Source organism: Macaca fascicularis, chromosome 17 (genome assembly GCF_037993035.2).
Source record: "Macaca fascicularis isolate 582-1 chromosome 17, T2T-MFA8v1.1".
NCBI classification, from domain to species: domain Eukaryota; kingdom Metazoa; phylum Chordata; class Mammalia; order Primates; family Cercopithecidae; genus Macaca; species Macaca fascicularis.
The window spans coordinates 24,971,336-25,115,514 of record NC_088391.1 but is presented as its reverse complement, the minus strand read 5'-3'; the positions used below and the strand labels follow the sequence as shown (position 1 = coordinate 25,115,514).

Genomic DNA, 144,179 nt, shown 5'->3' with positions numbered 1-144,179 from the left:
CTGGAGTGCAGTGGCCGGATCTCAGCTCACTGCAAGCTCCGCCTCCCGGGTTTACGCCACTCTCCTGTCTCAGCCTCCCTAATAGCTGGGACTACAGGCGCCCGCCACCATGCCCGGCTAATTTTTTGTATTTTTTAGTAGAGACGGGGTTTCACGGTGTTAGCCAGGATGGTCTCAATCTCCTGACCTCGTGATCTGCCTGCCTCAGCCTCCCAAAGTGCTGGGATTGCAGGCGTGAGCCACTGCGCCCAGCCCATGTATACCCAATGTCTAAGCTCCAACTTATAAGTAAGAACAGGTGGTATTTGGTTTTCTGTTCCTGCGTTAGTTTGCTTAGGATAATAGCCTCCAGCTGCATCTACGTTGCTGCAAAGGACATAATTTTGTTCTTTTTTATGACTGCATCGTATTCCATGATGTACAGGTACCACATTTTCTCTATACAATCCACTGTTGTTGGGTATCTGGGTTGATTCCATGTCTTTGCTGCTATGAATAGTGCTGCAAAAACGTCCTAGTGCAGGTGGACACTAAATTGTCAACAGATAAAGTGAAATGTGGCCCTAACAAAATAATAAAGTATGTTTAATGGAAAAATATGTTCTACCGCCTCCGTTTTTAAATTTATGCTAAATTAAGTTGTATTAAAACATCAGATCCTCAGTTGAACCAGCTATATTTCACATGATCTATACACGTGGCTAGCACTGGAAGTACAGCTAGAAGATGGTACAAACTGGCCCTCTGGGGACAGCAGTTGATAGAGTGAATGAGAATGTCTATGTCTCTGGAATAATGGTAATGATAGCAGTAGTAACTCTCTGGAGAACTCACAGAAAAGATGGAGAGCTTTGGAATTTGGAGAAAAGCAAAAAAAGAAAATCCAAGTGGTTAGGATTCCTATTACAGAACCTCATATACCTGGAATAACTCCTTTTCAGCAGTTATTACCGTGCTCATCAATATATTGTTTGTGTGATGACTTGCTTAGAGTCTGACTCATTTGCTAAGCCATAAGCTCCATGAGGGTAGGAAATATGCGTCTCTTATTCACCATAATATCTACAGAGCCCAGCACTGTGCCTGCTACCAGAGCTCTTGGTACTGTTGAAAGAATAAATTCAAAAGCTGCACTAAATCCTTTGAAGACAAGGTGGGGCAGGGTTTATGTGATTCTGCCCAGCATAAGCAAATCAGCCCAAACAGAGGGTTGACATCTGAGCAAGACTGGCAAAGGCAGACTACAGTTTAGCTAAAAACACAGAACTACCAAACTGAGTAGAGTGTCTCCATTTTACAAGTGAAATAATTTGAGAAGGTCTGAGGTGGGGCTTGAGAATTGGCATTTTTAACATATTCCCAGAGGGCCACACCTACTTCACATCGATCTGCATATCTGCCTCACCTTGGAGGATCTGCTTCTGCAGCCAGGGATCCTGCCACCCTCACCATACTTTCTAGGCTCAGTGGCCTGGCTGACCTCCTCTCCCTGAGAGCCACACCGGTCCCCAGAAGTGACAGGAGGGGCAAGTGGTTCTTTTCCCAGCCTGTGTGGCTGGTGCCCTGGAGCAGCAGGGGACTCGGTGCAGATTTCGTCTTCCTCCCAGCCCTGCCCAACTCAGAGGTTCCAGCCATTTCCTCCTCTGACAATGTCTGCTAGGTCTGCCCTGGAGGTGACAGCCAGGCATGCGGAATTAGAGGGCTGGCAGGTGCCTCAGAAACCTGGCATGATCCTCAGCCTCCACATACCACCCAGTCTATTTTAAACACCTAACATCTTAGTTAACATCTAAGAGTGAGCTTGTCACTGCTTCTGCTTAATCTATCTCCCATTGGCTTTTTTTTTCCCCAATGATAAAATACATATAACACAAAACTCATCATTTCACCCATTCCAGTGATTTTTTAAGTGCACAACTCAGTGGTGTTCAGCACATGCACATTGCTGTGCAACCATCACCACCATCCAGCTCCAAAACTTTTCTATGCCCCAAGTAGAAACTCATTACCCATTAAACAATAATGCTCCATTCTTCCCACCCCTCAGCCCCTAGTTACCTCTATTCTAGGTTCCTCATATAAATAGAATAAAAAAATATTTATCTTTTTGTGTCAGACTTAATTTCACTTAGCACGTCTTCAAGGTTCTTGCATATTGTAGCACGTGTCATAGTTTCGCCCATTTGAAGGGTGATGAATATTCCACTGTAGACAGGCACATCACATTTCATTCATAGACTGACCAGCTGGCGGACACTTCCATTGTTTCCACGTGTGTGCTATTGTGAAAAATGCTGAGATGAACCTTGAGGTGCAAGGCGTGGTCCCTACTTTCAGTTCTCTTGGGTATATACCGAGAAGCGGAATTGCTGGAGCATAGGTGATTCTATGGTTACTATTTTTTCTTTTTTTGAGGAGTTGTCCTATTGTTTCCCACAGACATTGAATCTGATCACTCACCTAGGAATTGTTCACAAGAAACAAGGATCTCCTGAAAACTTCACCAGTATCTTCCAAAAAGGACTTGAGCCAAGGGACTTACAGCTCAAAGTCAAGGTCGGAAGAGGCTTAACTAACCTCCTCACCTCTATAGGTGGAAAGATGGCACTGCAGGGGACCCTCCGAGGACCTGGCACCCAATGCCCTCACTTTACAGAATGAGAAGATGGGAGTTCAGAGAGGTGAAGATGCCACACAACTTTGGCTGGCTTCTTATCTGCCCAGGCCTCAATCCAAATGTCACCTCCTCAGAGACCCTGGTTACCCTGTCTATGTAGTCCTCCCACCCTCAATCACTCGCTAGCCTTGTTTTGTTTTCTGTGCATTACAGTCTAAAATTATCTTACTCATTTATCTCCTTGTTTTTTCTCTGTATCCTCACAGAGATGTAAGTTGGGGGAACTGGTACCTTATCTGCCTTACTCGGGACCCACCCCCAGCCTCTGGAACTGTGCCTGGCAGGCTGTAAGCACAAGAGTAGTTTTACATAAATGAATGAAATATGAATGCCTTACTAAAACGTATACACAGCTCTAATGTTTGCAAGAGAGATACACTGAGACCTTCACAATTCTCGCAAGCATACAATCTTTCCATAAAAATGAACAGCCAGTTTTTAAAAGACAGACAAAGCCACTCTGAGATGCTCGCTAAGTGACTGGCGGCAGCTCCTCAGTCCTTGCAATGAGTCTAAAGCTCAATGTTAGCTCTGCGAATCCCAGACCTCTGCTGTCTCTGCAGGCTGGGCTGGATACGGAAGGGTTAACGTTCCCCCAGGGAGCTGAGGTCTTTGATTATGATCACACCGATAATTTTCTTTCCATTAAGATGTTGAAGCCTTTTGGCTGTTCTAAGGATGACAGAAACGGTTTTCTAAGTAATGGTCTCTTCTGGCGTAAAAATGCTGTAGGTAATGGGAAGGAAGGGAGGAGAGAGAGGGACGTGGCCTCTCACCCCATCTCTGTATTCAATCGATGGTGCTGTTTCTGCTCCTGATGTTTTAATAGGACTCATCATGGATTGTGGCAGAATTGCCAGGAATGGCAGATGTGGTTTTACTATTTTTATTTCTGATTGAACACTGAACAGAGCACGGTGAGACTTTGTCCTGAGCCTGAACTACAGCTAACTGGGGGGCAGGGAGGTGAGACCACCATAAGCCACACAACTTGCTCGGGACCTGGGGATTTCCGCTTGTGGCTTAGTGCTCCCCTCTGCCTCCCCTTGCCATCCTCAAAGGCCTCTGTCCTGGCCTCTCTCTTAGTTGCTGTGCTTCTGCTAAGGCTGAGCTGCTTGTCCCTGGCCAGGCTAAGATGTCCATATTCCCTGCAGTGGTGGTGGGATTGGGAGGGAAGAAGCAGAGCAAGTGACCCAGCCCAGAGGGAGTCATCCAGGGTGTGGCCTGTCAGTGGTCCTGCCCAGGTGACTGCTGGGATGGGGACAGCCCTGGGGGACTAGCGGGGAAAGTCATTTCTCCTTTCTCAGTCTGCTGTGTCTCTTCCCTCTTCCTCCTCCTCTTCTTCCTCCTCCTCCTCCTCACCAAGCCATACTCCTTCCTCCCCTCGGCCAGCTCCTGTGAAAGACTCTTTCCACCTGACTTAGGTCGCTGAACCCCCTGTGACCCCACTGACCTCATGTGTATTTATGATGGGCCTGACTTCTTTGAGGGCAGCATCTGCTTCTTCACGGGCCGTTCATGTATTTAATGCAAACAAATGTTGGGAGGCTGAGATGGGTAGGTCAACTAAGGTCAGGAGTTCAAGACCAGCCTGACCAACAAGGTGAAACCCCATCTCTACTAAAAATACAAAAATTAGCTGGGTGTGGTGGCAGGCACCTGTAGTCCCAGCTGAGGGGCTGAGACAGGAGAATGGCTTGAGCCCGGGAGGCAGAGGAGGTTGCAGTGAGCTGAGATCGCGCCACTGCACTTCAGCCTGGGCGACGAAGCGAGACTCCGTCTCAAAAAAAAAAAAAGGGGGTAGAGGCTGGGGACACCCATGAGGAGCTGTAGCCTAGGAGGCGAGGGCAGAGAGAAGCAACCAGAGACGTGGCTGGGGATGCAGAGCAGTGGAGAGTCATGGGTGCTGAGGGAGGAGAGGACTTCAAGGGGAAGATAAGGCTGTGGAGTCCTCCAGAGACAGAGCAAGAGAGATCGAGAGAGGGAGAAGGCACCAAAAGAGGTTTTGGGATTCAAGAATTAGAAAATCACCAGAGAACTTGGAGAGGTGGCAATTTTGTCACCATCACAAAGGGAAAAACTAGATGGAAGAGTTAACAAGTGAGCGCAGGATGGTTACCTGTGCCGGTAAGATGCCCCTTCAGATAGCTCACAGAGTATTCATTGATGTGCCAATGTAACTGAGACCTGCAAAAGTACGCATGTCCACAGCAGAACATGGTGGTTCATCTCTGTAATCCCAGCACTTCGGGACACCAAGTCCAGGAGTTTGAGACCAGTCTGGGTAACACAGTGAGACCTTGTCTATGCAAAAGAAAAAAAAAAAGAAAAAGAACAAAATTAGCCAGGCGTGGATGTGGTGGCACACTCCTGTAGTCCCAGCTACTTGGGAGGAGGAGGTGGGAGGATTGCTTGAGCCCAGGAGGTCAAGGCTACAGTGAGCTGAGATGGGACCACTGCACTCCAGCCTGGGTGACAGAGCAAGACCCTGTCAAACAAAACAAAACAAGACAAAACAAACAAACATAAAAAAACTCATATCCTTTGGCTCAAAATTTTATTTCTAGGCATACAATATAGACAAAGATGGAGACATCAGGTTAGTTACCTCAACACTATTTATAATTGTGAGAAAATGAAAACTGCCCAAGTATCCAATTTGAATATCAAAGATGAAATATCAGTGAACTGTTACCGTTATTATAAATATTGAATCACCTAGGATTACAATATTATGTTAAACCAAACTTCAGGGTATAAAACACTATATTCAGAAATCTGTAAAATAAAAAGTCGGCAAAAAGTCTAGCTGTCTGTCTGTCAATCTATCCACCTACCATCTATTTCTCTAGCTCTATAGAGAAAAAGACTGAAGAGGAAACCTGTACATTAGTAGTCAGTGGTTATGTCTGTACTGTGGCTCGTGAGTGACTTTTACTTGCTCTTTTATATTTTTCCGTATTTTCCAAATTTCTGTAGTAGTTATGAGTCATGCCTATAAACAGGGAAACAGAAAAAGTTGCTTTTAAAATGAAAAGCAACTTCTACCTGTGGTGAAGGTAGAAGCAAGGAATGAAGATTGTCTTGTAAAAAGTCCTGCAGTGAAGTGGCAAGAAGAAAGAAAGCAGTAACTCAAGGGGTAGCTGGTTTGCGAGGACTTGGATTGGGGTTATTTTACTTTATTTTTTTAGAGATGGGGTCTTGCTATGTTGCACAGCCTGGTCTCCAACTCTTGATGTCAAATCCTCCGCAGCCTTGGCCTCCAAAATGCTGGGATTACAGGCGTGCACCACCATGCCCAGTTCAACTTGGGCTTATTTTTTAAGACAGGATGCTCTAGACCATCCTTTTAGGCAAAGGAGAATGCAATAGAGAGGGTGAGACTGAAGACTCAAAAGGATGGCAGTCATTCACGAGAATGGCCCTGACTTCAAGGGGTTCTCACGAAGTCAGCTCAGCAACCAGGAGAGGCTGGTCTGGGAGGGAAGACGGTCTGAAGCTGGGGCCATCACCGCTGCCCAAGCCAGCTGCCCTCCCAGGTCCTCTTCTGTTAAAGGCTCTCATCTGCAGGTGCAGGGCTGCAAACCAGAGCCATCTTTGAAGCCTTCCTCAAGGATCCTGTCTACTCTTCTTTGGGTGTCTCCTGTGCCCATCTTTTTCTTCCTCTTCTCACTTCCACTGTTAGCCTCAGATCCTAATGTCTCCAAGGGATTACCAAAGTCCCTGCCCTTTGACCTCTGCCTCCAACTGCCCCCGCTGCCCCCACCCCCATGGTGCTTGCTTTCCCTGGCTTGGGGGTCTTTGGCTATGCTGTTCCCTGCTCTTAAAATCTTCCCACTACCTTCTCTGGGCCAATTCCTGGTCATCCTCCAGACTCAGCTCCAGTGTCCCCTCCCAGGGAGGCCTCTCTGACTCTCCCACTCAGCTCCAGCCTCTCCGGAGGATCCTTCCCTGATGTTTGTCCTGGCATTGAGCAGGCAGCGCCATGTGCCTTTACTTCTCTGGATACCCCATAGGATGGTGTGAAGACGGGGCCATGCTTCTATCTGTCGTCTTAACCTTAACATCTAACCTGATACCTGGGACTCAGGGAATTCTTGGTGAGTTTTGATGAAGGAAGGAGTGATGTGCACAGCTTATTCCATTCAAGGAAATGATGAGGGGAAGGAACCAACATTTGTCTTCTGTCTACTCAGGCATTATACAAAGTGTAGTATCCTAAGTGCTTTGAATATGCTATTGCAATAAGTCTCAGATAACACAGGGAGGCGAAGGTTATTATTACTCTTTTGCAGATGAGGAAACAGGCTTAGAGAGGGAAAATACTTCCCTGGAATGTATCCAATTTGCACATAGTTAGCACCCATAGCTAACTCCAAAGTCCCCACAGGGGCAGACTGTGTCATCCCTCTATCTCCTTCTCCAAGAAACTTCCTGGTGATTGATTCCCATGCCTAGGGAACTAGAAAGTTACCCCTTTGCATAAGTTCTAACAAATAGCTTTGTATCACGCACACATCTTTAAATAGCTATTTCTTTTCTTCACAACAGGCTGAGAAATCCTTGCAGGCAGGAACTGTCTTATTCATCTTTCTACAACCCACGGTTCTTGGCAAGTTGTAAGTGTTGTGTAAATATTTACTGACCTGATTATCAATCAAATTATTTGTGATTTATTAAGCGAAACTAGAATGTTGGATTTTCTGGAGTCAGAGGAGGAAGTATTTTTGAGCAGATGGCCTATTCCGCCACTCATCAAATTATACTAGATGGGTCATTTTCTAAGCACAGGGCCAACCCTCAGGCTGTAGAGAGAACACATTTAAATTCGTGATGAATTCATTTAAAATTCCAGGACAAGAAATCTTTCAGGAGCACTAACGACATCCCCATTTAAAACTAAATTAATTCTGTGTGGTTTAAATGTTATTATAGTGAAGCGCAAACGAACGTCATTGTGATGAGGCCCTGCTTCTGAAAAGGAATCCATTAATAAAGTCAATCATCATAGTTTCGCTATTCATTAATACTACTTGACGTCGATGCTACGTCACTCTTCTCAGTTCGTTTAGTCAATACATATTTATGGACCACCCGTTCCAACCACGCAGGGGACGGGGTGCTTAGAAAAACACAACAGAGATGGAAGGCGCGGCCCTGCCCTGTAGCTCCTCGCGGCCCCACATGTGGTCTCACAGCCGGCCGCCTCAGCATCCCTTGGGAGCTTGTTAGAAATGCAGGCTTTCTGACCTACTAAATCAGAGTCTCCAGTTTAGCCACATCCCCAGAAGATTTGTATGGCCATTGCAATTTGAGAAGCACCGTGGAAACCATGATCATCCTGTTGGCAATATAGGACCGTCAAATGAGCTAATTGTTGAATGATATAAAATCTCAAAAGGGCTTACCTACCCTGACTACTTGATTTGCTCCTGCAACCTGAATCTCCCTACCTCACCACCCTTATAATCTCCTTTCTCTGCTCTACTTTTTCTTTTTTCATGATATTTATCACCTTCTCACATATGGAAGAGGGGTCTTTGTCCATTTTGCTCACTGATACATCCCAAGAATTACAGATTGGAGCTCTTCAAGGGCCAGATACTTCTGATGTTTCTCCAGCCCCCAGCACAGTCAGAGGCTTTCTAAGTGAGGAAAAAAATCTTTCTTAATAATCAGATGGAACTGGGCGTGATGGCTCACACCTGTAATCCCAGCACTTTGGGAGGCCGAGGCGGGCAGATCACTTGAGGTCAGGAGTTTGAGATCAGCCTGGCCAAAATGGTGAAACCCCGTCTCTACTAAAACTACGAAAATTAGCTGGGCATGGTGGCATGCACCTGTAATCCCAGTTACTCAGGAGGCTGAGTCAGGAGAATCTCTTGAATCCAGGAAGCGGAGGTTGCAGTGAGCCAAGATCGTGTCACTGCACTCCAGACTGGGCAACAGAGTGAGTCTCCATCTAAAAAACAACAACGGTAACAACTCAGATGAAGATATGCCTGGCTGCTTCCAGAGTCAAAGACTCTTCCTTCCCTGGGTTTTCAGCGTGTCTCCTTGGTCTGAGTCTTGCAGGCCTCATGGCTAGTGTGATTATATCATCTGGATTGGGACACCTTTGAGATTGCTGGGGTGGGTGGTGGTGAGGAATTATTAATAGCTCCACAGCAGGTACAAATGGGGACCATTTCAAGCAACTATGCCGTTACTTACGGGACCCATTGAGTTCTGTTAGTCTACAGTCCAGTTCCTGGAGGATGGATCTGAAAGTTGCTTCCGTGTTAGTTCTTCTGATACAAACTCAGATTTAAATATGTGTGTAGCAAAATAGTGCAAGTTTTCCCCCGACATACTTTTATGACATAAAGTGAGATCATCTAGGTTGTACATTTGTATTTTTGTTTTTGTGGTGCACGGTATTGCTATTTTTATCGGAAAGGGGGAAATGCAAACATACTTATTTTTCCAGAATTGGCTTGTATGCAGACAGTGCTGCCTATCCCAGTGCCAAGCAGAGGAAACAGCAAGTGCAAGAACTTGGGGGTTGGAGGTTAGGGGTGGTGGGAAGCAGGACCCTGCAGAGTTTCAGAGTTTGGGTTTGGCTGGGTCTTCTCCCCTCTGCTGTTTGCCCTAACAGGGCTTGGACCTCTTTCTCAAAACGAAAACCAAACCGAAACAACAAAACAAATGACTCCCTCCCCAAAATCTACTTTTCCTCCTTTCTGTCACACAACCCAAGTATATATACTATTTATCTTTTTTCTTTTTTTTTGCAGGAATGGGGAAATATTTGATATTTTTTCATGAGTATTGAACCATATATTCGGAGAGACACCCTTATTATGCTACCTTCAGTAAAGCAAAGACTGACAACGAATTCTGTCACTAGGACACACCAGCCTCATTACTGGAGGTGCTGTGTAAGGGTATGTGATGTTCACCTACTCTGTCCTGTCTCTCCACTGAGTTCTAAGCTTGTTGGGGAAGGGATTGTGGCATATCTTTTTTCTAAGTCTAGACTCATTTAGTTGCAAAAAACTAATTCAATTCAAACTAGGTCAATTTTTTTAATGCCTTATTGGAAGGTAATAGTAACATCTCACACCACCACAGAATGGAGAGCATGAGGAGTAGCCGACCTGCAGACAACAGGAGCAGTGCCTGGAACAGAGCCGTCTCACCACCCTTCAGAGCCTTGAGGTCTCCCTCATCTTTGTTTCACTGTCTCCCTTCTCAGAGCCCGCTTTCTCTCCATGCCTGTGCTCCCACAAAAAAAAAAAAAAAAAAAAAAATCACCTTTCCTTGACTTTGTGTTTTTCCAATGGAAGTGCCATTGGCAGCTCCGGTGGGACAATTCTTTGTTGAGTTGATTGTCTGATGTGTTGGTGTATATTTTGCATCCCCCAATGCATGTCAGTGACATCTCCTCACTTGTTCATTGTAACAAACTTAACTACCTCAACGCCTTTCCAAATGACCCCAACTCTGTGATAAGATGGGTACAGCATCCACTTCCAACAGAGTTTCAGTGTCTTCAGTTCACATTTTCCAGAGAGAAACTGACTGATCATCCTGCAACCATTAAATTGGACTCTGGTCCACTCAGCCATGACTGGAAGGCTGCCAATTCCTGCCCTTTCCACAGGACCTCAGAGAGGGATTATTCCCAGAGCGGGGTCTGTGACCAGGCAGTTAATCCCAGGTAATTAACCAATTTTTTCCCTCCTTGCTCCTGGACATCTAGCTTTTGGTAAGTGCCTATAAATATGTATTAATTGTTGACTGACTGAAGGACGGGGCCAATGGAAGCTAAGGGATAATGAGACTGTCAAGAATAAAGGGGTTACTGGAGAACCTCCAACCAGCCTGCACACTGGGAGGAGTGCTCACTGGTGCCTGTTGAAATGTATGAGGTGTGTAGAGGGGAATGCGGGGGAGGCTGACCTCTCCTGTTCCAGTGCAGCACCTGGGATTCAGTCTGTGAGGTGGGAAGCCAGCTAGCTAGCAGGACTTTCGCTTTGTTGAGAGTTCCTGTTTCCCTTTTTGCCTAAAACATTCCATTTTTCTCACCCTTCAAAGTGTCTGCAAGCATAATCTCTCATGGTTGTGTGACAAGGACCCCGTGTTTAGCTGAACTAAGGAGATGGTCCTACAACAATAATAGTCATGTTTGCTCAGGAGGCCCCGTTTCTCTGCTGTCTCTTGCCACACTTTTGGAACCAATAACTCCAAGTCGTCTATTTTCCCTTCTCTTTCCCTTTGAATCTCAACCTTAACCCTATCTTTCATTTTCTCTATTTCCACTTTCCCTCATTTTGCATTTTTCTATGCCCCCTTCAACTTTTATGTCCATAAACATGTGACCTCAGTGATTCTCACTCCTCTTGCATTCCAGATAACATAATACTAATTTACTGAAACTTGAACATACTACTTTATAATCACAAGAATATATGAAAATGCCCTAATTTACTCCCTGAATTAACATACTTTTTGCTTATGTGTTTGCTTTGCACAGCTGTTCACCATTTGAAGAGGTCATCACAATGCTGAAAAGATAATCAAAGAAGCTACTTAAGAATAACATGCCCTTTTTAAAAATAAAAAACAAACAATCCCCATGCTGAACTTGGAATGGTAATGAGCTCAGGCAGGAACCCAACTGTGACCTCCATGGCCAACCCACCCAGCTGGGATATTTGCATTTTATACAAACCATTTTATGATGCTATAAATTTCACATTTTTTACAGTTACAGGTCTTAATCATCACGAAAACCATTTCTGCACGTATCTTTGGTAAACGGAATTAAAATTTCCACATGATCTGAAAATGCTAAATTGTTAATAGCTTCTCTAGGGCTTTGCAGCTTGCTTTGACCTCTGATGATCTCGTCATTGTTTAGGCACATAAAAATCACAATTTAGGCTGATGAGCCTAATTTAAGTCTCCAGGCAATTTTCAATCCATTTTTGCTGCTTTTTCATGTTCTTCACCATAGAAAAGCCATTTAATAAGCAACCTGGGTACAAAATAACAAACCCCAATTAACAAACCTGGCATATATTATAAACATCACTGTATCTGTCGCCATCTCTAAAGCACTCTTTTGTAACATTCAGTCACAACGTGTAATCCTTAGATTTTTAGTTGTTTTATTCAGTAGTTGGCCCATAAACAAATCTGCTCTTCCATTTAAAATTTTCCTCTTGGAGTTGGTTTTAACCTCATTCATTTGAAGTTTTTAACTTGTTCTTTTTATATTTGCTTTAATTTTAGGTCATACAGCTTTTTGAAGCACATTCAAGCAAACTTCTTGGATCTAGATAAGCATTCGATTTAAAAGTGATCTTTGAGCTATTTAATAACTTCTTATGAATATTGTGTGCTCTATGGGAATTCCTCTGAGTTTTTCATTCACTGGCATTTTCTTTATCAATTCTGTATGTTTTGGGTAAAAAAAAAAAACAAACAAAAAAACCCACATAAAATAGGGGATGTGTTCACAAGACAATAAATGTAACAAGCTGTTCTTGATTTAACCATGAAATGAAAGCTTGTACTTTCTTGAAAACATCTTTTGCACGAAATGAAGGCATTGATGATTTCTATGGCTATTAGCTGCCATAGTTGATGGACAAACACTCGGTGAATACTGAGCAGGAAGCAGAGTGGCTGGTTCAGGAACAGTGGCATCAGCTTTGCTGCAATCTTGAGGACCTAGGACTGGAAGAGCAGTGAGTGTGTTGGTTGAGGCTTGTAAACCCTTTTCTCTCACCAAGTGTGTGTAGTTGATGGAGTAATGGAGAGATACAAAATTGACTGTTAGTTAAATTTTCATGAGAATAAGTGAAAACGGAAGAACCTGGACACATTGGTAAAGGTTCTGATGAATTCATCTTGTCCTTATGGGTATGGGTCATATCAGATGCTGAATTTGTCTTTTGGATTCATGTTAAGAATTTCCAGGAGGCCGAGGCAGGCGGATCACAAGGTCAGGAGATCGAGACCATCCTGGCTAACATGGTGAAACCCCGTCTCTACTAAAAATATTAAAAAATTTAGCCAGATGTGGTGGCGGGTACCTGTAGTCCCAGCTACTCGGGAGGCTGAGGCAGGAGAATGGCGAGAACCTGGGAGGCGGAGCTTGCAGTGAGCCAAGGTAGCGCCACTGCACTCCAGCCTGGGCGACAGAGAGAGACTCTACCTCAAAAAAAAAAGAATTTCCTAGTTGATCTTGCCTACTTCAGCCTCATCACACTGCCCCTAGTTTATCCTTTCCAAATGTAAATGTGATTCAATTATGCCCTCTTTAAAACTCTTCACAGTGGTTCTATGGTTTATAAGGGGAAAATACACATGAGTTGGCAAGACCTCTAAAACTAGCATGAGTTGGCCCCAAGTCACCCATCTGGCTATGCCCCAAAGCCTTCCCCATTTGCTCATTCCATTGCAGCCACACAGCACTGCATGGAGCCCCTGCAATGAATCAGTTTTCCCTTCATGTGTGTGCATCTAAAGAACTCTCCCTTCTCTGCCCCTATAACCCCTTAGCAAACTCCTATTCATCCTGCAAGACCCAGTTGAAGCATTACCTCTGAAGTTTTCCCTGACCACATCCCTCTCCTAACTGAATTAATAGTCCTCTCCTTGCTGACACATCTCTGTATTCATACCTCTATTCCAGCACTTACCATATCATGTTGTAACTACTTTTCTATGACAGGCTGGTAGTTCTTTCCTTGGTTACATAACAAAGACACACAGGAAGACTTTTTCGAAATACCTGTTTTTTGGCGGCAATCTTAAAGATTCCAATGTAGTAGGACTGGGGTAGAGCTCAGGAATCTTTTCTTATCTTTTTTTTTTTTTTTCTTAAGTGTAGCAGGTGACTCTGACCAGGTGCACATGTGGTTGAGAATCATTACACAGAACTGGGAACTCTGTGCAGGCCGGGACTGTACCTTGTGCATTTTTGTCCCCCCTGACCTTAAAAGAGTGGCACATAGTAGACTCCCAGGTGATGTGGAAAGCAGAAAGAAAGAGAAAAATGAAGGAAGGAAGAAAGGAAAGGGAAGGAGGGGAAAGGAAGGAAGGAAGGAGGGAGAAAGGAGGAAGGAAGGAAAGAGGAAGGAAGCAAGAGAGAGTGAGAGCAAATGAGAAAGAGAGAAAGAGAAAGAGAGAGAAAGCAGAGCAGTTCTAGACTTATTGGAAGAATCTTACCCTTTGGGGGAAAAATACTGCAAATTAATACAGGGAGTTTTGTGAAAAGATGTCCCCTGGTTTAGCTATAAGGACCAGATCTATCTCCCAAGAAGACAGAAACCAGAAGATAGATACACTTAGAAAAGTGTACTGGTATCTGCTGAGTGTGTGGGCACAGTCCAGCCATGGGAGTTGTTCCTCTTCTTCTAGTTATTGTGTAAGCACCAATCTGAACCATCCATGGAAGACACCTCAATCGGCCTCTTCAGTTTGACCTGCAGTACATCACCTTCTCTGGTAGTCGGACACCCAGTTTTCGCTTCTGTAAGTGGAAGCCTCGCCAAGTATCCCCACTCCCAGAGCAATCGTGTGGCCATCAGGTGGTCCTTATGTCACTGCAGAACACAGGGATCCTCCTCATGGCTCCATTTGTCAGTCCCGCCCCAAGCCCAGAGCCACGGCCAGGCTGATTTACTCTGATGTCAAGGGTCTGCACAGGACTGGCATCTTGTAGAATAGGATCGGGCACACAAGAGAAGATTCCAGAGTGGGGGTCTTTTCAATCTCTGGAGGAGCTTTCCAGTGGCAGGCATAGTGCCATCGTTTTGCTCTGTACTGAATACCAGGCTTAAGGCTAAGCACCATGCAAAATCAGCCCCACCAGGGCTGCCAGACTGGTGCAAAAACAGATCTTTCCCAACTACTGGGATAACGCTTTTACACTCCTGGTTTTCCCAATCATTGGAAAACAGACCTCAAGATTTCAGCAGCCTAGATGCCTGATATGTGCCTAGTCAGAGCTGTCTGGAATTGCTAACCACTGTGGGGTTTTGTTTTTAAATATATGCCCTGGTTATGGAAGGAAAACTCATTGTGCAGAGCTCTGCATTTCAAGCACAAAACCTGATATGAGGAAGAATTATGATTGCAGCAACCACAGTGCAGCTCCACTTTGGGGCTCTGCCAGAGTTCCCATAAAACCCTCCTTTTTCTGTAGTCTACACCATGCTCTCTTTGTAATCAATTTAAGAGGCTTTTATGAGATGCCAGAGCATGTTACTTAAAACATTCCCATTTATTTTGCCTTACTTTAAGTTTTTATTACACAGAATTTGAATTAAATCCATTTGGCAATGTTTTACAGTGGAGGGAGGCCAGGCAGGGGTCCATCAGGAAGAGAAAAGGCATTTGTCATGGAGGAAAAGCGCACATGGTCAGGTGGCTTAGACTCCAGCATGGGGAAGAGAGATGGAGGCACCCGAGGGTGGGGAAGTGCGCCAACCCTCCCCTCAACTCAGTGAGACGTGGAAAATTCCCCATGCTCATCTGGAGCCTCTCTCCTTCCTACAACTTTTGGTAATTTTTCCAAGGGCTGGCTCTGCCCTCCATTGTTCTGTTCAAAAACCTTCCATGACAAAATTTGTCTTCAGAATAAAGCCCAAATTCCACACTGTGGTATTTTTCATCACCTAGGATTTTCCCTCAATCTGTCCCTACCACTTGATGAAGTTCTTTCCTTCTCTTGCTTTTTATTCTCCAGCTAAACATGAAGTGCTTTCTGTTTATGTCTCCTGCAGCAGCCTTCAAATCCTACTCCATGGTCGAAGCCAGACAAAGTGTCAGCTCAGCCCCCATATTTCCCTTAATCCTTTCAGAAGGAAGTAGTTGGGCCCCACTGTGAGTGCCTGTTGGATTTTATTTGTTCTTCTTATGACAGTTAACACGTTTTGTCTTGATGTCTGCAATACACGCCCTTTGTTTTCCAAATTATAAGTCTAGAGCAGTAGTTGCCTGAATATTTTATCTTTGAATCACACTTACCACCTAGCCCAGTGACTCGAACATCAGAGGACTCAGAAAGTACCTGTTGAATGGCTATGTGTATGCTGGCACCAATAAGCAAGTTCAGAAATAAGAAACATTTGCCACTTATCTGTAAGTGGGGCTAAAGCTCTTGTTTTAGAGGCTGTTTCCACTGTTGCAGCTACTCGCACACCCACCCCACAGCAGACGGGCGATCATATGAGTCTGCCCCATGGCCTCATGCTCCCACTGATCACCCTGCTCCACACCCAGGGCCACGCCAGGCTGATTTGCTCCTAGGCCAGGAATCTGCATTCAATGATGTCTTGTAGAAGTGATTCGGGAAGACAAGAGAAGAGTGGCATCAGAACGAAATCCTCCCCATCTCTGGAGGAGTATCCTAGCCACAGGAATAGTGCCATCCAATCAGGCCAAGCCACTGGAGGACTCACCCGGATCTGGGGACTGACAGAGGAAGAGGGCGGAAGAGGGCGGAAGAGGGCAAAAGTTTAGTCAAGGACCTAAAATGAAGCCAGGAGGCCATTTTAGCTTGAGCCTCAGGCACATCTCAAGTAGAGAACACTAGACCCTGGAGATCACAGCCCCTGGTTGAGCAACTGCCAAAACACCTGCTGTTACCTTCATTATTTCCTGCTGAGCTGGGCGGTCCCTGACCACAGGTGCCCTTTTATACTATTATAACCAACCCCTTGACTCCAAGCCTGCTTTAGATACAATCACACCAATTGTAATATTTGAAAAACAACTCTTGTAATTGCCCCATCTTCTCGTTTGGCTTTTTTTCTGTAAAAGTTTGAATTTCGTTTTTCTCTCAGGAGCACTTCCCAAAGTAACTTTGAAATGTTTCCTGGGCTGTGGTCGCTCAAATTTGGGTCACATAAATTCATTGTTGCCCAAGCCACGCCTTAGTATCTTTCTAGGTCCACAGGACTCTGCCACAGGGCTGAAACTTTATTCTGGTGTTCCACCTTGACTGGACGCAGCCACACACTTCACATCTGTTTTTCCTCTGTGGAGCCACCAGCAGGGCTCTTCACCTAAATAAGGTCTGACTCTGCTGCATGACCTTTTGGCTGTAATTCCTACAACCAGTGGGCAAATGCACTGCATCTTTCTTGGTTTGAATTTCTGAGCAAAAAAAAAAAAAAATGGGATGGGTCCTGCCCATCTCTGTAAGCCAGATGATCACAGCCCTTAGGACAGGTGCCTGCCTTTGAATCAGTTAGCAGAGACCAGGAAGCAGGGGCAGGTGTGCACCATGGGTGTGAGCAGTGGGAGCTTGGTCAGGCAGGCACCACAGCAGAAGTGTCCAATAGTATCAATGCCCCCCTCCGCCATGACCTTACAACTAGGGAAGGATGAGGAAGAAAGTCACTCTGCTCCCTAGTCGGAGCAGCAAGAGAAACCTGGTGATCAGAAGATATGGCAGCTCATTTCCTTAGATGCCAAAGCTCTGACATACTGCAGATGAGACCTGGGGAGAAATGAAATTACTACAGGTGAGCTCAGAGTTACTGGTGCTATGATCTGCTATTGGTGTGGTCCCCAAATTCATGTGTTGAAATCTAATCCCCAGTGAGTTCGTAGTAAGAGATGGGGCCTTTGGGAGGTGGACTAGGTCATGAGAGTGCAGCCCTTGTGGATGGGATTAGTGACCTTATAAAAGAGGCTTGAGGAAGTCTTTTTGACCCTTCCACCATGTGAGGACACATCGAAGGTGCCATCTACGAGGAACAGGCCCTCACTAGACATTGAATCCACTGGTGCCTTGATCTTGAACTTCCCAGCCTCTGGAACTATAAGAAGTAAATTTCATTGTTTATAAATTACCCAGTCTAAGGTACTTTATTATAGCAGCCTGAACCGACTAGGACAGTTGTGAAATAAAAACTAAAAACATACACAAGGGAGAGAAAGAGAGAGGAAAAAAGTATTTTAAACACTTTAATTAGTAGCTGAAGCCAAAGGCTAGTCTTTTGAACTGAATAATAACCAGCTATATTTTAGATTCATTTTCTATCCTGGGTCCTCATTTTTAAGACATTTGAGGTTTGGCCTTAGATACTTAAAAAGAATAAAACTTCATAAGACATTGCTTGATTCATGCCTAAGACACAACAGCTTCTGATGTTCATTGCAAGTTTTGCCGCTAGAAGTGACTAATTCTCATTCAATTCTTACCTAACAAGCCTTCCATTCTGAGCAGCTTTCGCTCCTTTATAATCACAGATGGAGAGCCATGATTAGCTGTTTAATCTGGTGACTGCAAGCACTAGTTATTTCTTTTAGCAGATTCAAGCAATCACCCCCATGTATCTCTGAGAGAAGAGTCTGCTAAGATCTGATTACAGGGTGCTAACAATCAAGGGTAGCCTAGTGCCCTCCTCTGCCTCCTCCCTCCTCCCTCCCCTACTCCCTTTTCCTCCTATTCCCCTCCTCCTTCCTCCTGTTGCTTCTTTCTCTCTTTCTCCCTCTAGGCATGCTCTGGTTGAGAGGACAAAGCCAACAATGATCATAAGAGCCAACATCTATTGAATGCTGAATACATGCCACGCACCCTGGCAAGCACATTCTGTAATTACCTCATTTAATTCTCATGACAGTCCTAGGAGGCCCATATCTCTGTTTTGCAGAGGGGACCACGAAGCAGAGAGTAGTTAGGTAATGTGCCAAAGATCACAGTTGTGGTGGGAGGATGAGACCCAGGGAGGCCACCCCAGAGTTCCTGGGTCTTTCCACTGGCTTCTCTTTGTATCTTTTATACTCTCCTCCCAGTCCCAGCTAGGAATGCAGTTGAGGGAGCGGGGAGGAGGGCACAGGGAGATGAAGGCAAGGCATACGCCCAGCAGGGCTGGACTTGACAGAACTTGCTAGCTGTGGGACCTGAAGCAAGCTACAGAACCTCTCTGGACCTCAGTTTCCTCATTTGCAAAAGGAGAATAATAAGTGTCTCTCTCATTGTTGAGAGGGTTAACTCATGCCTGAAACAGATGAACAGCTCAATTAATGAAAGCATTACTATCACGTTATCGTACTTCACTTTAGGGCTACGCTGTGGCCCATCCTGAAAGGTCTTACTTCCTGAATGGACTAAGATAGCCGGGAAATAAAAACTGAAAATATCCACAAGGTAGACAGAGAGAGAGAGAGGAAGCAATCTGTACTATTGATAATTAGGACTTTCTGAATTGACCCTTCCTAAGAGACCTACAAGTCTTTGACAAGAGGGAATCTTTTTTTGACAAGATGGAACTTCTGGATCCACAAGGTGATAAAATGTTCTTAGGTTGTGGCACGTAGTATTAGTTTAGGTTACATAATTTGCATAACAATTTCTGAGATAATAGATGCAATTATCCTCATTTTACAAGTGGGGAAACTGAGGGACTTGCCTAACATCACAACTGGATGAGTGGCAAAGCCAACATTTAGAACTGGGCATGAATCAGCAGCAACCCCACCTCTTACCACACAGAGTTGCCACAACCAAAAGAGCAGAGAGCCGTGGGAACGTATCTAGAAGAGACTTGAGTTTCATCAGTGGGTCCCTGTCTACGTGACCTTTTTTCCATCCAGCAGCCCTGCCACCTCCTGCTCCCTAACCTTGGCAGCCCCTGCCCCACAGAAGATTTAGATCTAGGAGTCAATGCCGCTCTAACATCAAGACGACAGAAATATATGATGATTATGGGCTACTTATTTTGTCAATTCATTTTTAATTTCACATTTTTTTCTGTTTACTTTCTTGGCGAAAATTCCACATTCTGCCCCTCTGTGCTGTGGGTGGAGGTCTTCAGATCTCTATTATGTTCCCTTGTGATTTTCATGCTTTAAACAAACAAACAAGCAAACAAACATTTTTTTACTTTTGTCATTCCCTGGGGGTTATATAAACTCTCCTAGTTTCAGTGATCTCCTCTCCCTGGGCCGTATTAAAATTGACACCTGACTTCTGGCCACTGGCATCCCCATGAAGTTTCTCATCTCCTTACAGCCAGGGCTTCTCTTGTTCTGACTCTGTTGATGGAGGAAGACAAAGGTGAGGAGAGTTATCTTTTGAAGTCTGGCCACATCCTGTGTTCAACATTTGCTGCTTTTGAGTTAGACAGATGAGTGTTTTTTAAAGAAAAACTTGAACCTTTATTTCCATTTCCCTCAAAAGAATTAAACTTCGGCAGGGCGCGGTGGCTCAGGCCTGTAATCCCAGCACTTTGAGAGGCCCAGGCAGGCAAATCTCAAGGTCAGGAGATTGAGACCATCTTGGCTAACACAGTGAAACCCTGTCTCTACTAAAAATACAAAAAATTAGCTGGGAGTGGTGGCGGACACCTGTAGTCCCAGCTACTCAGGAGGGAGGCTGAGGCCGGAGAATGGCATGAACCCGGGACGGGGAGCTTGCAGTGAGCCGAGATCACACCACTGCACCCCAGCCTGGGCAACAGAGCGAGACCCCGTCTCGAAAAAAAAAAAAAAAGAATTAAACTTAATCAAATTCACGTAAATTTTGTTGTTCCAACAGAAAGTTCCTTACTGGTCTTTGCCCTGGGCTGGAACAATTCCATTTCATAGATAATCTTAACAAAGCTAGAAGACCCTCATACTTCAGCCTCAGCCAATCAAACTTGGAGGTGTCTCCTCCCCCACCCTTGCCCTACCCCTGCCTGGAAATCCCGCGTACCCAGTGTTGCATGACAATGAGTGTGCTTTGCACTTTTCCTACAGTGGGGAAGGAAAGTAGGGGCCTCCCATCCCCGAATCTTTGAGCAACTTATTATGCAACAGATTGCGAGCACATATATTATGTACCAGGCCCTGCGCTGGTCATGAGGATGGAAGCGATAAGGAGAACCTAGTAGGGTTCTAAGGGAGAAAGAAATCACATTCCTGTCTTCGTCCTCTGAGTTTGAAACCAATAGAGAGTTATTCAGGAGTCTGAAGGAGGGAGATTGAAATACCAGCTTTATTACTGGTAAAAACTGGATTGAAGGATGTGGCTTAGATGTTCCACCTCCTATTACTTCACAAGCTTGTCCAATCCATTACCGCAGAGCCAGACCACTTGAGTGTCCTCCCCAGAAGGGCTGAGTGCGTCCAGGGAGCTTGCTGTGAGGCTGAGGGCTGATGGGCATGCGCTGGCTCCTCCACGGGCAGCCAGATTGGAGACAGAGAGAAGGGGTAGAGCCCAGTGTACCAGGCATTTCAGCTCATCAGCTAGATATGCCAGTTACTCTTCTGCAAAGAAGGAATTAATATTGGGGGGAGGGGGTGGGCAGGAATGTTCTGGCGGGAGCCCTTCCGCCTGGAAACATGGCCAGGAAAATAGAGATGCTTCCCTATCAAATATGCTCCCTCCTCCCATGGAGGGAACAGCCCAGTGGGAGGAGAGAAAAAGACTTATATAAAACAATACAGTCATTGCTTTACAGAGCAGGTGGTCTCTGGACTAAGGCCAGGGGATGATCAGGGCCCCAGTTGTTGGACAAGTTGCAGGAGGATGAGGGTACACCAAGGATCACAGATGCAAGAGCCTGAGATAATGAGGGTGAACATGAGAGGAGTGTGGACCTGTGGGAAGGGACGGAGACGGCCTTCCTCCCCCATCTCTTTTGTGGTCAAGGAATAGAGAACTGAGCGCCAAAGCTGGGAGGCAGAGGCACAGCAGGGCAGAGGCGGTCTTGTCCGTTGCCTGCTGCAGTGCCTGTTACTTGTCTGTGCTCAGCAAAGATTTGTTCTTTGAATTCATGTCATGATGCTTTGGCCTCTCTGTATCCTGCCTGGAGCAGGCCACTTTTCCTTTATGCCTGTTTCTTTTAACTGTGGAGATCCTAGTCCAAGTCACCTTCTCACTTCCCCGAGCCTCCGTTGTCATTCCAGAGTGATGTTTGTACAAAGCCTGGTACTCTCACAAGCACAGCTCTCAGTAAATACAGAGTTTTCTTATTAGACGATACTGAATTTTAAAAATGTCAATTCTGGCCTTTTCATTACAGAAGAGTGAACTCAGGTCTGCATACAATTTGCTCCTTCTTCATCACACGCCTCCCCTGAGGCCTCAGCTCTGGGCTGAGGGCGTGAGTTCAGGTGGCAACCAAGGTCACAGATGCACAGGGAGCTAGGCAGGTCCCGCGGGGAAGGGAGCCCCCCCACCTGCAGCACTGCTGCCCAACTCCTGGGGAATGCTTAGGAGCATAGGCCCAATGTGGCTTGTCAAAAGGAGGTAGAAATCGGCATTTTATGTAAAATCTCCTGAATTGTAAACACTGAGTTCAAGTTCAAAAATGCTAAAAAAAAAAAAAAAAAAAAAAAACTTCTGAAGAAAAAAATAAGGCCAGATGCCATGACTCATGCCTGTAATCCCAGCACGGACGCCAAGGCAGGCTAATTTCTTGAGCCCAGGAGTTCGAGATCGACCTGGGCAACATGGTGAAACCCCGTCTCTACTAAAAATACAAAAAGTTAGCCAGGTGTGGTGGCATGCTCCTGTAGTCCCACCTACTCAGGAGGCTGAGGTGGAGAATCACCTGAGCCCAGGAAGTCTAGGCTGCAGTTAGCCATGATCTGGGCCGCTGCACTCCAGCCTGGGCAATGGGAGTGAAACATTGTCTCAAAAAACCCAAAACAAAACAGAACAAAAAAACAAAATAAAAACACTAAAAGGTCAGACATGATCTAGCTGAGGGCTGAATTGGCTCTCCCTCCCCTCCCCCAGGCTCCTGGCTTCTGATCCACTGCAACCTGACCCGAATGTCAAGTTGGACCCTATCATGGGAAAGAGAGCCAAGGTCTCAAGGGAGTCAGCCTCAGTCACCCGGGGTGGGGGGTGGCGGGGGACGGTGTCTGTGCTGTGCGTGATGTTTTAAACTACTGGTCTTTAACATTTCCAGCTTCACACTAATTTTTCCTTTCATGTTTTCAACTGGAAAGCTTGTCCTAATTAAGATTTATGCCCAGTAGTGTTGATTCTTAGCCAAACTGGGAGGCTGTAGGGTGAGGTACACAGAGCAGAGCCTGGACCATCAGACAGGCCTTCGTTCCAACCCTGATATCATTACTTTTTGACTGTAGAATCTGAGCAAATCACTGAACTTTTCTGAGCCTCATCTGCAAAACAGGGATAGTCATAATCCCTAGTTCAAAGGATGACTATGAGAGATACTGTAAGTGAAGCACTGAGCACCTGTCCTGGCAGAGAGCAAAACCCAGAAATAGGGTTTCCTTGTCCTTGATGTGTCCCACCTTCAACATACAACCCCAAAGAATATGGGAAGCCAGATGGGCAACTCTTGGGGAGAGAAAACTAAGAAGGAGACCAAAATAAGCCGGCACTTTGAGCATGTCCTAAATTCTCAGCAGGCTGCTGATCTAACTAGAAAATCATTTGCCACACGTGTAACTGGCCTCTTTTACTGACAGGATGAATTTCTTTTCAGAACAGACTTGGGGGCACGGAGCCCTGGCATGTACCATCAGCCCTGCATGAGTAGACAGTGATTCCTTCTCTTGGATGGAGATGACTTCCCTTCCTCCTCCTGGGCTTGCACCGAGCTTGATATCTCCTTCCTCCCAGAGCATTGACTATTCTACCTGATTTTCCAGTTGCCTGTGGGCAGGTCTCTTTCCCTCATTAGAATGTCAGTGGACAGCAGGTGGGATTGAGGGCAGGCAGAATCTGTGCCTCAATCATCATTTTATTTCTCTCTTCCTCCATCAACTTGGTTGGTGGATGCTAAAAAACCCAAAGTGCCAAAAAAAAAAACACAAAAAACAAAAAACAAAAACAAAGAAAACCCTCTGTTAATTAAGGGCTAAGGCATGAGGCATGAACACCACAGTACCTAAATTCTCTATTATTCCTCTTCCAGCTTTTATCCATGAATAGTTTTCATGTACCTTTCTGCTTTAAAGCTCTCAATGATATCGAAATTATTGCCTCCATTTCTAGATTGTTGTCTGTCTCCTCCATTACATTACAGATTCTTTGGATGCCCATACAACTCCAGACATAAAACTGAAAATAATGCACTGTGAGGAATAAAAATTAGATCTTAAAAAAATTATGTTTATTTTGGTGAAATTCACACAACATAAAATTAACCATTTTAAATTGCACAATTCAGTGGCACTTAGTACATTCATATTGCTGTGCAACCACCACTGCTAGCCAGCTCCAATTTCATCACCCCAAAAAGAAATTCCGTACCTATTAAGCAGTCATTATCTATACTGCCCTGCTCCCAGCCCCTGTGTTCTGTCTCTACAGATTTACCTGTTTTGGATATAAGGGGAGTCTTTAATATGTGACTGCTTTGGTTTGGATATGGTTTGTTTCCACCAAAACACATATTGAAATTGGATCCCCAATGTGACAGTGTTGGGAAGTAGGGCCTAGTGGGAGGTGTTTGGGTCATGCGGATGGATCCCTCAGGAATGGCTTGGTGCCATTCTCGCGTACTTAGTTCTCATTCTCACGAGACTGGATTTGTTCTCTGGGAACGAATTCGTCCTGTAAGAGTGGGTTGTTACAAAGTGAGATTCCTCCTCCCATCTTGTCCCTCTTTGCATGTGTCTGCTTCCCTTTAACCTTCTCCACCATGTTATGACAGCACAGAAGCCCTCGGCAGATGCCAGCGCCATGCCTGGGAACTTCCCAGTTTGCAGAACCGTGAGCTAAATAAAACTTCCTTTCTTTTTTTTTTTTTTTTTTTGAGAGAGTCTCACTCCGTCACCCAGGCTGGAGTGCAGTGGTGTAATCTCAGCTCATGGCAACCTCCTCCTCCTGGGTTCAAGCGATTCTCCTGCCTCAGCCTCCTGAGTAGCTGAGACTACAGTCGCATGCCACCATGCCTGGCTAATTTTTGTATTTGTTAGTAGCAGTGGGGTTTTGCCATGTGGGATAGGTTGGTCTCAAACTCCCGGCCTCAAGTGATCCACACTATGTGCTGGGATTACAGGTGCCCAGCCTAAACCTCTTTTCTTTATAAATTACCCAGTCTCAGGTATTCTGTTATAGCAACATAAAATAGACTAATATAGTGACCTTTTGTGATTGACTTCTTTCATTTAGCATATGTTTTCAAGCTTCATTCATGTTGTAATGTATATCAGGACATCATCCTTTTATATAGCTGAGTAATATTCTGTTGTGTGTGTGTGTGTGTGCACACACACCACATTTCGTTTATTGATTCATTTGCTTATGGCCACTTGGATTGTTTCCAGCTTTTGGCTATGATGAATACTGTCATTATAGACATTGTTGGGGAGCTGGGTCTTGTTCACCATTGTATTCTCAGGGCAGTAGGCCTGCAATCACTATGTATTAAATAGTTGGGTGGATGCTCAAAATATGTCTGTAGAAAATGCCAATGCAATAGATTTTAAGCTCCAAGTTTAAAAGGTGATGTTGCCTCTTCTCCTCTAGGTCCAAGGAAAACAGCTCACACTGTTTTGGTGCTTGACAAATTGTTATTGGTGCTGAAACCAGGAATGATGTTTATTCTAGAACCGGTTCTAGTAGTAACATTGCATTTCATAGAATCATAGGTGAATTTATGATCATAAAATTGGATAATTTAAAGACAAATAGCCTGTGTTTTAGATGTTCTCAGCTCCTACAGAAATCCAGAAAAGGCTAATCTTGTGTGGATTAGAATCCAAACAAGAATTATGATATTGGAAAAGAGCTTCACATCATCCCCACTCCTGCATAAGACAGCATTAGAATTGCAGCACACAGAGCAGGGCTGCTGCACACTGGGGCTCTGGAACCACCAAGATTCCAGCCTGCTGAGAGATGATGGGTGACAGGGTGGCTCTTTGGAGGAAAGGCAGCAAGCAGACCTAGAGTCGAAGAGAAGAAGTTATGAACAGAATACTGACAGACCCCGAGGAAAGAGCCACGCAGTGGCATATCAAAGCAAATCACATTGTAGGAAGAAAAATCAGTCATGCAATGGCCTTTCAGTGACACCCGAACAAACTGTTAGTAAGTATTTTCAAGGTATTCATGTGAATATAAAGTATGTCCTAGTTTATGACACATTTTGAAGTATAATGAATTGCACAGTTACGTCGTTAGAGTGCCGCTCTAAAGTTGTGTGGGATGGAGAGCTTGAAACAATCAGTGATCCCACATTGATTCACTTATTCATTCATTCATCAAACACTTATAGAGTAATTACCATGTGCAAGGCTCTGTAGTATGGATGACTGAGTGGAGCTCATGGTCAGTGGTGACATACAATTTGGTCTTGAAGACAGAATAGAAATTTACCTGGATGGGCATGGACTGGGGAGAGGAAGGCATAGGACCGAAAATCAAACTCAGGGAAGATGGAAAGATATGACATAGGGACGAGGTTATTTTAAACCACAGATAATGCAATTATTAATTTTAAATTATTTGTGATGCTGTATAGCTGGGCAATATTCAAAGAAAATGATTTTGGAGTAAAATATCTTACTTGTAATTTATTAAACAATGGTTACCTGCCAACATTTAAAAAGGAATTGAGGTGATTTACAACAAAATCTTATTCTCAACAAAAAAGATTTCTCTTCTGAGCACCTGAAGTTGGAGTGGACGTTCTTGGTAGTCCACAGCCCTCACTACCCCCAGGCGTGATGACTGTCTACTGCCGACAGGACTCCTGTGACTCTGCCCCTGTGCTCAGGTGCTGGGTGTCTTGCTGTGTGCTCAGATGCTTGTTATTGCACTCTGTACTGGTTGAATTCTTCCTCTTCCCTTTCTCATTTCCCCACTTACTTCCCAGTGCTTTCTGAGACCTCCTCACCAATAAGCTATTTGCATTCAAATATTTGTCTCAGTGTCCATTTTAGGAGGAATCCAACTGCTGTGGTTTGAATTGTGCCTCACATAAAGATAGGTAGGAATCCTAACCTCACCCCCTACTTGTGCACGTTACCTTATTTGGAAATAAGATCTTTGCAAATGTAACCAATCAAGTTAAGATGAGGTCATCCTGGATTAGGGGAGACCCTAATCCAATATGACCGGAGTCCACATAAGAAGAAGAGAAGAGACACAGACACACACAGGGAGAACACTATATGAAGATGGAGGCAGAGATCGGGATGACCCATTCGCAAGACAAAGAACACCAATGAGTGCCAGACGCCACCGGAAGCTAGGAGAGACCTACAGGAAGGAATGTCCTTCAAACCTCCGGAAGGAGCCAATCCTGCTGACATCTGGATTTTGGACTTCTGGCTTCGAGAACTATGAAAGAATATATTCTTGGTTTTTTTTAAGCCACCCTGGGAAACGAATACACTATCCTATGACAAAAGTATTACATTCTTCTGAATTTTCCAGGAGTCTGGGGCTCCCGAGTCCCTTATAGCAGGGGTCTACATTGTTCTTGCTGTGGCGTCAGACTACGATGGCCAGAGAGATCAGGCAGAGGGGATGGAAGAAAGAGATGAATGGATTTTTCTGGAATCTTCCTGGGTGGTTAGAGCCAAGGAAAATAACAATGAAACAAGATATTACAAAGAGAGGATTGGAAAGCCTAATGCTTTTGTAACACTTACAGATCTTTCTACACACATCTACAAACCCTACACTCACAGGTAACTGACCTTGTACATCTTTTAAATGCTAAGGTATGTTGTTTGTCCACTTTAGGTGGATCACAGCACTTATCAAAACCTGGCACAAGACTGACTTGCTGGAGGGTGTATAATTTTGAAACTTGCCTGTGTCAAACTATGCATTCCAAACCTCTTTGCTTTTTACATTTCTATTCCATTTTTTAAAACAAAAACAAAACAAAACAAAGTACCCACAGGCACAATTATTGAGAGCTCTTGAAAATTATCTTAATCCTTTATCAAAAACAAATTCCAATTTTCAAATCTTCAAATGTTTTTATCTTCTTTTATCTACCTTCATTGAGCAAGCTACCTCTTCACTAGTTTGCATGTCAGTCCATTTCTACAACAGATAAATCTTTTAAGTGTTTGACTTTGAATTTGGAAGATGAGGCAAAGACAGAGGAAAATAAGCACAGCCTGATAAAGACCCTGAGGCTGGGGGAGATGCTTCATATGTCTTCAGTAACTTTGAGTTTGACTCCTGGATTTTCAGGCCTTAGGCTAGGATCATCAGATAGATACCCACAGCAAAACCCAGTGTGGGCCTCTGGCTGCAAGTGGCCACACCAATTTGGAAGTCTCTTTTAAGGATTTGATCCTGCCATTCTGCAGACAGGGGTTGCCATGGTAACTCCCTGGGGGGGCATTTTCAACTAGACAGAGACATTCCAATACTTGGAGATTGTTGGTTAAGAAAAGTCTATCTTGACAAATAGTTGGCGTTTTAATTTGGGGCAGAATCAGAAGCTCTCCCTGCATCTCTGAGTGATCCTTTGAGCAGAAGAATGTCAGTGATCAAAGTAACCTGTGATGTCTGTAATCAGATTCCCAGTGGGGGAGAGGAGGGCCCAAAGCCCTTTGTGGGAGGACTCTTCTTAAGAAAGCAGCCCAGTCAGCTAAAGACCCTGTTAGTGCTGTCAAGAGCAGAGTTAATGATGCTGATTTTAGAAAGGGAGACCAGCATTCTCTTTCTTTTACTCACTTCCTCACTCATTCACTGTTCCCATCTCTCTCCCAGAATCTTCCTGTCTTTCCAAGTTCTTTTTCTCTTAGCCCGTGTACCATGTTGGATTTTGGATTCATTTGAACATGGAGTTCAATCCCAGTTGTGTGACCTTGTTACCTAACCTTTCTGGGTCTCAATTTTCTCATCTGTTAAAAGGAGATACCACTTATGGTAAAGGATACTTGAAAACAGTAAATAGATGAGATCTGTAAATGGCTTAGCACAAAAGGAGCACAGTGCTATCCAATAAACACTGGCTCCTTCCCCTCTTATAACGTTTCTTATGTAGTCTTTGTGTAAAGAAGAATGACTACAAATTAGAGATAAACATGTTATTCACCATGGTTCTGTGGGAGGTCGGCTGAAATTAAAGCGTTTGGTGGTATTACTGTTCAAATGGAGGAGAGACCCTCACAGGACAAAGGTGTGAGGAGTTAGAATGGGACAAGTAGAAATAGCAATTAGTCAACAGAGTCTTCTGTGACCATTATGTGAGTCCAGACTGGTAAGGGTGGGGGTAGGAGGAAGGGCAAAATTGTAACAAATAGCACGATATGAATGTACTTAATGCCAGTGAACTGTATACTTAAAAATGGTTAAGATGGTACATTTCATGTTCTATGTATTTACTGCAATTTTTTTTTAAAAAGGATCACAAGTGGTTTCTTGAGGATTTTGTACCAGATGGAATAATAATAATGTAGAATGAAATTAATGCATTAAACTAAGAAATAAATCCATTTAGGTTTTTCATTAATAACAACAGCGACATGCTTCACTGGAGCTCTGCAAGGAAAAAAGTTGCTGTACATTTTGAAAAGCCAGTGAGAGAATGAAAAATCAAATCCCACAAATCACAAATGTCTTTTCAAATCTCCTTGAACCAGGATCTTATGCACACACACCACCGATAAAGCTTCAGGCTACCTTTAAAACATCGGCATTTGGTTTTCTCTCTAAATGTCTCCATATTTTACCCCTGAAGGTAAATTAATCTTCATGGAATTGCAAAGTCATTAGACAACTGCGTTTTGCCAGAAAATATGTGAGAGCTTCTGGCTTCTCATACTACCCAGATTCCCGATTCCAGAAAACATGGCCGCCTCCTAGAGGAAGGCTACTTCTCATTTATGGAATGGGCCCTAGGGAGGCACTAGGTCCTGGCCTTCTCTTTGGTAGGAAACTTTTTAAATATTACTGATTCAACCTCATTACTTGTTATTGGTCTGTTCAGGCTTTCTGTTTCTTCATGATTCAATCTTGGTAGGTTGTATGTGTACAGGAATTTATTAATTTCTTCCAGGCTTTCCAGTTTGTTAGCATATAGTTGTTCATACTAGTCTTTTATGATCCTTTGTATTTCTGTGGTATCAGTTGTAATGTCTTCTTTTTCATCTCTGATTTTATTTGAGTCGTCTTTTTTCTTTGTTAGTCTAGCTTACGGTTTGTCTATTCTGTTTATCTTTTCAAAACACCAATTCTTCATTTTATCTATCTTTTATAATGTTTATTTAGTCTCTACTTTGCTCATTTCTGCTCTGATCTTAATTATTTCTTTCCTTATACTAATCTTGGGTTTAATTTGTTCTTGTTTTTCTAGTTCCTTGAGGAGCAACATTAGGTTGTTTGAGATCTTTCTCCTTCTTTGATGTAAGTGTCTATCGCTGTGAACTTCCCTCCTAGAACTGCTTTTGTTGTATAGGTTTTGGTATGCTGTGTTTCCGTTTTCATTTGTCTCAATAAATTTTTTAATTTCCTTTAAAATTTTTTTGTTGACCCATTGGTTGTTTAGGAGCATGTTGTTTAATTTCCATGTAATTATACACTCTCCAAAGTTTCTCCTGTTATTGATTTCTAGTTTTATTCCAGTGTGGTCAGAAAAGATACTTGATGTAATTCTGATTATGATTTTAAAAAATTTGATAAGATTTGTTTTGTGGCCTAACTTACAATCTATCCTGGAGAATGTTCTGTGTGCTGTTGAGAAGAATGTGTATTCTGAAACTGTTGGATGGAATTTTCTGTAAATATCTGTTAGGTCCATTTGGTCTAGAGTCCAGTTTAATTCTGATGTTTCTTTGTTGATTTTCTGTCTGGATGATCTGCCCATTGCTGAAAACGGGGTGTTAAAGTACCCGCCTACAAGTGTATTGCAGTCTATCTCCCCCTTTCGATCTGTTCACTGCTTTACATGCTTAGGTGCTTCAATGTTGAATATAGATATTATTTTTTTCAATTGTTATATCCTCTTGCTGTATTGACCTCTTTGTTACTAGAGGATGCCCTTGTTTCTTTTTACAGATTTTGGCTTAAAGTCTATTTTATCTGATATAAGTATAGCTACTCTGCCATTTTTTGTTTCTGTCTCAAAATTTCTGTCATAAAGGAGGCTTCAAGGATGTTTATAATAAATTACCACTTAAAATGGCAAATGCAGTAAATTATTTAATGACTTTTCCACTGCAAGGTTTGGGCTTTTGTTTTCTTCAAATTAAAAAAGAAGAAAAAAAGCAATTTCAGCAAGACACCATTCAATGTTTCTCAAGCCTCTGGAGTTTCATTCCCAACTTTACTGCCAGAAAAAAAGCATGTCAATCATGTAACTGAAAGGAGCCGAAAGAAGGAAGACCTTTCCAGAGGAGCTCTGATTCAAGGCGTGAGGACCAGCGCCAGCAACCACCGGGTGGATTCTTCTATTCCGGGAGTGAATGAGGCCATGTGCCAGAGGTGTGAGGCCACTCATCGGCCAAAGACAGAGGCACTAAACACTGACCCTGCGTGACACGGATGAGCCTGTTCCTGCCTGGCTCACAGGCTCCCTGTCAGGGAGAAAGAACAGTATTTCTCAATCTTCTTATATTAACACAGGACAATTGGTGCTTTATGTTCCGTATGCTTCTGAGTCCTCACATCAACCCTGTGCAGTAGATACAACTTTGCCCATCTCCTCCAAGTGGAAAACGGCTCAGAATGAGAAAATAAGTCCTGAAGTTAATGCCGATGGTGAAACAGGGGGCCAGTAGGACTCTGGAACCCTCCCTGCTTCTGCTATACCACAAGCTTCATTCAGCAACCTCAGAGGAGAAGCCGCAGCAGCTCTTGGGAGAGGAGGTTCTTCCAGTTCAGTGGAACACATGCAAGTTGGAAAGCAGCAATAAAATATGGTGCTGCTAAACCAAACAAACAGTTAAGGCCAAGTCCTAGGGGCTTTGAGTGCTACGATGAGGCTCACTGCCTGTGTGGAATAATTAACGGGGAGCCACTGAGGAGCTGTGAGGAAGGCAGCGTCCACACCAGATCTTTAGGGAGTCTCTTCCCACAGCTATCTGAGGACAAACCAAAATGCAAGGGCTTTAAGAGAGTGTCAGACAAGAGTAGGGCACTAGGAAGAGACACCAGAGAACACGTGGTGATGATGTAGGCTCCAGAGCCTGGACTATCGCTGTTTTCTGAACAGCGAGACTTTCTTTCTGTACACATCCTCTCATGGGAGGAGGCAGCACAGTGAGCTGGTCATATGCACTACCCCGCTCTGCCTTTTTATAGCTGTGTGATTTAGGGCAAACTACTTTCACTCTCTGTGCTTAGGTTCCTCTTCTATAAAATGGGCATCATAACATGCACCTCACAGGATTATTCTGAAAGATATCTGAGAAAAAGATTATTTAATATGTAGCAGAGTATTACATATTTTTGAATGGCAGCCATTATATCACTATTAGAAATGGATAAAAGTACTTTGCTCTTTCAGTATACTTGGGCAGGCAGGTCTGACTAGAGTCAAAACTATGAAGTAAGTAAAATTAATCTTTTACTTAATTAATCAAATTCTCATCTTCCAAGCTCCAAAGACCAATGATTATTTTGTAACTCATTTGGTGCAAACCTGACCCAAAGTCAGGAAGGCTAATGATAGACTTTATCTTACTTAGTGCGAAGACACACTTTGCTGCTAAAGTGTTCATGCGTTTGCTAATGGGGAGTTAGGCTGTGGTGCCTAGGATTTCATCAAATACTAGTTTAGAAGTTGTGAAGGTATTTTGAAGGTGTGATTGACATCTACAATCAGTTGACTTTAAGTAAAGGAGATAATCATTAACTTGCGGGTGGACTCCTATATTGGTTTCCTAGGGCTGCCACAACCAAGTAATGCAGACTGGGTGGCTTAAACAACGGAAATGCCTTTCTCACGGTTCTGGAGGCTGGAAGTCCAAATCAAGATGGTGGCAGGGTTGGTTTCTCCTGAGGCCTCTTCTCGGCTTGCAGATGGCTGCCTTCTCCCTGCGTCTTCACGTGGCCTGTTCTCTGGTGTCTCTTCCCATTACCCCACCCTCTCACCTCATTTAACCTTCTTCACCTCTTTAAAAGCCCTGTCTAGGAGGGGCACAGTGGCTCACGCCTGTAATCCCAGCACTTTGGGAGGCCAAGGCAGGCAGATCACGAGATCAGGAGTTCGAGACTAGCCTGGCCAATATGGTGAAACCCTGTCTCTACTAAAAATACAAAAATTAGCCAGGCGTGGTGATGCACACCTGTAGTCCCAGCTACTTGGAAGGTTGAGGTAGGAGAATCTCTTGAATCCAGGAAGTAGAGGTTGCAGTGAGCCGAGATTGCAACACTGCGCTCCAGCCTCGGCGACAGAGCAAGACTCTGTGTCAAAAAAAAAAAAAAGCCCTGTCTCCAAATGTAGTCATTTCGGGGATGAGGGCTTTAACACACGAATTTTGGGAAGACACATTTCAGTCCATAGCAGCCTCATCCAATAAACTGAAGGCCCTAAGAGCAAAAGCAGGTTTCCTAAGGAAGGAATTCTGCCTCAAGACTGAAACATGGAAATCCTGCCTGAGTTCCCAGCCTGTCTTACAAAGTTCAGACTTGCCAGCCTCCACTATCATGTGAACCTCACTCTTTTTGTTTGTTTGTTTTTTGAGATGGAGTCTTGCTCTGTCACCCAGGCTAGAGTGCAGTGGCACGATCTTGGCTCACCATAACCTCGGCCTCTCAGGTTTAAGCAATTCTCCTGCTTCGGCCTCCTGAAGAGCTGGGATCACAGGCAACCACCACCACACCCAGCTAATTTTTGTATTTCTAGTTAAGACAGGGTTACCCCATGTTGGCCAGGCTGGTCTCAAACTTCTGACCTCGTGATCCACCTGCCTCGGCCTCCCAAAGTGCGGGGATTACAAGCGTGAGCCACCATGCCCAGCCAGAACCTCACTGTTTAAATCAAATCTCTTTATGTCTATCATATGTATACTTTATATGTGATATATATTTTATAGGTATATTTTAAATACATATGGTATATAGCTAATAGAATAGCTATATCTATATCATATTAGTTGTATACTTGAACATATATAGCTGGATTTTCTCTGGAGAACCCGGACTGATACACTTGGCAATTATCTTAGTTTCTCTTTGAAGAACCCTGTGAGGGAAGAAGGGGAAATGTATTACCCCTTATTTTCAGTTGAGGAAACAGGTTCAGCATGTCAACATGACTTGGTGACTCTCAGAGGTTACAGAGCCAGAGAAGGCAGCACCATGCACACCTCTCTTCTGGCCTCGTGCCTGGGGCTCTGCAGGTCGTGCTGCCCAGGGGCTGCGGGCACCACAGCTGGGGAGTCAGGGCATGCTCTGTGAGTGGAGCCAGGTTGGAGAGAAAGTGGTGGGAATGTCAGTGACAGTAGCTCACTGAATATACATTTTATTCAATAGGGACCAGCCTTTTGAAAGTGAGCCCCTTTTGGTAAAATGGAAACTCATTTTATTTCACTAGATAACACATTTTCTCAGGCTTTGGTGGTCCGTGCTCCTTGCCACTTGATCTTGCCCATTGGCCTTATAAATGATCTCAACTGTGACTCCAGGCTACTAATTAAGTCTGCTGAACACTGAGGATTTTTTGCCTCTAGCAGTGCTAAAGAAATCAAGTGTTACGCTGGCAAGTGACTAATCTGTCTGAATATATTAATTATGGCATGAACTGCTAAAGCTTTTAGAACACTCTAAGACCATTTTAAGAATACCTTGGTAAAGAAACATTTTCCCCAAGACTGTTCTTTTCATGGCCAGGAGAATGTCTCACACCAAAGGAAACCTCTTTCTGTGTTAGACACATTGAAATAAGAACTCCAAAAATTAGAATTAGGTTAGGTGACCATTGAATGTTTGACGAATGAATAAATGAATGTTATTTCACTGTGTTAGATATGAGTTCTAAATTTCTTTTCAAAGAATCAGTGTCAGTATGTTCAATTCTTTGCCTTCTTTTAAACTTAACTTCCTCATAAAGCAACCTTTTTCGATTACCTGCTCCACCCTGACTCATTTCAATCACCTGCTCCACCTTGACTCATTTCAATCACCTGCTCCATCCTGACTCATTCTGATCACCTGCCCCATCCTGACTGATTCCTATTACCTGCTACCTGCTCCACCTTGACTCATTTCAATCACCTGCTCCATCCTGACTCATTCTGATCACCTGCCCCATCCTGACTGATTCCTATTACCTGCTACCTGCTCCACCCTGACTCATTCTGATCACCTGCCCCATCCTGACTGATTCCTATTACCTGCTACCTGCTCCACCCTGACTCATTCTGATCACCTGCCCCATCCTGACTGATTCCTATTACCTGCTACCTGCTCCACCCTGACTCATTCTGATCACCTGCCCCATCCTGACTGATTCCTATTACCTGCTACCTGCTCCGCCCTGACTCATTCTGATCACCTGCCCCATCCTGACTGATTCCTATTACCTGCTACCTGCTCCACCCTGACTCATTCCGGTCACCTGCTCCATCCTGACTCATTCTGATCCCCTGCCCCATCCTGACTCAGTCCTATTGCCTGCTACCTGCTCCCCCCTGACTCATTCTCCACCCTGTAGAACCATTTCTTTCCCGCCAAACCACTCACGCCGTCACTCTCTTTAAATTAGCCAATCGGAATTAGTTTAGCCTGTGCGGTCTAACCCTAGCCAGTAGGGGAAGGACACAGCAGCAGGGCCCACGTGCGTCAGGGATAAGAACCCCTTTCCCTCCCTTGTCCAGGTGTGCACTCACCATTGCTCCATCTCACCCTTCTATAGAAGTAACTTGCCTTGCTGAGAATTAAAAAGAAAATCTTATATTCGAATGCTATTTCTTTTGTGGCACTGAAACTTTATAACAACAGGCTTCCACTCCATCTTGGATTTTGTTTTCAATGAAGGGAAATAGTACCTTGGCTACATATAGCCACCTTAGATCTTTCAGAGAAGTTAGATACATAAAAATAAGGACTCAAAACATTTCTCTCTTCTAAGTACTTGTCGTTGTCTGTTGTCCTTGTTGACAAAACATTCCATCCAACAGCTTCAGAATACACATTCTTCTCAACAGCGCATAAAACAGTCTCCAGAATAGGTAATAGGTGAGGCCACAAACCAAGTCTTAATAAATTTAAAAAATGAAAAACCATATCAAGTATCTTTTCTGACCACACTAGAATAAAACTAGAAATCAATAACAGGAGGAACTTTGTATGTGTATAAATACATGGAAATTAAGCAACCCAGTGACAAATCAGAGTTACAAGTGTAGATGGTATCTGTCCACAAACCCAACATCTGTCTCATGTGTAACCGGAGAAACTCCTTCAAAGGCATGCCAAGGAAATGAGGGAGAAGGTTCAGAGCAGCACTGTTTGTAAACCCCCAATCTGGAGCACGCTCCATGTCCCTCATCCATGGAGTGACACATACATCGTGGTGCAATTATGGGAAGGAATGCTGTACCACAGTGAAAATGAATGAACTCCAGCTGCACACATCAACAGAGATAGATCTCACAAACCACCATGAGCAGAGGAAGCAAATCTCAGAAGAACAAGTTACACAGACCTCAAAGACAGGCCAGACAAAACTCTCTTTTTCCTGATGTATACATGGGTGGTAAAGTCATAAAGAAAAGCAGGGAATTATCATAAAAGTTAGGATGATGGCTGCCTCTGAGGGGATGGAGGCAAGGGAGGGAAGGAGAGTCCGGAGATGGCTTCTAAGGCACCAGCTCTGTTCCGGTTCTCAATCATAGCAGTAGGAATTCAGGTTCCTGCTTCCTTAGACTCTAAAATAGATAAATCGTATATATGCTGCTGGATGTTTATTTCACAATAAACATGAAGGTTAGGCTGGGTGCAGTGGCTCGTGCCTGTAATCCCAGCACTTTGGGAGGCTGAGGCGGGAGGATCACTTAAGGTCAACACTTTGAGACCAGCCTGGCCAATAAGGTGAAACCCTGTCTCTACTAAAAATACAAAAATTAGCTGGGTGTGGTGGTGCACTACTGTACTCCCAGCTACTCAGGAGGCTGAGGCATGAGAATCACTTGAACCCAGGAGTGGGAGGTTGCAGGGAGCTGAGATTGTACCACTGCACTCCAGCCTGGGTGACAGAACAGGTTCTGTCTCAAAAAAAAAAAAAAAAAGTTTAAAAAATAAACAGAAATACACGGTATGTCTTACTCTAATACACACATTCATATATCTGTGTGTATGTGGATACACTAAAATGAAAATTTCACAAAGAAAAGTACTTTTATTATAAGAAGTACACTCATATTTTAATCCTATTCTATTTGTTCCCCTTTTAAAATGCTAGTTATAAACTACTAAGCTGATTTCAGAACCCACTAATGGATTACAAAGTATAATTTAAGAACACTGCTTTAGACTAATGATAAATACCACTATTCCTCCTTGCTTAGCTCAGAAAGGCAATTCGAAATACTTGGTGAAGCCCAGTTACCACGGGCAGCCCTTATTCTCAGAAGGGATTCACCTGTTTTGATCCGGCATTTGCATTTCAACAGCAGAGCTTTTCCCCAGGAAGCTCGTCCAATAAGTGGCTGCTGGTTATTGTATTGCAGATTCAGATGCCCTTATCATCTTTTTCAAACAGTTGAAGAAGAAGAAAAAAAAAACCCTATGCAACGGTTTAGGTGCTGTGTTTCTGGGGTGGAATAACAGTATTGCCAAGAGACAAAGTATATCATCAGGAAATAAGCAACAGAAACTATTTGCAGAGGCAGCAGGAGTGAGAACTGTAGCAGGCGCACCAAAAGACAAGGAATGTTGAGATGAAAATGGAGCTGGGAGAGTGCATCCCATGAAGAGCACTTTGTTCTTCAGTGCTGTCCTGTTGTGGCTGGCAAAGTATGTCCAAGGTACGGCTTGTGGATGGAAGGGCGGCTCGCTGGCCAGATAACAGGGTGGCAATAGAAACAATCAGTAGACAACGGGCGAACAATAGACAATCCTTCAGTGCCTAGATTACTCAGAACATTCCTCTCCAGTGATTCAGCTTTTAGCATTTTTTTAAAAGCGATGTCTCGCTCTGTTGCCCAGGCTGGAGGGCAGTGGCATTATCTTGGTTCACAACAGCCTCGACCTCCTGGGATCAAGAATCTTCCTGCCCCAACCTTCCAAGCAGTTGGGACTATAGGCATGTACCACCATGCTTGGCTTATTGGCTTGTTGTTGTTTTTTTTGGCAGTGATGGGATCTCAATTTGTTGCCCAGGCTGGTCTTTACCTCTTAGCCTCAAGAGATTCTCCTGCCTCGGCCTCCCAAAGTGTTAGGATTACAGGCATAAGCCACTGAGCCTGGCCTAGCATTGCTTTTAAGGTTGAGAATGATCCAAGGTAGAACAAGCCAGCCACATCAGAAAGACCAGGTACCTGCTTGGATGGTCTCATGCCTTTCAGGCTCCCTGGAGTAAAAGCCTTGCTGCCCTCTGGCTTTCCTGGACACTCCCAAGTTCAGAACTGAATATACGTCCTATTCAATAGGACAATACAAGCAAAGAGGCATGAACAGTGTTCTGGGGTGAAGGGGCAAGTTCGGCAAATGGTGACTTCCACACAGCCTCCAGAACCCAGCTAGGCCAGGGCGAGAGCCTGTGGGGTGCTATTTCCAGGCCCCCTGGCTCATCTAGCAAAGCCCCACATGGGCTATATCAGATGGCCTCTGCCCTTGGTTGGTCTCAAACCCTTCTTCAGGGTGTGACTGGAGGAGGGGAGGCTCTGGCTGCTTCTGAGTACTTTGGGACGCACTCTACTGAAGCTTTGAGAAGGTAAGTGGATGGAGCATCCAGGTGTTACCCTCCAGGAAGGGTCAGAGTTAACTGCCACCCAGTTCCCACACTCAACCAGAAGGAGGTAGAGTACCACGTGTCATTCTGACAAATCCCGGCTGGTGGAGAGGGTCAGAACCTTTGGTGTGAGCTGCCAGGAGGCAAGGAGATCATCTGGGCTCCAGATGGTCTCTGCAGTGAGGGCAGGGCTGCCAGAGTCCGGCCTCATTGTATGAGTGGGTTTTGGTAGGACAAGGGCAGCAATGGGAGAAAATGAGGAAGAAGAAACGACAGCACTCTCACACTCCCGTATTTTCTCCATAGTCGCTGAAAATTTCTAGCCAGAGTCATAAAATCTGGGTTCTCAAATTCCTTTCACTGCAGTATTTCTCTTCCTAAGTAGGAAGGAGGCGTTCTGCAACATTATTGGCTCTCTACAAATCTTTTTAAAGCAAAAAAAAAATAAATAAAATAAAAAATAAAAAATTCTTACAGGGGTAACGAAGTCAAAACTACAAATCTTTTGTCACCTTTTATGTAGAGGAGAAGACAGTCACCAAGGGCAGTTGGCCTGAATATACTCAGAGCCTTAGTTTTGCATCAGGGTACAAGTAATGCAGAAAATTAGGAGCATTCTGTCCTCCAAAAGTGTTCACGAAGGAGGATCTGCTGAGATGACACAAGACGCATTCCCTTCACCCCGGAAAACTCTTTAATGCTTTCTTTGTGTTGTGGATAGGTCTGCAATATTGCAGGGGTGTTTGTGTGTGTGTGTGTGTGTGTGTGTTATGTTTTTTCATAAATTAGAGAAAGAACAAGTTTCAGAGAGAAAGACCAGAAACTAAAGGAAACACAAATGTTGGCATAATCAGGAACCAGCTATTCCTTTTCAGGGTGGCGCTTTTAGCTCTCGGGGCCTTCTCCCCAACAGCCGTGGCTATTGGCTCTTAGCCCAGTCTCCTGAATAGTAATGCCTGTTTCTAACCTACTGGATAGAGAGGGCTGAAATATAGATTTTACGTAGCCCCCTAAAAGGAAAACCCAAGTCTGAGAAGTACACCATCAAAGCTTTATTAAACAAAAACCATGTTTCACCATAGGAGCGCACATCTTGATAAATGTGGAGATGAAGCTGCTGTGGCTTTCTCCTGTCCTACCTGTAAATGTACCTGGAGGGTAATAAGCCCTGAGCACATCCAGTAACTCTAATAATCGAATAATAAATAAGCACGCAATCAGGACACACTGTGAGAGAGTAATGCCAACAGGCTGAGGCAGCACCTCCCCGGGGCAGGGCAAAGGCAGGTTGCGACAGATCGAAGAGGAAATATTAGGATAACCCATTATAGATTTCCTGACTTTGGCATTTGTCCAGGATGTGCAGCCACAAGAAAACTCCTAAATACGGAACCAGCACATAACCACCAGCCTCCTTGGAGCCCCGATAGAGTCTGCTGAAACCATGGTGGTGGTTTTCATGTGGGCTTCAGATAGTCCCTGGCAGCTTCAGGCCAATCGCCTTGGGTACTTAGATCATGGCAAAATTAGATGGATTCTGACTTCAGCGTTAATCAGCTTCTTCACCAGGAAAAAAAGAAAATGTGTGTGGTGGGTGGGGAAGGAAATTTGGTTATTGAGTTGGAAGAATTAACATAACGGAAGGGAACTAGGAGCTACATAAAGCGTACGAATCCATTGCCACGTATAACTCATTTTTTGAAGCATCTTTTTTCTTCCTTATGACTCCTGGAGGGTTTGGCCCGGTGATTGGTACAATGTGTGAGGCTGCGTTTAAATCTGAAGCAGGGAGGATGGAGTTCCTTTACTGCAGAAAGAACTATGGGGCAACGGCGAGTAGAGGAACTGTGGATGCGTGTGAGGACTTGCAAGTCCCTCTCCCAGGAGCCTCTACCAGGAATGCCATGGCCACTTTTAATAGAAACACTCAGAGCTGGCCTTTGGCCATGTTCCTTTGGGTCCTGGGAGAGGAAAACGGGCTTGGGACCGGTAAATTGTGGTGCGTCCTGTTACTATTGTTAGCATGACCTTCAGAGTAGCAACAAAGTACTAGAGTGTCATTTAGACATGGAAGACACGGTCTCTGTTTCAGTCCACAGTGTAAAACAGTTCCAAGGTCACACACAAATTAATCGAACAGATCTCTGTATTCATTTTACACACTTAGCATAGTACCCTGTACACAGAGCCTGTGGCAAAGGTTGTGGCTGATGATTGAAGGAGAAAGGGAGGGGGAGAAAAGGAGGGGGAGGAGGGGAGGAGGAGAAGGAGAAGAAGAAAGGAAAGGAGAAAAGGATCAAGAAGAACTGAGGGAGAGAAGGAGGTAGAGGAGGAGAAGGAAGAGAAGCACAGGGAGGAGGAGAGGTTGGTGATGAGGCCTTGGAATGGTGGTTGTAGTCTTTTCTGCAGAAAGGGGTAAATGAAATGATCTGTACTATTCCTTGTAGCCTATGACAAACTACTTTACTTTCATGCTGATCCTAAATTCTATAAATACTAGTATTTTACCTCTCGGTGTTAAGCCTATAATCATTGAATAATAAATACCTATTAACTGATTTTATGAATCTATTTAATGGAATGTGAGTGGAAAAACTAAGGCTGCTCCACCTCCAGGCAGCTTGTTAGCAGTGGTGTGCAAAGAGAAATTGATTAGGCAGGATCCCAGATGGAGAACCGGTCCTTGAATACTGACCTTTTTTGATTCCATTGCTAAGTCCACCTTTTCTGCTGTGAGGGGAAGAGTAAGAAAGCATCAAAGCTATGATGTCAGAGGCAACGCCTTCCTTAACAAGGGAGAATCGCACACTACCACCAAACCATTAGGAGCGTGAAAAGTTAGCTTTTGTTTCTCTTAAAGAGGTCCAACTTCTTGTTCTCTCTGTTGATGGAAGTGAGTGGATTTTGAGCGCCTGCTCATTCCGCTCATGAATGAGCACTCATGAATGAATGAATGCTCATTCATTCGTGCAATGATTCTCTGTTTAACTAGATATCTGCTAGGTGCTGTATATCATTCATGCCAAGCCAATTTAGAAATTGTTGGTGCCCTCAGGGAACTCTCAATCTAGTAAGAGTCTTAAAAGAATTTATATATCACTTCAGCACAAGGCAGGATAAGGTCAATGTCCTGAGAGCGTTGCATGGGAAAGCTAGCAGGTGTTCCAAGGTGATAGAGATGTGGCGAGAGAAGAAACCTGCCATCTCCATTGTTGTGTGAGGATGGGAGAAGGAAGGAGCCCATGAGAATGCTGACCACCAGGTCCTGAAACTGATCTGACACTGCAGGTGTATGGCCAATGTGTTGTCCCCCACCTCAACCCCCTCCTGCCCCCACCTGAACTCACTCTTTAAGAAACAGTGACTTTTGGCCCTCTGCTTTGTGTCTCAGGTTCTAAAAGTCTGAGACTACTTCAAGTACTCTTAACATTTGTGCAGTCAGGAGACCAAATCTCTGATTACAAGTCAGCAGTCCAAGAAAGGAACAGGGTAACGCGATTATATGCTGACATTTCTGCAGTGTCCAATCTGAAAAAGTGCTGGCTGTTTTCTAGCTTATCTATTCTATGAGCACTCAAGGTGAAATGTCCCAGCATTATCAAGAAATAGCATCATTTCAAGCCCTGCCATTACATACACTAAAAATATCAGGTCTCAGGGTCTGCAAAGAGGAGGAAAAGAAATCAACTGTCCTCACTGAAACATGCACACATGCCCGCGTGTGCATGCGCACGCACACACACACGGTTTCTCAGTACTACCTTTGTTTATATTACTGACTTTTTTTTTTTTTTTTGTCATTAGCCCCAGAACCTTCTTGATGAATTTAGGTTAACAAATCTCAAAGAGATGCTGTTTTTATGACAACATGGTGGCAGGGCCTCTCCTAGAATTAACCGGCTGCCTTCACTCACTATAGTACGTGATCCAGACTCTTTACAAGGAGCTGTCTGGTACTGGTATCCGTGAGCATTTTCTTTTTTACAAAAGACAAGGAAAACCAATCTGAGAGGTTACCATCAACGTTGATGCTAAAATGCCAGCGGGAGGTGAAAAATAACAGATAATGCTGAGAACAATTTTCCTCCCTGGATGCCCTCACGGACCTCAAGGAAACCTAGCATCTGCCCTTCTAACCAGAGAAAGGAGGTCATAGGACAGCAAGCAATTAATACCTAAGAAAAACACTTTCACTTTGGGAGGCTGAGGTGGCTGGATCGCGAGGTCAGGAGTTTGAGACCAGCCTGACCAACATGGTGAAACCCCGTCTCTCCTAAAAATACAAAAATTAGCTTGGTGTGGTGGCATGCACCTGTAATTCCAGCTACTCAGGAGGCTGAGGCAGGAGAATCGCTTGAACCAGGGAAGCGGAGGTTGCGGTGAGCCGAGATCACGCCACTGCACTCTAGCCTGGGTGACAGAGTGAGACTCTGTCTCAGAAAAAAAAAAAAAAAAAAAAAGAAAGAAAGAAAAGAGAAGCACTTTCCCCTATTTTTTAAAACATACACATACGAGTAAATTCAATGGAGAAAAATTAAAAATACAGATAAGTAAAAAGATAAAAACAACCAGCCAAATTTCTACTAGCCAGAGAAAGTCATTCTAAATATTTTGGTATATATCAATCAAAACCTGTGTGTGGGTTTTAATGAAATTATTTTTATATATAGCATTTTATGACCTAATTTCCTTTGCATATAAATGTTAACAGAAAAACCTTAGCCAAATGAAATTCAACAGAGTTTAACTGAGCACAGAACAATTCATGAATTGGGCAGCCTCCTGAGCCAGAGTGAGCTCAGGGAGACTCCAGTGCAGCCCCACGGTGGAAGATTTATGGATGGAAAAAGAAAAGTGACAGACAGAAAACTGAAGTGATGTACAGAAACAGCCAGACTGCTTATGGCTTGGTGTTTACCTTATTTGAACATGGTTTGAATAGTTGGCCCCCTTTTTTGATTGGCTAAAAGTTGGTGATTGACACAAAAGTAAGTTGCAGTCTGTTTACAACCCCATATAGGTTATAGTTCACTATGTAGAGAAAAACCTTTAGGCTGAATTTAAAATATGTAAGGAGGCAGCTTTAGGCTAAACTTGATTTAATGTATATATACATACATTCATTATATTCCTATCTGCAGGAATTCTGCCTGCAAGCAGACACACACTTGTATATCATCATTTTATCATTTTTAACGGTTACATAATATTCTATTCTCAAGATGAATTGTCATTCATTTATTCAATCCTGCATATTATTGGGCATTTAGGTTGCTTGCAGCTTTTCACAATTAAAAGAATAATGAGTATCTTTGTATATATATTTTGCTTTCTTGTCCATCATTTTTTCTAGGATAAATTTCTTAGAGTAGAATTGCTAGGTACATACACATTTTTGAAGCACTTGCTATATATTTTCAAATTGTATTCCAGGAATATTGTTCTCATTTACACTTTTAGCAACAGAGTCTAAGAGAACCTCTTTCCCTAGACCCACGAGAGGCACCTTTTAAAATGCTGGGTATCATCTTTGCCCTTGGACTTCCAACCAGGACATGCGGCTTTTCTGACAGCAGGTTACAGAAAGTGCTCTGCACCTCTCATGTGCACCAAACAAAGAAAGATGGGCAAGCAGCCATAAACTGGGGGAATAACTGAGATGGGCTGTCAGGACCTGGTGAAATTTTGCTCCAGAGAAACAAAGCGAGAAAAGAACAAGGTGTCATCCTCAGAGATACAGGGCTCAGTTCTCTTTCCTTTTTTTCTGTCTTAAAAGGAAGGAATACCTTGAGTTTACAGAGTATCACCCTTCTAAGAAAATCAAATCACCCCAGCAAGGTCTCGGCTTTCAATCCTTTTCCAGATTCAAGTACAATAAAAACTCATGCACTTTTATGTAGATGACTGAAGCAAATCTTCCTGCTACTGTATTCAGCGTAGGTCTGATGGTCTACTTCACTACGGCTGGCCTAATGGCAGAGTGGAGGGGGAGACTCTGGTCCCGAGTCCAGTGGTCCCTTTAGATATCTTCCTTTTTCATTTAATATATTGGCATGAATATCTATGAACCCCCAAATCTGTGGAAGAAGTTGCCTTTTTGACATTATTCTCGGTATCAAACTTTTGTTGTCCTTTGTTTTATTTCCTCCTAAGGAAGCACAAATAAAGAAAATCTAAGGTCTGGCCCCAACTACTCTATGCCATTAACGACATCAATAGGACCCTATTCATTGTGTGAGTGAGTTATTAGGGTCACGGTTACTGACTTCACAGAGGGTTTATGTGAGATGAGAATTTTTGATGTTTAGACAGTGCTCTATGGGGCCCTGTGATGGTTATTTTTAAGTGTCAACCTGGCCAGTACCCAGATATTTGGTCAAATACCAGTCTAGATGTTTCTGTGAAAGTATTTTTCTTTATGAGATTAACATCAGTAGACTTTGAGTAAAGCAGATTATCCTCTTTAATGTGGATGGGCCTCATCCAGTCAGTTGAAGGCCCTAGTAGAAAAAGACTTATCTCCCTTGAAGAAGAGGGAATTCGGCCTACAGACAGCCTTCGGACTTGAACCACATAATTGGCTGTTCCCTAGGTTTCCAGCCTGCCAGCCCCATCTGCAGATTTTGCACTTGCCAGCCTCCACAATTGCATGAGCCAATTCCTTAACTCTCTCTCTCTTTCTCCCCACAAACCCCTCTCTATCCATCTATCTGTTGGTTCTATTTCTCTGAAGATACCTAACACAGGTCCAGTGCCAATTTGTAACAGAGCATCCTGGTCAGGGTTTTACCTCACCTAAACTTACTTTTAAGTCCAGGAAGCAAGCACAGGTGAATTCCATTCCTTCCCCTGCTCCAGTGAGAATGATAATCCTAGCAATGTCCCAGACACCGCACCTAAGTCACTGCCCAACACCACGAGGATGGCCTCAGCTCCCCCTGTCTATAGAAGAGGAAAGACCCCAGCGGGTGGGCTCCCTGCCTCTAGCCTCATATGTGTGACTATGAACAGCTCTGAGCTCAAGGTTCAGATTCAGGTTCCCTTGACTTGCCTGATTCCCAAGTTCAGGTTTTGTTCCCTATGCCATCCTGCCTTGCTGTAAAGTGGTTTGGCATTTGAAAACATATTCAGTCCCAACTGGGCACCAGCAGGACTCTAAATGCTCTTACTTGTGAGTGAGTGAAAACCACCCAAAGACTCTTTCAGGTTCTGAACACACTAAATGAGGTTCCGAGGGAGACTCAGAACAATATTCCTGGAATACACTTTGAAAATATATAGCAAATGCTTCAAAAATGTGTATGTACCTAGCGATTCTACTCTAAGAAATTTATCTTAAAAAATTACAGACAAGAAAGCAAAATACATATACAAGGATTCTTTTTTTTTTTTTTTTTTTGAGGCGGAGTCTCGCTCTGTCGCCCAAGCTGGAGTGCAGTGGCCGGATCTCGGCTCACTGCAAGCTCCGCCTCCCGGATTTACGCCATTCTCCTGCCTCAGCCTCCCGAGTAGCTGGGACTACAGGCGCCCGCCACCTCGCCCGGCTAGTTTTTTTTTTTTTTTTGTATTTTTTAGTAGAGACGGGGTTTCACTGTGTTAGCCAGGATGGTCTCGATCTCCTGACCTTGTGATCCGCCCGTCTCGGCCTCCCAAAGTGCTGGGATTACAGGCTTGAGCCACCGTGCCCGGCCAAGGATTCTTATTAGGGTATTCTTTTCATTGTGAAAAGCTGCATGTAACCTCAATATCTGTGTTAGGACTCTGTTTCTCCAGTGTAGGAATATTTAGATGCTCAGCCTCTCCACACTGATTGTTTCCATGTCTCTCTCTTCTTGCCCAGCTCTGATCCTTCTCTAGGGCCTGTTACAGGTAGAACTGGCCTCTGTCCTGCCTAGAGAGCCCTTGACCCAGCTTCACAGGTTCCCAGTGGCAGTCTCAGGGCTGCCTTCTGGAGGGGATCCTGTTGGCCACTCTCTCCTTTGGGTGAAATTTCTTTAGCACCCTCTCATAATCTCTCGCTCCCTCCTTGCTGCCGCATTCTTCTGACTTCATCCTCTTCCTTTGCAGGTAGAAAGATTTGTAGGCAAGAGCCAAGGGGAGGAGAGAAGGAGGAGAGGGGGAGGAGAGAAGGAGGAGGAGGAGGAGGAGGAGGAGGAGGAGGAGGAGGAGGAAGACCAAAGCTATTTCTTTCCTCTCTTCTTCCCTCTCAAGTCCAGGCAAAGTAAAAGCATAATAAGCATCTTTCAACCATGTGAATAGATGCCGCGGCAACTGTCACAGAGAAACATCAATGTGTTGTTGCACTCAAGGGGATAAAGCTGTAAGGAAGCCTGTCCACCACTGTTTGGAGACGTGGAAGGGAAAATGACAACATGACAAGAGCCCCTAGGCTCCCATTCGATTCTAGGAGGATTATAATATGAAAAACACCATTTGCCTTTCATTGTTGACACATCAAGTGCTGGGGAGTAGGCTCACCCAGAAAGTGTTTGCTGTTTTATCATATTCTTTCCCATTTCCCTAGGAAAAATTTACAGAATCATCTGCCTCTTTATTCCCAGTTTCCCCCTCCCACCGCCTTCCTTGTTGCCAGAAGCAGCTGCTGTTGCCTTGGCAACGTTACAGAATAAACTTGTTGCTCGTGGACCATCTGTACCCAACCGGGCTGTGTGGAGGCTGTTTGCCTCCTTTGCTTGTTATCTACCAAAAATCAGACTTCCTAGCTCAGCTGCTGACCGTCCTGAACAGTTCTATGAGGGCTAACTGAACTTCTTATTCCCATCTCAGAGCCAGAAGGTGAGCCCTGATTCATTCCCTCGGATTCAGATCTTTCCCACAAGACCCCTGGTAAAATACATGCCTGTTACCAGGGAGACGGGACCCATCGACACATGACAATCCAATGGGATTAGTCAATTTTCTTGTAGAAAATAGAATCTCAATGGATGAAAGCATAGATGGGGCCATCATGTGAAAAAAAGATTGTTTTAAAATTGTATGATTCTTACTGATTTTTAAAACCGAGTTATCTATTTCTCCTTATTAGAAAAGGGATATAATACCGTGATAACAAAAATAATATTTGCTTCTTAAAACAGATTTTAAAAATAATTTTTTTAAATTGCCAATAATCCTGCTACCTGAAGACAATGACTGTTACTACATTTGTATTTTTTTCTTTCATACTGTACAGCATACTTCTTTTTTATAAATACAATTTTATATCCTAATTTTCCTAACTTAATATATGTTGGACTTTTTTGCACATTATGAAGATCATGTAAACATGATTTCTTTCTCTTCCCTCCCCATCTCTCTCTCTTTGCAATGTGTTCCTTATTTGTTAAAAAAGTGGGTCAGTCTTCCCGTAGGGTTCCTTACAATCTGGATTTTGCTAGTTGGATTTTCATGCTGTCATTGCTAATGTTCCTCTGTCCCCTATACTTGCTAAAAAATGGTAACTAAATCTAAAGGTTGGATCAGATTCACATTTGGTACTTTGGCAAGCATACTTTATAAGTGGGATGATAAGTTTCCCGGGAGACACACGGTACCTGGTTGTCTGTCTCTGTGTGGTCAGCAGCCATTGAGGGTCACTGCCCAGAACCATTATTTCATTAGGAAGCTCAATGAAATGACCATTATTTCTTCATTTATTAACTGGAATGCTGCTGCAAGAGAAAACTTTCTCACTGATGGTTTGATTATACTAAGGAGCCGTTCATACAAGAAAGGCAGGATAAATGCTCCATTTATTCCCTTTGTTTGCCAGTTATCAAAACAATGAATGAATTAAATGCCACACATAATCCAAAGCAAGCTAGGTTTTAAGTATCATTATGAATACAAGGACTTAAACATGTTTGATGTGTTTTAATCTATTGCAGCTGTCATTTTAATGATGCTCCAAAATTGTCCCATCTTCAGCAAGTAAGAACCTCTTCATGATCACTTCTGAGTCTTTCACAAGACCCTAGTATTTTTTCCCTTGTCTTTTTAAATTGCTTCCTTACTTTCTGTGGTGATGGGATGCTCCAGGCTCATCTAATACATGTTCTGCTCCAGACACCTAGAACTAGCCACTTCTTCAAAGATAACTAGTTTGTTTGTTGTTGGGAAAATTTACATGGAAACCACAATCTGTGTTCTTTTTTTTTTTTTTTTGAGACAGGGTCTCACTCTGTCACCCAGGTATGAGTGCAGTGTACAATGATACGGTCTCCACTCACTGCAACCTCCGCCTTCCAGGCTCAAGCGATCCTCCTAACTCAGCGTCCTGAGTACCTAGGACTACAGTCATACACCACCACGTCCATCTAATTTTCTTTATTTTTGGTAGAGATGGGGTTTCGCCGTGCTGCCCAGGCTGGTCTCAAACTCCTGAGCTCAAGGATCCACCCCACCTCAGCCTCCCAGATTACAGGTGTGAGCTGGGATTACAGGTGTGAGACACCATGCCTGGCCCTACAGTACTCATTTTTAAAAGTCTTTTCAGTAGACAGAACTAAGTAACATATCTTCTTCTCCTTCTCCTCCTTCCCTTTTTCCTTCCCCTTTCCCTCCCTTTTTCTCTTCTCCTTCTCCTCCATCTCCTTTACCTCTGCTCCACCTCCTCCACCTCCTTAACATAAAATACATCACTGCAATCATTGCAATTCAAATTCAAGACTATAGTATATGTATTTCTCACTTCATGCATCTTATACCTGTAACTTCTTTCTTTCAATGACACCAACATAATTACTCATTTGCTTCATCAACAGTACACACACATCAAATTACTCCAAAACTTGATGACTTGCCACAAAGACAAACACTAATTATATTACAGTTTCCATACATCCCTAAGTCATAAGGCTGCATGACTCTGGAACAAGGTCTCTCATAAGACTGCAGATAAAATATTGGCCAGAGCCGCAGTCATCTGAAAGCTTGACTGGTGCTGGGAGATCTGCTCCCACCGGGGCATATTCACATGGCTGGTGAGTTGATGCTGAGTTGATGCTGGCATTGACAGAAGACGTCGGCTGCCCTTCACATGGCCTCTTACACAGCTGCAAAAGGGTCCTTATAGCATGATGTCTGGCTTCCCCCAGAGTGAGTGATCCTAGGGAGCAAGATGTAAGTGGCAATGCCTTTGATTGTCTAGCTTCAGAAATCACACATTTTTGTGTCTATCACTTTCTGTTGTTATAAGTGAGTCATTATGTCTGGCTTACTTTCAAAGGGAAGGAATTCATCTCTTCCTGTTGAAAGGGGAATGTTAAAGAATTTGCAGACCTATTTCTTCCTACCCTCTGGCTGCAACTTACTTACATTTCTCCCACATGCAATATACACACACCACTTCCAAAGATCCCCAAAATCTTACTCCTTTACAGCACCACCTCACAGTCTAGGATCTTGTTATCTAAGTCAGATCCAAGCATGGCAGAGACTCCTCAACTTCCTTGAATTCAGCTCCTTGAGTACAGTTTCTCACAATCTGAGGACCTGTGATCTAAAGAGAAAAGTTATCTGCCACCTGCTCTCCAACATACACTTAATACAATCGTAGCACAAACACAGGATAACTGCTATAGACTCACCCCGTTCAAAACAGGAGAGACCAGGAGACACAGGAGGCAGGAGAACCACTTGAACCCAGGAGGCAGAGGCTGCAGGAGTCCCTGACCCACAGCAATTCTGAAATCCATCAGGGCAAATGTTGGAAGTTCCTTGATTAGAACACAAGACCTGAGAATGAGTTTCCATAGCTCCCAGCTCCCATATCTGAGCCCTTGGTTCTACCCATTAGGTCATTCATTCTTTTCCATGAAAGGTAGCCTATGTTCTCTGCTGAATAGTTTTCTGATCTTGCTTCTTGCCGGTAGAAACTTGAGGGTTCAAAGGCCTCTTTCAATTTTATATGGATTATGCAAGCTTTCAGTCCAAGCTCCTGACATTTCTGCCAATTTACTTCTCTTAAAAACTTCATGGATCTCCTGTTATTCTTTTTTTTTTTTTTTTGGAAGTCTTTATTTTCCTTTTAAAAATTTTTTTTTTAATTTTACTTTAAGTTCTGGGATACACATGCAGAATGTGCGGGTTTGTTACATAGATATAATGGGCCATGGTGGTTTGCTTCACCTATCAACCTGTCATCTAGGTTTTAAACCACACATGCATTAGGTATTTGTCCTAATGCTCTCCCTCCCCTTGCCCCCCACCCCTTGACAGGCCCCAGTGTGTGATGTTCCCCTCCCTGTGTCCATGTGTTCTCATTGCTCGACTCTCACTTATGAGTGAGAACATGTGGTGTTGGTTTTTTTGTTCCTGTGTTAGTTTGCTGAGAATGATAGTTTCCAGCTTCATCCATGTCCCTGCAAGGACATGAACTCATTCTTTTTTATGGCTGCAGATCTCCTATGATTCTTATTGTAGCCTACTCAGATTAAACACAACCACAAGCCTCTCCAGAATAAACTCCTCTCAACCTTGGGCTTCCACTAAAAGCCTTTTCAAGGTCCTTTATGTTTTCATTAATATTCCCAACTCCTACCCACTACCCAATTCCAAAGCCACTACTAAATCTTAGGTTTAGTTATGGAAACACTCTATTTCTGGTGCAAACTCTTTATTAGTTATCTATTGATGCATGACAAATTACCCTTGGAGAAAAGTTACCCTGAAACTTAGTGGTTTAAAGCAACACTAAACATTTATTCTGTCACAGTTTCTGTAGGTTAGAAATTTGAGAGCAGCTCAGCTGGGCAGCTCTCATAAAGTTGCACTAAAAGATTTGGCCAGGACTACAGTTATGTAAGGCTTGACCAAGACTTTGGGGTCTGTTTCCAAGGTGTCTCATTACGTGGCTGGCAAGTTGGTACTGGCTGTTGGTAGGGAGATATTAGTTCCTTTCCAAATAGGCCTCTCCAGAGGGTTAATGGAATGTCCTCATGGCACGAGGGCCGGTCTCAGAGTAAGCCATCCTGGAGATCAAGAGGGAAACTGCAATTCCTTTGACAATCTAGCCTCAGAAGTCCAACATCATTTTCATACTTTTTATTAGAAGGAAGTCCCTATGTCTGGCTCAGTTTCAAGGAAAGGGGAATTTGGTTTTACCTTTTGAAGGTGAAGATCTATTTTTAAACTACCCAAACACTACTACCAACAATATAATTACTGAAAGTAGTTAAAATTTTTGCATTTGTTTTTGTCCCTAGACTGTATCTTACTAAGGACTTCTAGTCAAATTGCTATGTCTAAATTCAGTTAAAATTGTTCTATGTGCCTATGCCACCAACCTGAAAAACAGTTGATTTATTTTGCTTTTGACGAGGTTTTGTCAAGAGCAATTTTGAGGAATTTCTTGTTTTGAAATTTTGTAAAATAATTTCAAGGTTTCAAAGCCAAAGTATAGAACAAGCTATATTCAGAGAAGTCTGGCTTCATTTCTGCACCCTCTGCCCTCTTTCTTTCCCTCCTGTATATTAACTTTGTTTCCAGTTTTTCATTTATTCTTCTTTTCTAAATACATAAATAGCTATTCAAATAAACATGTATCCCTCATTCAAAGATAAACATTTGCACATTATCCACACTATTCTTCATATTTCTTTCTTTATCTACCAGTATAACCTGAATTCATTCCATAGTAGTATTTGGAGATCATTGTTTCTTCTATGGCTAATGGTCACCATTGTGGAGATGTATATAGTTATTCAACCAGTCCCCTATGGAGGGATATTCTAGAGGTTCCTAGTCTTTTATCATTACAAATAGTGTTTCAGTGAATAGTGTTATGTATATGTCTTTCTACATTTTTTACAGAAACATATTTTTGTAGCTGTAATTTTTTCTGTATTGTGGATACATACACCTTAAATACTTTAAGTCTGCTTCTATTGTGGACATATAGTCTCTTTCTTTTTTTTTTCCCCCAGTGGTATAAATGATACAACAGCAAACACCCTTGTACTTAAATCTTTGTTGAAATTTCTGATTATATCATAAGAACAGATTTCTAGAAATTTAGTTAGTAGGTCAAAGTTTATGAACCAGCCAGGCACAGTGACTCAAGTCTGTAATCCCAGCACTTTGGGAGGCTGAGGTGGGCAGATAACTTGAGGTCAGGAATTTTAAACAAACCTGACCAACATGGTAAAATCCCACCTCCCAAAAAAATACAAAATTTAGCCGGCCATGGTGGCACACACCTATAGTCCCAGCTACTCAGGAGGCTGAGGCAGGAGAATCACTTGAACCCGGGAGGCAGAAGCTGCAGTGAGCCAAGATCATGCTGCTGCACCCCAGCCTGGGCACCAGAGTGAGACTCTGTCTCAAAAAAAAAAAAAAAATTAGGAACCATTTTAGGCTGTTTATGCATATTGTCAAATTGTTTTCAAGGAAAAGGTGCAATAAGTTTATATTCTCAGAGGTAGTACAACTCGGTATCTGTCATCAGCAAGGTCTGGGCTCAAATCCTACCTTTACAAATTACTAGTTGAGTGACCCTGGGCAAGTTACTTAATTTTCCTGAGCCATGGCTTCCTCGTCTGGAAATGAGACAAATGTTACTTATGGTTTTGTGTAAACAAAAAAATAAGATATTTGACTACATATGTACTTGAATACATAGGCCAAGTATTTAGTATAGTTCTTGACATATGACAAGTATTTAAATGTTTGTTTTTATTATTCTTGCCACTAGCAGAAGAGAATGTCAGCCTCATAGCAGATTCATCAGCACTGGATATATACATGCTCCTCCAACATACACTTAATACGATGGTAGCATGATCATAGGATAACCACTATAGACCCGCCCTTGGATATCTAACATAATATATACCACATATATATTATATATAATATAATATTTTAAATAATTATATCATTTTAATAATTTTAATATTAAAATATGTTTTCATATAATATTTAATAGTAAAAATATAAAGTGCTGACTTAAAAGGTAGAATGTTGTCTTGTTTTAATTTTCATTTCTTTGATTTCTTGTTCTAGTGAACTTTTTAATTTTCGTATTAATTTTTATTTCTAAGACCACTTTATTGAGATATGATTGAGATACAAAAATCTGTACATATTTAATGCGTACAGCTGGATTCTGGATTAATTTTTATTTTTAAGGCCACTTTATTGAGGTATGATTGAGATACAAAAGTCTGTACATATTTAACATGTACAGCTGGATTCTGGAGCTCTCCTATAGCTATTTTTATCTGTGGATGGTGGTTCAGTTGGAGGTGGATGGACGGCGGGGACCTCCTATTTTACCATCTTGTTGACCTCATCACTCCCTACTTACTCATCTTTTTATTACTTCTTCTCTGTACTCTGTTTGTTTATTTATTTGTTTGTTTATTTATTTATTCGTTTATTTATTTTGAGACGGAGTCTCGCTCTGTCACCCAGGCTGGAGTGCAGTGGCCGGATCTCGGCTCACTGCAAGCTCCGCCTGCCGGGTTTACGCCATTCTCCTGCCTCAGCCTCCCGAGTAGCTGGGACCACAGGTGCCCGCCACCTCGCCTGGCTAGTTTTTTTGTATTTTTCAGTAGAGACGGGGTTTCACCAGGTTAGCCAGGATGGTCTCGATCTCCTGACCTTGTGATCCGCCCATCTCGGCCTCCCAATCTCTACTCTGTTTATATTCTTTGTCTATGCATGTACAAGAGTTCTTCATTAGAAATGTAAATCTTTTCTCATACTTGTTGCACCTATATCCTCAATATTTTACTTTTCCATTTTATTTGTTAGACATTATTTTGACATACAGAGTTTAACATTTTATGTAATCAAGTATTTCCCGTTGTGATTACTTCAATAGATTTTTAAAAACCTTTATGAAATAATTCACTATTTCAATATTCAATTATTTGCTCATTCACTGGTTATTTTAGTGTTATCGAGGCCATTGATGTTATGTACAGAAAAGTGCACTGATCATTCGTTCACAGCCTGATGAATTTCCATGAAATGGACATACTTATTGTATTCGTTTGCTAAGGCTTCCATAACAAAGTGCCACAAACTGTATGGCTTGGGTAACAGAAATTTATTGTTTCACAGTTCTGGAGGCCAGAAGTCCAAGATCAAGGCATCAGGAGGGTTAGTTTCTTCTGAGGGTTACAGGGTCCTTTTCATGCCTCTCTCCCACCTGCTAGTAGTTTGCTGGTCATCACTGGCCCTCTTTGGCTTGTGGATGTGTTGCCTCACTCTGTGCCTTCATGTTCACAGGCTGTGCTCTCTTATATGCATGCCTCTGCCCACATTTTTCCTTTATATAAAGACACCAGTTATATTGGATTATGTCTCACCCTAATGACCTCATCTCAATTTGATTATCTCTGTAAAGACCCTATTTCCCAATAAAGTCACATTCTGAGGTACTGGGGGTTAGGGCTTCAGCATGAATTTTTGGGGAGAAACAATACAATCCATAACATTCATGAAACTAGGACATAGATCAAGACAGAATAGTACCAGCTTTCTACAAGCCCCCCTCACATGCCCTTCAGCTGTCCCTCCTTGCCTAGGTTACCACTCTCCTGATTTCTCACACTATAGGTCACCTTGTCCTTGAACTTCCCATAGATGGAATCACATATACATATTCTTTTGTGTCTGACTTTTCTACCTGAAACTTATTTCTATGAGATCCATTTGTGTTATTACATTGTTGCGTGCAGCAATAGTTCATTCTTTTTCATTTCTACGTAGTATTTAACAGAGGAAAAATAATACAATGTATTCATGTTATTGCTGATAGACATTCAGGTTATTTCTAGTTTTTAACTCTTATGAATATGTTGCTATGAAAATCCTACTGCATATCTTTTGGTGAGGACATGATCACATCTCTGTTGTTTGTGTATGGAGAGTAGAATTTCTGGGTCATAGAATATATATATATGCTTAATGTTAGTAGATGATACCTAATGGTTTTCCAAAGTGGCTTCTAACCATATATGAGAGTTTTGGTGTTCCACAACCTCACTGGTACTTTGTGTTATTTACACAAATATGTTTTTGATAAGAAGGTGATGATGACGATGATGATGATGATGATGATGATAGCTTCTCATTGCTACTTTTATCATAAAAACTAGGCATTTGGCTGGTCATTTTTTCTCTAGCTACTCATTTAATCTTTTAAATTACACTTTAATGAAACTAATAGCTTTGTTTTACAGACAACAAAACTAAGCATAAATGAGGTTAACTAATTTGCCCAAAGTAACAGTAAGTAACAATTCAGGGTTTGAATCCAAATTTGTCTGATTGTTAATCCCAGACGCTTTCTAGTACAGATAAAATGTAAATTTGGTTGCCATAAAAAAGAAGGGGACGTTCTAGCCTTCATGGGTAGCATGAGGGGATTGGTGTGTCTCTTGCAAAGGAGCCAGCTTGGTAGTAAGAAGTGAACATAGCTCCAAATCTCCACCTCAAGGCTAGTTTGTGCCACCCTATTTTGGGACATTAATCATGAACATTTATTATTAGGGTAAGTTCTAAACATTGCCCAATGAATGATTATTGTTAAGACTGTCTCTAGGAAGAGATTGATGTAGTTCATATTCTAAAATAGAGTGACAGAAGCCAGTTTTGGGGTATAGAGTTAGAGCTAGGGCTCAAGTCTGAAGCCAGGGAAAGAATCAGTAGTAGCAGGTGTGTGCTGCTAGTCTCATGACTGATATGGATCGGCACTCTGTAGCCCTTCAGGCTTCACCTTCCCAGTTCTGGTCTCTGGGTAATATCAGGAACATTTGCCCTTAGTATATTGTACTTAGAAAAGGTTTATTTCTATTATAATAGAAATAAATGTCTATTATTCCCATGTCATAGTTGTGGGAATTGAGCCTTGGTGAGGTTAAGATAACTGGGTGAGGATACAGTAAAGGAAAAAGGCAGTATAATAATGGGTTTCCTCCAGGTACACAAGGCTGGTTCAACATTTAAAAGTCAATTAATGTAATTAATATAATTAATTACATCAACAGGCTAAAGAAATAAAATCACATGATCATATTAATAGATGTAGAAAAAGTATTTGACAAAATGCTTTTATCATGCCCTCTTTTATCATGCCCTCTGCTTGCTTGACTCTGGGTAGTAGGGTAGATATCAGTGGGGAAAAATATTTCAGGGTACAAGGAAAAAAAAAAACCCCATATTGCCAAATAATCACCCATCTGCCAAAGATACTCAGTAGAAGCAAGTATTGGGAGGCTGCTTCAAATCAGGCAGTATGCTGGTACTTCCAAATATATCATCTTAGTCTTCACAATGACCCTGAAAAAGAAATAAATGTCTGTTATTCCCATGTTATAGTTGTGGAAATTGAGCCTTGGTGAGGTTAAGATAACTGGCTGAGGTTATAATAAAGGAAGAAAGCAATATAATAATGGGTTTGCTCCAGGTACACAAGGCTGGTTCAACATTTAAAAGTCAATTAATGTAATTAATTACATCAACAGGTTAAAGAATTAAAATCACATGATCATATTAATAGATGTAGAAAAAGCATTTGACAAAATCCAACACCCATTCATAATAAAAACTCTCAGTAAACTAGGAACAGAAGGAGACTTCATCAACTTGATAAATAATAACTACAATAAACCTACAGCCAACATCATATTTAATGATGAGAAAATAGAAGCTTTCCCACTAAGATCAAGAACAAGGCAAGGATGTCCTCTCTCACCATCTCTTTTCAATATTGTACTGGAAGTTCTAGCTAATGCAATAAGACAAGAAAAGGAAATAAAAGGTATACAGATTGAGAAAAAAGAAATAAAACTACCTTTCTTTACAGATGACATGATTATGTAGAAAACTCAAAAGAATCAACAAAAAACTTCAAACTAATAAATGATCATAACAAAGGTGTAAAATACAAGATTAATACATAAAAGTCAATTTGTTTCCTATAAGTAAACAATGACCAAGTAGAATTTGAAATTACACAATACTATTTACGTTAGCACCCAAGAAGACATAGTTGTAAATCTAACAATTTTTCAACAAATGGTGCTGAAACTGGACATCTGTATGCAGATTTAAAAAAGGAATCTAGACACAGATCTTACACAATTCACAAAAATTAACTTAAAACTTGAACGTAACCAAGATATCCTTCAGTAGATGAACAGATAAACAAACTGTGGTCACCCAATGGGACATTACTCAGTGTTAAAAACATATGAGCTATCAAGTCATGAATAGACATGGATATTAAATGCATGTTACTAAGTGAAAGAAGCCAGTTCAAAAAGACTACATACTATATGGTTCCAATTACATGACATTTTGAAAAAGGAAACACTATGGCGTAGACAACATAAAGATCAGTGGTTGCCAAGAGCTGGAGGAGGTGGGTGGGAAGGGATAAATAAACAGAGCACAGAGGCTATTTAGAGCAGTGAAAATACTCTGTGTGATACTCTAACAATGGATTTGGGTCATTTTGCATTTGTTCAAACCCGTAGAATGTACAACACCAAAAGTGAACCCTAGTATAAGCTATGAACTCTGGATGGTGGTGATGCGTCAGTGTAGGTTCATTAATTGTAACAAATACACTCCTGTAGTGGGGGGTGTTGATAATAGGGGAGGCAGTGCAGGTGTGGGGGTGGGGAGAAATGAGGTATTTCTGTACTTTTCTCTCAATTTTGCTGTGAACCTAAAACTACTCTAAAAACATTAGGTCTTTAATTTCTTGAAAATCAAGATAAAATTAAAGGAGCATTGATTTTTATATCTTAAGCACAAGCATGAGATTATCAACACAAAGTTTTAGATCTTTGACCTATTGGATGGCATCCTCATTTTGTGTACATTCATTTTATTTTAAAAATACCTTTTCAAAGCCTTTGACAAAATTCGACAGCCTTTCATGCTAAAAACTCTCAATAAATTAGGTATTGATAGGACGTATCTCAGAATAATAAGAGCTACTTATGACAAACCCACAGCCAGTATCATACTGAATGGGCAAAAACTGGAAGCATTCCCTTTGAAAACTGGCACAAGACAGGGATGCCCTCTCTCACCACTCCTATTCAACATAGTGTTGGAAGTTCTGGCCAGGACAATCAGGCAGGAGAAAGAAATAATGGGTATTCGATTAGGAAAAAAGGAAGTCAAATTGTCCCTGTTTGCAGATGACATGACTGTATATTTAGAAAACCCCATTGTCTCAGCCCAAAATCTCCTTAAGCTGATAAGCAACTTCAGCAAAGTCTCAGGATACAAAATCAATGTGCAAAAATCACAAGCATTCTTATACATCAATAACAGACAGAGAGCCAAATCATGAGTGAACTCCCATTCACAATTGCTTCAAAGAGAATAAAATACCTAGGAATCCAACTTACAAGGGATGTGAAGGACCTCTTCAGGAAGAACTACAAACCACTGCTCAACGAAATAAAAGAGGACACAAATAAATGGAAGAACATTCCATGCTCATGGATAGAAAGAATTGATATCGTGAAAATGGCCATACTGCCCAAGGTAATTTACAGATTTAATGCCATCCCCATCAAGCTACCAATGACTTTCTTCACAGAATTGGAAAAAACTACTTTGAAGTTTGTATGGAACCAAAAAAGAACCCTCATTGCAAAGACAATCCTAAGCCAAAAGAACAAAGCTGGAGGCATCATGCTACCTGACTTCAAACTATACTGCAAGGCTACAGTAACCAAAACAGCATGGTACTGGTACCAAAACAGAGATGTAGACCAATGGAACAGAATAGATCCCTCAGAAATAATACCACACATCTACAACCATCTGATCTTTGACCAACCTGACAAAAAAAAGAAATGGGAAAAGGATTCCCTATTCAATAAATGGTGCTGGGAAAACTGGCTAGCCATATGCAGAAAGCTGAAACTGGATCCCTTCCTTACATCTTATACAAAAATTAATTCAAGATGGATTAAAGACTTAAATGTTATACCTAAAACCATAAAAACCCTAGAAGAAAACCTAGGCAATACCATTCAGGATATAGGCATGGGCAAGGACTTCATATCTAAAACACCAAAGCAATGGCAACAAAAGCCAAAATTGACAAATGGGATCTAATTAAACTAAAGAGCTTCTGCACAGCAAAAAAAAAAACAAAAACAAACAAACAAAAAAAAAAACAAAAAAAAAACTACCATCAGAGTGAACGGGCAACCTACAGAATGGGAGAAAAGTTTTGCAATCTACTCATCTACAAAGGGCTAATATCCAGAATCTACAAAGAACTCAAATTTACAAGAAAAAAACAACCCCATCAAAAAATTGGGCAATGGATATGAACAGACACTTCTCAAAAGAAGACATCATCACTGGCCATCAGAGAAATGCAAATCAAAACTACAATGAGATACCATCTCATGCCAGTTAGAATGGCAATCATTAAAAAGTCAGGAAACAACAGGTGCTGGAGAGGATGTGGAGAAATAGGAACACTTTTTATACCTTTGGTGGGACTATAAACTGGTTCAGCCATTGTGGAAGACAGTGTGGCGACTCCTCAAGGATCTAGAACTAGAAATACCATTTGACCCAGCCATCCCATTACTGGGTATATACCCAAAAGATTATAAATCATGCTGCTATAAAGACACATGCACATGTATGTTTATTGCAGCACTATTCACAATAGCAAAGATTTGGAACCAACCCAAATGTCCATCAGTGATAGACTGGATTAAGAAAATGTGACACATATACACCATGGAATACTATGCAGCCATAAAAAAGGATGAGTTCATGTCCTTTGTAGGGACAGGGATGAAGCTGAAAATCCTTCTGAGCAAACTATTGCAGGGACAGAAAACCAAACACCACATGTTCTCACTCATAGGTGGAAATTGAACAATGAGAACACTTGGACACAGGAAGGGGAACATCACACACCAGGGCCTGTCATGGGGTGGGGGGAGGGGAGAGAAATAGCATTAGGAGATATACCTAATGTAAATGACGAGTTAATGGGTGCAGCACACCAACATGGCACATGTATACATATGTAACAAACCTGCATGTTGTGCACATGTACCCTAGAACTTAAAGTATAATAATAATAAAAAGAAATACGAAGAAGATTATATTTTTAAAAATACCTTTAAAAAAAAATCAGAAATTCCCATTCTCATGGAACTTACTTCTAGCAGGATGGATGACAGAAACAATACATTTTTAAAAAGTGAAGAAAAACAAAAAATCAACACAATTGTTCCACTACAGCCAAAGATGTAAAAATAATTTGAACCTCTCTGAATTATGAATATATATATTTAACAAATCTATAAGAGTACCTGCACACTTTTAGTTTTTAAAACAAGTAAGCCAATGAAAGGATATTAAATGTTTTCCCAGTGAACTGCTGAAAGCTTATTTTCTGGACAATTCAAACTTTAGAAAGCAGGTTCTGGTTTTGTGGATCAGCAGCCCTTATTAGGTGCCATGTAACAGGTGGCTCCAGGGACTCATGTCCTATAAAAATATCACATTGATGAGGTTCTAATCAGTTCAAATGTTGTCATCTTCTAGTTTGGTGCCAGTGTAGTTATTTTAAAAGTGCAAAGTTTCCATTTTTAATTGGTGTTCAGTTTGTCTCTTAAAACATTGGTTTGATTTTAAGTTAAATGCAAGTTAAAATGAACAACCTGGGCTCTGTCCTGGCATCAACAAACTTGTGCATTATTTTTATCCTGTATATTATTCTGTTGTTAGTTTAATTGCCTGACCAAGTCACAGACCTAGGTATTCCACGTGTGCATATGTTTTGCATACAATACAACCCAAGCATTGTAGCCAGAGCAGAACAAGAACCATGCGGGAGGGGGCAATGGGCTCACACTCACAGGGTACAATTCACAGTGGGGGCTGATCCTGCTCCAGGCAGCGCTGGATCTGGCCTGACTTCTCAACTGAGAAACAGCCAGTGAAGAGGGAAAACACAATACATGCAACTCCCCTGCTTCAGCTGCAAAGACTAAACCATCAGAGCTAGTCCCGAAAAACCCAAAGCCCTTCAAGTACTGCTTAGGAATCTTTCTTGAAGAACCAGCGGCCTCCCGTCCCCCCACCAGCCCTGTTCTGGGGAGCAAGGACAGGTTTGCAGTCTGAGGACTGGAATCCCCTCTCCCTGTGCCAGCACAGAAATGTGCTGCTAGCATTTGCAGAAACAAGTAAATGATGTGGTGTGTGCATCCTTAATCTCTCTTTTAATGTCTCCAACAATCTAGTGGTTAATTAGCAATTTGCTGCCCACCAATATGCAAATGATAACAAGCAAAGGTTCTCTGCATCTGTAATTATTTTGCTGATTTACAAGCCTCTTTCCTCTCAGTGTAGGTTTTTCTGTGTGTGTGCATTCATGCATCAGGGATTTCATTATTTTTTGAAGCATAGTCTGTGCATTTTTATCCTTTAATACTTTCAGACTTCAGTGATCACAGTATTTTGAAAAAAAGAATATATATGTGTGTGTGTGTGTATGTATGTGTGTGTGTGTGTGTATATATATATATATATATACACATACACACACACACACTTCCTTCCACCCCTCAACTCCAAAGGCATTTGTCAGGGATTCTTTTCTTTGATAAAGAGTGGAGAGTAAGATTTATCAAGGGGCTGTAATCCAAATTGCAGAAAGTCAGAACGCAAGATTGAAAGATACACATTTTTGCTGCTGCCAAGTCCTTATCTGGAATCAGAGTCTAGTAATATTTTATTTTCTCCCAAGCAGCTCTGGTGAGTCGAGCCACGATCTGCGTTATCCATCTGCCTACTTTGGAGCGGGGTGTTGTACTATTTGGCGGCTTAAACGCTTTACGTTCTTGCCAGGGCATTAAGAAAGGCTCTCATGTTAAATTAAGTCAATTAATAAATGGAGACACATTAAGCAATCAATTTTGTCAGCCTATCTCCCCAGCATTAGGTATGGTTGGCTGTAATCACAAGATAAATGCAATGTGCTGATCTATGGTAATGTTCAATAATACATTCTCCGCCAGGCTCAATTCATCAGGGAGTTTCGGTAGGGAAGGCATTTGTTATTGGCTGTCTCTGCACCTCAAGGATAACATTTCTGTCCTTTTGATTGGCCGCCTCACTGCTGCAAGATTCTAACCGTCTTATTTTGATGATGAATATGAAGGCGCGCTAAGCCGGGCTGGCGCGGAGTGTCTCAGAGGCTGCGCTCCTTCCAGAGCCCAAGGACTCACAGCTTCCTCCGCTGCCTTCCCGGGCCAACAACCCCCCAAAAGTTGTGATGCTTTTCTTTACCCAGTGCTTTGGGGCTGTATTAGATCTCATTCATCTCCGATTTCAGCACTACAAAGCTAAACGGGTTTTCTCCGCTGCCGGGCAACTTGTCTGTGTCGTCAACCCCACTCACAACCTAAAGGTGAGTCTCTGTGTCATTTTATCTTCACCGGGCTCAGGTTCAAGTCGTTTCTCGGAGGCGGCAGCGACCCTCCGGCGAGCGCGTGCAGCCCTTTGCAAAGCCGGGTCGCGGGGGCTGGGACTGTGTCTGGAAGCCAGCGTGTTTGCCTCGGCTCACTCTCGCTCTCTAGGTGGCTGGGTGCTGTTAGTGACCGAGTGTTGTTTCCCCAACTGGCAGGAAAAATTGGATTGATGGTCTGGTGTCTTTCCCCGACGCTGTCAACCCGAGAGTGGCGTGGGGGGCAGAAGTGAGGGTGGTGGCGGGAACAGGGGGGCGTCCCTATCGCTCCCCCTAATATTTGTGGGCAAGTGCTCGGGAGACAGGATTTGAAGTTAGCCAAATTGCTCTCTGTCCCATGTGTTGGGAGAGGTGGTCAAACACGAGGATTTTAGACGCTACTGCGGGGTGAGGAATCCTGAAACAGGGACCTGGAGGTTGGTGGGGTTGGGGGAGGGTTATTTCTGCAAAGTGTTTGTACTTGTCCTCAAACGTGTGTGTGTGTGTGTGGTGTCGGAAGGATTTTGGCTTATTTCCTTCCTGCTGGTTAGATGCGCTCCTTGTACTGGAGCAGGATTTGCCTGGATTGTGTAATAATGTAATCAGCTCCGAGCTGCTGCCGCGGCTGCCTGGAGCTCCCTAGGCAGCTGGGTGCTGGGTTCCTCGTGGCTGCCTAGCTGCCCCGCGGCCTCTGCATTTGCACCCTCAGGTCAGTGCCGTTTTAGAGACCAGACAAAATATGGGGTCCGGCAGAGCCGCTAAACATCACAGCCAAGACTGACCGGGAAAGGAACGCTGGGCCACGGGCTAGTGGTAGGGAGGAGGGGAAGTCAGCGGAGTGGGGGCTGGGGAGACGGTGAAGCTGAACTCCCCGGATGGGAAACTCAGCACCTTGCCTCTCTCCTAACATAAAAGGTGGACTCGTTGGAAGTTCCTTTCCTGTCCTCCTGTGGAAGGCAGACAGGACTGAGTGCCGGGGGGAGGGGCCATGTCTGCAGCGCCCGTGCCCGACAGTCTCTGTGAGGATAGATCTGTCCCTCTGACCACTGCTGTTGGGGAGGAAGGGCACTGCCTGTTGTCCATTACTTTATAAACTCCTACGGTCAGACTATCCTCAGCTGGAGCGCCGCAGGTCAGCGCTGATGGGTACCCCCACTCCTAGAAGTTCCGCGGAAAGACAGCTGCCTGGAGCTGCTGGGGCTACATGCCAAGGCCAGTCCTGGTGGAGGAGCGATGGACTGTCCTGGGACCCCTATGGTGCACCTGACCTAGGATCTGACGCTCTCTGGTACCCCAGCTGTGACCAATACCATCGCATGCAACTGTTCACACCTGCTCTTGCTTGCGAGCTGTTTCCTCTCATTCCACTATTTCTCTTCTTCTTGTATAATTTAGTTTTATAAATAAGAATTCACACCAGCATCCTTGGCAAAGCAAGTAGATAGCATACACATTAAAACATAATTCTGAATTCCATTTTATGGGCACTTTTGAGACCGCATTCAAACTTCCATTATTTTGTCACTTTGCATTAGTTAGTTCCCTGGGGCAAGAAATTTTGTTTACTTCTGTTTTGTATTTTAATACCTTTAAAAATTGCTTATGAGACTTTAGCATTTCTGAAGTTTGAATTTATATGGTTCATTGACTGCAGCTGATGATGGAGAATAGCCAGGTGTTAAGGTCTGTGTGGAGCCAGAGGAAACCACTTGTGTGTATTTCTCAATGAGGTCTGCCTGGATATTGACAAATCATCTTGCCGCCCTGACCCAGGAGTTCAGAGTTAGGGTTGGAGGCCTTGAGTCAGCTCTGGCCAGCTGTGTGAAATTGAACCCCTCCTGCACCTCTTTGAGCCTTCCCTTCCTCACCTTTTAAATGGGCTTATGAACATCTGCCCTTTCTCCGCCTCAGCTGTTGAGACTGAAGAGAGGTATCAGAGGTGTTTCATAACTCTCCCCTAAAAATAATGTATGTTATTGTATATATAATTTGTAGAGTTCCAATAGCAAATTCAAAAGTTGTCGCTTAACACATTCAGGCAATTTAGAAATCATATAATCAGTAACATAAAAATGGATGACATGCTTTGAGAGGCCAGGGCTCACTTTTTCACTTACACGCTTATCTGGCTTTTCATTTCCCATAAAAAAAACACTTAGGGACTTTTGCTCAGAGAAACATCACCCCAGATAAAGCAAGTTGAGTGCTGCTAATGTCCCCAGGATGTGGAATGCGGCACACAGGATTTGGAGAGGGCTCCAGGTAGGGAGAGACCTGGAGGGTGCAGGTGGCCCCCATCAGGTAAGTTGTACCCCCTTCTCAAACCTAAGGGCTAATAGTCATTTGCAGAGCTTTAAAAGGACTAACTCTATAGGAGCGTCATTGCCCCACTGCTTGTATTAAAAAGCACATGTAACCTAAAAAAAAAATCTCTTTCTAAACACTAATTTCCATAAACAGACCACAGAAATATGCCTTGGATGTAATAAGCTGTGATCTATGTAATGAGGAGGAATGTCTTTTTAGAGGAAAAAAAAATTCTGTGGCAATATTAACCCAGAATAGCTATTGATCTGCCGTGCTTCCCCACACTTTCTATGACAGGCCAGTACATGAAATGGTGACCAAGGACAGAGAGACTACAACCTTGCTTTCAATTTTCTGGGTTGCGTGTAGCTACAAAGAGGGCTGGGAAGCTTGTATTTTTCTTTGTGGAAGCATTTATGTGTTTTATGCTTTCCTGGGCTTTCCTGAGAATTCGAACCAACAGCATTTTAGAACCTGAGGCAAGTGCTGAGTTATAATCAAAATTCACTTACAAAGCAAAGAAAATGGTGTATTTGCCATGCTTCTATAGGTCACCTTCATTCTCAATCTTATTATGGTGATTACTCAGTAACCTGGGATTCCTTCAAGCAAGCTGATGCCTTTCCTTCTAAATGGAAGGCAGAGCCTTCCCGGGGACATCAGATCCTCTGGTTAAAGCCATTACACCCCTGAAGCTCACCCTAATTAAAAGGGACATTTAGAGTAGCCAGCCTTGAACATAGGAGACCTCAGCTTTCAGTGAGTGCCAGGCGGTGGAGTGCAAACAAGACCTTTTCCCTCAGTCTCAGTCTCTGTCTCTGAGGACCACTTGCACAGATTAGGGTTCCAAACGGTGCCCACACTTCTTTCCACCCTGTGAAAAGTGACCGTCAAGGAGCCAGCTCTCTTGGCCGGCTGCCCTCTGCTTCCTCATTCACAGTGGTTATTGAAATGTGGCGAGCAGGCTTCAGGCTGGCGCTCATGAGGACGCCTGCTCCGGGTCCTGATTCAGCACTCCTCTCTCCCTCCTGTCCTTTGCTTGTTTCTAAACGAAGAAAGCCTTTCTCTCCTGGCTCCACTCCCACTGGCACTAGCTGCTTCTACAGTGTCCTGCCCTGGGCGGCCCTGCCTTGTTTTGCACCATCTGCAGAGGTGCCCTTTGAGGGGAGGATCGGTCAGTCCCTGTGCCCAGGTTTTTCCAGAGAAGGCTCTGTAGTGCTAGCCAGAGCCCTTCTGGCGTCGGTCATGAGCACTTCCCAAGCAGGCAGTAGCTAGGCTGAGGCTGGCTGAGTGGCTTCCTCCTCTTAACCACAGCCTTTGATAAACAAGTTTTTGAAAGAAGAATAGCAAAATGCTTTCTGGCAAAGTTCCATGAGGCCCTCTCTGATACCTCCACACCGTGCCTGCACCACCCCAGACAACCCCATTAACCTTGGGTTACAACAGAAACACACACACGAACACATGGAATGGGAGGGGCATATGGGACAATCGTGGCTTTAAGTGCCTGACAGATATGAAATGTAAAGCTAGGGCACTTCAGTACCATTTGTTGATGCATCCACGTGCCTTTCATTCTAAGACCGACCTGTGTGGATAAATGTGTATTGAGTGGCAGTGGGGAGGGTGGGAGCTGTAAGGAAGAGGAGGAGGCAGGACCAGGAAAGATGTGAGATGTGTGCCCGCCTTTGCCATTTATGGGATAATCTTTGGAAACCCCGTGCTGCACCGGGCTTTGCTAACTCTGTTTCACACAGCACAGCAGGCAGCTGAATGAGAGGTAAAGACCTGAGCATTGTCTTTAGAGATTTAGAGGTGGCCTTTGGAGTGTTCTGCATGAATACCGACTTTAAAGCAGTGAAAGGCTTCCTACGAGATTGTTTAATAGCTGCTATGTGGGTTACTCAGTTCCTCTCCACACAGTCACCTCTGATGGTCCCATTCCCAGAGCTCTGGGCATTTCACAGTCTTCTTTCTCTGTCCAGCCTGGAGTCACTTTGCCAGAGGGGCTGGAGAAAGGGTAAGGAAGGGGACCCCAAGCTGGTGGGGGTCACTGTGCAAGCGTTATTCTAAAGGCTTTGCAGCCGGAATAACGGAAGAGGCTTTGCAGCCCCTTCCGGCCCATGGGTTTCTGTGAATATTGTATGACACTCCACTCTGTGGGCTCAGAGCAGTCGTGCGGCTTTTCTGGTTAATAGTGATTGCAAATGAGGCTCCTGAGTCACATAACGGGGAGGCCCAGAGCCCGGAGCAGTAATTTGGTTAGCCGTGTGCCAGTGATTGAGTTGTAGGGGAGGCTGAAGCTGGCGGCTGTGATGAGGTGAGCCGATTACCTCTGTACTACATTTATCCAGCAGCCTCGAAGCAAATTTGGTGGAATTCTCTTCACCGTGATCCCTCAACCTGCAGGGACTGTTTGGGAAAATTAGAAAATAGATACTGAAAGCTTTCTTTGAAATCCACAGAGAGGTCTGAGTCATTTGGATGACTTCCCTGGGGTAAGATGGATTATTTTTCTAGCAATTAACAACAAGAAAAAAAATTAACTGTCTGTGGAGATATCTTACCCTTAGCAAAGTCATCTTCATCCACTAGCTCTGTTCCTCCAAAGGGAAACAGTGACCTGGTTAGACACGAAATGTCCAGTGGAAGGAATCAACCCAAAGAATGGAGACCTTACTGACAAAATTGAGACTAGAAGTTAAGTCTTCTAGGTCGGGTGCGGTGGCTCACAGCGATAATCCCAGCACTTGGGAGGCCGAGGCAGGTGGATCACCTTAGGTCAGGAGTTTGAGATCAACCTGGCCAACATGGTAAAACCCGGTCTCTACTAAAAATACAAAAATTAACTGGGCGTAGTGGCGGGCACCTGTAGTCCCAGCTACTTGGGAGGCTGAGGCAGGAGAATCACTTGAACTCGGGAGGTGGAGGTTGCGGTGAGCCGAGATCGTGCCACTGTACTCCAGCCTGGGCAACAAGAGCGAAACTCCATCTCAAAAAAAAAAAAAAAAAAAAAAAAAGTTAGGTCATCTAACATCAGATCTATATTCCCACACTGCCCCAGGTTGCCTTCAAATTATGCTAAGCTAAAAGTCCCTTCCTCCAGGTGCATGGTGTGAGAGCGAAAACTTGCAAGAGTCCCCTTCCTGGACGCTATCTCCCCTCCCAGGGCCAGCAGCATGACACCCTGGGCTGCACCACACACCTTCCCATCTCCCCTTTACCACAGCCACATTTTCTTCACGAATTAGAGCTTCTAAGTCATCATCCTTCCTTAATCCCTCACCCCTTCTATGAGTTTGGGCCATAATTTTGAAAGACACAATCTGAATGTTGAAATTGGGAAAGATGAAAGTCCCAAAAATATAACTATGGAAAAAAAATCCTTTAAATTTTAAGACCTTTATTTACATTTTTAAGAGAAACATACAAAATACAACAGAGTGTTTTATAGGCCACTTAACACCATAAAAGAGGCAGTAGTAACATACATATTTTTGCAAGCATAAACACTCAGATATACTAACAACTGTAGCATGGGGATAAGTTATAAACAGACAAACTATATTCATAAAGAACTAGATCAAGAGGGAAATGTATAAATGCATATTACTATGGTTGGTAATTGTGTGCACCCAGCTTTGTAACTGTGGCCATCTGAAACACTGTGATGGACAACGTAAATCTTTTGATGGATGGCTCAAAAACCAGCGAGTCACCATTGCATGTGCAGTCACCCAAACCGCCGAGATCTCAAGAAATTGTATCTTTCACAAATGCAGATGTACAGAAAGGACAGCTGTTTATTCACTGAGGAAGTTTCAGCGTTTTTACACACACGCACAATGCCTACACACAAGGTCAACATTGTGATAATGCACTTTCCTGGAGTCAAATTTGCAGGAAAAAAAAAAATCCACAAAACAAAAGAGAACTCTCTAAAAGTCTTTACACAATGTATACATCTATTATTGGAGACAATACGAAGATTAAATACATAGCATAGTATATTGGCACTATGTGCAAAAGGGCAGAAGTAGTACATGATTAAATAATTTGGCAGGGGAGTTTTTTTTGTGTCTTTCACCTCCATTTTCACTTCTTCTAGAATCTTTAAAATAGTCGCCACACTTGTATTTGGAGAGTGGTTGTGGTCTACAAATTGTACAAGTGTATGCTGTCCACTTGAAAGTTTGGTTATTGCTGGGCCATTGCAATTAAGTGATTTTCTGCTATCATAGCACCAATGTAATTAGCTTTTAAACTTTTACCTTTCACCATTAAATAGCTTCATACACTTAACTAATCACAGCATTTTTGTGAGGGGTCAATTTCACAGATCTCTTCCATTGTGTTGTAAGGAATGTATAAGAATGAATGATATTCGGCTTCCCCAGTACCAAATCTGTATTAGTCAGGGTTCTCCAGAGAGCTAGAACCAATAAGATAAGTGTATATATGGATATATGAGAGGGGATTTATTAGGGAAATTGGCTCACACGATTATGACTGCTTAGTAGTCCCACGACATGCCCATCTGCACGCTGGAGACCCTGGGATGCCGGTAGCATGGCTCACTCCAAGTCCGAAGGCCTTAGAACCAGGGAAGCCAATGGTTAACTCTCATTTAAATGTGGTTGCTGGTGTAAGTCCTGGAGTCCAAAGGCTGGTGAGCTTGGGGTTCTGATGTCCAAGGCAGCAGAAGAAAAATCTGTCCCGGCTCTCAGAGAGAGATCGATTTGTTTTCTGTATTTGTTTCTCCCAGCCATCAGCCAATGAGATGGTGCCCACCAACACTGAGAGCAGCTCTTCCCCCAGATAACCCACTCATACTCACACACTAACCTCCCCTCACAGAAACCTAACCCTCACAGAAACACCCAACATAATGCTTTACCAGATTTCTAGGTATTTTTAAATTCAGTCAACTTGACACCTAAAATTTAGTTCACAAGTCCACAACTTAGCACCCGTAAGCATCTCCTTAAATCATACTTAATTTCCACATAAGACAATAACAAGGTAATAGTTCTGCCTAACACGATACAACTAACATGGTGCAGTTATCCTGCACACAACCTAAATGTACGAATCCTTTCTCCAGATTTTGACTTTCAGAATTTTAACATTTGGGATTTTAATCTTTTGGGAATGAGATTTTTCAGGATTTTAGACTTTAGGGATTTTGATCTTTGGGGATTTCAACTTTCAGGATTATGATGTTTGTGATTGCATCTTTTGGGATTATGACCAGCACCAATTGTTAGCATTGTCATTATGATGAAAGCAGCTACTCAAAGCTGGCTTTGACTCCCTACACGCCCCACCTGGCTGTCTTTCTCCGCCTTCCCTTCCTCTCTGCAAACTTTGCTGCTTGCTGTTTCTTGGTATTTTGTGAGTTATCTTTGGCCTTGAAGAGAATTGTGAATAGAACAATTTTTTGCCTCATGTGAAAGTCAGATTTGTCCTTAATGTTTAGCTTCAAAGAAAGCATGGAACCCCGTTGGGCTCTGAGCCTGGAAGACAGGCTGGGTCTCAGGAAGACACTCATGCCTGCAGTGGAACAGGAGCTGAACGAACTGGGGCCTGTCATTCACAGAGCCGGGAGCCATGCAGATAAATCCCCTTCTCTGCTCATCCTGAAAACGTGCCCCTCATGACTTATGCATTCCTTCTTTTCATTAGCAGAGGCTCGAGTAAGCACGTGGGTAGGTGGCTCTGTGAGGGGTGTCTGATTTGAAGGGTATATATCTGCAGGCTCAGTGACACCACTCTGAGATTCAGCAGGGTAGAGAGACAGATGGAGGCAGAAATTGCATGTCCCTGTGAGGTTGTACATTTTCTCTCTGCCCTGCAGTTCGCTGCACCTTGAGGGCATAGCTTCCCTCTGAGCGGGGCATGGATGACAAGGGGGATGATGCTCAGTCCAGGCTGCAGCCTCTGGAATCAAGGAAGGGCAAGACAGAACTCCTAGATCCCACTGTCATCAGAAAATTAAACATTAATGAGCTAAGCCCTAGGCCTGAGTTCCCTACACTCCAACTTGAGTTTCTACACACACACACACACACACACACACACACACACACACAGAAATAATGGCAATTCTGAGATGCTCCCCTGTGTGGGCCCTGAGTGGTCTCTGAATAGAAGTGTAAGATCACAGAATTCAAAGCCCAGTGGGTGGGGAAAACTGGCCCCTACCACAGTGGAAGAACAAATAGAGATAAACAAGACCCTTCTTCCCCACCCAGTCTGTAACCAACCAGCCTCAGGAAAGAGGTAAGTGGAGAAAGTGGTGTTGGAAAAGAAGAGAAATGTTTTAGCTGAGGACCTAAAGTATGAGTTTTGGAGTTAGATCTGGGTTTGAATCCAATGTTGCATTCCTTGGATAATATCTTTGGCCTCCCAGAGTCTGCATGTCCTCCCCTATAAAATGGTTGTTGTTGTAAAGATTAAATAATATGATGTACAGTCCGGGCACGGTGGTTCATGCCTATAATTCCAGCACTTTGGGAGACTGAAGCAGAAGGATTCTTAAGCCCAGGGGTTTGAGACCAGCCTGGGCAACATAGTGAGACCTCATGTCTCCAAAAATATAAATATTAGCAGAGCATGACGGCCCACACCTGTAGTGTCAGCTATTCAGCGTGGAGGAACTGAGGTGGGATGATCGCTTGAGCCCAGGAGGTCCAGGCTGTGGTGAGCCATGATTGCACCACTGCCCTCCAGCCTGGGTAGCAGTGCAAGACACTGTCTCAAAAAATATACATACGATTTACATAAAGTGTTCAGCACAGCACCTGGCATGTTATAATTACTCCATTAACAGTAGTTATCATCATTACTAGTAGATGAGTCCCGCAGAGATGTTACCTGGTGCACGAAATGTGACCCAAGTTCCTTTGCCTAAGTTTGGGTGACCAAACTTTTACTCCAACTGTATGTTGGAGGGAAGGGGGAAGGTACAGCAGTAAAATGACATACCTGTTGAGGACCATGCTTTTGAAGCGCACAGTGTTTAAGCTGAGAGCCAGAATAATGTTCTAGTTCAAGGACCCGGTCTAACAAATGTGGTTCAAGGGGATGAAGTGACTTGCCCCAGGTTCCCACGGATGAGGCTCCAACAGAGCTGGGGATGGCACTTTGGTTAAGGACATTGACTCTGTAATATGTCCCCATGACAGTGTTGGACCTCTTCCCAGAGGGGTCTTGTTCTCAGGACCTTGCCAAGGTATAAACCAGCTGGACAACAGCGGGGCATTACAAAGGCAAATGTTCCTCGTGTCTCTAGTGCTGGCACAAATATATAGTGAGAGACAGGGATGAGGCTCCAAGTGAAGTCACCAAACCCTTGCAGCCATCATCCCAGACCTTCAAACAGCAGGACGGACCCAAAGACTACATATTCAACTTGACTATGGCACCATCAGAAAACATCAGAAACAAACATCATGTTTTTACCAGAAGAACCTGGTCTTTGTGGATAATTTAGAATTGTGGTCTAACTGGAAATGTCAGTTTTACTTGCAAGATGCTATATCCTGTAATCATTTCTTGGCCCTTTAATGTATTTTTAATCAAGCATAAATCCATGATAAGAAGGGGAATGCACACTGCCGAGCTGTTTTCAGCTGTGGCACCAGCACTCCAGCAAGGAGAGCGTAGCCTGAGAAAGGAAACGGTAGGCCCTGGCTCCCCAGGATGAAAAGGACATGATCTTCTGCAGAAGAGATGGGCCACTGCAGCCCATGCTTGGAGAGGGAGGGCAGGGTTAGCGTGGCATTAGGAAGGCCCCATAGAGATGGAATCAAATGCAGATCAGCAACACAGATTTTACAAGAGACTGGTCAGCAAGCCTTGCCACCTGCCAGCTTCGTAACCAGACTTCATGGCCCCTCGGATCTAACTGCTACGACTCTGCCAAGATGTGCCAGGGAGTCCAGGGCAAGTGGCCACTTGGAACTTTGGGTTCCCGCTGTGTACTTTAGGGATGTATGATGACTTATACTAGGCCAAGGCGGCTACACATCCTGAAACCCTGACAATAGTTTTCTACTGTATTAGTTACGCACACAATAAAAACAATAATGATAATAACCACAAAATGCTACATCGAGGAACTATGTTAAGTGCTATTACATTTAATCATCACTGGGAAGTAGTATATTACTATCATTCTCCGTTATACGGAATATCAAAACAGAAAAAGGTTGAAAAGCTTACTCAATGTCACTCAGCTCTTTGTGGCAGAACCTTTTTTAAAAATTAAAATTCTGTGCTTTAAAGCATGTCTTGATATGTCATCCCTCAGAGTTACTTTTCACGACAAACAACTGAGCCGACCTGCTTGGCCTTAGGATTAATATTCAGTATATTTCACTTTAAAACGCTGAGCCGGGACCCTGTCTTATTCATTCTGTGTGTATAAACGCACACAGAGATGCTCCGGCTCTGGGTGGGCCATCCTGGTAGCATCCTCTGTGCTTCTCTATGCTGCCTGGTGGGATGGAGTGCCTGTGGCCTGCAGCAGTCACTTGTTCCCTTCCTCCTGCTTGCTGGAATAACCTCCCAAATTTACCACTGCATCCAAATCCTTATCTTGGGCTCTGTTTTTGGGGAACCCAAATTAAGACTATGTGTATATTTTTTAACTGCCTAACATTTATTGAGCACTTACTAAGTGCCAAGCACTGTACTAAGTGATTTACCTGAATTGCCTTTTAAAACATCCTCAGGATAATTCATTAGTCTCTTTCCAGTTTACACATGAGAAAGCTGAGGCACAGAGAGATGAAGTAACCTCCCCAGAACCCATTCCATGAGCAGCAGAGTTTAGCTCGTGGTTTTGTTTGTTTGTTGGTTTGTTTGTTTTTGAGCCAGAGTTTCCCTCCGCCACCCAGGCTGGAGGGGAGTGGTGCGATCTCCACTCACTGCAACCTCCGCCTCCTAGGTTCAAGTGATTCTCACGCCTCAGCCTCCCGAGTAGCTGGGATTACAGGTGCACACCATCACTCCCGGCTAATTTTTGTATTTTTGGCAGAGATGGGGTTTCACCATGTTGGCAAGGCTGGTCTTGAACTCCTTACCTCAGGGGATCCACCCACCTCGGCCTCCCAAAGTGCTGGGATTACAGGCGTCGGCCACAGCACCCGGCCTAGCTCTTGCTTTTAACCTTGATGTTGAGCTAGCTCTCTTCCTGGTCATAGAATTGGTTGTCTGGAAGCTTCTACAAAGAGCTAAGCCCTCCAAATTCAGGCTTGGTAAAAATTATGATTTTTGTTTGTTTGTTTTTTGAGATGGAGTCTCGCTCTGCTGCCCAGACTGGAGTGCGGTGGCGCAATCTCGGCTCACTGCAACCTCCACCTCCCGGGTTCAACTGATTCTCCTGCCTCAGCCTCCCGTGTAGCTGGGATCACAGGCGGGTGCCACCATGCCTGGCTAATTTTTTTTTTTTTAGTAGAGACGGAGTTTCACCATGTTAGCCAGGATGGTCTCGATCTCCTGACCTCATGATCTCCCTGCTTTGGCCTCCCAAAGTGCTGGGATTACAGGCGTGAGCCACCGCACCCAGCCTAAAAATTATGATTTGTATACAATATTTCTGGAAAATCTTTGCCACAACTTTATGTAAATGCCCAATTCAAAATTATCCTGTAGGAAAGGAAGTTTGTGCTCTATGACCATGTTTTTTTAAGAAATGAGTTATCTGGTGTAACAGGTGGACAAAAATGTCTGAAACTGGGACTGATCTCCAAATCTGGGCCATATGATTGTCTTGTCATTATCTAACAGTGGAAGCTGGTTGACCACATTGGAAATGCAAATGCTCTCTAAGCATCCACATACTATGAAACAGGCTGCTTTTTCTCTAAAAAAAAAAAAAAAAAAGAAGTCTATTTATACAAAGCAAAAATGGCCTTTAAGAGAACGTGGCTTTTAGCATGTAACACCTGTTCTCTAAGAGATCCACAGGCCTTTTGAAATTTCCTTTCTCGTTAGCAGTCACACTCTATAACTAAATTTTTTTTTTCTAAAATCAAAGAGGAACGAAATTTTAATGACCATTTCCTACCTAATTTAACTCAGCTTCTACCTTGGTTTCTGGTAAATGCTTCCCCTTATGCCCTTCCAACATTTTCTTTTTCAAATACTGCTGTGAGAAGAACCGAGTGAAGGAGGCATCAGGGTGAGAGGTGGGTGTCTGGAAGGAAAGCGGGATGATGCCTCCAAGCCGTGTGTCCAGGTCGAAAGCCAGAGAAAGGAGGCACTGTGTCCACACTGACCCTAGAAAGCGGGAGGAAAACACTCAGGCAGGGGCCAAGGAGGGAAAATCACCAAAGGAGGTCTCAGAGCCACCTCATTAAACAGCACTGATATCTGGGAAAAGTCACCAAGGGGTGCAGAAGGCTCACAGGACAGACTAGAATGGAAGGAATGAAAAGGAAACCTGAGGAAAGGCCTCAGACATGTGCCATCGTCACAATTCCCTGTCCTCCATGATGTCTGCTTGTCACAGTGTCCCCCAGGGTGGTGGCCTGGGGGCACTGGGGCAGGCGCTGGCACTGCAGGAACCTGACTGTTCTCTGCCACCCCCGTGCCCTGTGCGAGCCTCCCTGTAAGCAGGAGGGCTGATGAGCACATCAAGAAGCTGCCTCATTGAAGCCAAAGTGCTACATCTGTTTATGGTAATTAAATAAATGCCAGTTGGACCCTTCTCAGTGTGCTTACTGAAGCAAGTGCCAGAAACGCGCTGCTCTCCAAGAATTGGAGACAAATTAGAAACAGAGAGGCGAGCTCCCAGGCACTTACCACCCACTCCTTGAAAAGACTTGGCCAAGGAGGTTTACTCAGAATCAAGAGGCTAAGCTTTCATTTGCAGTTCTGGCTTGCTTCCTTGTGTGGTCTTGAGCAAGTCGCTTAACCTTGGCTACTGAATCTGTCAGATGAGAAGATGACACTTGCCCTTTACCTCCCTCCAAGGTGACCTTGGTGTGCAAAGATGAGTCTTTACAATTGAACTGATTTACAGGCTGCCTCTTTTCGAAAAAGTTTGAGGCAATTTACACCAAAATGTGGGGTGATGTGGTGAATACAATAGACATAAAATGGAGAATGCAAACAGGTTAATTTTATGAGTTTAACCCATTTATCGTGGGTGGCAGAAATTTAATAGAAAAGTCCACAGAGGTATTTTAAACACTTATCAATGTGTGGGAAACATCACGGACTTTGGACTAGGATGTGGCTTCAAATTTAGTTCTAATATTCATATCTATGAGATCCTTGGCAAGTTACTTCATCACCTTGAGCTTCGTTTACCTTACCTATAATAATACATACAATGTGAGGCTAAAGAAGAATTAATATGGTAAATATAAGCAAAAGCACCTAGACCAGAGCCTGGCACACAGTAGTGCTTTCATAAACATTGATTTCTTTTGGCCTGTATGCATTCCTTCTTCCCTCCCTCCCTCCCTCCCTCCCTCCCTTCCTTCCTTCCTTCCTTCCTTCCTTCCTTCCTTCCTTCTTTCCTTCCTTCCTTCTTTCCTTCCTTCCTTCTTGTCTTTCTCTTTCTTCCTTTCTCTTTATTTTTCTTTCTTTATTTTTCTTTCCCTCTCTTTCTCTCTCCTTCCTCCTTTCCTTCCTTTTTTTCATTCTTCTTCAAATTTAAATAAGGAAGTCCCCAAAAAGCTCTTCACATTGTTTGATGAGTGAGTTAGAGAAGAACCTCTGGGAATGAGAAACAGTTTGAAATTAGGAAAGGAAGTGAGCCTTGACATGCAGAGAAGGGACACATTTTCAAAATGAGTGATGACTCTATGAACGAATCCAAAGTCACCAGATGAGTCTCTTAAATTCTCTGAGTCTTATTTTATTGCTGGAGTGTAGAATTAATAAGTTTGGTTTCCTCCTTTGCCCACTGGATCTCTCCAAAAGATTTGGGAGTAGAAAAGGGAGAGCTGGGAAGATGTTTTCTCCACGTGAAGCTGAGGAGACGAGGGCCACTGTTATGGTGTCCCTAGGGGACACAAATCCAGATAGACATGAAGCTTCAGTGGGAAACATGGGACTGGCACTAGGGCGGCAGATGTCTGCACATTTACCACTAACCAATTATAAAATAAAGATGACAAATGCAATTCTCTTTTACTCTCTGAGGTCACGTGGGTATGCCCAAGCAGGCAGGATGTGGTGTGTAAAAAGTGACCACTGGCAAATATTACAGGCAACTGGGGACATCCAGGAACGTCCAGGAACAGGAAGCAGGGTCACAGCCACAAGGTTATTGACTGAGGCAGGATTTCTTTTTTTCAACTTTTAAGTTTGGGGTACACGTGCAGGGTGCGAAGGTTTGTTTCATAGGGAAATGTGTCCCATGTTGGTTTACTGCGCAGATCATCCCATCACCCAGGTAGTAAACTCAGCATCCATTAGCTATTCTTCCTGAAGCTCTCCCTCCCCCCATCCCCTCACAGGTGACCTGTGTGTGTTGTTCTCCCCTGCCATGTGTCCATGTGTTCTCATCAATAATCAGCTCCCACTTATAAGTGAAAACACGCTGTATTTGGTTTTCTGTTCCTGCATTAGTTTGCTGAGGATAATGGCTTCCAACTCCATCTATGTCCCTGCAAAGGACATGATCTTGTTCCTTTTTATAGCTGCATTGTATTCCATGGGGTATATGCTCTACATGTTCTTTACCCAGTCTATCACTAATGGGCAATAGCCATGTCTTTGCTATTGTAAATAGTGCTGCAGTGACCATATGCGTGCATGTGTCTTTATAATAAAATAACCTGGCAGGACTTTTCAAGACCTAGTCTCGCCTTCTCCTCCTTTCCTGAAAACCCTTGACCCCCTCTGTCTGCCTCGCTGGTTCTCACTGATTTTAAGCACAAAGCTCAGATTCTCCGCACAAAGCTCAGACTCTCCACTCTAGGCATTCACTTGCATATCCGTGTCCCTATCAGATGGTGAGTTCCCCAAGGGCTCTGTATCCCCAGGCCTGGTATAAATGACTGGCTTGTATAGTGGGTGCATAGTAGATGTAGGTCTAATTAATAAATAAAGGCTAAGAACTGCAAGAACAAGGCAAGGAAGTGGGAAAACTAAGCATGTTATCAATACAGAGGCTGAAGAACAGGGAAAGAATCAGGCATCTCCCAAAGCGTGCTCTAAGGCAGAAACATGATATTCAGAGAGCTGCCGTGTACAAGACCAGAGCCTGAGGAGCAGTGAGACTTGGTCCCAAGCCCCGCAGATCCCTCCAGCCTATGGAGAGTGTTAAGTTTCTGAGCCAGACTGGGTCTGAGCTCACAGCTGGGGTCGAAGATATAGAAGGTTTAGCTTAATGCTAAGTGCTGGTCTCTGGAGTCACACTACCTGGGTTCAGCTACTGCCTCTACAGCTGCCAGCCATGTGACTTTGGACGTGAGTTTTAGCTTTTTGGGGACCTCAGTTTTCTCATCTGTAAAATGGGGTAATAATAACTGCCTGCCTCCTCCGGTTGTTCTGAGGACTAAATGAGTTAATATAATAAAGTGCTTGGCACAGAATAAATGCTATACAGATGTTAGCTGCTATTATTACTATTGTTGTTGTTATTATTATCATTACTAGATGTGAGGAGGGAACCCTTAGTTCATAGGTCCTGATGCTGATGCAGTGAAAGGAGAGAAAAGAATCTAGTGTGTCCGGCTTCCATTTACTGGATTGTAGCCGCTCTAACTTTGACTGATTAGTAGTTGGTAATCTGAAGACTAGTTCTCTACATGCTATTGAGAAATACTTTAAGTTTCATTTTTGGAGAGCCTGGGAAATAGTCACTATCACAATAATACCAAAGGTTGACTTTTTTGAACAATGGGTTTGAAATTTGTTTGTGGGTATATTCAAATAAATCAGGGAGCTTTGTGGTTTGGGAGGCGGTGGGAGAGAATCAATCTTCCTCTTTCTGCCTTTCTAGTCTATCTTGTGGCCTCTCACACCTGCTGAAGGGAACAAAAGAACAGGAAAAGGCCCTTTAATAAAGAAAAGTTTCTATTTACTTGTCTTTAAACACACACTTATAAAGCACTTACTATGTGTTAGGCACACACTGTTCTTTTTTTTTTTTTTTTTGAGACGGAGTCTTGCTCTGTTGCCCAGGCTGGAGTGCAGTGGCTGGATCTCAGCTCACTGCCAGCTCCGCCTGCCAGGTTCACGCCATTCTCCTGCCTCAGCCTCCCAAGTAGCTGGGACTACAGGCGCCCACCACCTTGCCCGGCTAATTTTTGTATTTTTTAGTAGAGACGGGGTTTCACCGTGTTAGCCAGGATGGTCTTGATCTCCTGACCTCGTGATCCACCCGTCTCGGCCTCCCAAAGTGCTGGGATTACAGGCTTGAGCCACCGCGCCTGGCCGGCACACACTGTTCTAATTACTAGTATTAACTTATTTGATCCTCAAATAACCCTGTGAAATAGAGCTATGATTATATAGATGAGGGATCTGAGGTCCAGAGAGGCTTAGCAATGAGTCCAAAGCCACACAGCAGCAAGTGGTGGAGTCAGGATTGTGAACTCAGGAGTTTCTCCTGCATCACCTCCAGAAGGCGTAAGATTAGGTACCGGCACAAGACGGTCAGCACACCTCTTCTGGCCCAGAGTAGGTCGGTTCGCGGGCCTGACTCTGGATGGCCCAGCTTTGGAGGGGAGGTGTCATGTCCCACAGACACTGAGCTGGAAGCCCAACGGGACAGCCTCCAAGAGGACCGGGATGCTGCTCACCAGCCATGGACCCTGAGCTCCCAGGGAGCACTGCCCTGGAACCTGAGGCCTCTCTGCTGCATCTTCCCGTTGGTTTCCTATTCCTTAGTCTCAGAAGGTGCTCACTTCTGAATTTCAGTGAAATTTGAGGCCCAGGGGATACTCTCCCTTTTTTCCAAGCAAAAAGAGAAAGCCCCAGGGAGCCCATCCATGTCAGTAAGCAGCTCTGTGTGATTGCTGGGGCTTCACAATTGGACAGCCTTTTCTTTCCCCCGATAGAGATAAATGTTGATAACTCAATGATGATAAAAATATTGTAAAGTGTCAAGCACAGCATGTTTAGTTACAAAAGCTAGGAATAATTGCTTCAGCTTTGCTGCTAAGAAAACCAGTTGTTGAGTCCAGGCTAATTCTAGTAAGAAATTGGCATTCAGGGATTAATTATTTGGAAGGTAATGACTGCTACAACCCAAACTAATGAGAACAGAAGGCAGTTTCCAATTAGAATTCCGGGAATGAGATAGGCTTTGCCAGGCTGAATGGTACAGAATGGAAGAGCTTTTTTTTCCCTTTTGTTGTTGTTGCTGTTGTTGTTTTTCCTTTTTGACCTCAGTATTGGTTGGGCAAAAAATAAGAAAGCATTTTGCAAGAACAGCTTCTGAGAAGACTAGCCAAAAGTCTGTGCAGATGCCTCGGGAAAACTCTTGATTGATTGTTAAAAGCCTGGCTGAGCTCCTCCTGGAGGCCCTGAGCAGGCTGGGGGCAAGCAGGCCAGGGTGAGTCATCACCATGGTAGGGAGAGGGAGCCAGCTCTGGGCATGGAATCAGACCTGTCCCTGCCGCTTACCAGCTCTGACCTTCTGCAGGTCACGTCCCCTTTCTGAGTCTGTCCCCCTGTTGCAAAACCCGAATGGATAGCAGCACTTACCCTGCCAATTGCAATGGTTTATCGCAAGGATCAAATGAGAAAATATCTGACAAGGTGCTCTGCAATCTAAATCACAATGTGCATAGACAGTATCATTTGGACGAACCACCCTCTTTCTGTTCCTTTTATTTGTGTGCTTAGCCCTGCCTTGTTCTGAAAAGGACTGCCGTGTGTGTGTGTGTGTGTGTGTGTGTGTGTGTGTGTATGTGCGCACACGCGCGTGTGTGTGTATAATTTCTTACACACACTATGAGCGCCATGTAGAATAACTGTCATGGCAAGCAGTTGGTCAGTACCAAAAAAGACCCAGGGTGGTTGACTGGGTCCAGCTATACAATAGCCTGACGGCCCTGGGAGGGAGTTGATTCACTCTAAGAGAGTCTAAGATGTCTGACCTTTAGCGATGCCCTTGTCAGACCTGGATCATGGATAAGGGAGGAGAAATGAGGAAAAGAAGCGGGAGTAGCTTTTTCATTCAAGTGTTTATTTATTGAGCACCTACTATGAGCATACATTTATTGACACCTGCTGTGAAGAGTGGTGCTGTAATGGAGAGAAGAAAAGAATCCTTAGAAGATGCCCACTATAATGGATACCTCATGGGAGAGGTCCCAAATTTGTCACCTGTTTCCCAGTTCCTATCCAGTTCCCCCCACCTCCGTCTCTGCTTTCTGGCTGTCGTTGGCAATGGGGACGCTGAACAGAATTTCCCTGAATTCTTTCAACTACCCAGAAGGCACATGCATCAAAGTCCCACCACAAAATAAAGAGTCTTCAGATTGCCAACAGGACTTGGATGATCAGAGTACGTTCTGAGAGAGGATTTAGACTTGATGCTTTTAAGATAAATCAAAGTCAACAGAAAAATAGCAAGATGTGGGGGAATTGAAACCCTTGTGCCTTGCTGGTAAGAATGTAAAATGGTGCAGCTGCTATAAAAAAACAGTATGAAGCTTCCTCGAAAAAATTTAACATAGAATTACCATATGACCTAGAATTATACTTTGGGGCATATACCCAAAAGAATTGAAAATAAAAAGTCAAATGGATGTTTATTGCAGCATTATTCACAATAGCCAAGAGGTGCAAACCGCCCAAGTGTCCATCAACAGAGGAATCAATAAACAAATGTGGCAGATACATAGATTGGGATATTATTCAGCCACAAAAAGGAATGACATTCTGACATCCCACATGAGTAAACCCTGAAAACATTATGTTCAATGAAATAAGCCAGACCCAAAAGGACAAATATTAGATGATTCCATTTACATGAAATTTCTCAAGTAGGCAAGTCCATAGAGACAGAAAGTAGATTAGCGGCTACCAGGGATGGGGGAATTGGAAACAAGGAGTTCCTGCGTCACGGCCACAGTGTCTCTCTGGGGTGAGGAAAGGTTCTGAAAATAGATAGTGGCGACGGTCACACACATTGTGAATATAATTAATGCCACTGAATTGTACACTTCCACATGGCTAAAATGGAAGATTTTATTTTAGATATGTTTTACCACAATAAAAAATATATATACTTGGCTTAAATCAAAACAAACAAAAGAAAAAGGCCAAGTCCCCAGGCAGAGATGGGCATGGCACGACCCTTGCCCACCTGGGTGGCCGCACCCCACACCTCTCTTCCCTCCTCCCTAGGCACTTCCAGCTGGCTCTCCCTAGCGCTCATCTGGCCCTCCCACTGCTGGTTTGGAAATGCTCTCCCACCTTCCCAAAGTCCGTCTTCTCAGGCCACCCAACCAAGGTGGGGTTCCTTGGCTGTATGCTCTCAAGGACCCATGCTCCTTCACTCCAGCATATGCAGCTTAGCAGTGGGATATCTGAATGGTGTCTGACTCCTCCATGAGACATGAATGCTGTGAAAACAGGGTTTTGGTTTCATCTCTCCACTATGGAGACACTGCCCATAGTAGGCCCTCAATAAATACATACCTGTTGGGTGAAGAGACACATGAAGGAATGAGCTGTTCCGTCTTCTCTCTCATGTCCCCTCCTTCCTCTTTACCCCATTATCCATTACCCACAGCACTCACGGCTGTCTGAAACAGTGTGATGTCTTCATTGCTTTATGTTTCTGTAGTGTCCCTGCCTTCTGATTAGAGTATAAACTGCTTGAGAGGAGGGACTATTTCTGCCTTGCCCACCGTAGCTTCCCCAGTCTAGAACAGTGCCTGGCATATTGGAGGGGCTCAACAAGTATCTACTGAGTGAATGCATAGCAGACCTTCATTAACTCCTTCCCCGATTATTTTCTACTCCATATCAGTGCCAGAGTTGTGGTCTACAAATATCGATTTGCACATGACCCCCTTCTACTGAAAGCCTCAGTGCCTCCCCCACTTCCTGGAGGTAATAAAATCTGTGTTCCTGTTGGTGCATACACTGGCCTCTGCTGGCACCCCCTCGTCACTGATCAGACCTTCTCACCGCTGGAAGGCTCAAGGCTCATTACAAAGACCATTCTTTTTTTTTTTTTTTTTTTTTGAGGCAGAGTCTCGCTCTGTCTCCCAGGCTGTAATGCAGTGGCCCGATCTCAGCTCACTGCAACCTCCACCTCCTGGGTTCAAACGATTCTCTTGCCTCAGCCTTCCAAGTAGCTGGAACTACAGGCATGCACCACCATGCCCGGCCAATTTTTGTATTTTTAGTAGAGACGGGGTTTCGCCATGTTGGCCAGGCTGGTCTCAAGCTCCTAGCCTCAGGTGATCCGCCTGCCTCGGCCTCCCAAAGTTCTGGGATTACAGGTGTGAGCTACCATGCCCCACCAACATAGACCATTCTTAACTCATTCTGTGCTCTCTCCCCAAAACGCCCTCCTCTGCCTTTTTGTTAGTACTTTCTTACCTTCCAGGGCCACTCAGAGGTCCTCTCCTGCTGGGAGCCCTTCCTCAAACCTCCTATGCCTGTCTCTAACATGGTGTAAAACTGCTACCCAGCTGGGTTCTCCCATTAGACTGAGGCCCTGAAGAGCTGGGAGCAAGTTTAGTTCATCTCCATGCCTCAAGGCCCGGCAGATGGTAAGCACCAGTGAAGAGGGCTTTAACCAACCCCAGCTCTTCAGAGTGAATTTGGAAATGAAGCAAGTTGCCTCTTGACTGAGATGAATGACCTCAGTGTTGTAAAACCACCCTTAGGCCAGGCAGGTGTGCACCCTAAGCTCTGCAGGACCCACTTGGCCTGCCTCGGGCTGTGCCCCCACCCCATGCCTTGAGGAATGTGCAGTCTCCCCTGAAGGTCCCCACTTGTAGCTCACACTTCCCTTGCTAGGCCTCTCTCTGGGTGCCCGGGGCTTGCTTGTCTTCTGTAGGTCTGTCCTCCTCCCAAGAGTGCACAGTGCCACCAGCATGCATGCCCCTGACAGGTATCCAGGCTCACTTTTTATAGAGACTTCAGACAGAACTTAGATGTACAGGCTCAGGTGGCCACATACATCAGGTGTGGGATGGAGCCAGGGATGGGAAGAGAAGCAGGTGGCTGCCCCTGGAGCTACAGCTGACTCTGTCCAAGGGACATATTCCAGAACTCTAAGGAGTCCGAGCCCTCTAATTCAAACCTGGCTTTCTCGTGTTATGAAGATGTTCATTTATCAAGATAGGAAGACAAATGGACTGTATTTAACAGCCTATTGGCTTAGTGTGTAACTCTGAAACATTTAGACAAATGGTTCATGCTTCTTTCTGTGACCCTTGCTCAGGGTCTCGCAAATGTTAGAGGCAGGTCTGCGCCGCAGCCAGACAGGAAAACTGCATCCTGGGACAGAAGGCTCCTGGGGTGTCGTTCATCATGGCCTCGAACCCAAGTGCCTCTGAAAACAAGATAATTGCTGTGCTAAATAGGAGTGAGATTTATTAGAAATTAAAAGCAATGCTTGGTCTTCTCAGAGGGAAAAAAATACAGAAAGGGAAACAAGCAAGACTGTTTTGCCTCAAACTAATTGACGGAGATAGATGTCAGAACAGGGGTTATCTCTGGAGGTGGGAGCGTGGGTCTGCCTGGGAAGCGGCATGAGAAAACCTTCTAGGATGTAGCAAGTGTTCTGTATCTTTTGAGACAGGGTCTTGCTCTGTTGCCCAGGCTGGAGTGCAGTGGTGTGATCATGGTTCACTGCAGCCTTGACTTTTTGAGCTCGAGCAATCCTCCAACTGTAGCCTCCCAAGTAGCTGGGACTAAAGGTTGACACCACCATGCCCGGATAATTTTTTTATTATTATTATTTGCAGAGACGAGGTCTTGCTATGTTGCCCAGGCTGGTCTCGAACTCCTGGGCTCAAGCAATCCTCCCACCTCAGCCTCCCAAAGTGCTGGGATTATAGGCGTGAGCCACTGCACCCAGCCACATTCTATACCTTGATCTGGGTGGTGGTTACTGGGTCATGTATATGTTAAAATTCACCAAGCTGCACAGGTAAGATTAATGCATTTTACACACAAGCAGTTTTTGGAGTCAGTCAGCTTGCTGACTTTTGCTAGCTCTGCCCTTGAGCCAAGTTACTAATTCTTTGAAACCTCAATTTACTCCATGGCAAAGTGAGTAAAATCAACACATCTACCTCACAGCGCTGTGGTGCTGATGAAAGGTCTTGGTGCTCAATCAGAGGTAATTCTAGATTAACTATTATTAAATTAGTTATGTAAGGTATTGCTTATTAAAATGCTTTGAAACTTTGAAAAGGGTGGATTTTTTAAAATGCACTTTTTCTGCAAAAAAAAAAGAAAAACAGAGTTAATTCTGTCCAAAACTCTCCTCCCTTCTAACTATTCTGTCAGTACCACTTGTTTTCACTGACTGATTCCTTTTAAACCACATATGGGTCTAGATGCTGACTTTTCTGCACGGTAAGCAGGTTTCCCCTTCACCATCAGGCATGACAATGAGACCGGAATTCAATCCTAGAGGAAACCAGAGCACACTGTTGAAAATGACTTATTGAAAGAGACCTTTATTGTCATGGACTTCACCTCGGGCCCCCCAAAAGATGCTTCATCTGGCTGCATTTGATTTCTTATGGAAATGTCCTGGCTCTAATCTAATTCCACATGGAAGCTCAGCCTGGATTGAGAGGAAATTTAGACTATCTTTCATTAGATGAGCTGGGATAGCAGTTTTTGAGTCTCACAAAATAGTGAATTATGCCTTCCTTATTATACTGTGGTTAAATTTTGCTGTTCCCAAAATGCAACTTCAAAAGAAGAAGTGGGCTACGACACAGCATCCTAGCAGCTTTCAGAGTAGCATTCGTTCATTTGTCAAACCTTTACTTGGTGCCTGCTAAGGACAGGCACCATCGGGGCGAAGATCATTGGAATAAAGATCACCACACCCCTCAAAGAGTTTAGCTAGTTCATCTCTAAATGAGGCATCAGGACCATGAACTTCAGCCACGGAAGGGTATGAACCAGTCAGGGTTAAATACTCAAGAGGAGAAGGGCAGGAGAAGAAACCTGCACAGCACTCCCATAGGCCAGTCATGGAGGGGATGCTTTGCTTATGATATCTCATTTAGTCCTCCCAGCAACCCAGCAAAGCAGTTATTATTATTCTCATTTCACAGATGAGAAAACTGAGGTTCAGAGGAGCTGAGACATGGCCGTAAGTTGCTAAGTCCATTAGCGGATGTGGCACGGGCTACCTAATTTGTGGGGCCCAGTGAAAAGTGAAAAGTGGGCCTCCTTGCTAAAATGTAAGAATTTCACAGCAGTGACAGTAGTGCATTAAGTTGGGGCACTGTTGGAACTGCACAGATTGGATGTCCATGAAGCCAGTCTTCAGTGGAGATGCTACAAAGAATTATGGAAGCAGACAGGAAGGAAGAACCGAAGTTGACTGGAAAGATAAAATTAAAAGCTTTATTGGTAGAGGTGGCAGGGGCCTGGAAGGGGAATGTGGCTTTGGTATCATGTAGTCTGGACACAAGGCTACCCTGCTGACTGCTTTGACTGAATTAATCAGAGCCTGATGTAGCGGGGAGTTGAATGAAGTATCTCCTGAAGCCTATGGGACTCAGAAGTCTGTCCTGGGAGCAAACCACCTACACTGAGGGAGGAAAGGAATCCAGCTCTAGGGTTCATTTGTGGCTGTTTGGAACTTTCCCAACCCCCTCTGAGAACTCTGTGACCTCCTAGACTGGCTCCAGGCCTGGACTGGACATGTCTGTAGAGTTCCATATTAGTTAGAAATCAAATCAGTTATAAACAGCAGAATGGTCAAATAACTGTGGCTTGAACAAGTAGTGGTTCGTTTTTCTTACAAATCACAGCCCGGGGATAGATGGTGTCTAGCATGAGTCCAGGTGCTCAGAATGTCAGGATTGGCCTGTCTGCTCTTCTCTTGCCCTTTCCTTCGCATTCGCCACCTCGTATTTGTGAGACACTGGCTGCAGCTCCAGAGTCTCGACTGCATTCAAGACAAATGGAAGGGGAAAGAGTGACACTGTTTCATTTTATTAGAGAAGCAAAAGCTTTCTCAGGATCCTGTCCTCCAAAAGACAGCTCTTAAGTTTCACACACCAGAGCTGGGTCAGTCACACAGGCACCAGAACTGTCAAGAAGGGCCAGGGAAACAAAGAATAGTGATTGGCTCAGACCTAAGAGTGGCCACTTAGCTGCCATGAATGAAACTAAAGAGCTGTTCACCATGAAGAAAAAAGGAACTGGTGGTGGGCAGGCCATTAAAACCATGGTTTACTCGAGAGACTAATCTAGCCCGCTGAGTTCATCACAGTTAATGTGCACATCTCCCAGAGACAGTCCTAGGGGATCCCCAGGTCAGGGTTGGTCTGGGCGTCAATCTGGAGATGTTTGTCACCCCAGAATGTTGGAGGGGTGCCAGCCTCTGCAACCCACAGCCCTCAGCCCTCACATTATCTCTTTATTTTAGGGCACCCACAACTCACACGTAGAGTTTAGATCTTTCTGAACATGCCCTACCTTCCCTCCTGGACTCTAAACTCCTAGAGATTTTCATGTTCAATTTGAAGAAATGTGTTTAACATGTCTACTATGCTAGGAGCTATGATTGAGCTATTAACGTGATAAAGGCTGCAACATGACAGGAGGCAAGTGATAAGATAAAGCATGGAGTGTAATAAATAATAAAGCCCCGAGAGTGCAAGGAGCGCTTGCAGAGAAGGCTATTGATTGATCCATCCATCCATCCATCTACCCACCCACCCACCCACCCACCCACTCATCCATCCATCCATCCACCCACTCACCCATCCACTCATCCATCCATCCATCCACCCACTCACCCATCCATCCATCCAAGCATCCATCCATCCACCTACCCATCCACTCATCCATCCATCCATCCGTCCATTTAAATGTTTATTTAGCACCTACTATATGCCAAGCATCATCCTAGACTCTCAAGATGTATTAGTGAATGACAAACAGGTCTGATCTCACAGGGTTTACAATCCAGTCCAGAGAAGAAGAAAATAATAGTAAGTAAATAAATACATCAAGTAATGTTAAATGCTTTACAGAGAATTAAAACAAGCTTCTATGGACTGAGTCTTCCAGGAAAGCTTTCTTTAAAAAAATGTCACATGAACTCACATTTGAATGAAAAGAACATGCACGGAACCAGCCATACGAGGCTCAACGGAAAATGCCTTCCAGAAAGAGACTAAGGAGAAACCAGGAAACAAAGACAGAGGGCTGGGGTGTTGAGGGCCGGGGGAGGAAGGCAGAGATCTTTGAATGCTGAGAGACTTGGGTTTTGGTCTTCATGGTCAGGGGAGGGAGTCTTTGGAGGAAAGCTGTAACTCAGAGAACAAGGCCTAGGAAGCAAGGGAGCTGGGGAAGGGCCATCCTCCAAGACGGAGAAATGTCGCAGGCACAGAGGATGTAGCCAGAGCGTGTGTGATATGAGGGCCCAGACACAGGGAGTCTTTGAGAAGGGACCCCGCCCTAGATCCTCAGAAACTCTCTGGGAGGAGAGTGAACAGGAAAGGCATCATCAGGGTGTTAAGCTCAAGGACCACCTAAGGGAGAGGTGGCTGGAGACCTGTTAAAGGCTGTGGCAAAATCCAGAAAAGAAATCAAGAGGACTCACCACAGAAAAGGCTAGCAGGTGGGAAGCACAGAGCTGATCTGGGAGATAAGTGGGAAGCAGAAGTGTGACCCGGCCTGCATCGACAGGTACCTTACCTACTGTAGCTGTGCAATGATGCTGTTGAATGAACGAACAGCTGAGGAAGCTGCTCAGAGCTCAGGAAAGCAGTGACAGAAAGTATTGTCCCAAGGAACTTCTTGCTCACCAAGTTGTTTCCTAAGAGACACAGCGTTTTACATTTTTCCCTATGGTTACCTTCTGCAGAAAAGTGAGCTGGGAAAAGTGGATCCTCAGGAGGACTACTTCACAAAGCTGTGAAAAGGTCAGTTCAGATGTCACTCCCTCCAAGGTGACACTGAGCACACGCCCCAGGCAGGGCTGGGGGCTGCGCTCCTGGCTTGGGGGAAATCCGTTTTCTGGGGAAGAGTATGGTGTGAGGTCTTTTCTCCATCACCCACATTCCCATCTGTTAACGGAATGCTCCCAGAGTCGAGATAATGATTTAAAAGCTCTAATTCTGTTACATTCTGAATCCTGTCTGCCATCAAGGCTGATTGTAATGAGATTTGGCCAGGAGCTTGGCTCTTAGCTGGGGTCAATTTATCTTTGGGAGAAAGTGCTGCCATCAAAACGCCCAGGAAATATTAGCACTTAGAGGAAAGCTGAAGAGACCTATTAATGCAAGATGCCTAGGGAGTCCTGAAGTGTGAGGTGCAATTATATTTCTTATTTATTTCCCCCAGCTTCATGTTTAAGGGTGAAGAAAAGATGGGTAAGTAAGATCTCATGGAAATCGATAAATATGTATTAAGCACCTAGGATCCCGTCATGCTGCCGTACGTTTGCATACCGCTTTTGCACTCACAGCGGTGAACACATCAGCACACGCGCTGGTTCTCTGTCACTTCTCAGCACAGCCCTGCAGAGTAGAGGATGCCTTCTTTTTTGGTTTTTGTTTTTTAATAAATGAGGAATAAGGCTCAGAGCAAATAAGTCCCCTTCTCTGATAAGCGATAGAGATTTAAACCTGGATTTTCCAATTCCGATGCGCTGCTTTAACAAATTATACCATAACACATTCTTTCTGTGCCAGGCTGTGTGTGTCTGGAGGTCCAAAGACATTTAGCACTGGTCTCTTTTCCAGCAGTGGTTTTCAACTCCACCTGCATGTTAGAATCATCTAGGGAGCTTTAAACCAAGGTGAAGGGCTAAAACTTGGGTCTCAACCCCAGATACTCTGCCTTCATTAGATGAGCTCAGGCCCAGAGCCTTCCAGCTTACAAAGGGAAGAAAATGGCCAGTGACAGGTGAGGGGTATGGAGGCTACCCCAGACCACTTTGGGTATTCTGTTATTGCTTTTGTTAATAGCAGCGCTTTATTGACAGCAGCAAGGGGCAGGTCCTGTGCCTGCTGTTGGCCTGACTACATTCTATCTGATTTATAACCCTTTGAGGCGGCTAACGTTACTGACACTCTTAGGGAATTCAATATGGCATTGTGGGACAAATAAAGGGTTTGGCACTAAAAGAAACTGACTTCAGAACCAAGTTCTGCCAGTTTTTACTTGTATAATTTTTTAACTTAAACTGAAGTTCACTTAAACCTAAGTCAGATTTGCCTAGTATGTAAAATGGGATATAAAAATTGCCCTAATTATAGAGTGGTGAAGATGAAACAGATAAGAATGGGTATTTGACCTTTGTAAGGCCTACAGTGTAGACTATTGGGTGCTATGTTCACCGTTTGGGTGATGGGTTTACTAGAAACCCAAACCTCAACGTCACTCAATACCCCCATGTAATAAGTCTGCACATGTACCCTTGAATCTAAAAATAATATTTGTAAAAAATATAGTCCCAATGTTACTACAGAGGAGAGAGCTGAGGCTCAGAGCCAGTAAGTAATTTGCCCAAAGTCACAGCAGGTCACAGCCCGGCTCTTTGACAGACACCGTCAGCCCTATAGGACTAAACCACCAGATTAACACTTGCACAGTGCCTGCTGGCCCTGAAGGCCTTTGCATCTTTTGACCCTGTCTTAAAGAGAGGGTAGGATAGTGCTGGGTGATGAGAAGCAGGACGGGCTTCCTGGTGTCTTTGGATAGCAGTTTTGAGACCAAAATCTTTCAAGTGCTTGGAGAATCACAGAATACACAGAGTTCTCTAGGGCTGAGAGTTTACATTCAGATCACTGGAGAGTTTTAAAGCTGAAAGGCATATCAACGGTAGCTTTCACAAAGAAAAAGAAAATTGGAAAAACTCCAGAAGTAGACTAAGATTTAAGGTTTCTGAAGTAATGCTATAAAAAGACCTGCCTGGGAAAATAGGGCAGACTCGCCTTGCCTATAGCGGTTCTGAGGATCAGCTGACATAGTGCCCACGTGCTTTAAAAACTCGGAAGCAGCAGTTCTCAGCTCTGGCTACATATTAGAATTGCCTGGGGAGCTTTTACAAAACTCCAGCTGTGGGCGCCCACCCCAGACCGATGAAGTCAGCACTCTAGGGTTGGACCAGGCAGTGGTCTTCGGTAAACGCTCCCCAGGCAGTCCAATTGTGCCCTTACAGTTAAGAAACCACCACTCTAACGTGTCATGAGAATACGAGTTGTAATTATTTTATTATTCAAGCAGACCCAGGACTATTACGGAATAGGATGCCCCCCTTCTACTAAGGTTCAAATAAGAGCTAACAGCTTTAATCTGGAGCAGAAGGGACAGGTTAGATCTAAGGAGAAGCTTTCTGTCTGGAGAGGGAGGGATTCAAAGAACTCCTAAAGTGCTTGCCTCTCTCCAGCGTGACGCAAGGACAGACCTTGGGACGACTTCATGGCCTTTGTTCTTCGTTTCCTCATTAAGAAAGAAAATAAAAAGAGCCTCATGGGGATCACTTTTTAGGCTGGGGAGGGAGGCCCTGGGGCAGGCGGTGAAGTGCAAGAACACGGCACTTCAAAAACCAGCTTGTTTCAGGACAAGGATGAGTTTCTGTCTTCCAGGCCTGCGGCACACCCAGCTCCCAAACAGCAAACACGTGTCACCTATGCTGAGGATTTCAAGTCCTTTACAAGTAACATTTTTCTGATGATATAAAAAATAAGTGTTCATTTTCAAAATTAGGAAATCAAAAATATAAGAAAATAAAATCACCTATAATCCTACCGCCCAGAGGCAATCATTATTAATACCATTTTTGCCTGTTCCCTAGTCATATACACACACACACACACACACACACACACACACACACACATATATATATATTTGATAATGAAAATGTTAGCTCACTTTTTCACAGCATTGATCACTCAAGTTAGTAAATTTGTAACTGGAGCTTAGATCAGAAAAGACTCAAATTCAAATGCAGTTTAATTATTTTAAAAGTCCTCTCAGCTCAGTCTATTTTCAAATGGTCCAATATACTGTCTTCCTATACTTGGAAAAAATAATGAATGATTGCTAAGAAAACATGTTCACCTCTAAGAAAATTATATTGGAGCTGAAGAACAAGTTCCCAAATCACATGCCAGAAAGACAGCAATTTTTCCGTTCTCTGTTCCCGAATCATGGCAGTGGGACACCATATAGGTCCGCATTGAGACCCCAGTGTCTTCAGAAAATCTCCGTGTTACACCAGCTAAGCGAGTCTTAGGGATGATGCTGGGGAGTTTGGACTGGGAGCGCCAAGGAGTCAGATTTCTCTGAGACACCCTGGGTCCATGTGTCACTTGCAGCAGGGGACACATGTCACAAGAGCAAAGGTGTGTAGTCCTGCTGGGGACACACAGGTGTGAAGCATTCCCTACAACGGCCACTGATAACCCTCATAAATCACTCCTGGCTGGTACTCAGGCCCCTACCCCTGCTCTGTGGAGGGTGGTGCTGAAAGACAAGAAGCAGAGATCAACTGGGCACGTGAAAAAGAACCTCCAGATATTTCACAGTGAACATTTGTTCTTGTTCTCTCTTCCTACCCAACTTGCTGAGCAACAAACTGTCTCTTGACTGCCTTTTGGCCTCACTCTCATTGATTTTCAACCCAAGAATTGAGCACAGTTATTTCCTAGGGGCCATATCTAGGTAATGATATAATTAAGAGGGCCACAGAGTCATTTGCATAACACTTGCTCATAATTAGCATCTTTGTTACAGTTAATTAGGACAATGGTTAAAATTCTCTATGGTGATTTTCCACCTTGAAGTCTAATTATTTTTATGACAGCAAATTTTTTGATGGCCTACTATGTGTCAGGCACTCTATTGGGCCACGGGGCAATAGATTCAGGCCCGTAAGAACTGATGGCTTTGCTGGGGAGACAAGAAATCAAATTCATGTGACAGTGTGATTGGGTGACTAGTACCTGTATTTGAGTCCTAGAGCTGCCACAACAAAGTACCATGAATTAGGTGGCTTGAATAACGGGAATTGATTGTCTCACAGTCCAGGTGTCGGCAGGGCTGCTTCCTTCTAGGCTGTGAGGGAGAATTTGTCCCAGGCCTTTCTCCTGCCTTCTGGCAGCCTTGGGCATTCCATGGCTTGTAGATGGCATTCTCCTTGTGTCCTCACATCATCTTTCCTATGTGTTGATGTCCGTCTCTGCCTCCAAATTCCACTTTTTACAAAGACACCAGTTGTATTAGATTAGGACCCACCCTAATGACCTCATCTTCATTTGATCATCTGTAAAGACCCTATCTTCAAATAGGGTCACATTCACAGGTTCACAGGTACTGGAGTTGAGAGCCTGAACATCTTTTTGGGACACTATTCAACCCATAATGGTACTCATATATATGCAGAAAGGACAGAGGGGAACACAGAGAAGGAAACAACAGACCTTGGTAGGACAGAGTCTGTGGAGGAGGGAGGTGGGGAAATTCCTAGAAGAGAGAATATTACGTGCAGAGGGCCGGAGGGCAGGCATCAGCCTCCCAGAAACCGGAAAGACAGTAACACAGCAGGAAGCAAGCCCCAGGAGCTGCCTGGTTCCCGGGTAAGGCCAGTAAGTTCTAAGGGCCCCAGAACCTGGGGGACGAGAGGAAAGAGAAGCCTCAGGTAACCCAGAAACTTGCAGAAGCATCCAGGCAGAGTCTGTTTACTCCGGGAGGGGATTTCGGAGACTGGTGGAAAAGGAGGGTTGGGGTGGTGGGAGGAGGGCTGGAAGGAATGCTGCTGCTCAATAGTCCTCTGAAAGTGCCTAGCTCTTCCACCCACACCGTACCATATGTCTGCACACTTCAGAAGTAGAAATCAAGTGAACAAACTCTTAAACAAAATATGTTCTCCCCTTCTACCTTTACAAACATAGGCCTTAAACAATCGGGAAGACCAGGTTCCAATCACAATCCCTAGATTCCGAGGAGCTCCTCACCAGCACGTAGTGGTGTGAGGAGACGCAGCCCCTGGCCTGCAGCCCAGTCCCTTCTCGTCCCATCTCTGGCTCCTTCCCCACCACAGGAGGTTCACCTGCATGGTATCCTGGCCCACTCATCAAAGCTTCATGTGGTCAACAGAGCTTCTTGACCACCTGTTGGCTTAGGGGTTCGCTCGTGTTGCTGTGAACCATCTGGGGAGGTGCTGTGGTTTGAATGTGTCCTCTCCTAAATTCAGGGGTTGACACCTAGTGGCCAATGTGATGGTATTAAGAGGTGGGGCCTTTAAGAGACACAGAGGTCATGCGGATTCTTCCCCCCTGAATGGGATTAAGGCCCTTATAAAGGAGGCTTCACACAGCATTCGGCTCTCTTGCCCTTCTTCCTCCTGCTATGTGAGGACACAGTGCTCCTTTCCTCGGAGGATGCAGCAGTGAGGCACCATCTCGGAAGCAGACTGCAGCCCTCACCACACTACTGAACCTGCTGACTTCCCAGCTTCCAGAACTGTGAGGAACCCCTTTCTGTTCTTTAGAAATGACCCAGCCTCTGGCATTCTGTTATAGAAGCACAAATAGACACAGACAGGAGGGCAGAAGCCCTGCAGGCCCTGGAAGTGGGTTTGGGGCTTTGAGGAAAGAGACCAGGTCCCCGGAGTGACATCCATGTAAGTCACAGCCCTGGAGACCCTGCCCCTGAGGTGGGCACAGCCAAGGCAGCCAGAGCCAGCCCTCCGACATGCAGGGCTCATTTTACCTATAAGCACAGAGCAACCAGAAGCTATTTCTAAAGCCCACGTTGTGTGGCCACACAATAATTATATTCCTCCTGAATGCCGATTTCCACCACAACCTCCTTTCTCTAATTTTCCAAAGTCTGATTTCCTCTTTGCCATTTGTTTCTTAATTTGCAGTTATTGGTTTCTTGTAGAGGCCATAATGATCTGACTCTTCCTCAGCGACCACCACTCCTTCCTGTCCATCCACGCAGCCATGCCCAACACTGTGCAGCCCAAGGCCATGGCTGCCTCCTGGCTCTGTGAATGGGTGCACACTGTTCTTCCTTCTTTCCTTAAGCGCTCTTCCCATCCTGTGTCTGTTAGAAGTAAAGTCTAGCAGCAAATAACAACCCAACAAAACAACCAAAAACAATGACTCACGTAAAACTCATTATGTTGCTATATGAAAGCAATCTGGAGGCAAGTGGTCCCTGATGGTTTGGGGACAGCACAGGGTCATCTGGGATCAGGCTCTTTTGACTTTCTACACTGGCCTCTCTTCCTTTCTCTGTGTTGTGCATGGTCAGAAGCTGGTCCTGGTGCTCTGAGCCATCACATGCACACTGCAGCCAGAGCCCTCTTCATGGCTCTGGGTCAGCATCTAGCCAGCACCCTGTAAAGATGGGTTTCCTTGTCCATCTCTCCATTAGAATATGAGCACCTAAGGGACAAGGACTGCCTTTTATTCATCTTCATACCCCTAATATCCTAGCACATGAAAAGGATTAAGAGTGAAATTGTTTTGCATGAATGACTATGTAATCATGGTAAACTCTTGATGGCCCCCACCGCTGTCCACCTCCTAATCCCAGCGACTTGTGAATGTGACCTTGTGTGGCAAAGTGTTTGTAGATATGACTAAGTTAACCATCTAGATATGGTGAGAATATCTTGGATGCTCTGAGTGGGCCCTAAATGCCATCACAACCGCTCTTACAAGAGGGAGATCTGACACAGGCACGTAGAAGAGAAGGTGATGTGAAGACAGAACAGAGAAAGATTTGAAGAGGCTGGCCTTGAAATTGCAGTGATGTAGCCACAAGCCAAGGAATGCCAGCTGCCACCAGAAGCTGGAAGAGGAATGATTCTCCCCTAGAGCCTCTGGAGGGAGCACAGTTCTGCTGATGCCTTGATTCTGGCCCAGTGATAATGATTTCAAACTTCCGGCCTTCAAAACTCTGAGAGCATACATTTCCGTTGTTTTACGCCACCAAGTTTGCAGTAATTTACTACAGCAGCCATAGGGAAAAACAATGATCTCTTTAGAAGATCTCTTTACTAGATGCATGAAAATAGCAAATATACGTATCTATGTGTAGGTATCTTGGCTTGAGTTCTTCCAGGAAGAGACCCTGAAACAAGGACATGAACACAAGTAGTTTATTTGGAAGGTGACCTGAAGAAACACCAGTAGGGGAATGAGAACATGAGATACAGGTAGAAAGGAAGTCATGCAAGGTGCATGCTCAAGCAAGTTACCACTGCGGGCAGGTGGGCTGCAGTCTCCCTGGGGACCCTGGGAGGTGATGTAGGATACCTCAGAGTCGTCCTGCTCAAGAGGAAGCATCTGGGTATTTTCCTCCAATTTCTCTTCATCATTTGTCAATAGCTGCCTCTAGGGCACAGAATTGCAGGAACTTGCAGTAGGAAGGCATCATTGAATACAAAAGGGATGCAGGCCGGGCCCCTACTGTACCTTCTGCAATGTGGATAACAGGCAAGTGGTCTCTCCTCACATATACGATAGACAGCAAAAGGGCACAGCGAGTAAGAGGATAGGTTCAGGGCTCTGACAGACCTCAGATCAGATTTTCATCTCTAAAATGGGAATAGCAATGTTGCCTGCCTCACGGGATTGCTGGGAAGAGTAAAATACATATATATATATTCTCTCTATGTATAAGCTCTAAGAGAGATTCATCCTTTGCGTCTTCCAGCTTTGGGTGGCTGCTGGCATTCCTTGCCTTGTGGTTGCATCACTCCAGTCTTTGAGGCCAGCATCCTCACATCTTTCTCTGCTCTGTCTTCACGTTGCTTTCTCTTCTATAGGTCCCTCTTCAAAGGTCCCTCTGCCTCCCTCATATAAGGACACTTGTGATGGCATGTGGGGCCCACCCGGATAGAATCCAGGATATCTCCACATCTCAAAATCCTTAATTTAATCACATCTGCAAAGACTTTGCCCATCTAAAATTGTGTGTTGTTTACAGAAATACGTTCTGAGAAATGCATCAGTAGACAATTTTGTCATTGTGTGAACATCACAGATTGCACTCACACAGACCTAGATAGTCTAGCCTACTCAACACCTAGGCTATGTGGTATAGCCTATTCCTCCTGGGTTACAAACCTGCATGGCATGTGACTATATTGAATACTGTAGGCAATTGTAATAACGGTATTTGTGTATCTAAAAATATCTAAACATAGAAAAGATACAGTAAAAATGCAGTATTATAATCTTACGGAACCACCATTGTTTATGACCTAAACACCGTTATGCAGTGCATGACTCTGTGTGTCTGTGTGTATGTTTACAATTATCCAGGCACTAGTTTAAGTGCTTTTAACAAATTAACTCGTTTAATCCTCACAGTAATACTAAAAGGCCAGTGATATTATTATTCCTATTTTACCCAGGTGGAAATTAAGGCATTAGCTAGTAAGGAGAGGAAACAGGCTGCAGGATGCATCCCATTGCCTAGTGCAAATTTCTAATCATTACCTAGTACAGGCTTTTGTCAATGAAATAATAGTACCTGGTTCAGTGAAATAATAACCTGGTTGGCAATAATCACTCCGTATATTATTGTCATTACTACTGTTCATTGCTACTACCTGTAGGCACGTGTAGTTACCGTGGGCCCTCTCTCCCCACGGCCGTCATACTCTGAGCTGTCACACTGGATTGGCTGTCTTGGAGCAGGTGAGGGGCAGTTAAATGCTGCCCAGAGTGAAGAGAAGAGACCCTTGCTGAATGTGGGTGATGTCAGAGGGCAGCCTGAGCGCAGCAGCAAGGCGGCCAAGGTGCACAGCGCAGTGAGCCTCTATCTGGGGGAAGTGTGGTTGTGGGGCATGCCTGAGGGGCTGAAGTTGTGAGCACTATGTTGACATTTACATTTGAATGAATGCCATTCCTCAGGGTTCATAACTCAGCTGTTGTAATTTATAACAAGGCTTTTAAAAATAGATGCATGTTATTTTCCAGTCCATATGTCAGTGGAAATAAGTGGCTATAAACACCCTGTCTTCTTTGGCTGGGATATCGCTGTGTTTTTCTGGATAAACCTCACTTCATGTCTTTATTCCAGTTCAGTCATCAGGATCCTGAGATGAAAAGGCCGTGGAAACAGGGCCTTGAGGGTACCATTCTCTGCAGGGCACCATTCTTTGCAGTCCTCGTGAATAGAGGCAAGGGCTCCTGGAGTTGCACAACACAGTGGCACAAGGATACAGCTTTGATGTCAGCTCCTTCAGGTCTCAATCAGGCCTCACAGAGCAGTGAAGCAGAGGGGCCCAGGCCAGCTGCCTGGGGCTCCAATCGTACCTCCATCTGCCCGTGTGCGCCTGAGCATGGCAGCTACATTTCTCTGTGCCTCGATTTCCTCACCTGTAGAATGGGTGATGATGTTCTGTAACTCGTGGCTTCGCTATAAGCATTAAATGAGATAGACACAGCACGTGCTTCATGTGGGCCTTGGCTCCTGAAATACATTATAATACAATTTGCTGTGATTTTTGTTGTGAGGATGCTCCATACTGCCATGTCACCTTACCAGCCTCTGTCGGCTGTGTGGCAGATAAAGAAACTGAATTCTGGGAAGTTAATCCACATATCTAGACTTGAGTCTTATTTCAGGCTGAGGCAGGAATGAAATTTTGTTTTGTGTTTTCCTACCCGGCCCTCTCACATTATGGAGTGAACAACTGTATCATCAGGAAGATCCGGGAAGCACGGTCTTTCCTAGTGGATGAGATGTAATGCTTTCAGATGAGTCCAGCAACCTAAAGGGACCTGGGTTTATGCATTGTATTTGTCATGGTTCTCCAGAGACCAGAATGAATAGGATGTCTATATACACACATACATACCTATGCACACACACACATATAGAGAGATTTATTTTAAGAAATTGGCTCATGTGAGGCTGGTAAGTTCAAAGTCCACAGGACAGGCAGGCAGGCAGACTGGACACCCAGGGAAGAGCTAATGCTACAGCCAGAGCCTGAAGGCAGTCTGTAGGCAGAATTCCTCTTTCCTCGGGAGACCTCAGTCTGTTTTCTCTTCAGCCTTCAACTGCTTGGATGAGGCCGGCCCACTTTATGGAGGGCCATCTGCCTTACTCAGAGTCTTACTGACTTAAATGTTCACCTCATCTAAAAAGCACCGTCACGGCAACATTTAACCTAGCACTTGACCAATTATCTGGGTACCATGGCCCAGCCAAGTTGACACAGAAAATTAACCTTCACTTCCAGAAAGATGAAATACCCCTCTCTAGCAAGAGCTGGAATTGTTTGAAATGGTTGATTTAAAAAAAAAAAAAAGAAATGAAGGTCTGTTAGGTTGGTGCAAAAGTAATTGCAGTTTCTGTCATTTAAAAGTAATGGTAGGCCGGGCGTGGTGGCTCACACCTGTAATCCCAGCACTTTGGGAGGCCAAGGCAGGCAGATCACTTGACGTCAAGAGTTTAAGACCAGCCGGGTCAATGTGGTAAAACCTCATTTCTACTAAAAATTTAAAAATTAGCTGGGCATGGTGGCACACACCTATAATCCCAGCTACTCTGGAGGCTGAGGCTGGAGAATTGCTTGAACCTGGAAGTGCGAGATAGCGCCACTGCACTCCAGCCTGGGCAACAGAGCGAGACTCTGTCTCAAAAAAAAAAAAGTAATGGCAAAACCCACAATTACTTTTGCACTAACCTAATACTAGAACTCTGGGGGCAAATAAACTCGTGACTTCCCCAGCAGCCCAGAAAGACCTGAGCAGTGTGGGGTTGTGGGGAGGGGCTGAGAAGCTAGACTGGTGAGAGAGAATGAAGCTTACTTAGGGCGGCAGCACCTCACATGCGCTGTCTCTTTGGCTGCAAGCCTGCTCCCCTTGTTCCTCTTTGCCTGCCCAGCTCTTGCTCATCCTCCCAGAGGTCACTTCTAAGAAGCCTTCCATGATTCCCCGAGATGGCGTTGGTTTTCCTGCTAAATATCTCCTGATACCGAGTGCCTACACCACGCCGTGGCACTTTTCCTGAGTAATGTAATTGCCAACTTGCTTGTCAGTTTCTCCCGTTGAACTGTCAGCTCCCTGGTGACTATACTCCAAAAACACTTCTTGAATAGATGCATGAGTGTTATGGACTGTATTTTTGTATCACCCCAAGATTCATATATTGAAATCCTAACCCCCAGTGGAATGTTTTTAAGAAGTGGGGCTTTGGGAGGTAGTTGGGTTTAGATGAGGTCATGAGGGTAGAACCCTTATGATGGTATTAGTGTCCTTATAAGAAGAGAAAGAACCTAGATCTTTCTCTTCCTCCCTCTCTCTGCCATGTGAGCACACAACAAAAAGGCAGCTGTCTGCAAACTCGGAAACAGGCCCTCACCAGACACCAGATCTCCCAGAGCCTTGGTGATGGACTTCCTCGCCTCTAGAACTGTGAAATATTAGGTTGGTGCAAAAGTAATTGAGTATTTTAACATACTTTTAGATGGTAGAAACTGCAATTACTTTTGCAATGACCTAATAAGTGTCCGTTGTTTAAGCCTCTGAGCCTATATTCTGTTACAGTAGCCCAAACTGACTAAGATGGATGATAAATGAAAGAATGAATGACTCTGTAATGCTGGGCAAAAGCGCTTGTAGTCACCAAGCTGGCCAAGGGGGCAGAGCTCTAGGGACAACATTCTCCAGGCTCCCTCTCACCAAGTCTTGGGCTTTTCCTTTTGCTATCTTTGCTCTGGGGAGGCCAAAAAGCCTCTTTCCCATCCTCCCTCTCTCCTTATTTCAACTGCATAACAGCATCACAGACTGAAAGAGCTGAGTGCAGCTGGTGCCAGGACTCAGTACTGACACAGGCTCGCCATGTTCCCACTGGGTCCGAGACTCAGTACTGACATAGGCTCACCATGTTCCCGCTGGGTCCAGGCAATCGCCTTCTAAGTGTGAACAGTGCAGACAGCCAGGACAGGACACCCCCTCACTTCCCTGCCATCCAGATGGGAGCCCAGAAGGCCTGGATGGGCTTCAATACACTGGCTTCCTTCTCCTGGGAAGACACGGCCTCCCATTTCCAGCCCAGGAGGAGACTAGCACCTTTATTTGCTTCCTGCATTTGACCATGTGAAGATATGCAAAACTTTCTCCCATTGTCTTAACTTCCCTAGTGTGTTTTATCTGCAAAGCCTTTTATGTCACTAGTGCAACAAAAAATCCTAAGAAATTCCTGTTTAGTCATGCTGGGATCTCAGGTTTCATTCTCAACACTTAGCGAAAGCTTCCTTACCTGGTTGCTATTTGGAGTGTGAGTGTGTGTGTGTGTGTGTGTGTGTGTGTACCTTATATATTTATGCACCCATATGCATCACAGGAAAGCATGGCATTAAGGAAGCTGTACCCCGAGGTCCTAGTAATTCTGTGTCATGATAGCAATCATTATAATCATTATAATCTTAGCCACCTGCTGCTCCTGAATGAATGTGAGGATTAATGGGATGCTATTAATAATGTTCCTTGAGTCCATAGGGAAAGCTCTTTAGCAGGCACTATTTTTTAACCTCTTTCGAATGAAAAGAAAAAAAGGATGAACTGGCAATTGGACCACATCTCAGCCTCTGCTGGCTGTGTCCTAGCCTGGGACCTTGGAACAGTCACGTAACCCTTCTGATTCTGTCTCCTTGTCTATAAAATGGACTCACAGGGCTTGTCTGTCTCCTTTTCTGGGGTTTGGGTGAGGATGAAACCAGATGGCATCAGTGAATGTCCTTGAAAACTGGAAAGCATGGGACATAGGAGCACACTTGGACCTACATCATCAGCCCTCAGGCCATGTCTGCATCAGGCAGCGTGGGCATCCTCTGGAAGTTCTTCTGCAGAATTCCCCGGGTCCACTCCAAACATGACTCACTTGTTTCTGCTCCATCTCCACCGGTGCTGGGAGGCATCCTTTTGGCGAATGGCATTGGACGAACAGGTGTGCATCGGGGAGAGTGTGACTGGAGGCTCTGAAAGTTCAGAGGGAACCTTCCCATGGGATTCCAGTAGCAGAGCATGCCCAGACCAGAACCCTTCTCATAACTGCACCAGGCTGAAAGTTGTCTGGTTCTTCAGAGACAGAATTGCCTTCCCTTTGGTAGACTCTTTCTCTAAAATGACCTGCAGTCCCTAGGTCAGTAGAGGTGAATGCACCCAAGAGGCAAAAATGAAGAAGCCTGGCTGAGGCATACTTGGAAAGATAAAGTGAGTGACCATGAACATGACTATCTCCTGCCCTGAACTCTGACTTCAGAACACTAGGATCCTGAAGTGGTTTCCTGAGATGTAAAGAAAATATCATCCATGAGTTTCATTAGAAGCGCTTTACCAAATACAAAAATTAGCTGGGTGTGGTGGCATGCCCCTGTAGTCCCAGCTACTTGGGAGGCTGAGGATGGAGGATTGCTTTAGCCCAGGAGGTCAACGATGCAGTGAGCCTTGATCATACCACTGCATTCCAGCCTGGGCAACAGAGCAAGATCGTGTCTCAAAAAAAAGTACTCTTTCAGGCAACAGCAAAACCATGTCTCAAAAAAAAGTACCCTTTCAAAATGTTCTATTACATATCAACAAAGATTAATTACAGAGTTCTCAAAGTGTAGTTAGCCTAAAAACATTCATTTCTGTTGGGAAGTGTTCATTGCCCTCACCATGGCCAGAGTACCAACATCACCACCTCTCACCCTCTCCAACTAGTACTGCCTCACTAAGCTCAAAGGAGAAGAGTCACCACCATCATTACCATCACCACCACCAACACTGGTTACCAACTACTGTGTCCCAGGCAATGTGCCAAAGTTTTAAATGAAATTCTTTTTAATTCTTGAAATCACCCTATTATTGTTCTGATTTTACAAATGACACTCTGAGAGGTTAAGTAACTTTGCCCAGGTTGCACAGCAAATGAACAGCTGAACCAGGACTCAGCCTCAGGGTTCCAAAGCTCATTCTCTTAATCTCTGTCCTATTTTGCCTCTCTCTCAGTCATACCAGAACAATCCTTCAACCATATGTCCATGGAAGCCAACCAACAGATATGGGTATGCAAGCAGTACATTCTCTTTCCTTCTCGCTCTGTTCCTGCTTTCTGCAAAGTTCACCCCAGGCATTTCCAGGCCCCAGGCATGCAGACGCTCCTTCTCACTAAAAGATCCATGGAAACAATGAACCAGAAAAGCAGGAGATGTTTGCCTCTTCCTATCTCTAGAGTCATCCATAACTGACCAGTAGCGACAATGCAGAGCCGAATTTTAGCAGTAGAATTTGTTCAAACGAAACGTTCTTAAGAGCATGAATTCTAGACCCCCATCAGTCACACTCCTACTGCAGTACCTTGTTTCTCAATGTCTTTGTCTCTGACTCTAAGCTCAGGAGAGGAGAAACCAACCAGCCTCAGGCAAATGCACTGGGACAAAATTCCAGTCTACATGAGTCCCTGTCACCGCATTTTTCTATTTCCAGAGGGTGATCGGCTCCAATTCCAGAACACATCAATACCCCCATATATAAGCCACCAAACACCAGCTGCTGGTAGCAGAGTTTGCAAAATACCTCCTGGATTTTAAGTATCCAGAGTGGTTTGCAGCAGCACGATAGCAGCCTGACAACCACACACACAAGAGTCAAGATATATGTGAGCTTCTGGTGCAGACCATTCCTCACCCAGGCACTGGTGCTGAACGGGACTTCATCCCTCCGTTCAGCTGACTAGCCATGATGGAGTGTCCCAGTGCATGACGGATAGGACTGGGCCACTCGTCTTCGATCTCCTTCGGGTAGTCAAGGTGGGATTGAGCATCCTGAGGAGGCTGGTGTCTCCTGCAGGAGGATGGAGAGTTCAGGGTCCAAAATGTTGGCTTCAGGCCCTGTTGTCTAAGCCACCTTTGTTGGACTGTGCCTTCAGGTCACTGCCCCAGGACTCTGGGCTGCTTTAGGAACTTTGGGAGCTGGGACTCAGGACTAGCTCGACCAGGGAGCCCATGGCAACCTGACAGTCTTCTGCCTGGGCCACTGAAAGTAGTTCTAAACAGAAGCGGATTTTTTGGTTTGGTGTTGCTTTTGCTTTGTTCGTTTTGTTTTATGTCTCCCCCTTGACTACATTATTCTTAAAATAACATTTAGTTTTTAAGTTATAAAAGTAGTATTTATTCTGTACAGGCATTTGTAAAATATGGAAAACCACTAAGAAAAAAACTGCCTATAATTCCACCCAGAGACAACCACCATTATCTGGCACTTTTGCTTTCAGTAACTTTTTAAGTGCAATATATTTGATTGTATGTTTTATAAGAGCATTAAATCATATTATGTATATAAGTTTTACCTTGCTGTTTAAAAAAGCTATATCTTGTAAACATTTTACAGTATCAGAAGGAAGGTAGGGACTTCTTGGGTAAGCAGTTTGGGGACTCCCAGCCCAGTAATTTCTGATTTCAGTCTTAGCCAGGCTTGGGAAAGAGGGCCCAAATTATTGATATTCTCAACTGAAACTTTCCTTATGGTAGCAAAGCAGACCATTCTGCCCTGGCAATTCCTCCATGAGGCCCGGCCTCTCAGTCTCTGATCGACATATGCGATTTATCTGGGGCATCTGTTATAATGTCCAGAGATTCTGATTCTGCAGATTTGTGGACACAAAAAACATGTCTAGCACGTGTAATGATTTCCAAACCACAGTCTATAAATTTCTGGTGTAGCCTTAAGGGTGGAAAAAATTATAGAGTCCATTTAAAGATTTCAGTTCTGCAAAGCCCCCAACACACGCATTCTCCCCACCTTAAGTCCTAGAGGCTCAGCCAATTACCCTAAGGCAGCAGCCACTGCAAGTTCAGAGGTTATGCAGGGCAGTCTCAGGATTTATGTCCACTTCAGGAGTCATTGACCCACATCAACTTCTTTTATGAGTCAGGACCAGGCGGAGATCATCAATATTGTTACAATAGGGTTGGAAGCCCACTCATTCACTGTGTGGGACGCACTGCCGGAGGTGAAAACGGAGGCCTCAGAGCCTCCTTGTTTAGCTTTTAGGTTTACTGTTAGGTTTGCTTTGCCTTATCAGATGCAAAATGGGTACAAGTCTTAAACATATTCATAATTTGAGTTGTGCAATAAATACAACATTCTTTTCTCTATAACTGAATTTAATATATATTCTGGGTTCTCATTCCATCAAGAATGGAATCTTAATTTTAACCAGGATGGAGATTCCCTACTCTGCCCAGTGTTGAGTTCAAGTTTTGAGGGGCCTATGAAGTAATGTTCTGGTAGATAAGAAAAGTATGCATGTACATAAGGACTTAAGTTTATTATAAATTTTACTGATATAAAGTATGTGCAATACAATTTATAAATAACAAAATACACAATATTCTTTATTTTAAGTTTCATATAACCACACAGAATGTGTTTATTGGTTTTGTTGAACTCTTGTACCTGTAGCCAACCTACAGTTACAATTCAGCCATCGTTTGACAAAATTAGACTCTGTTGGCTATCCAGTTCATGGAAAAAGTCACCATGTCATTGATGAATGTGTGTGACTTAAATATGAATGTTGGTTGATGTTTTCTTTTGTATTAACAAGATAAAAGTGAAACAACAAAGATAAATGTCAGATTATCACTAACTGCTCAGTGACATGAACTATTTCTTTGCTGAGTTGGATAGTAGTTTTAGGATACTCAAAGACTATTTTCATAATTTTTTGTGCTATTTAACACAAAGTAACACCTATATACCAGGACACTTTTAGGTTTAGTTTGCCCTTATTAACATTTTCTTCATCACTTTCTTCAGTCTACCCTAGAAAATCAACAAAATAGAAAATCAAGCCCTGATTTATAGCATTTGCCAATTTCCATGGTGTAAATATTCCCACCATGACTAATTTTAAGCTACCAACACAACATCACTGTACATGAAGTTGGGAAGAGGTTTTTAGTATTTCCACCTTATAGATACAATACAGATCTGCAGATATGTAAGCAACCTCAAGAACATATTTCATAGCAAAATATAATAAAATATTTAGGAAGTAATGAGCTTTGAGTATTTACTACCTGGGTTGTTAATATAAGTTATTTAATTCTGTTTAATTTTAACAATGGCTGTGTTTAACTATCAGCTCACAAAATTTCTAAAACTTCAACAATTAGCTCTTGTGAGCTAATACACTACTGGGCATATGTAATGTCAATGATTGGATTTGGAGGGCATTCTTTCTAGCTGTTGTCATCTAGCCGTACTGACACCCACTGAGAGTCCTTGCTGCCATCTGGTGTCCAGTCATGGGTCACAGCAAATTGCTGCTGTGTCCTGACTTTTTCACATACTGAGTCTTCTCTAGGTCCCTAAGTTCTCTCTTGCTTCTATGCCCCTCTAGACGAATGGGGATGCAGATTTTAAAACTCAGTAGGAGGGTGGGGGGATTTTTTTTCTCTAATAATATACAGTGCTGAACATCCTGCTCTACTAAATCTAATAAATAGAACTATATGTATTTGGGTCTCTATGCTGTTCTATCAATCTGCTTTGTTTTCTCATGCACTCGAATCACCATGTTTTAATACTGTAGCTTTATTCTATGTTTTACAACTTTATCGAATAGTCTCCTTCATAACTATTTATTTTTCAGCAATCTGACTATAATTGCACATTTATTTTTTCACATAAACTTTTTAAATTACTTGAGTTTTTTTAGTATTCTGGTGTATTTATTACAATCTTGTTAATTTTAGGGAATGTCAACATATTTGTAACAGTGAACCATCCTATTGAATAGATGATATTTTTATTTATTCAATTCTTTCTTAGTGTTCTTCATTAGCATTTTACGTTTTTTCCTTATAGCCTATGACTGTTTCCTATACAATTTATTCCAAGGTACTATTTTTAACATGAACAGCTACTTCTTATTTGAATGTATGATAATTATGGATTTGTATTTACTAAATTTGCGCTTTACTGAATTCTTCAAATTTTATGATTTTTTTTCCAGTTGGTTCTCTCATTTCCAAATTTTTATACCTTTTATTTCTTTTTTCCCATCAAATTGCATTGGCTACTTCCTGTAGAATGCTAAATAACAGTAATATAGTGAACATTCATGGTTTGTTCTGATTTCAGTGACGCTTCCAGAGTGTACCCATTAAAAATGTCAGTCTACTTGTTAAGGAAGTTTCTGTCTTTTACTATTCTTATAACAGTTTTATTGAAATAAAATTCACATACCTTTACGTTTTTATTTATTTTCGTCAACTTTTAAGTTTAGGGGGTAAATGTGCAGGTTCGTTACATGGGTAAATTGCATGTCACTAAGGTTTGGTATATGAATAATTCTGTCATCCAGGTAGTGAGCATAGTACCCAATAGATACTTTTTCAACCCTTGTCCTCCTTCCACCCTCCCCACTCTCGTAGTCCCCAGTGTCTATTAGTCCCATCTTTATATCCATGTGTACTCAATGTTTAGCTCCCCGTTTTAAGTAATAACATGTGGTATTTGGTTTTCTGTTCCTGCATTAGTTCGCTTAGTATCATGGCCTCCAGCTCCATCCATGTTGCTGCGAAGGATATAATTTCATTCTTTTTTATGGCTGTGTAGTATTCCATGGTGTATATGTACCACATTTTCTTTATCCAGTCCACCACTGGTGGGCACCTGGGTTGATTCCTTGTCTTTGCTATTGGGAGGAGTGCTGTGATGAAAATATGAGTGTGTGTATCTTTTTGGTAGAACAATGTCTTTTCCTTTGCATATATGCTCCATAATGGAACTGCTGGGTTGAATGGTAGTTCTGTTTTAAATTCTTTGAGAAATCTCCAAACTGCTTTCCACAGTGACTGAACTAATTTACATTTCCACCAACAGTATGTAAGTGTTCCTTTTCTTCACAACCTCATCAACATATTATTTTTTGTCTTTTTAATAGCCATTCTGATGGGGGCGAATGGCATCTCATTGTGGTTTTAATTTGCATCTCTGATGATTAATGATGTTGATGATTTTTTCATATATTTGTATGTCACATATGTCTTCTTTTGAGAAGTGTCTGTCATGTCCTTTGCCCATTTTTTAATGGGGTTATTTGGTTTGTTTGTTGAATTAGGTTTCCTATAGATTCTGGACATTAGACCATTGTCAGATGCATAGTTTGCAAATACTTTCTCCCATTCTGCAAACTGTTTGTTTAGCCTGTTGATAGTTTCTTTGGCTGTGCAGAAGCTCTTTAGTTTAATTATGTCCTACTTGTCAATTTCTGTTTTTGTTGCAATTGCTTTTAGGGACTTAGTCATAAATTCTTTGCCAAGGCCAATGTCCAGAATGGTATGTCCTAGTTTTCTTCTAAGATTTTTATAGTTTGAGGTCTTACATTTCAGTTTTTAATCATCTTGAGTTAATTTTTATATATGGCGAAAAGCAGAGGTCCATTTTCATTCTTCTGCATGTAGCTGACTAAATTATCCTGGCACAATTTATTGAATAGGGAGTCCTTTTCCCATTGCTTATTATTGTCAAGTTTTTCAAAGATCAGATGATTGTAATTGTGCAGCTTTATTTTTGGGTTATCTATCCTGTTGCATTGGTCTATGGTCTGTTTGTATACCATTATCATGCTGTTTTGGTTACTGTAGCCTTGTAGTGTAGTTTGAATTTAGGTAGTGTGATGCCTCCAACTTTCTTCTTTTTGCTTAATATTGTTTCGCTATTTGCACTCTTTTTTGGTTCCATATAAATTTTAGAATAGTTTTTTCTAATTCTGTGAAAGATAATGTTGATAGTTTTATAGAAACAGCATTGAATCTGTAAATGGCTTTGGGCAGTATGGCCATTTTAACAATATTGGGCATAGGAAGCTTTTCTTTTTGTTTTGTATCATCTATGATTTCTTTCAGCAGTGTTTTGTAGTTCTCCTTGTAGAGATCTTTCACTTACTTGGTTAGATGTATTCCAAAGCATTATGTGTGTGTGTGTGTGTGTGTGTGCGCGCGCGCATGTGTTTGTGTATTATAAATGGGATTGAGTTCTTGATTTGACCCAGCTTGAACATTATTGGTGTGTAAAATGCTACCAATTTTTGTACATTGATTTTGTATCCTAAAACTTTACTGAAGTCATTTATCATCTCCAGGATCCTTTTGGTGGAGCCTTTAGGGTTTTCTAGGTATAGAATTATGTCATCAATGAAGGGAGATAATTGGACTAATTGTTTTCCTGTTTGGATACCTTTTATTTCCTTCTCTTGCATGGTTGCTCTGGCTTGGACTTCCAATACTATGTCGAATAGGAATAGGGAGAGTGGCCATCCTTGTCGTGTTTCAGTTCTTAAGGAGAATGATTCCAGCTTTTGCCCCTTCAGTATAATGTTGGCTGTGAGTTTGTCGTAGATGGCTTTTAATATTTTGAGGTATCACATACCTTTTAAAGGATATAATTCAATTGATTTTAGTATATTCATGGAGTTGCACTACCATTACCACTATCTAATTTTAGAATATTTTCATCACCCCAAAAGAAATCCTGTATTTGTTAGCAACCACTCCCACTCTCCCCTCCCTCCAACCCTTGGCAACCCATCTTCTTTCCGTATCTATGGATTTGCCTATTCTGTGTATTTCATATAAATAGAATTATAAAATATGTGGTCTTTCACCACTGGCTCCTTTGACTTAACGTAATGTTCTCAAGGTTTATCTATGTTGTAGCATGTAGTAATAACAATATGTTAATATTAAATATATTGACAGAATTAACAGTAACAACAAACTTGCCTAAATAATTTGTAGCTTTTATTTTTAAAAATATAATATGTAAAATAATTATTTTTGTAAAAATTCCAATCGCAGTTTACTTTTTAGAAGTCAATGTGCTTTCAGTGTACAATTGTATGTATCTCTACAAATTGATTGTAGGTAATTGGATAAAAATAAGGATTTTGTAACTGCTACTATCCTTATATCGTTTTTTATGTCTTACCCCCACTACCTGGAATTTTTTATTAGGAGTTTTCTTATGTCATCCTTGTCCATATCCCCCTTAGAATCCTTGAGTGGCTCATCAGAGCCTTGATGACGAGACTCAAACTCCTTAGCAGTCTTGATAACAGGACTCAAACTCCTTATACACAGCTCAGGGCCTCTTCTGTGTAATTTCTCATCATTCCCACCTACTTAGACCTCAACTACCCTGACCTTCCAGGATTACTGAACTATTTGTAGCTTTCAGGGCTGCTGAATTGTACGTGTCCTTGCTTTTTGTTTACCTGAATGTTCTTTCCTTCTCCCTATAAATGGTCCTTTCCCAGGATAATTCCCATTCATCCTTCAAAACCCAGCTCACTTACCACCTCCTCCGTGAGACCTTCCTTGGCCAGAGTTTTCTCATTGTCTTTCCTCTGTGGTCCCACAGCTCCCTGGGCTTATTTCTGTCATAGCATTTATCACACATTTCTTGTAGTTGTCTATTTTCCAGCCAACCCCCATTAGACTGTACATTCTTTTAGCGACAGATACTGGGTATTATTTATCATTTTGTCACCAGGATCTGGTACATGAAAGAGGGCTGATAAAGTTTGATGAATGAATGAATGAATGAATGAATGAATGAATGAATAAAACTAAATCCATATACTCCAGCTTTAGGCATTTGAATAGGGACTACCTGATCACTTGCTGTGCATGCACCTGTGACCTAAGACAGAGCTATACAAAATGCAGGACTCCCTTTCAAACTGGTGAAAAGATTAAGGCACTCCTGCCCACACCCTACCAAGCAGGCTTTCAAGCCTGCAGTTGCTTTTTTTTTTTTTTTTTTTTTTTTTTTTTTTTTTTGAGACAGAGTTTTGCTCTTGTCACCCAAGCTGGAGTGCAATGGCGTGATCTCGGCTCACCGCAACCTCCTTCTCCCAGGTTCAAGCAATTCTCCTGCCTCAACCTCCTGACTAGCTGGGATTAAAGGCACCCGCAACCACGCCCAGCTAATTTTTGCATTTTTAGTAGAAATGGGGTTTCACCATGTTGGCCAGGCTGGTCTCAAACTCCTGACCTCAAGTAATCCGCTGCCTTGGCCTCCCAAAGTGCTGGGATTTTGCAGGAGTGAGCCACCACGCCCGGCCTCAAACTTTTTCTTTCTTTTTTTTTTTCTTTTCTTTTTTTGAGACGGAGTCTTGCTCTGTCGCCCAGGCTGGGGTGCAGTGGCCGGATCTCAGCTCACTGCAAGCTCCGCCTCCGGGGTTTACGCCATTCTCCTGCCTTAGCCTCCCAAGTAGCTGGGACTACAGGCGCCCGCCACCTTGCCCAGCTAGTTTTTTGTATTTTTAGTAGAGACGGGGTTTCACCATGTTAGCCAGGATGGTCTCGATCTCCTGACCTTGTGATCCGCCTGTCTCGGCCTCCCAAAGTGCTGGGATTACAGGCTTGAGCCACCGTGCCCGGCCCAAACTTTCTTACTCTGTAACAGTCTTCCAGTTGATTCTCCTGTGTAATATCACAGTTTCCAGAAAGGGCATTTTCCTTTCCTGCTACCCATGTCCTCCAGTGAATAAGCATGGACAGGCAGGATTTCCATCAAAACCCAGCCCTGCTGCCCCTTGATCACGTCATCCGCTTGCCTAGACCAATGCCTGGAGCATGCAGAATATCAGCCAGCAGATGTTATTGCCCAGGTAACCAAAGCTCTTGACCTTACCTATATTCAAATTTACATGAGGTACTAGGTATGAAAACACTTTGTAAAACGCTGAAATGATGGTTCAAGGTAATAGTTCTTGACCAGAGAGATGGCATAGGAATAATGTAACATGTCATTAAATATATGTTGACACCCAGCTGTGTGAAAGGCTGTATACACACACATTTTCACTGTAATTTTTAGTCCCTAATATTGTAAAACATATCATATTCAATACAGCCTGCAAGTCATGGTCACATATCCAGGACATGGAACCAATCAAGTGTTGTGAAACACCTTCTGTCCTTCTTACTCTCATCTTGCTTTCAAAGCTCTCTGTGATCTGATTGCACCTTCCTTACTTAGCCTCGTTTCTCCTTGTTCTGTCAAGGCCTCATCAGCCCATGGAAAGCACAGGTCCTCCCTGCATTTGGGGATGTCCTCCTTCTTCCAGGAGTGCTCGCCTCTCATCCCTCCACTATCCAGAGTTCCTCTATTGTTTCTGACCCACTTCAAGTGTCACCCCCAACACAAACCTTTCCCTGCAACTCAAGCCATTTGGTACAGAGGGAGAACATACCCTGCCTCACTCCATGCATGCGTATATTGCAAAAGCATATGGCTTCACAGATGTCAGGCACTGGCGAGCTCCCGGAGGCCAAAATAGCAATGTCTATAGCCATGCTCCCCCCATCACTTCACACAGTGTCCAGTATATTCTAGTTGCTTCACAGACATATGCTGATGGATAAGGATCCTGGTAGAACATGACCCTGAGCCTAAAATCAAAGGTGGACACAGGCAGAGTCTACCCTTCTCATGGAATCATTGTGGAAGTGAGGTTTCATCCCTGTCTCTCTCGTGAACATGGCGCTAGGAGAGGTCGCCCACAAAGACGATGTTCTATCTCATTACCAATTCAGTTCCCATGGAAGCCCTTGCCAGGGCCCTTAATTTCTTGTGTTAAAACAACAAACGAGGTGGCCCAAGCACAATCTCTAATAGGTAGCATGGGTCAACAATTATTCATTTGTACTAGTGCTTTTCGCATGATGGGCTGGGATGAAAATTTGTCCTCTTCCTAGCAAGAGCTATAAATTAGTTTTATGCCACTGTTAAACCCAGAGGCAAAAAAGGAAGGGATTGGAAGTGGGGGAGGGTCAGCGAATAAGGCCTGGCTGCTTCCAGCAACAAAGCAAGCTGCTTTTTGGGCCATGCGAACAAGGAAGGTCGGGGGCGGGCAGCAGAGGTCAAGAGATTGGGCCCAAAAGAAATTGATGTAGTGACTCTGAGAAAAGACAGCAAATTCTTTGAGGCTCTGAACTACATTTTATTTTTCTTTTCATCCACAATATCTGGCAGGTTTGCTGAATCAATGAACAAATAAATAATTGGATGCATGAAGCAATTGTGTCTCTCTTAGCTAGGTTTGAATAAAACCAATTATGCTACATTCATATGAGTTCTCCAAGGCCAATGGAGCCACTAAAAATAATGGTGTTCAGCTACATCTCTTGATGTGTATTGTTCCACAAGATATCAAGTAGAAAAGAAAAAAAGTTTACAAGACTACAAGTGCAATATTTAGTCATTTATGTCGAAAATAGCATTGAAAAAAGAACACGCCAAAATGTTAACAGTGGTACTATCAGGATGGTGCTATTCTGAGGGTTTTCTATTCTCTTCTTTATACTATGCAGAATATTCTAAATATTTTGTGAGAATACATGATCGCCTAATCAGAAAAAATTAAGTTTAAAAACAATATGTCATCAACCCATAGTTATCTGTGCTAGAAAGAGAAAAAGAGAACAGTGATGTGGATCATCTAGAAGATGGAAAAAATCACCCATGCTTGACTTTGGAATATGTTACATACATTTTCCCCCTAGAAGATTTATCTTCCTAATTATGCTTTGCTCTTTACTTAATATTAGGATTAGTTCTAACTCCCTGAGCTCCCCTGCCAACTAAATGAGCTGAGCTGGTTGGCAGGGAAAAGTCAGCTTGGAATGAAATGAAATATGAGCTGCAGATAATCCACATGGGGATAATTGAGTGCTGGCTGCTTGCAGGGAGAGGAGCGGGGAGCCTGGGGCACAGCGCCCACACTCTGCAGCCAGAATCTGGAGAATCAAAGCCCACCTCCCCTACCACCAACCCCCAGGCCTTGGGAAAGACCTTCCTCCATCCTGCACTCCAGTGTCCCTGGGTATAAACTGCTTGTGATAATGATGCCCACCTCCTGGAGGTCACATGAGGATTAAGTGAGATGAGGCATGTGATGTGCTTAGAACAGACACTCAGCAGGTGTCTGTCAGAACCATTCCGTATTTCAAGCATGCTCTTCCATGATTTGCATCCATATGATACTTTCTTCCAAATGGATCTCACCATTTAAAACACATTTTAACGCATTCTTCCTATTATCCGGGAGGGAGGCAGATATCATCGTTCTTATTCTATCGACATGGAAATTAAGGTCTGAAAAAAGTGAAAGGAACTATCCTTGGTCATGTAAGGAGTGGAAGACCTGGACCCATATCTCCATTTGTCATGCACCTTCATGCCACGTGCCCCTGCCCCAACCCCATCTGTCTCTTTATGCCTCAATTCACTGTCTTAGTCAATGCAGGGAAATTGAAGTTTCATCCTGAGGCCTGTCTATAAAGACTTGTGAAGATTACCCAGGGAATTACTGTTAAGTGCTTGGCCAGGATCTAGTGCTGTGGAAACTCAGAGTTCTGGCAGTGGGGAGGAACTGAAGAGGCCCTGGTTCATTCTGACTACTTGTCGTGAGGCTGGTACATTAATAGATCTGGGATGGAGGACTTGTCATTTCCATGTTTACAGAGGAAGGCTTTAGTGCCATCACCAATTTGTCTTCCAGAAGAATTAGTCGCCAATATAAGAATCATGGAAGAAGATAGGACAATTTGCACTTGGACCAGTTGAAAGATAAACTTTGGTACATCATAATTTTTCAAAATGTATTTGTGCACACAGCAATTCCTGAATCAGGAAGCTCCAAACCAAAAGTGGTTCGGGGCTTTGCTGGAGGTGACTGCAGGGAGAGCTTCTATAGGGCCAGTGCCGAAGTGAGCAAAGCCATGATTAGACTGGTTACAGTTAGAGCATTGCCTCATCTGGACAGTTCCAGTGGGAAGTTCAAGACAATTTAACAAAATACCAGTTGGCTCCATGTGATTGGTAGTCTAAATTACCTCACCTTTGATTACATTAAAAGACCTCTCCAAGATACTGGACAGGATACCATCCTGAACGTTCCGCTACAAAGCCTGTCCTGACTCCCGGGAGCAATTCCTCCCCCTACTAGAAAAGGAAGCTCTCTGAGGATAGGGATGCAACAAATCACACAACAAATACAAATTCATCACTCACTATGTGCTCTGTTCACCATTTTATACCCATCATCTCCCATTGCACATAGTGAGTGATGAATTTGTATTTGTTGTGTGATTGATTGAATGAATGGATTTACTGTGTAACAGCAGAATGGGATGGAAATCAATGGGCCCTGCTGAAAAGCATGATATTTATTTGTTTATGTATTACTATTTAAAACTAAAAAGAGGAAGCTGCTTCTAAATTCTGAACATGAAAACCCAATTAAACTAAATAGTAGGGAATTACGAGTAGCCATAAAAATGGAGAATTTATTAATTAAAGTGAAGCTCTCTCTTAACAAATGAATTTAAATACTGTTAAAAGAAAGAAGATAAACTTCCCATTTTCTGCTTAAGAATTTCCTCGCAGCTCTGCTTCCCCTCTGCCCCCAGTGAAGTCCTGTGTTACCAAGCTGTCTGCAAGGTGACACTGCATGACTAACAAATCAAGGTGTTCCCTCCCCGGAATAGGGCAGCCCTATTACCGCCATCATGAAAGTAACTATGGACCCTGCAGGGACTTGTTGTTAAGGAATCAGTGTTAGAAAGAGATGTCTGAGGTTATTAAGAATACGCTATTGGATTCCTAAAGGGATGTTAGGGCTTTTGTGAAGGAAGAAGGATGCCCGGCATAATGGCAGTGGGCAAGGACGAGTGGATCTAGCTGCTTGCCCTTCACAGTGAGGTCTGTGACCCAGCAGCTCTGACATCCTTGAGAGCTGGTTAGAAATGCAGAATCTCAACCCCATGCCAGACCTGCTGCATCAGAGTGTGCTTTTAACAGGATACCCAGGTGATTTGCGTGCACCCTGCACAGCTTTTGAGAATTGTTGGTCTAACCCTCTCCGCAGACTCATGAATGGAGAGTTTCGTGGCCTGTGTAGCTGCAAGGGAAGTTCTGAGAGATTTCTCCAAGTGCAGGACAGAAAATCAAGTGCTTTGGATCCGTTGAAGCTGTGTATGTACCTTCCCTTCTACAACATCCCCTTAGAGGATGGGGAAGTGCAGACAGAGAGGAAGAAAGTCCAGCCTTCAGGATGATCCTAGAGGTCACCCAAGCTGCAGGCATTATGCAGGCTGGAGCAAACCTGGTCTGGGAGAAGACTGAGCTAGAGCCTGGGGACTTAATCTCCTTCCCCTTGGGCTAATTGGAGAGCATGGCACTCCTGTAGCAACTGAATACCTCCAATGGGGGAAATAGGAACAAAATAGAACCAATGTTGAAATGTAGTCATGGTGAATTGTGTTTAAAAAAAAAAAAAAAAACCCTACATGGAGACTATTAGAATTGCCTTGAAGTAGATTAGGCTAATTATCTTAGCAGACACTAATAAACTTGTTCCTTAGAGATACTCAGTGACTATAATAACCCAAAGATGAATATTGGATGAATGAATGATTAGGGACTGGCCAGCCTGCCAGCCTCCCAAGCCCTGGGGGCAGGAATTCTCCCTTCTGCCTTCCCATCCCTGCCCCCCAAGCCTAAGATTTTTATTAAATATGTACCCAGCTACTGGCAAAGACTGAGAGTCAATAAAACACCTGCCCCCACCTCGCTTAAGGGGATTTACTTGGAGCTGTCAGCAGCTTTTTGTGGCTGCTGTGTCCCTCAGTTTGGGGTGAGGAGAGCCACATTGCAGAGAGGAGGAGCCATTCATTCAGCGAGGCATTTACACAAAGTTAGCGTGCACCTCCTGTGACACTACAACCAGGCCATGGCACTAGTGTCGGTCCATAGCCCCTGAGTCTAATCTCAGAAAGGAGCTTTCTGCCTCTAGGACCAAAGGGCAAGGCCTGTGCCACTCCAGGCAATGGCATGAACACCTTCAGCACCTTATCTTCTGGTTTCCAGTCCTGTGTCTCCCTGGGAGTGTCAGCCATGACCCTGCATTTCTAAGCCAGGGAGCTTATGCTCCCTGGGCCCGTCCCTGATCTGACTCTCATCCCCATCCTCCAATCCCCCTGGCTACTGGTATCACAGGCAACCTGATGCAACCAGACCTACAGACGGGCCAAATGAACAAGTGAAATAATGAAAGAAAAGACTCCCTAGGGTTCTTGAGTCCCATGAAATATGTCCATTTAACGCTGACCTGAAGGCAACGGCCACTTACATCCGTTCTCTGTCTCTCTTTCTTTCATTCTATTTTGCTTTTCGATGTATAGCATGCAGTGAAGTACACAGATCTTAAGTGTATTCCTCGATGGATTTTTACACATATAAATACATATATACATATCCACAGAGCCACCACCCACCCAGACCATAAAGTATAACATATGCAGCCCTCAGGGGCTCCCTCAGGTCCCACCAAGTCAATATGTCCATGCACAAAGATAACCACTGTTCAAGCTCTGTCACTATAGATCAGTTTTACGTTTTTGAACTTCGAACAAAATTCTTAAACACGTACTCTTCTGTGTCTAGCTTTTTAAAAAATTCAACATGTTTTTGAGATCCATGTTGTTGGGTATAGCAGTAGCTCATTCTTTTTTTATAGTAGCATGATATTCCATTGTGTAGATATATCACAATTTACCCATTAGAAGAACATTTACGTGACTGTTAGATTTTGGTTATTATGAATTAGTGCTGCTGTAAACATTCGTGTGCATGTTTTCTGATCACATAATGCTCATATCTGTCAGGTATTGATTACAACTGTGAAGGGGCTCAGATCTTACCCCGCTACTTGCAAGCTCACAGGGTGACCTGCTACAGTTTCATGGATGCTGGTAGAAGACATGAGACTCCTGCATCAGAGATGAAGGGGTGCAAAGTGTCAGCTTGTGCCAAGCAGCTAGCCCTGACAGGCTAGGAACTCAAGGCACAAATGTACAAGCAGTATACTCTTTATGTGACCATCCCAAGCTGTCAGGGGAGTTTATCTTAATAAACAGGCCCCAGACTATACAGAGGCATTTGTTATCTCAACCTCTGTTGCCTGCTGAGTGCTGGGAAATTCTCATACTAGTATCACCTGCTTGGTGTCACACATTAGCAGGTCTGTGACTGGAGGCATCCCACATGGTGCCATGAGGAATGTGGGTGACTGAGATGCTGTTCACATAAACATAATCTTTAAATGCTTGTGGCAACAAGGGTCTCTGGGTTTCTTTGTGTATCTCTGGGAGTGAGCTTCTTGGATCATGGGGCTCACATCTTCTGTACCCACTCTGGGAATGCCATAGTGTTTTCAATGGGAAAATTACCTCTGGGTTTCTCCATGAAAGGCTTATTGGTTTGAGTCATGTTTGGAATAAATAAATTAGCTATATTCAAAAGGAAGATTTTTTAAGATGAGCTCTCATTCTAAACAACTACTGGTTATCTATGGAAAGATCAAAATTACATTTTTTTAAAAAGGAGAGACACAGTGACCTATAATGACTAATCTTAGGAACTTGCTTAGCAAGATTTAAAAAAAAAAACAAAAAACAAAAAAAAACATGGTCCTGGTGAGAATTGCTAGAAGGCCTTAAGGGAGACATGGAAGGACATTAGTGTTTTTATGATTTAATCTTATTCATACATGATCCTAGAAATTATGGAGAGTGCATTTCCTTAGCTTACACCTCAATCAGCTAGATGTGTATATTAGTTCATTCTCTCACTGCTAATAAAGACACACCTGACACTGGGTAATTTATAAAGAAAAAGAGATTTAATGGACTCAGTTTCACATGACTGGGAAGGCCTCACAATCTCAAGGCAGAAGGTGAAGGAGGAGCAGAGGCACGTCTTACATGGTGGCAGGCAAGAGAGTGTGTGGAGGGGAACTGCCCTTTATAAAACTATCGGATCTCATGAGACTTCTTCGCTATCACAAGAATAGCATGGTAAAAACCCATTCCCATGATTCAATTACCTCCCACCAGGTCCCTCTCACAACATGTAGGGATTATGGGAGCTACAATTCAAGATGAGATTTGGCGGCGGGGGTGGGGTGGGGACACAGGCAAACCACATCACTGTGCAATAATGATGACAATGACAATGATAATAACATCTACTGCTTATGCCTTCTTGCTCTGGACTAAGCACTGTACAATGTCCTTTGGTATTAGCACATGGGTATAGAGTTGATAATCATCCTCGGAAGGACCTATAGGCTACATCCATTTGTGTGTAGACTCAGTATTTCCTGATAGCAAGGCCATTCCCAGTCTACAGTGCCTGTAGTCCCAGCTACTCGGGAGGCTAAGGCAGGAGAATCACTTGAACCCAGGAGGCGGAGGATGCAGTGAGCCGAGGTCACACCACTGCACTCCAGCCTGGGCGACAGAGTAGACTGTATCTCAGAAAAAAAAGTGTCAGGAGGGCCACACAGCTTCTGAAGGTGCTAGGGAAGAATTCTTCCTTGCTTCTTCCAGTTCCGGTGGGTCCAGGTGTTCCTTGGCTTGCAGCCACATCACTCCAATCTCTACCTCTATCTTCACATGGCCTTCTCCTCTTCGTGTGTGTCTTCTTCTCTTCTGTCTTTTCTAAGAACACTGTCCTTGGATTTAGGGCCCAGCTGAACAATCCACAATGATCTCATCTCAAAGTCTTTAACTTAGTTACATCTATAAAGACAATTTTTGCAAATAAGGTCACATTCACAGGTTCTGGGGATTAGGATGTGAACACATCTTTTGAGGGCAGTCTTCTAACCTATCATAACTAGTTAGAAGGCTATTGTGTAGCCCAGAGAAGCAATGAGGGTGAGTGCTGTCAGATGGTGAGAAGTGGTTGAATTGTGTTAGGGTAACAGGTCAACGGGGAGGAGTCATTTATTCATGCTCTCCCCACATACTTACTGGGTACCTACCATGTTCCAATCACTGTGCTGATACTTCAGATACAGTGGGGAAGAAATACAGTACTCACCCACCTGGAGCCCTTGTTGTGGTCCAGCAGGAAGACTAGATGTTGAACAAGTTTGTTGCATGTTTTAAGGGAGCATGCAACATACAGACCTGTCCTAGTCAGAATAAGGAACTCCTGAAGGATGAACACAACTTAATCTGGGGATAGGGAACACAGCGGGCAGAGAGTTCTGGCACAGAGAGCTGAAACTGTGGAGTTCCTGGTCATGACATTTTTGAAGAACTCAGAGAAATAAGGATGGCATGTGGCCTGGAGGTATCAGATTGTTTCGGGCCACCCAGGACACACCTCTGCCCACTTGTAACCTGCTAACACATCTGCTTCTGCAGTTTGCATTTGCATGTGTAACCATTTGCAGCAACCTGCCTCCTCTCAAAGGTCACGGCACTGACTCCAGCCACAACAGTGTGAGCAACAGTCTTGCCCACAATCTGAGGTTATCCAGATTGGCGGGACAATCTCTGGACATGGTGTCCAGTCACCGCTGTAGTTCTAAAGTCATCCTAAAGAAAGGCTCATAGTTAATGTGGCTTTGGGTAATAAAAAGGTTAACCTTTAAACTGCTCACGCAGGCCCCAGGTTTCACTTGCCAATTACGGATATGAAAGTCTAACTACACAAAAAGTTGCTTTGACGAAAAAGTCTTTCATCTACAAGATTGATTAGATTCATTAGCATACTCAAAACCCCACAGATGAAAAGCAGAGCCAAAGAATAGAGACAGGGCAACATTCCTCTTTGTGGTTTGACTGTAAGCCTGCCCCCAAGATTTGCAAGACGGGAGGCAAAAGTACACATGGTGGTCCACATACTGTCTATATAAACACTCAAAAAGAAAAAAACAAGGTATGAGACTCTCAAAATACATTCTGTCCTCCTACCTTAATAATTATACCTTCATGGCCAGGCATGGTGGCTCATGCCTATAATCATAGTGCTTTGGGAGGCCGAGGCAGGAGGATCACTTGAGGCCAGTAGTTCGAGACCAGCCTGGCCAACATGGTGAAATCCCGTCTCTACTAAAAATACAAAACTTAGCCGGGCATGGTGGCACCTGTCTGTAATCCCAGCTACTTGGGAGGCTGAGGCAGGAGAATTGCATGAACCCAGGAGGCGAAGGTTGCAAGGAGCCAAGATTATGCCATTGCACTCCAGCCTGGGGGACAAGAGCGAAACTCCATCTCAAAAAAAAACAAAATTATACCTTCATAATGAGTCGCATGGCGGCAGCTCCCAGGTAGCAACCTGTCTCACTTTCTTCCTAACCCGGCTTCATCCTGGGTTTTGATGAGTCTCTTACAAAGGCAAGCAAACACCCCAGCCCACACATTCAAGCTCTGCTTATACCCTCACCCCCGAAATCGTCACCCATTGGCCATATCTCCCACATCTAATGGTCTGCCTTCCAGAATATGGATCCCAGAAAGAGCACGGGCTGCAGGAAGCTGACTTAGAGACACTGGGTAGGGAATTCCAGCATCCCACTTATGCGGAGTGTGGTCTAGAGGGTGGGCTCTGGGGTTCTGTGTGGGTACAACCCATTAGCTCCTCATCTCATGGGTAGGGACAGCTAGAGGAGCTACGGTAATCTTTGGTTGGGTTAAAGTTACCTCCTGGTGATTATTGACAGAAAATGGATAAGGAAGTGAGACGGCATCCAGCCTTTTTAGCTCAGGGGTCCTGCCGAGGTGCAGGAGGGGAACATGGGCCTAGAGCAATCTGGGAGGTGGCCAGATTGATTTGCTGAGTTAACCCAGCAATCTGTCCTTCCTAAATTGGGAGAAGCAATTCATTACTGAAAAAGTAAATGCCTGAGGCATCAAGTAATCTCAGTAAAAAGTAAAAGCAAAGCAAGTACCTCTCTGGCAGGAGAAATTTCTTCTTCAAAGTTTTTATCATACTTCTCACACTGGCAGCTGGGCACGTGTCAGTACCCTCCTCTTGGTCAGGGTCAAATGCAGCTTCTGTGTCCCATCACTGTTGGATTCTGGGTGAGGAGCTGCCAGGGCACCTTCCTGAGGAGCTCACAGTCATGGACACTTGGCCACACGGACACACACACACCATATTTCTATAGCACCTGAAATGGAAGGGTAGGGGACAGAGCCTCTGACTGAAGACAAACAGCCTTTCCACTGATATGGTCCAAAACAGGGATCTGTTTATGAATCATTCATTCATTCATTCATTTAAGCAGCATGTATTAAAAGTAATGGCAAAGACCGCAATTACTTTTGCACTAACCTAACATTTATTGAGAGTCTACTACGTGTCAGACAATGCAAGTCCATCACTGCACTAAACACTGGGCAGACTTAATACAACCTCTGCCCTCAATGACTTCCAACCTAGTTGAGGAGAAAAGGCTACCAATGAGTGATTTTCTTTTTTTGTTTTTCTTTTTTTTTGAGACAGGGTCTCACTCCATGCTCAGGCTGGAGTGCAGTGGCATGATCTCAGCTCACTGCAGCCTCAACCTTCTGGGCTAACCTGATCCTCCCACCTCAGTCTCTGAGTAGCTAGGACCACAGCTGCCTGGCTAAGTTTTGTATTTTTTGTAGAGACGAGGTCATGTTGCTCAGGCTGATCTCAAATTCCTGGGCTCAAGTGATCCGCCCATCTCAGCCTCCCAAAGTGCTGCGACTACAGACATGAGCCTCTGCGCCTGGCCACAACTAGTGATTTTCAATGCAAGTTGAAATAAGTAGTGAGTTGTGTGGACAGATCTTAACGGCTACTTAACTACTTCACAAGTCAGGTAGGGAGGCAGCATTCCTGTCTTACGGCACCTGATTGTCTCAGACAATGCCAGGTGGGACAGTGGCTGGCACACCTGAATAATATAAAGGACAGAACCAGTGTGATCTTCATATTGGAAGCTGTTACTAATGCATTGATCTGTGCTATGAATATGTGGCAAGCATACATCGCATGTCGGGCACTGTACTAGCAGTAAGGACACACGAACAATTAGTCCCTGTCCTGAAGGCACTCAGCAAGCAGGAAAATATTCATGGATAAATCAGCTAATGCTTGCCAGCCAAGGTTAAGGATCTGGAAACTAAAGGACCCTAGGATCTCAGGGATGTATTTTTCTCTTCAGTGTCATCCACTTATTCCTTCCCATGTGACTGGCAAATGTGTTTATAAGAAGACCAGCTTGGTCAGGCGGCTTTTGAGATCATAGGACCGGTGTCTATGAAGACATCTGTATGGACCCTTGTCATCTGCATGGACCCATAGGTCTTGGTTTTAAATAATTTTGTTCACAAAGTTGTCATCTTTTCAAAGCCACAGCCTATTAGCCTCTTTTCTAGCTAAACAATGGCATAGATAGGTCAAGACTCAAGGCTTCTGTGTGTATTAAGCAATGTCTCCACACTCAAGTTACATAATTTTGATCACCAGTAAAGAGGATTTGTGTGCAGTGGTATTTCAGAGGCAAGATGCCAATACAGTTAAGACGTGGCATCAGAGCACCAGAAGTCCTGACTCAGCAGCTGGACACAGGATATTTAGGCAACCAGCTTTCAAGACCCATTCATAAAGTGAGAAATCTCTCTGCACTATTTTAACTAATCTTTACAGCTCGAAAACCACTAATTTCCTCAACTAGAGCCCACTTCTAGCATCTATTATGCTGATTAACAAACTACTAATTTCACCAACCAAAACATTTGTGGAAGTGTTAACTAGCAGCATCTGATGTGAATCTGAAATATGGATACTAATTGAGGCCATTGCAGTCATTATCTCAGATATGGACTTTTCCAATACAATGTTAGGTGATTACCCTGATGTTGAATTCCCGATTCAGGAATTGACAGGCCCTAGAGTATAGTTTAAAAATGCGTACGTTTAGGCCGGGTGTGGTGGCTTATGCCTGTAATCCCAACACTTTGTGAAGTTGAGACAGGCAGATCACTTGAAGTCAAGACTTCGAGAGCAGCCTGGCCAACATGGTGAAACCCCGTCTCTAATAAAAATACAAAAATTAGCCAGGTATGGTGGCAGGCACCTGTAATCCCAGCTACTCAGGAAACTGAGGCAGGAGAATCACTTGAACCTAGGAGGTGGAGGTTACAGTGACCTGAGATCACGTCGCTGCATTCCAGCCTGGGTGACAGAGTGAGACTCTGTCTCAAAATATAGATAGATAGAAGGATGGATGGATGGATGGATGGATGGATGGATGGATGGATGGATGGATGGATGGATAGATAGATAGATAGATAGATAGATAGATAGATAGATAGATAGATAGATAGATTTATATCACATTCTCTATACTAAAGTATTTTAAAGGAAATTGCAGAGATGCTCCTACTGTCCACATGAAGATCTCCTCCATCTACATAGCAAGAGCTGAATCTGGTATGGAGGAGAAGGAGTGTAAGATACATTTTCTAATTAAGATGTTCCTGTCCCATGTGGTAAAAGTCTTCCTGTTGTTTTCTCTCTTGGCTTAACTTATTTCTTACCTGTTTGGAAGCATCTAGAGTCCTCCTGAGTTTTGTGTGCAGGGCACAGTCCTGGAGCAGTCAGTTCTTCTCCCTTCCTAGCAGACCTGACTCCCAACTTGGCTCAGACGTGGACTTTACCTCAGTACACTGATGCCTGCCCAGAAATGTTACCCTACCCTCCACCCCAACCTGCTCATTCTCCCTTTGTGTGAAATGCATCGATAGCATTGCTGCCTTCCCCACTTCACCCAGGACTAAAAACTTCAGTTAATTAATATTCACAAATAAGGGCATGAGCAAACTCGAAGCAAGTGCCTGCCACGTAGAATTGGGGGCAAAAGTCTCTTTCAGCTAAAATGCATGGCAATGTTCCTGGAAGCAAGTGGAAAGGAAAAGCAATCCTCTAAGTGAGTTTGCTGACCCCAGGGAGCAGAGGCCAGAGAAAGGGTCATGGGGTATTCCAGAGGCAGTTTTCGCCTTCACAAGCCAGGATTTGGAGAGCCATTACCAACCATGGGAGTGTGGCTGATCAAATTAAGGAATGTGTTTTTAAATTCAATTACACCCTCGGTGGAAATGGCCTCACTAATGCATAGAGAAAGTAGTATCCCCAGCCTATAAAGCCTAACATTGCTAAACCCAATTTTGCGCATTATTCTAAAGGTTAATTCAAGATCTCTCTTCCAAATGGGAAGTTAAACACAGCCAATGGAAGAAAGGCATCCACTGACTGACTGAGGGGTTTATCAGTCTGTAAGAGTTCATTAGTTTTAATTAGTGTAATCACTAATGTTGCATTAACAGTTTAGTGAAGGAAAGTAATTACTCACACATCCACTGTATTAGATAGGAAGATTGGAATCCATTTTCTGAAACAATTAGCATTTTGCCAATTAAAAGAATTCCCTCTCCCTGCCAGCAGCCCTGTGACCTCACTCACCCAAGGATCGTTTAAATGAAACGTATTTTGCATCAGAAGATGGAGCAGGAAGAAATAAAAAATTAAGGTTGCATTTATTCTGAGCGCCTTCCCAGGGCACAGCAAGTACACAGGTCTCAGAAAGTGTATCACGTTCCACTCTATTTGCATAGTTATTCACTTCGGGCTCTTTGGATTATACCCTTGGCTGCTTTGTAACATGGCAGCAATTAAAAAACAAAAAGCTAGTGGAAGATGAAGCCATAAGGAAGCATTGGGAGAGTCCAGGGGAATGACTGTTGCTGGGGTCTGCTGGTTAGACAAGGGTTGGGTCTTGCTGCTGGCCCCATTCTGAGCAGCAGCTTAGAGCAGGCTGTGCTGCTGGGCGTAGGGGGCATCGTGCTACCCACAGGAGCTCCCTAACGCACATAGCTGGGTCTCTTGGATAGTCCTGCTAATATCCACCGTGCACTGGGTGCCATCTCAGAGCCTCAGCTTGGCTTACAAGGCCTGGGCATGATGACCCAACATCTCCTCTCCATCTCCACCGGATTCCCTATCAATCAGCCACTTGGGACTTCTTGTCACTTCTTGAACATCCATGTTCTTTCATACCCAGCTCCTTCAAACCTGCTGTTTTCCCTGTCGGCGAGCCCTTTGCCTATTCTGCTAGAGAATTCACCCTTCACGCTTCAATTAGTTTAAATGTCACCTCACACTGGCTAGAACAGCTGCCTCCCCCACTTGGTGCTCTCAGAGCCCCTGGCGTACCCTGCATTTCTGCATTGCTTTCACACAATCACAGTGAGCTAGTGAGGCAGGAACAAGGAGCTTATTCTGTTCAGTATTCTCAGCCCCTCGCACATGATGGTGGCGTGTACGTGGATGCTGAATGGCTTAATGAATTATAAGAATCTCGGTCTCTCCCCCTGCCATAAGCCCCATCAGAACTCAGCCCAGGAGCCCCAGCCTGTTCAAACCAGCAGCATCACATAAGATGCTACAAGATATTGCAAGTGCAAATATCTCCATTCACCCATCTTCACCCATCCGCCTGACCCAGTACCACTTTCAAAGGGAGCCAACCTTTGCTGAGTGCACCTGCTGGACTCCCTTTGCTGGTAGGTTTGTGCTTGGGTTTCACCAGTGGAAGGCACTGGCAGGCGGAGAGAGGAAGATCCAGGTATTTCTTCCCACTCCCTCCCTACTACTTTGACCTCCCATCTCTGACATTCGCTGACCAGGTCAGGACAGAGAAGATGGAAAATAGATCTGAGGAAGAATATGGAGAAATGGCAAAGAATAGGGGAAAGCCCAGAGGTTATTTGTAAATGGGGATTTCGGGACATTCTATCTGTCCTCACAGGTCAGCGCTGGGACTGGCGGTCCCAGGCCAAGTGTGAGACTGGGTTCTCCAGGTTTTGTGGTGGCCTGTGCTCAGCCCAGATTGCTGCTCGTGTGTGAAAGTGAGTTGATCAGAATGGAGACAGGCAGGCACAGACTGCAGTGGAGGGCTGTCAAGTCTTCACCCAAAACCACATCTAAATGGAAATGCCCTCTCGAGGTAACACTTGACAAAGTTTGTAATGCCGTTTTACAGGGATGCTCTCATTTGATCTTCTAACATGCCCTTGAGATAAATATTTTGCCAATAAGAGAACTGACTGAAGGCTGCTGGCCACGTAAACAGTGAAACAGATTAGTCTTTTGACCTCCAGCCTGTGATCTTCCCAGTCTACGATCTGTCACCGTTCACTGATCTGGGCCCCGTTCCCAGCTGCAGCCCTTATGAGCTGTGTGACTTGGGCCAGTGACTCAGTCTTTCTGTGTCTCTGTTTGTTCATCTGTAAGACACACATAAAATGTTTCTCTCTTGATTGTTGTAAAGACTGGGAGAGAGGGGCCTTCTCGGAGACTGGAAGAGGGACACCATCTGGGTTTTTCATGAGAGCCCAAGACCAGGTCCTCTTGAGTACAGGAGAAGTTGCCTGCCTACCGGGCCTGCAGACAGTGGGAAGGTCCATGGGAGGGTCCTGATCCTGGCTGATGGAAGGTGTGGGTCCTGGACTTCCTGCATGATCCCAGGAGAGGGGAGAAACCCCCCCAACCCAGTCACTAAATGGCCCATGCCACCAGCAGGCAGGTGGGGACAAAGCCAGATTTTTATTTTTTAATAAGGAAATAGATCTTTTCTGTGAAAAATTAAATGAAATAATTATTTAAAAAATACCTCCTTTCCATAGCAGCTGACACTTAGAGATGCTACATACTAGTTAGTTTCCTTCCCCATACTTAACACTGAGGGGTAAGCCAGACTCATCGCTAGCAGGATTTTGGAACACAGCTTGTTCCTTCATAGCTGAAGACACACTGTTCCCCTTGGGGAAGGGGAACCAGGTGGAGTTACAGGATGGAGGACAGCAGACTGCCCAGCAGCTCCCATCCAGGACAGGACAGGCGCTACTCAAAGAGCCCCTGTAGAACACACTTCTGGGGGAAAAATGCAGAAGCCAGCAGATGGAACTAACAACCGGAGAGGACAGCTGACCTTGCCCCCGCCTCCTCCAGGTCACCTCCATCACTAGGGTGACAATCCCGGTGCACCGTGTGGGGGGGGTGTGTGTGTGTGCACATGTGTCCTGAGCATGTGTGCGCATGCATGCATGTGTATTTCGTGCATGACTGTGCATGTATGTACATGTATGTGTGTCCTGAATGCCCTAAAGGAAGCTGGCTGGCTCACTATGAGCCACAGGGAGTCAGCGGAGACAGAAACTCTGGCGGCAGCAGTGGCTGGGGACCTTCACCCCTGTCCTCTGTTCTTCGGGAATGAACTGAAGCAGGGTGAGGAAGCAAATGCCCAAAGGCATCTGAAGTCCAGAAAGCATTTGGAGAGCTAGGGCAGAAGGGACACTCCCTACCTGAGGACAGCCTAGGAAACGGCTGCAAGGTGAGCGACTCGTGCCTGGAGCGCACTGCAGAGCTGCCACCTCCCCTGTGCGACCTAGATCATGCAGGTTAATTACAGAAAAGAAGGACTCCGGAAACGGAGGAGGGAGCTGAAGGCAGGCCTCACTGGATGGGGGTGTGCTCCTGTGCTCAGAGTCAGGGGGCGTGAAAATGAATCCCAGTCTTTCACTTACCAGTTTTGCAGGCTCTGTCACCTTATTACTGAAGCCGCTTCCTTCAACTGAAAAATATGAATCACGGTCTTCATGTCACATGCAGGACCTCTGTCAAAACTGTAATTAATTATAAGTGTAATAATGTCTGTGCCACCCACACCAAGAGACACACTATCTGTTGTGCTCACAGCTGTATCCCTGCAAGGGCCTGGCCACAGCAGATGCTCAATAAATGTCCACAGACACCTGATCAGAAGGTGTCCTCACAGCTCTTGGTGTTTTGGGGGGCACTTGTGGGCACACTGCCATGATGAACAGAAGGTGGGGGGATTCTCCAGGTGGAGGCTGCCTGGTGATGAGGCTCTGGGAAGCTACTCTGGGGCAGAGAGCTGGAAATAGGGTAGATGTGTGCCTGGTGCGGCGGTCTCAGGAGTCACAGCGGGGACTCTCTCCTTAGGGACTGTAGTCCCATTGCACACAGTCAGCTCTGCATCCCACCAGATGCCTTAGGACGCAGGAGAAGGGCGCCCAAGACAGATCAATCCCTGGCTACACTAGAAGGACAAATGGGCATTATGTAAATTTCGTTCCAAAATTAATAACTATGATAAAATAGAAAAAAAATATATTGACCTCCATTGCCTGCACAAAAATATCAACAATATCAAAAAAGCATAAAAAAAAAAAAAAGGCTGTCTTTGTTCTTTATGATTGATGACCATCCTACTGCATGTTACTTGAGGAGGAAATTGCCCATTTGCTTGTGTATCTTATTAAAGAACCAGAAAGGCATAAATACTGCATTTTCTTGGACTGAGTTTTCAGAATCTCAACACCCCCCAACCCCAAGGTGCCCGCTCTGCCTTTGTTTTTTTTTGTTGTTGTTGTTTAAGAAATGAATCTTTCTCAGCCTGCACTGGAGGATCTGCTTTTAACACTTTGAACATCGGGGAGTGGCGGCCAGGGAGAAATGGGCCTCACCCCGGCACTGACGTTCTTCTCTTTCCTTACAGTATGTGTCCAGTCGGCGCGCCGTCACTCAGAACGCTCCAGAGCAAGGCAGCTTCCACCCTCACCATCTCTCCCACCACCACTGCCACCACCGCCACCACCACCACCTCCGCCACCACGCCCACCCCCACCACCTTCACCACCAGGAGATGGGGCTGCACGCCGCCCCGGTGACGCCCTGCCTGTGCATGTGTCCCTTGTTCTCCTGCCAGTGGGAAGGCCACCTGGAGGTGGTGGTGCCGCACCTGCGGCAGATCCATAGTGTTGACATCCTCCAGGGAGCTGAGATCGTCTTCCTGGCCACGGACATGCACCTCCCCGCGCCGGCTGATTGGATAATCATGCACTCCTGCCTCGGCCACCACTTTCTGTTAGTGCTGAGGAAACAGGAGAGGCATGAAGGTCACCCCCAGTTCTTTGCCACCATGATGCTGATTGGAACCCCCACCCAGGCCGACTGCTTCACCTATCGCCTGGAGCTCAACAGAAACCATCGGCGCCTCAAGTGGGAGGCCACCCCCCGGTCTGTCCTTGAGTGCGTGGACTCAGTGATTACGGACGGGGACTGCCTCGTCCTCAACACCTCGCTGGCACAGCTCTTCTCTGACAATGGCAGCCTTGCCATTGGGATTGCCATCACCGCGACAGAGGTCCGACCCTCAGAAGCTGAAATGTGAGGCCAGGAGCCACGGATGCTCCCCACACAGCCTCCCTAGGAAACACTCGGACCTCCCAATGCCAGGACTCCAGACTCCTTTTTATTCTTCTCCTTCCTTTCTTTTCTATTTTATTTTACTTTATTTTTTTTATTTATTTTATTTTATTTTATTTTATTTTATTTTATTTTGTCTCAGGTACTTTGTGGGATTTAGTTTTTGTCTGCCATGGGCATTATATTATGTAAACATCCTGTAATTTAAGATCTTGGTGTGACGTTTGTCCTGTCTTGTTGGTGTTGTTTTATGGAACGTTTGTAAGATTTAATCAGAATAGTTTTTTCCTGTCACCTCCAATTCCTTTCTCCGCTGCATTCGAAAGGATCAAAACACCATCAAGCAGACTGTTGGGGTTGAAAGGAGGCTTAGTGTGAGAATCATTTCTTGTTTCTCTTTTCAGTCTATTTCAGAGCAAGCTAAATCTGAACCTGTGCGTTCAGCAGGTTGGGGAATGGGCCCAGCTCAGAGATGGATCACATTTCAGACCAACCAGACATGACTCTGACACCTTCCCAGGAATCTCAAGGTCAAAGCTGAGCTACCCGTGCACGAGGAGATCGTGTCTCCACCGCAGGGCTGGAGACTGGCTTAGAGGTGTCATTGTGTGCTGAGTGCTCAGGTTGATGCTGGGGTTCAGGAGAGTGGTCAGAGGCCCACCTTCCTGTGACGGGCTCTTGTCACCTTGTTCCCAGGCTGTGCCATCTTCTCCTGCTCTGGAATCAAAGTCCTCAGATTTTTGGTGCTTTCTTAAAAACCCCTTTGCCCTCTGTTGAGCAAGTAGTAGAAAAGAATAGGCAAGAGGGGGTGGGGATGAAAAGTAACAGGAAAAAGAGAATATAAAATTAATCTCCCATCTCTGAGAGGGCACTCCCTCCTCAGAGGGTTTTATTATCACGTTATAAAATCCATCAGTTCCTCCCTAGGGTGCAGTTCTTTCATATCATGCAAAAAGCAGAACCAGGACTCAGCCTCAAATGCAAAGAACTCAGAGGGCGGCACCCAGGATCTCTGACCTGGCAGGCTGGCCATCACTTACAAACCTGAGAGGCTCTCTTCCCTTTCCTCACTTTCTAAAATGCTCCTACCGTCCCATTCAGCACACAGATGTGACCACGGCTCAAGTCTGTATTCAGCACCTGTTGCAGTGTGAATGACACAGTGTCGGAGATCCATATTGCCTCTGCGCAGGCTGCTTTCTCTTATTTGGTTGTCAGAACAAGTCATCAACATCTTCTTGTAGAAGTCTCTCGTGTATTTGAAGAAAGTCAGCATATTTAGTCAACTTTGTCTTTTCTAAGTTGGACACCTTTAAGCCTTCCCAGTAGGACCTCTTCTAGCTCCTTTTTATCGCATTTGTCCCTCCCCTCTGGCTGCTCTCCAGACACTGCAGAAGCCAGGCACCCATCCCCAGCACATCCTCATGACAGCCCAGTGGAGCTCTGGCCAACCAGACATTACTCTCCATGCCCTGTTCCTGCACCTCACCCCCTCAGCTGGGTCCTGGCGGGCCTCCAAGTGACTACTTAAGTTTCAGGCAGATTGCCCTGGCTGGCCATCTACAATCTTTTCTCCACCAAAAATAATTGATCCTGAAACAGAACACCCTTCCCCCAACAACTGGGTTAATGGCAGCCACTTTTGCTGCCAACTTACACCCCACGCCCCAGAAGGGTGGTGCCAGTCAATAGGAGATTTAATAACAGAGGCTGCTCTGGTCACACAGTAATCGCTGGGCCCCTGGGGCCGAGACTGCATTCCATCAGAGCCCTGAGAGGGGCAAAAAACATCGCCACAGATGGAGGCGCATGTCAGATGCTGCAGTCGCAAGGAAAGGATTGGGGCCTGCTCGTTCTCTGAGCGCTCAGATGCTCTGCCAGGGCACCAGCCACTCCCCCCCAATCACACAGATGCTCAAGGATACCTGCGGCTGGTCCGTCTGCGCGTGGAGAGACTGGCTGTCTTCCTTCTCACTGCATCCCCAATCCCCTTCCCAGAACCTAAGACCCCCTTGGCTGTAAGTCTGATGCCTTTAGAAGCCACTGGTCCTCTCCTGGTTTTTGAGACTCAACCACTTTGAAAGCATTTGTGTAGCATCACAGGTGCTCCAGATCAACAAACAAAACCTCACCAAGCATATAACTAACATTCACAGGGCCTTAGGGCTCCGGCAGACATCACCTTTGCCTTCCGGTTGTGCCAAGTTACCTGAGCCACACTGGGAATGACTTCAGGTTATTTTCACTGCACACAAGACTGTATTATGAATAAGTGATCCCAGATGGGAACTCTTATGTTGGTTCCTAGAAACCTTTAGGACAAAGCATGGGAAGTGTATTATTCTCTTCCAGCTATGGTGCTCCCCCAAAGGCCTTTCCATGTCCATATGTGAAGAATTGGAGAAGAAGGAGCAAACTAGCAACCAAGAATCGGGAATAGAAAATGGTAACAGCAGTTTGTATTTGAGCTTCATAGTTTCTGAACGGTTCTTTCATTTGAGTCTCAGGTTAATCCTCATTAGCATCCTCAATATACCAACAGAATAGAGGTTCTAAGACATGAAGTGATCTTTTCAAGGTCACACATCAAGTGGTTAGACCACAACCAAAACCCAGATCAACTGACTGCACACTTGGTGTTCTTAAAGCTTACTTCAAGACTGACCCGAAACATTCAGCAGTCTTGCCAGCTCACCAGTGGACTGAGGACCTGAGAATCAACTGAGTCTTGGTCCTGGGATGGTTGAGGGAGCAGGGAGAGAAAGATTGGAGTGGATTTGCTTTTAGAAGCATCTCTGCTTTAAGAACTAGGCCAGGCATGGTGGCTCACATTCATAATCCCAGCACTTTGGGAGGCCAAGGCAGGAGGATTGTTTGAGCTCAGGAGTTTGAGACCAGCCTGGGCAACATAGCGAGTCTTCATTTCTACAAAAAATAAAAAAACCAGCTGGGCATGGTGACACAAGCCTGTAGTCTTAACTACTCTGGAGGCCAAGGCAGGGGGATGGCTTGAGCCCAGGAGGTTGAGGACACAGTGAGCTGTGACTGCACCACTTGTAACTCCAGCCTGGGCAATACAGTGAGACCCTATCTCTTTAGAAAAAAAAAAAAACACTAGTCCACCTGGAAGCAGGGGGCCCAGGAAGTGGGTGGGCTGCATATGGAGGTTTCAGTGTGCCAAGCCCTTTCTGAATCCCTTTGCCCACACCCAGGTTTCTCATCTTAGAGTCCCAGGAGTCCCTGCACAGAACCCTGGGATCTGGTTGCCTCATTCACACCAAGGTGCTAGAGTTAATGACTCACTCTCTAAGGAGTAATTACCTTTTAAAAGAAGGCCTAGAGAGACAGCAGCACTTAACAGTTACGAGTATCTGAACTTCAGGCATCTGCCAGAGGTTTTTTCAGGAGGTGTGGAGAGAGGAGCATTCCTCCCCTTGAGGCTGAGCCTACATACATGGTTGATGCCGAAATGGAGGTCAGGCCACATGAAGATTGTCTTTAACAATCAGTATCTGCATGAATCTGTACCTGGTGTACCCCATCACTAGCTGTGGCTACTCTGGACATTTTAGGACTAGATCAGCATAGTAATCATAATAGTACTCATGGCTACCACTTATTGAGGCTTTTCTATATGATCCAGTAGGCTACGTACTTTGAATATAGTAGCTCATGTAATCCCCATAACAACCTTAGCAAGCAGGTGCTCTTTATGTACTCATGTTACGGGTGGGAAACGTAAGCTAAGAGAATTTAGCCAACTTGCTTAAGGTCACCCAGCTAGCAAATGGCAGAGCTGGGCCTGGGACCGGACACGTATGGCTTCTGACCAACAGCAACCATGTCATTTCTATAAACATATGGACCCAAGGCTCAGATGGACCGAGTCATAAAGTGTGAATGGCATAGAGGCCTTTTAGTGCTTTCATACTCGATATGGCCTTTCAGCTCTCCTTTTTCTCCTTCTTTTTTCAGCCCAAGACCTAGTGGAGTACTAGAGTTGGCTTGCATTCTGGTTGTTAATCTTTCAGGAATTTTGTAAGCTGATTGTTATTTAAGTACAGTCAGTATTAAAAATGATATACATTTACAATTAAATAAATTATATTTAAAGCAAAGGTTGAAAGTACTTAAAACTGATCACTTCCTAATTATTTCACTACTCTTTTTATCCTCTATGCTCTGGGGGTTATTTACATCTATCACATCTGCATGATGAACATACGATATAATAATATGCTGCACTGCATCTTCCAGCTCCACATTGAGTGACGTCATGGTGATTGCTTGAAATTAGCCATGGTGGAAGTATTCACACCATGGAAATTAGCAAATGCAACTAGATAGGGATTTTTCTCCCTAGAAAGCCAGCTGTTAAGCACTTAACAGTACAATCATCCCTCAGTATCCTTGGGGGATTGGTTCCAGGAATCTCGTGGACACCAAAATCTGAAGATCCTCAAGTCCCTTATATAAAACGGCATAGTATTTGCATATAACCTACGCAATCCTCCCATATACTTTAAATCACCTCTAGAGTACTTACAATACCTAATACAATGTCAATACCTAAGTGTATTGACTGAGGTGTACTGTAAGTGCTGTAAGGTGTACTGTAAGTACACCTCTAGAGTACTTACAATACCTAATACTATGTCAATAGTTTTCATACTGCATTATTTCTTATTGTTGTATTATTTCTTTTTATTTTCCTGAATATTTTTGATTCACAGTTGGTGGAATCCACAGGTGTGGAACCTGTGGACACAGAGGGCTGACTTAATACCACTGCCTAGATGTTACTGATGAGCACAGCCGGGTGGGAGAGGGGACTTTGGAAGGAGAAGCAAGGCCCTGGAAGGCCATACTGACAAGGGCATAAATGATAGCCAAGTCAGCGGAACAGCAAATTGTTGGGAAAACACAAACTCTTCTGGAGAAGGGACTCTGAGGCTTAAGCAGCTTCAAGAGCATTTTCTGCCAAAGAGCACCCTCTGCTCTCCCGCCGGACACTTCCCTATTGCTGTTAGTGTGGAAAGTTCTATTTGGTGGCTTTCACGGAAAAATTGGGCTCTGCAAACTCAGCCTATTGGCTATCCCAATCCAAAAAGCAAAACCAGCTCTATAAAGCTCAGATTTCCTATTATTTGTTCTTACAGGTCACCCTCCCTACTTCTTTCTTACATGCTGGCCAAAACCTAATCTAAAGAAATGTTTTACTTTGAAGTTAGAAATTGGAAATATCCACCATTCAAGAGACACAGCAAGCAGTGGTGTCAAACACCACATAAGATATATTACCACAAAAGTGGGACCCCCGTAAAGCATGACACTGAGGGACGGAAAATGTAATGAGCCAAGGAACGTCACATGAAGAACAGGGCCCAGGGCCTTGCTTTCCTACTTGGCCACTTCACTTTATTGCAACCCAGTGAGGACCCTGTTCACAATCCATAGCCTACCCAGACCAATACTCTTTCTAAATCCAGGGCACAGTTTCCACCAGGATAAGAGTCACTGGAAACTCCCAGCTAAGTCCCTTGAAGCAGGCAGAATCTTCAAGGTCAATAGTGCATCAGTTACTCTGATCCCAGTGGTTTCAGTGGAAGAGATGGAGAAGTGAGGGCTGCTAAGTTCCTACGTGGATGCATTTCTAAGGGAAAGGGGAAGAGATCGTGGGTGGGACCCCAAAGAGTTAGACTTTGATTTTCAGCTGCAAATAGCATCATTAGTGGAATCTCCTAGTCAGATTGTTAAATTTCAGAATTTTTTTTTTATGAAGAAAATCATAAGATTTTTTTTATGAAGAAATCATAAGATTTTCTTCAAGAGTTGGTGAGTTCCCCATTGTGTTCACCTGGAAAATAGTCAGCTGAAGAAAACCTTCACTGAAAGGAGATCCAAGAGATCGAGTGTAGGCAAACATTAATTTCCCCCCAAATCAGGTCATCACATGAACTACCCACCTGGGTTAGAATTAGTCTTTTCCAATATTTTCTGAAAGTATTTCACCTTGGCCGCTATACTATAAATACTCCTCAACCTTTTTCAATCTTTTCTTTTAGGGTATTGAGATAAGAAAGAGAAAGGAAACTGAGAAGCATTTTACTTGCCCTGAATTAGTGTAGATATAATTTTCTAGGCTTTCTTATAATGTTAAAGACAATAATTTGAACAAACTCGAACTGCTACTTCATCTCTGCCCTGTCTCTCATAGAAAATGTCATTAAATTGCATTGGATATTGTTTCCTTTGACCCTTTGGAGTTGTTTCTGTGACGGGTTTCTTTTCCTTCCACAAGCTGCTGTGCAGCATGAAGGAATAGAAATGAAATGCTACGAGGGAAAGTGCAATTATCAGGAAGTTGCCAGCTGCCACATTTGACTTGTGCTTCATTATCTTCCTCCCCTGTTCTTTTCTGCCTCCATTTTAAAGTCATAATTGAATGTAAGGAAGAAAGTGCTACCAGAGGTGAATTGAAGCCCTGGCAACTAACCTGCCCCCGGAACTATTCCAGCATATGGCACTGCCCTGAGTGGAGACACCAAAGCCTCTTGCTGGATTGTAAAGAAAGAGACAGGGCTTCCCTCCCACTCCAAGCACCCCAGGGTCCCTTATCTTTGCTCTTCCCTGCCTTTGCCTGACAAGGCTGCCCCTGAAATTTACTTCTGGGCCTATCAGATCAGTTGTCAAGGCAGCCTTCATGGTTTAATTCTTTAATTTCAGGCCACTGTTAGTTACTGGCAAGATCAGGATTGAGCAGAGTTCTAATCCTATTGCCTGTCAATTCACTTTAACCTCAATCTTCTTCCCTGCCTCCTTACTCCCAAGACCTGTTTCCTGCTCTCACAAAGGCTTATAGCAAATGCCTTGAATTGATCTGAGTGATCAAAAATGACCGCATGGCCAGCATTAATATTCATGAGGCAGCATACTATTCAGGCCAAGTCCTCTCTTGGGGCCATTCTGCACCCCTATAGTGTCTTAGATATTCACCTCTTCCCTCAAAATACCCTCAAAGACCTGCACCATGATTGCTGAGTGCTGGAGAGAGAGATTTCCCTGAAAGAAGGGAGAAAGTGGCCCTCCTGAAACTAAGCAGGGGAAGAGAAACCCAGCCCAACCCCAACCCTGGGATCCAGGGTTTTGGTTCTCAAATGTCAGTGTGCTTGAGAATTACTTGGAGAACTCGATTTCTGAGCCCCAGAACTAGAGATTCTGATTCAGGAGGTCCAAGTGGAGGCCAGCATTCTGATTTTTAATAGCCTCCCTTGAGAGATTCTGCTGGGGGTATTTGGATGAACGTTAGGTTCTTAAATTTAGAGCCAGGCGTCTGGTGAGACAAGCGTCCACAAGGATCAAAGAAGTAGGTAAAGTCACCTGAAGAAGAGAGCTGGTGCTTCTGCAAGAGAGAAGAAGGCAGGAAAGTGACTGGAAATGGCCACAGTTGCATTCTGATGGAGAAGCAAGAAAATCTTAAATAGAGTCCAGAGAAGATAGCAGAGTAGTATTAGGTAGGAGGTCCCTGTCACCTGGTGCTAGAGGGAACACTAGACTTCTGTCATTTGGATATAGGAGGGGAAGGCGGAAGGGACAGAGGAGCAAGGGGAGGTCGTCCTGGCAGATCCAGACACAGGACCTCATCAGTGTGACAGATGTACTGGAGCTGGCTGTGAGGCCAATGTGGTGCATTCCCACTGCTGAGTGTCACACAGTCACAGTCCCCACAGCTTGGTGCTGATGAGGTGGCTGTGTAAATCTTCCCGTGAGCACAAAAGGGGCTCATTCGATAAATCCCTGCCTGGCTGGGATGGTAATTCATATTTAAATCTCTGCCCCCAGCCTTGACAGGGAGTTACCTAGCAAATCCCTGGGGAGGCATTTATTCATCCTGCAAATCTCCCCTGGCTGCCTGAGCAGGGGGCCACCATTTCAGGGCCCTCCGAGGGGAGTGGGAATTTTCAGACCTCTTTCTCTGGCAGCTCAGAGCTAAGCCCCACGTAAGCCTTGCCTACAGGGTGAGGGAGAAGGAAATCCCTGAACTAGTTCCTTATTAGCCTAGAGGTAGACAAGATAGACTCTGTGCACGCTCTGCAAGGGGGCCAATGGGAAAAGCGTATATTAAGTATCAAAGTTGGGGGCTTTGATTACCACCCATTTAGGAAGTAATTGAATCTTCCATTCTCTCTGCCTCTTCCTTGATTCCAAATCAACTTCCATTAGTACACAGGAGGTAGACATTTCTTGATTTTTAGATCTGACTTTGCAAACAACTCTGGGAATTACAGATTTAAAAAATGAAACACAAACAGAAAAGCAATCACCCCAAAACACTGAAATGCTTCCAGGCCATTCCAAGGTGAGCTCACCATCCACCTCACGGTCCTACAAACAGTGACAAAATCTAGGCCAATCAGCAAAACTCAAGGAAGCTCTCCTGAAAGGCTGTGCGTATTTCCTAAACATCCAGCTCTGCACCTTCACCAACCAGGAAAGGTGCTCTATTGAAAAAAAAAAGAATAAAAAACCCATGACCATGGCCAGGCGCAGTGGCTCACACCTGTAATCTCAGCCCTTTGGGAAGCCGAAGCCGACAGATAACCTGAGGTCAGGAGTTCAAGACCAGCCTGGCCAATATGGTGAAACCCCGTCTCTACTAAAAACACAAAAATTAGCTGGGCATGGAGGCTAAGGCAGGAGAATCGCTTGACCCTTAGAGGCAGACGTTGCTGTCAGCCAAGATCGCGCCACTGCAGTCCAGCCTGGGTGACAGGGCGAGACTCCATCTCAAAACAAACAAAAAACCCATGATCACAGGAGAGAGTTTAGAGAAGTGGCCAGATCTGAGGATGAGGCACAGTTGAGCAATGGGCTCTAGAGGAAAGAGGGCAGAGAATAAGCTTCCATGGTAAAATACAGGACACCTAGTTAAATTTAAATTTTAGATAAACAATGATAACAAAACTTAGTATAAATATAGCCCATTAAATATTTGGGACATATTTATACTACAAAAGCATTCAATATTTATCTGAAATTCAGATTTAACTGGACGTCCTCTATTTTTATTTGTGGAATGTGGCCAACCTAGGAGAACAATGTCCACAAAATGCATTGGTTTCATTGTGGGCACAAGTGGCTATCTGAAGCAAGCAGCAAAAGGGAGAGTTCCCCCTGCTTGCCAACTCTGCCCCTAACCTGGGGAGCTAAGTGTGTGGCCAATTACCTCTAGCCACAAGACTGAAATGCTATAAGCCTGTTTTCTGTGTGATCACTGGTGAGGTGGAACTTGACTCTGAATCTTAACAAGGCCAGGATAGGTTTAGATCCCAGAGTTTCGGATAACACGGACACTTGTGCAGAGGGAAGCCATGGCAATTTAGAAAGTAGTTCCAAGTCTTTGTGCACCATTAAGAAGAGAATTTCAGGACAGGATGTATCCTTGAGCAACAAAACATTACTGAACGCCTACTGGATGTTGGGCTTGCTGGAGGATCCAAAGAAAAGAGAAGATTGGTCCCTTCCCTAAAGGAGCTTCTCAGTGCACTTGAGGAGACAAAACAAATGCATTTATACCTGCATCAAGCAACTATCAAGTGGTCCATCAGTTCCTGAGCAGCAGCCGAGTAGCAATAGTTGGGCTGGTTTGCACACTTCCATAGATTAGGCCAGTAAGCAGAAAATGAGCACAAATGTATTTAAACAGCTTATTGATTTAGCAACAGAAACATTTTGGTGCAGGTTCGCAGAGCTCCAGTTCCAACAAGACAACACAACAAGGTCTGGGTGCTGCCTGCACATGCAGTGGATGGGCATTACAGACAGCACAAAAATCCTGAGACTACAAAAGAAACCCTGATATTATATGGAGCTGCAAGCAAGCCTGCATCTTATCCTGTGGAGAAAGAAACTATTTTTATTACCCTGGAATATAAGCAAATCTCTCTGAGGAGGGAATACTTCTATCTTTACTATTCTCAGATAAATAAATTTGCTCCACAGTGAATCACTGTTTCCATGCTTATACAAACATTCCTGAAAAGATAGCTCTGGAGCAATTGATTGCTCATGTCTAGACATGTAGAAACATGAGATTCACGGACAATTGTCTCCCAACAGCAACACACAGCCTTATATAATGAAGAATTAATGAAATGATTAAGATTTTAACTGATATGGTTTGAGACGGAGCTTGATGGCAGCTATTACAGTTAAAGAATGCTTTATCAAGAAAGAACTTGAGGTTGTCCCTGAAGACCTTGTAAATAATGTCCAATATTACCAGCCTATTTTATCCACTAAAACAGGGGTCAGCAACTGTTTTCTGTAAAGGGCCAGATAATAAATATTTTAGGTTTTGCAGACTATATAGCCTCTATCACAACTATTCAACTCTGCTATTATAGTGTGAAAGCAGCCATAGACAATATGTAAATGAATGAAGGTGGCTGTGTTCCAATAAAACTTTATTTACAAAAACAGGCATAGTCTGGATTTGTCCCATGGGCTATGGTTTGTCAACTCTGCGTTAGAACTTACAGCAATTAACGTTCAAACAGATGCAACAGGATAATCAATTGTAGGAAATGGTAGAAGGAATTTATTTAAGGGGACGTTTGGATAACAAGGCCCTGAATAACAAAAAAAGTAATAGAGAAAATACCTTCATGAGGTTATTCCTAGGGTTCTTTTTCACTCTGAAATTCCCTAAAGGTTTAAGGATTGGGTGAAGTAACTACAAATTATAAAGGCATTCTGGGCTTTTTCCCAAATATAAGAATAAAGTCAGAGTACTGTGGAAACTTAATCTATGTATTTGTATTCAAGATTCTACAAGAGTAGAGCAGGCTACAGAATCTTACTCATATGGTAGCACGTAGGTTCCCTGAAATCAATGATAAAAGAGGCTTTGAGTCTGATGGCCCAGGACCTGTCCCTAACATCCAGATGAAGTTATCATAGCAACGAGGAGGAAGGCATCATAGCAACGAGGAGGAAGGCATTGCTGGGGAATCCTGCAAGTAAATTTCCTGAGACAGAAGACCGTCAAAATGTCAGGGCTCTGTCTCGGGAAATCCAATTCATGATAAGAGATAAACACTTTGGAATATGATACTATGTGGTGAGATGACAGGCATGGAGATGTCCTCTTTTAAAAGAAAAGTTTATGACTTACAGTTTCCAAGAGGAAGGGGCATGTCACACCATGTGGGGCCACACAGGGAAGAACGAGGCCAATCAGGAAGCAGAAGGATGAGGAAAAAGCATGGGCGAAACCTTTACTGTTGTTTTCACAGAAGGCATGGGTGAAAGAGTTAGCAGCCGGGCAGGCTGAGGATTGGATAGTTTCAATAACTTTGGCAGGCTCTAAGCTATGGGGTGAGCTCTATTTTTCTGGTTCCTGGCCCTGAGGCGATTTAGGGCAGGGGGACAGCCTGCAGGAGCAGATAAAGTAAAGATGGTGAGGGTGTGAACTCAGAATTGGTTGGTTTGCATACTAAATACATGCTCTCAGGTAAACTGTTTGCTCACTCTAGCAATCAGCTAACCCTGGGATGGGCAGTATGCCCTCTAGGTCTGCAAGGCCCCAAGATGTCAAAGCCTCATAAAATATGGAAAATAAAATAAATGATTAATATACCCAACCCCTCAAAAATTTTGTTCTAAGAATGTGGACAAAAGAAGCAATATCCCAAAAGAGCTTAATCTCTTGGAGGTCTTGTGGGCTGAAAGAACTGTGATCTTTGTAGAAATCTCTTCCTTCACACTCACGTGGAAATAGAGGCCCAAACTAAGGCAGTAGGAGCAAAAAAAGAACTTAAAGAAAGAAAGCAGCCTTTCAAGAGGACAGCAGTTCATAAGGCAATGTTGGTAAGCATATGTGAATGGTGCCTCTGGATTGTACAGTGCACTATCTGCACAACTGTGTACAGTAGTCCTGAGTCTGAGTGCCCAGGACACACAAGAAAGGGAGGTTATATCAGTCAAGGTTTTTAGTTACAAACAACAAAATCTACTTTAGCTAGTTCAATCAGAAAATATTAGGTCATTTATAGCATTGGGGCTCAGAAAACAGTACCCCAATATATGGTGCTCTGACATGCCAAGCACTCGGAATTAAAGAAAATTGGAAGGTCTTAGAAGCTGCTTCAGAATTAGTCTCTTATCTTGTTTTTCCCCCAAGGGTAGGGAAGGGATCTCTCTCTCTCTCTCTCTGTCTTTCTCTGAAGTTTTGTTATTTGACTGAGGGAAGTTTTTCCAAAAGAAATACAATTGTCTTTAATCCCTGCCTGAAATCTTATTAACCAGGGAGAATTAATCACCAAAGATGAAAACAAAGGTCATCACCACACCCCTGCCCAGACAGACTTTTAATCTATTCTTGTGAGGGATAGTACCTGAGAGATTTTATCTTCATTGTAAGACAACCTTTGTTCCCAGTGCAGTTCTGCCCCTCACCTTCCCACAACTTGTCACCACCTCCCCACTAGCCCAGAAGAACTTTGTCCCAGGCTATTATTTGTTTTTCAGGCCTATCTTATCCCCTGGAGACTATTCACTCTTCCTCTAAAATTGCCTACACTCCCCACTTCCCTCTCCCCTAGGAAGCAGGCATGTAAGCTTTAATCTGGCCCTTCTTTGAGTTTCATATTTTGTGTGACTCCCATGTGTTTGCATATTAATAAATTTGTATGTTTTTTCTCCTGTTAATCTGCCTATTGTCAGTTTATGTCAACAGACTCAATTATCCAACCTTCAGAGGATGGAGAGAAAGTTCCCTTTGCTGTGACCACAGAAAGGCTAGAGAGTGACAGCCAGGGGCAAAGCAGCCAGAGGAAACACCCAGCTATAGCACAGAGCTATTCTAGCAGAAATGCCACTGCTGCTGCTTTCTGCTGCTTGGCACCTTGATGCGAGAGACTGAACTCTAGGGGCAGAAACTCTACCCCAGCTGCCCCAGAAGAACCAGCTACGCCTGCCAGAAGATTAAGTCTCTAAATCATATGAGGATTCTTAAATGCCAGGGAAACTGGGGAATATGGATGTCAGCCTTTAGGCACTCTAGCTCAGGCAGGCAAATTAAAAGGGCACTGGAACCTGGGTTAAGTGAGCCAATTATGCTATCTGCCACAGTAAAATATTAGAAACTTGGAGTTTCAGGAATAAAACTGGGGATTAGAGGCAACTACCACTGGGAGTTTTACCTGAGTACTTGACTGTCCTCATGCCAGCATGAGCTGGGGAACAAAGGCTGAAGCACCTGAAGTAAGAAGCACCTGAACTCTTTAAGTAGACAGCCTTTTGCCCATAGACACATTCCCGAAACAATGAACTAAATCACATGCTAAGTGCCACATATAATATTTATCACTTTAAGAATCCCATTGTGAATTCTTTTGCAAAGTGAATAACCATTCTCCTATATTTCTTTCCTGTGAAACTGGATTTAATATATTGAACTTTCTTAAATCAAGGTATACTGTCCCACTGGAGCCTTTTAAAAGAACAGAACATCAAAAATCTCATGACAGGAGGCTATAAAAAGTCACAGTTTTGACATAACAGGCATCACATAACTGCACATGGAAACTGACAACTGTCGATGCCATTGTTCAATTTCCAGC

The 144,179-nt window shown here is 43.9% G+C and overlaps 1 protein-coding gene across 1 annotated transcript; it reads left to right on the top strand.

Annotated features, from left to right (window-relative positions):
• Positions 1-62,631: 62,631 nt before the first annotated feature.
• SIAH3 (siah E3 ubiquitin protein ligase family member 3) lies at positions 62,632-130,779 on the top strand. The gene is made up of 2 exons (XM_005585797.5): positions 62,632-62,893; positions 129,845-130,779. Exons 1-2 carry the CDS (start codon positions 62,759-62,761, stop codon positions 130,517-130,519), a joined length of 810 nt encoding a protein of 269 aa, XP_005585854.1. The 5' UTR covers positions 62,632-62,758; the 3' UTR covers positions 130,520-130,779.
• Positions 130,780-144,179: the final 13,400 nt, after the last annotated feature.

What these genes read in the sequence shown, in the direction of transcription:
- SIAH3 (XM_005585797.5), top strand. Translation starts at nt 62,759, where the DNA reads ATGCTTTTCTTTACCCAGTGCTTTGGGGCTGTATTAGATCTCATTCAT. An exon ending in ACCCCACTCACAACCTAAAG is followed by an intron (nt 62,894 to 129,844) that starts GTGAGTCTCTGT and finishes CTTTCCTTACAG; the next exon opens with TATGTGTCCAGTCGGCGCGC.